This window comes from Plecotus auritus, assembly GCF_963455305.1.
Source record: "Plecotus auritus genome assembly, chromosome: 4".
Classification (NCBI taxonomy): Eukaryota; Metazoa; Chordata; class Mammalia; order Chiroptera; family Vespertilionidae; genus Plecotus; species Plecotus auritus.
The window spans coordinates 192,661,271-192,796,655 of NC_137775.1; the positions used below are offsets into that span (position 1 = coordinate 192,661,271).

A 135,385-nucleotide genomic window follows, 5' to 3' on the forward strand; every position below is an offset into this window, starting at 1 on the left:
CTCGCATCGGGTCCCTTTCAATGGAAATCACTTCCTAGTTGTCCGAGGCTACTGTTCAGGGCATGGTATTGGTTTTTCAAGTGCTCTGTGTGACTTTCGTTTCAGGGGTGGGAAGAAGGTGTCCTAATATTTCCTTGTTCTACAAAAGCGGGGGAGAGGCCGCCTGCATGCCTCGCCCCATCCAGCAGGGGGCAGCAGGGCCACTCCTGCTCCAGGTCTCCTGCTTCCCATGCCTTCTTTGCCCCGGCCCCTCCCTCTCTCAGCGGTTGAGCCCGCATCTGGGGCTCATGACCCACTTTCATGGTGGGGGGTGGTGGGGGGCAAGTGACTGTTTGGGGTCCAGGTCATGCTCCTGCTCCGAAAGCCTCACATGCAGGTTCTGTTTGGGGTCACAGCCAGGAGGCCAGGGCCAAGCTTCAGCACCAAGGCCTCTGGGAGTCCCTGGGGGTCCTGGCCAGAGACCACCACCGCCCTCCAGGCCCAGGCCCAGGCCCAGGCCGCCTCCCCTCCCCCACTGTCCTCTTGGACTGGGCAGGTCTGGGCTGGATGACAGGAGGGATAGTCAGATGGAGGTGGCGGGCCCATGAGCACCGTGAGTGGTGACAGCCAAGAGCCTGCTCTGCTCTCTGCTCTCAGGAGGCCTGAGCCCGCGCCTCCCGGATGGTGGACACCCGGGTGTTACATGTCAGGGGCCTGAGGGTCACTGGAATGTGGCTGGAATCTGGGGCCCTGTCCTCCCCCAGCCCAGGCAGCGGCTGCCAAGTTTGGGTCTGTCCTCTCCTCCTCTCCTTATTTGGTGCTGCAGGTGATAAGGCTGAGACATAAGGGAGGCTGTGGGCCCCTCGGCCACCAGGCTGCCACCAGGAGAGGATGGTGAGGGCCAGGGTGGGGGCCAGGGCCGTGGCACCCTGGGGCTGTCCTTGGGGTGGGAGAGCAGGGCAGCGACTCCTGTGCCTGTCTCGCCTGTGCTTCCAGGGGTGGGGAGAGGACCCTGACCCCGGCTCTCCTGGGAATGCACTGGGGTGCGCACGGGGGCATCTTGGGGGAGCCCTGGAGAGGACCCCTCCCCACCCACACTGTTGCAGGCCAGCAGGAAGGCGGGGACCCGGGGCAAGGCCGCGGCCACCAAGCAGGCCCAACGAGGCTCTTCCAACGTCTTTTCCATGTTCGAGCAGGCCCAGATCCAGGAGTTCAAGGAGGTGAGCGGCCCGCCCCCGACACCTGCCCCCGCACCCCTTCCCTGGAGGTGGTCCTGGCCCCTCGCCCTGCTCTTCCCATACCCAGCACGCCCTCACTGCCCCCCTCACGCCCTCACTGCCCCCTCACTCTCTTACTGCCCCCCTCACGCCCTCACTGCCCCCCTCCCTCACTGCCCCCTCACTCCCTCACTGCCCCCCTCACTGCCCCCCTCACGCCCCCTCACTCTCTTACTGCCCCCCTCACTCTCTCACTTCCCCCCTCACGCCCTCACTGTCCCCCTCACTGGGGTGGGGGCTGCTCCCACCTGGAGACTGTGGCCCCCACCCTAGGCCTTCAGCTGCATCGACCAGAACCGTGACGGCATCATCTGCAAGTCGGACCTTCGGGAGACTTATTCCCAGCTGGGTGAGCACTCCCACTCCCACCCATGAGCCCCCCTGCTCACCCTGGGAGCCTGCTGAGGGGGGACAGGCCTCCTCCTCCCTTCACTCCCCACCTCCCCCACCCACAGCTGCCTCTGAGTCTCCCCTGGCTGGGAAGGATGGGAGGGCAGCCTGAGCCTTGCTGGGGACACCTGGGTCCCTGTGTCCACCTCTGCGCGTCCCGCCCCCCCCCCCCCCCCCAGGGAAGGTGAGCGTCCCGGAAGAGGAGCTGGATGCCATGCTGCAGGAGGGGAAGGGCCCTATCAATTTCACCGTCTTCCTCACGCTCTTCGGAGAGAAGCTCAATGGTGAGCCGGCCGGTCGGGATCCCAGAGGGCAGTGAGCTTGAACCCCCCCATCCCGCCTGGACCCCACCCAAACTCCATCCAGACCCAACGTGTCTTCAGTCTCCGCTCCCAGATCCCAATCTCCCTCCAGACCTGTCCACCTTAGGACTTCCATCTTGGCCTATCTGGACCTCAGGGACACTTTATAACCGGAAACACCTTCCCACCTCTTCTGGGGTGTGAAGGGCTTCCTGCACCCTGGGTTCCTCCTGGGTGAACCTGGAGGCTGGCCCATGGGTGCTCACCTGGCCCTCTGCCTCCCAGGAACAGACCCCGAGGAAGCCATCCTGAGCGCCTTCCGAATGTTCGACCCCAGTGGCAAGGGCGTGGTGAACAAGGACGAGTAAGTGGGAGCTGGCCAGGCTGTGGGGAGGCCCCTGGAGGGGACCGCCCTTATCGGAAGCCCTCTCTGCTCTCTGGACCACGGGGCCTTCATCCTGGACCTGTGCGGCCACCCCAGGCTCCCACTGCTCCTCACTCCCCCAGGTTCAAGCAGCTGCTCCTGACCCAGGCAGACAAGTTCTCTCAGGCCGAGGTGAGGACGCTGGCTCCTTCGTGGGGATCACCCCAGGGGCACCGGGGAGCCTCCAGGGTGCCTGCCTCCTGGCCCTGGAGCCCAGCTCTCCGGAGGAGGTGCCATCCCTGTTGAGACCCTGCGGGTGAAGATGGTGTAGTCCACAGGGAGAGGGTGTGCCAGGCCAGGAGAGCCCAGCATGTGGGGGCTGAGGGGGGGCACCTGTAGTGTCTGGAGGGGGGCTCACTGGGGGTGGAGGTGGCACAGAGAGGGGTGTCTGGGGCCAAAGGGGACTCTTTGACCCATGGCCCCTTAGGGGCCCGCCTCTCCCCAGGCTGCCCAAAGTCAGACAACAGGAAATGTTAGCTCCAGTTTGGGTTTGGGCCCGACAAGGCGGAGGACCAAGGCATGCCCTCCTCCCTTGCCGGCTGGGCCTCTCACTGCCCCCTCCAGGTGGAGCAGATGTTCGCCCTGACGCCCGTGGACGTGGCGGGGGACATCGACTACAAGTCCCTGTGCTACATCATCACCCACGGGGACGAGAAAGAGGAGTGATGAGGCTGCACGAGACTCAGGGCCATGCTCCGGCACCCCAATAAACGCCATTTCCAAGGAGCCCTGTGTGGTGGCCTCTCTGTGATAGGGGTGTGTGTGTGTGTGTGTGTGTGTGTGCGCGTGCGTGTGTGTGTGTGTGTGTGTGCACGCGCACGTGCGCAAGGGAAGCTGAGGGCCAGATGCAGGGACCACCAGCCCCTCAGTTCTTCCCACACTGCCCGCCCAGTTTACAGATGGGGACACTGAGGCCTGAGAGAGTGGGGAACGTCCAGCCTGCATAAGGCCCACGAAATCATCTGGTCTGGCTCTGCCAAGGCATCAGGGGGAGTTATTAAATGTTTGACCAAAAGCAGCCACCTAATTTTTAAGTGGGTAACTCTGTACGGCCCTTGAATGATGTTATAAATACCACATGGCCCTTGGCGGAGGAAAGGTTCCCCACCCCTGCCCTGGGCCCCGAGCCCACCGACTCAGCAGTTCCACCGGCTCTGCCCTCCTGGGACCACGGAGCACACAGCCCCATGTCTGCACACGTGTGTGGGGTGCTGGGCCGTGTGAAAGGCCCTGAGAAACCCATTTGAAAACACAACCAGATTTTACTCGGAAGTGCAGGCGAGGCGCCATGACCGCGGAGGACCTGCAGGGGGATTGCTGGGGCCTGGCTGCAGGCTCAGGGTTAAGGGTCAGGTGGCTGCAGAGGGAGGGGTTCTCCGCAGAGGCCTGCAGTGTACCATCGCCCACCTCACCTGTCCCATCTGGGTGCTGGAGAGCAAGGACCCCTGAGTGCCCATGGGGGAGGGGAGGGAGGGGGAGGGGGGCCTGGCCAGAGTGGGCACAGAGTCCTGGTCTGGACAAGGACAGCGGAGCCGGCCTCCTGCCCCCCAAGACCCCCTCACCCAGCATGGCTGACTGACTCACCCCCATCCTGGAGGGCAAGCATTTTTGTGGGGGGAGGTGCCGTTTTTGTGTTGTTTTCCCTCTCATCCCATTTATTAAAGAAACAGAAAAGCTACAACGGGGGACAACACCAACCATCCTTTCCCATCAGGTTGGACAGAGCAGTGATTCTCCCCTTCAACCCCCCACCCACCCCGTCAATCCACATCAGTTTAAACGCTGGGGTTCTTTGATTGGGAGTCTCGGGGAGAGGGAGTCGGAGGAGCAGTGAGCCTTGATCCTGGCCTCCTGAGTCCGAGAGGACACTGCAGGGCCTGCCCGTCACGTGGAAGCTAGCTGGTGGATCTTCGAAGTGGCTGCCCCGAGAGGTGCCCAGTTGTCTGGGACCTGGCCATTTCAGTTACTCGCTGACCCTGGAGTTTGGAAGTTAGCTGACTCTTGCTCATCAGTGATCACAAAAGTCTTGGTCCAGAGACCCCCTCCCCACCCCACACTCCCCTAGGGCCCCTGAGCAGGTGTCCCAGCCTGTGGCCTCCCTGGGACTGTGTCCAGGATGCCCGTGCCCAGCTCCTGTGGGCTCCTGGCCCCTGCCGCCTCCTCTGCAGGGGCTCACATTCAGTCCAAGGGTTTGCAGAGGACCACGTCCGTCCCAGGCTCCAACCCAAACCCTGCCCACCCCCCACCCCCTGCAGACCCTGGAGTCCCCAGCAGCAGCACAGCCTCACTTGGGGCTGCTGGACGTGAAGAAGCTCAGGGGGCCCAGGAAACAGGCCTCAGGACGCGCTGCAGCGGGGCAGGCCTGCTGTGCCGCCAGAGGTGCCCGAAATAGGAAAAGGTTAACCCTCCTGGTGCAAAAGGGGGGAGCCCCTTTCTCGGGGCAGTGCCTGTAGGAAACCTGTAATCCCAGGGTCTTTCCCACCCCTTCTTGTGCGAACTGTCTAAAAGCTCAATGAGCCTCTTACAAGTTTTACAGCCCAAGACAGCGCCCAGGGGCTGGGCCATCGCTCTGAAGGTCAGGCCCAGCTCCAGTCCCTTGGGAGGTAGGAGCCTGACTCGGCCCAGCCCACTGCCAGGGGCAAAGGTGTGAGAAGAGGTGTCCTCCCGGTTAAGGCCGTGAGCCAGCCCAGGGGAGAGGATGGGAGCAGGCAGGTCTGTGGGGCGTCTCCTGAGCACGGCCGGTGGATGCTCCTGATTCCTCCCCATCGCTGTGAGGAGCACCCGGTCCAGCTGAATGCTCATTAACAATAAACCGGTCTTCCTTCCCGTTACTTCTGTGGAAAGGCTGTCTGTGTTGTTCACAGCGAGGCCTAGAGTTACCTCCCACCGGAGCCTCAGCCGCGCCCCAGGGGCCTGGCTCAGCGGCCTCACAGTCAGTGAGTGTCCGGCCCCCGTGTGTGGTATTTTCAGATTTTATCCTGAAACCCCTCAGCCCCCAGCCAGGGCCCCGGTCCCTGCCCTGCCCCCGCCCCACCTCTGGCAGGATGTACCTTCTTTCTTTAGACGTGTTAACTATGCTGACCAAGGTGAAGACGGGCTCTTAAGCTGCATCCTGGCAGGAGTCTGTGATCTGCATCCTCCTCCTGGCGGCTGTCCTGTTCCCACACCTCACCTCACCCCCCCACCCCGCCCCGCACAGCTTACCCTGAGTGCAGACTGGCCCCCACACGGGCTCAGGCCAAATCCCCAGCTTGGGTGGGAGGGCCCCAGAGATGGCAGTGCAGGCACTTGGCTGGATTATACTCAGCAGCAATGCAGGAGAGACTAGTAAGTAATAGGTCAAACCCACTCCCCTGCCTTTGCTGGGAGCCGTGCAGACACTCCTGGTCGCTCTGGTCAGAGGACAGGGTGTGGAAATGCAGAAGAGCGTGAGCTGGGGGAGGCCCTCACAGACGTGGAGCTGCCTGCAGGTCAGACCACTCCCTGTGCATCAGTGAGCTTGAAGGATGCCGGCTCCCTCGCTGCGACTCGGCTGCCTCCTCTGTGAAGGAGAAGCTGGGCTGGAAGTTGACAGCAGCTGGGTCTCCCTGAGCCTCCAGGTATGGTGTTGAGTCGCCCACTGGACAGGTACTCCCCACCCCGCCCAGAGTCCCCCTGGACACTGACTTAGCTCGGGACCAGGCACAGCCACAGGCAGGGCTGCCACAGCACTTGGCTCCATTTTTCTGACTGAATGTGCAAACGAGGGACATTCAGATAGATGGGGTGCAGCTGGAAGACTTTCGCCCACCCTGAGGTGGCAAAGCCCCTGGAGCCACAGGCTGTGGGCGCACCACCAGGGGAGTGGGGAGGGGAAACCTCGGCACGGGAGGGTGCTGTGTCCCCTAGTACAGAGCCGCCTGGTGAGTGATGAGGGGTGCCAGGGATCTAGACTCCTGGAGTCTGCCCACGCGCCCTGCCCCCCAGGAGCCAGCACAGAGGAAAGGGAAGGAGGGGGTGGCTGCAGCCTTGGGGACGGGACTCCCTCTGCCAGCTGCCCTCCCATCTGTCCCTTCCCTCTCCACCATCTTTGTCCTTCAATGCCGCTCTGCCCCCCAGGAGCTGAAACAGCTCTGACCTCCCACCGGCCCTCCTGCTGTCTGTGGGGCATCCCCACAGGGACAAGCTGATGACGTGAGAGCCACTTGGCTCCAAAATAGAACCTTATCAGCCCTGCCTGCCCGCGCTGGCGTCAGCAACACCCACTCTCCTTCTCCCAGGACCTGCCAAGCACCCTGCTCCCCCTTCTCAACTGCCACAGCCAACCCCCTGCCCGGATCCCCCTCCCCAAAACACCTACAGGGTCAAGCAGTGGCAGCCTTGAGAGGTGGGGCCCCTGTCTGGGGTGGTCACTGCTCCCAGAGGGACACAGAGGAGAGGTGGCAGGTCTGTGGGGACAGAGGCACTGGCCCAAGACCAGGGACAGAGAGGGGAAGGGCCAGCCCTCCTGGCCGTGTTCCTTCAGGGCTGCATCCTTGTAAAGTGGGAACTCTCACACTCTTACACTTTACCACAATGAAACACTGGAAAATAAAGCACAGGCGGAGCACCACGGAAGACCCCCACCCTCGCACTAATTCTGAGGGGTGCATTGCTCTGAAGCCCCCTGGGAGCCCTGCCCACGTACATACCTACATATTTCTTTTTTTTTTAAATATATTTTACTGATATTTCACAGAGAGGAAGGGAGAGGGATAGAGAGCTAGAAACATCGATGAGAGAGAAACATCGATCAGCTGCCTCCTGCACACCTCCCACTGGGGATGTGCCCGCAACCAAGGTACATGCCCCTGACCGGAATCGAACCCGGGACCCTTCAGTCCGCAGGCCGACGCTCTATCCACTGAGCCAAACCGGTTTCGTCCATACCTACATATTTCATTTAAGAACATCGTGGTCCCGCGTTCAGAAAACCCAAAGCGGAGAAAGCAAACGGGGTCCACGTGTTTGCTATGAAATAAGAAGTCAGCAGTTGCTGGGCTCGGTCTGGTGGTTAAGCGGTCCGGGCTGCATCCCCTGTTCCAGGACACGAGAGAGACGGCGGAAGGGCAGCCAGCTGCGCCCCTCCCTGTGATTACACAGCCTCCTTCTCAGAAGCCCAGACCCCTGGTCCTGCCAGATGCTCCTAAGTCCCTGCCAGCTCTGATCTCACACCGCACACGGCGGCCAGGAGACTGGGAAAGGCAGCGCTCGCTCGGACTTTCCATCCCTGCCCACAGCACGGAGAGGGGGCGAGGGAGGCGTGGTGTTAGCCCCCCCGCAGCGGGGGCACCACTCATCGGTCCCTGCCCTCCCCCGGCCCCCAGCACCCTACAGGCCACGTGGCAGAGTTCCCGGGAGGGGTTGCTCAGCTCCGTGCCGGCACTGGGCCCGCTTCCTGGCTGTGCCACGTGTCACCATGAATCATTCTGTAAAACAGAAATGGTCATAGTACCTGCCCACTGGGCTGCGGTAAGACCCAATGACATAATGCTTTTTTTTTTTTTTTTTTTTGTGGTGGGAACCTCTTGCTTCAAAGGGTGTAAGACAGAAAAACGGAGAACGTTTTGGAGGCGTAAAGGAAGGCTCAGAGCAGCCCGTCCAGCCCGCGGAGAAGAGAGAACACACACGAGGCACACCCTGCTCCTCATGGGGAATTCAGCCGTCCCGTGGCCCAGCACACGGCCAGGAGAAGATCCGCCAGCACTGGTCCCACGTTTCTTCCACTGACCCGTCTCTGAGTTACAGGGGAATCGATACACGCCAGGGCACACCGCCTTGCCTACACCTGTGAACACGGACGGACTGGCAACACAGTCTCTGCTGCATGAACTATGGTAAATGTGAAACTACCAGAGGGACGTAAACCGTGGTCCACGGAGCCTCATTTTCAAACAGGGCGGACGCAGTACATAACCTTCAAGTAAAATCATTTAGCCGCCGATTCACACACACGATGTCCGAATCCTTCCGGAAGCCCATGAGATCAACAAGGACAGGACAAGACCCGCAGGGGCTGGACCTGCGCTCTCGCTCCTAAAATCCGCCGCACGGACCCCCCGAATGTCCCGTCACCCAGCACCAGGACCGAACACACTTCCTGCACGGACGTTCGCACGTGTCAGTGATCTGAGCGTTTGATGTAAGTAACTGAATATCAAGCCAACAAGTATAACATTTTCGTAAGAACATAAAACAGAAGCCATTTAAGAGTCGACCAGAGACGTCCAGCAGCAAGGAGTGTGCAGCCGGAGAGCAGGACGCCACACCACGCGTGTCGGTTCCATGACTCAGGGTTTACCCTGTGGCTCATGTTTATAGCTTAGCATCGGAGCTTGTGTGTTTTCCAGATCCCTGCCGAGCTCGGAGACAGAGGGATGAAAATGCAGCTTTTTACCTGATCCCCTCTGCACTGACGGATAACCAGTTTCCTGATCATCTACTCTGTGCCTAGCAGCGCTTTTGAAAACTCCAGGTGCGGGCTGGACTGCTGTCTTTGAGGAAACAATGACCATAAAAGCGACAGGAAGGCCATTGCCGTTAATTATCCCATGACTCAGATGCGAGAGAGCCACGGGGGTGCCTGGCCCGCCCGGCGCTGTGCTGGACGGAGCAGCCGACGCGACAGGCTAACGTGGGTCTCCGAGAGGCACTGTGCTGGGAGGAGCCAGGCGGGTCAGGCCGCCCTGGCCGGCGCACCAGGTCCGAGCGGCGGGCTGTGCAGGCGCCCTCCCGCCTCACGGTCCCTTGTTGAGGTACACGCGGCGCAGCGCAGGGTGGCTCTCCCGCAGCCTGGCTTGCAGCTCGGCCTCCAGGCTTGTCCCGGACATGGAGCTGTTCCGAGGAAAGAGGGCACAGCACGGAGGCGTAGCAAACACCAAACAGAAGCCAACCAGTCCGACCTGAATGGGCGCACTCATCCACGGGAACCTCTTCAGAAAGGCCTCCTTCTCCAGGGTGTTCATGGTGAACGGGGGGATGGCCATGCCGGGCGCGGCCGTGAGAACCCTGGAGGCGACCACGTGGGCGATGGCTTTTGGCGCAGCCAGTACAGACTCACCCAACGGGTCCCGTTTTCGTCTGTGACGGGAATGCCCACTTTGAGCTCCCTTTGCCGCATCAGTGGGATATTAACGCAGCTCGCAGTGGCTACGGCAGCAAAGGGCACGGAGCGTCCTGTGAGTGGAGACACGTGCTTGGCCAAGGCGTTGGGTCCTAGAGCGGTCCCACAGCGCCAGTTGTCGCCGACACGTAAGCCATTCCCAGCTCCTTGACAGTGAGGGGGCGTCTCTGCTCCTGTTGGTGTAGCTGACCACGGCACTGAAGGACTGCCTGACCCACTGACAGCACAGCACCGCCGGCGTGGTCCTGTAAAATGTCATCGTACAGCCCGCGATGGTCATGTTCACGGGGACCTGCGCTGACATCTGTCCTATCAAAACCACCTTTCCTCCGTGTCGGGGTGAAAAGCCGAGTCATAGATGTACTTTGCTCTCCACAGTTCCTTTTCAGTGAGACCTGGAGGGACAACCCCTGTAATCATGCACGGTTTTCCTGGCGTTCCCCAGCCGCTCGTTGGTGAGTAGGAGATTCCTGGGATCCGTCACCATGAAGAAATGGTTGGCTCGTCCCACAGAAGTGCTTTGGTCCCATCGAGGCTCTCTGATGTTGATGTTTAGGGGGAGCTCTCCGGACACGGCCGCAGACGCTCCCCGCGGGCCGCCGCCAGCGCCACTTGCAGGACCGGTTAGGTGGTGCCTCGGTTACCACCGGAAGCGCTTCTCCCGCCACCACTCGACATAACGCTCTTAAGACACTTAGCACACTGCCTGCTCCCCTAAAAATACTCATTCATTCAAAAATACAAGCTCACCTGGCACTCTCCCACATGCCCCCTAAGGCAGGCTCATTCAGTCTGCAGGGGAGCTTGGCAAACCGGAGCGGTGATCAGCTGACCTTGGGGGACCCCGGTTCTCTGGGAAACCCAGCACCCCCACGTTAGTCAGGCTGCCTTGGGTGGGTCCAGCTGGTATCAGCTGTGCGACTTCTCTGTGCCTCAGCTTCCTCATCGTCTAAGGCTTATTTGGGGAGTAGATGGATTGACGTGCCAAGAACAGAGAGCTCAGGAGGATCCAAGATGGCGGCGTAGGTAAACACCTAAACTGCTGCCTCGCACAACAATTTCAAAACTACAACTAAAAGACACAACGTCTATCACCCAGAACCATGGGAAAGCTGGCTGAGTGGAAGTTCTACAACTAGAAGGAAAGAGAAAAGAGCATTGAGACGTGCACAAGCGCTGAAAAGCTGAGGTACAGAGGCGCGCGAATCGGGCTGGCAGCAGGCGTTGCTTTTTTCAACCCAAAGGGTTACTCTGAAATCCAGTTTCTGGGGAGACGCGGGGGACCCAAACTCCTACGGGGAGAAGCTGGACTGTCTGCCATCGGGTCAGAAAGTGAGGGTGGCTTGCTTGCAGAGCTGCACGCAGGAATAATTGTTTACTGCGCTGGGGCACGGGACGCGGGGACGCGGTTGGAGACGCAGAGCCGGCTAACTGGCAGCCATCGCTGTTTGCCACGCCCTAGCCTAGTGACGCCCTGAGACCCCGCCCTGCACAACCTATAAACCCACCCAAGCTCCAAGCAGCGGCTTTAGCATATGAATGGCCTGCCCTATCACAGCTTAACCTAGCAAACTTGCAGCTCGGGTCAGACAGCTCCAAAACCTCCAAACCCCAAGCAAAGAGGAGAAAACTGTAGTTCTCACTGTAGCTCCTGCTGGGTGGCCTCAGACAGTGGCTGACCTGCACCCCATTGGAGATCCAGAAGCCAGTGTACCTAGTGGTCAGTGTGAGACACCAGATTTCAACTCCTCACATCCATAAGTGACACACTCAAGAGGCAGACTCAGTGAGCACCAAAGCCCCACTGAAACAAGTCCTGCACCATAAGCGTGTCTCCAGCGCAGCAGTTCTTCCATTATAGACACAGTGGGTCCTCAGAGCCAATTGGCCTGGAGGTCAATTCCTCCCAGTGTACCAACAGCAATCAAGGCTTAACTACACCAAGACTTTGCACTCAGCCCACAAAGGGGTGTACCAAGAGCGTCCACCTTAGGTGATTGGGGAGGCTGAGCTACTGGCCTTACCACACAAAGTCACTCCATCAACACAGGGAAGCAGCAAAATGCGGAGACAAAGAAACATGTCACGAATGAAAGAAATGGAGGAAAGCAAACTACTGGATGACATAGAGTTCAGAACCACATTTATAAGGTTATTCAAGAATCTTCTAAAAACCGCTGAGGAACTTAGTGAGACCTTTAAGGATCTTAATGAGAATGCCAAAAAAATGGAAAAGGACCAGTCAGAAATTAAGCATACACTGTCTGAAATAAAGAATATACAGAAACCCAACTGTAGATCAACGTACCCCAAGAATCAAACCAAAGGTCTGAAATATGAGGAAACAAAAAACACCCAACCAGAAAAACAAAAAGAAAAAAGAATCCAAAAATATGAAGATAGTGTAAAGAGCCTCTGGGACAACTTTAAGCGTACCAACATCTGAATTTTGGGGGTGCCAGAAGAAGAGAGAGAGCAAGATATTGAAAACCTATTTGAAGAAATAATGACAGAAAACTTCCCCACCTGGTGAAAGAAATAGACTTACAAGTTCAGGAAGCGCACAGAACCCCGTACAAGAGGAATCCAAAGAGGACCACACCAAGACACATCATAATTAAAATGCCAAGGGCAAAAGACAAAGAGAGAATCTTGAAAGCAGCAAGAGAAAATCGGTTAGTTACCTACAAGGGAGCACCCATACGACTGTCAGCTGATTTCTTGGCAGAAACTATGCAGGCCACATGGGAGTGGCAAGAAATATTCAAAGTGATGAACAGCAAGAACCTACAACCAAGATTACTCTACCCAGCAAAGCTATCATTCAGAGTTGAAGGTCAGATAAAGAGCTTCACAGACAAGAAAAAGCTAAAGGAGTTCATCACCACCAAACCAGGATTACATGAAATGCTGAAGGGTATTCTTTAAGAAGAGGAAGAAGAAGAAAAAGGTAAAGATAAAAATTATGAACAACAAAATGACATCAAATACATACCTACCAACAAGTGAACCTAAAAATCAAGTGAATAAAAAATCTGAAGAACAGAATGGACTGGTGACTATAATAGAATCAGGGACATAGAAAGGGAGTGGACTGACAATTCTCAGGGGGAAGGGGGTGTGAGGGGTGCGGGAAGAGATTGGACAAAAATCTTACACCTATGGATGAGGACAGTGGTGGGGGGTAAGGGCATGGGGAGGGGGGGGAATCAGGTGGAGGGGAGCTATGGGGGGGCGGAAAAAGAGGAACACCTGTAATAATCTGAACAATAAAGATTTATTTAAAAAAAAAAGAACAGAGAGCTCAGGCAGGTCTACAGCAAGGGCTCTATGTGTCACCCATTAGCACTGTCCACGTTGTCAGTGGGGACAGAATCAGGAATGAGCAGGGGGCGTGGTGGGAGCGGTGTCCCACGGGCCCAATCATGGGACGGTGTGTATTTCTACCTCACCTTCTGCTGCTAGAGGCCTGTACTGGGTCCTTAGAACCATCATCTGCACAACCCCTACTCGTTCCTTGACAAACTGAACAAGCCGGTTGATGATGCAGGGGCAAAGGGTCAGCAGTAGCAGCAGGATTGCAAGGGGCCCGACGAGGGCTGAGATAAGGGTGGTTAACCAGGGGGACCAGTTGAACAGAGACTCATACCAGGACTGAGACCGCTCCTTCTCTAACTTCCGCCTCTGCAGTCCCTCTCTTATGAGGGCCATGGATTCTTTAACAATTCCCGAGTGGTCAACATAAAAGCAACACTCCTCCCCTAGGGCTGCACATAGGCCTCCTTGCTGCATGAATAGTAAGTCCAATCCTCTTCTCTTCTGGAGTACTACCTCAGATAAGGAAGTAAGGGATTCTTGCAGATGGGTAATGGATTTTTCCATTCTTTCTATATCTAGGTCAATGGCTGCTCTTAGGGTTCCATAGTTCTTGTCTTGTATGACCAGAGAGGATATCCCGGTTCCTGCCCCTGCTAGTCCCAGCCCCAAGAGCGCGGCCAGAGTTAGGGCTGTAACAGGTTCTCTCCTACTTCGGGGGTTAGCTGAACCTAACCTGCTAAGTATTTCCTCCCCCGAATGGTATACTAGCTTGGGGATTAGCTGGACGAGTATGCAAGAGCCTTCTTTTGGGGAGTTGAGGATTTGGGAGTGGACGCAGGGAGCGAGGCCACTGGAACAGGCCCACCACGCATTTTCGGGGGGGAGTAGGCAAGCTGTCCTACTGGGGGCTGATATTACAAAGATGTGATTGCCCAGGGGGCACTCGGCCTATGCAAGTACCTTGCCCTATTACTGCCTGGAGGGTTAGTCTTGCAGTGGCCTGCTGCCATCTGCAGGAGCTGGAATTGGGGGCCGTTGTATAATTGCCCCTAGCAGCAATACCTTCGTCATATGGTGGTTGGACCTCTAGACAGAGCCAACAGGGCTCCGTCAGGTCGGGTCGGGAAGTGTTCAAAACATGATATGCTCCTATGACCATGCTCCATAGGGGTTCTGTGTCGGATGTTGAGGTGCAGATCGGAGCAGGGAGGGCAGAGGGCTGTGAGGCGGGGGGCCGGGTGCTCCTGGGCGGGGACGCCCGTGTAGGGGCAGGTCGGGGGGCCAGTACTTGGTTTGGCCCTACCCCCGCTGAGGGCCGCCGGGCTACCTGTACCCGGATGGTGAACAGCATCCCCTGGTCTCGGGCCCCCATCCATACCTTGTCATATATTCTGATCCCCCAGATCTTGCCAGTGTCCCATCCTGTCGCCTTCTTTCCCTGTTCCGTGAAGGATATTCGTACAGGGTTACAGAGGTCCTTCCGGACATAGTAGCCAATGCCCCACCCAGGACAAGGCGGCACCTCCGGCCGTGTCACGGTTATCAGGTCCCCGGTCTTCGGGGGAGTCCACCAGATGTGCCCGGTCGAGACACACGACCAGGAAGCGCAGAAGTAGTCCTCCGCCCCTCCGCATGAGTTCTGGGTGTGGCCCCGTGGAGTCCGTGAGGACCCGGGGCGAACGTAGAAATGGAACTCTCTGATGTCCTTAGCCCCCACCAGAGGCTGGCCGTGACTACCATCGGGAAAGAGAGTAAGGAGGTCTACATAGAGGTCCAGGAACCAAGTGTCTTTGGGGTGGATCTGGGAAGTGTGATGAAGTACTGTCCCCGAGTTGGTGTCTATGATCTGCCAGGTAAGACTGTAAGGGGCGTGGGGACTCCCGGCAGCATGGGTGACAACGAACAGAGTCAACAGAGTTACCAATGTCAGGCGGGGTGGGTACGCCGTAGCTTGAGCTTGAGCGGGTTGCGTTGATCTCGATCGACGCTCCATTTGGTGACAAAGTCTTCCCGGGTCACAGATGGGTCCGCTGACCGGACGTGAGTGTGATGGACCCAGGTCGCGACACCGTCTACCGTGAGAGCGGTGGGGGCTGTCAGCACCACAGTGTAGGGACCCTTCCAGCGTGGCTCGAGGGACTCTCGGCGGTGCCTCTTGACGTAGACCCAGTCTCCCCGTCTGTGCTGATGAGGCGTCGGGGTCGGGTCAGTCTCATAGATGGCGCGGAGGCGTGGCCAAATGTCCTCGTGCGCCCTCTGGAGCCCTCTTAAGAGAAAAGATATTTCTTGATTTTCAAACTCAGCAAGAAGCTCAGCCTTAAGGTTAGGAACGATAGGGGTGGCCTGCCAAACATGATCTCACAGGGAGTAAAGCCCAGGGTGGAAGGGGAGTTCCTTACCCGGTAAAGGGCATACGGTAGGAGAGCCACCCAGTCCCCGCCAGTCTCCATGGTCAATTTGGTAAGGGTCTCTTTTAGGGTTCTACTCATCCTTTCTACCTGCCCTGAGCTTTGGGGCCTATAGGCACAATGCAATTTCCAATCTGCCCCTCTCGCCTTGGCTACTGCCTGTGTTACCTGTGAAATAAAAGCTGGCCCGTTGTCTGGTCCTATCATAGCAGGAAATCCATACCTGGGTAGGATGTCTTCTAGCAGTTTCTTGACTACCGTCTGAGCTGTTTCATGCTTGGTGGGGTATGCCTCTACCCACCCAGAAAAGGTGTCTATAAAAACTAAAAGATATTTATAAAAAGGTATCTATAAAAACTAAAAGATGTTTATAAAAAGGTGTCTATAAAAACTAAAAGATGTTTATAACCATACTTTCCTGGCTTAATTTTGGTGAAGTCGACCTCCCATTGTGCTCCCGGCCTAGTTCCTCGGAGTCTGGTCCCTCTTTCACTCGTCCTGGCCCTCGCATTCGTAAGTTGGCAGGTTTTGCAGGCGGATACAACCTGATCTATTTTGGTGCCCTGTTGGTAAATCTTGATTCCGGCATGTCGGATTAAGTCCTTTAATTTCCGGGCCCCCAGGTGGGTGGACCGGTGCATGCGTTCTAACACTAGGACTCCGAGCCGGTCTGGCAGTATGAGCTCCTTGTCCGGTGTATACCACCATCCCTTTATCTCCTGGGCCAAGGGGAGTTTCCTGATCCGCTGCAACTCCTCCTGGGAGTATCTGGGCTGGTCTGGAAAAACTGGGTCCCCCGGGTCCGGAAGTTGCAGGGCCCGGAGTGAGGACCACTGCCTTGGCTGTCTGGTCAGCCTTTCAGTTACCTCTTGCTACCGGGTCATCAGTCTTCTGGTGCCCTTGGCAGTGGATAATGGCTAACTTGGCAGGAAGCCATAAGGCTGTAAGCAGGTTGAGTATCTCCTCCTTATTCTTTAGAGTCCGTCCCTCTGCCGTCAGTAACCCCCTCTCCTGATAGATTGCCCCATGAACATGAGCTGTGGCAAACGCATAACGGCTCTCTGTGTAGATGTTGAGCCGTTTTCCAGCTCCCAGCGTCAGCGCCTTGGTGAGGGCGACGAGCTCTGCTCGCTGGGCTGACGTCCCGGAGGGTAGAGCTTCTGCCCACACGGTGTCCGTTTCAGTGACCGCCGCTGCACCCGCGTACCTGTGCCCGTCCCGTATGAAGCTCCTCCCATCCGTGAACCAAGTGGCCTCGGCATCTGGGAGGGGCCGGTCGGTCAAGTCCTCCCGGAATCCATGTACCTGCTCTAGGATTCCCGCACAGTCATGTAGTGGGGATCTAGGTCAGGGTCGGGCAGCAAAGTAGCGGGGTTAAGGGCCGCACTGGGGTGGAACCGCACTCTAGGGGGGTTGAGCAGAAGGCTCTGATAATGGGTCATACGTGCGTTGCTCATCCATCTATCAGGAGGCTGTTTCAGGACCCCCTCAACGGCATGCGGGGTTGTGATCCAGATTTCCTGCCCCAGGGTCAGTTTGTCGGCGTCCTTGACTAAGAGCGCTGTTGCCGCAATAATTCTTAGGCACGGCGGCCAGCCGGCAGCTACTGGATCTAGCTTCTTAGACAAGTAAGCTACTGGGCGGCTCCAGGGCCCCAAGGCTTGAGTCAAAACCCCTTTCGCTATTCCTTTGTGTTCGTCTACAAAGAGGTGAAAGGGCTTTGTAACGTCTGGCAGTCCTAGGGCCGGGGCATCTAGGAGGGCCTTTTTCAACTGATTAAAGGCAGCCTCTTCTTTCGCAGTCCATTCAAACGCTTTCCCCTCTTTGGTAGCTTCATATAGGGGCCTGGCGATCTCAGCAAAACCCGGAATCCAGAGGCGGCAGTAAGGAATTCCCTTACTTCCCTTCAGGAGGTGGGCGTAGGGATCTTCAGGACAGTTTCTTTTCTAGCATCTGATAACCGCCGCTGTCCGCCCTCCAGGATGTACCCCAGGTAACTTACCCTCTCTCTGCATATCTGAGCCTTCTTCGGTGATGCCCGGTACCCTAAGGCCCCCAGGGTAGCCAGCAGATCCTGGGTTCCCCGCTCACAGTCCTCGGCCGTGTCGGCAGCAATCAGGATGTCATCTATGTACTGTAGGAGGGTGAGGCCAGGGTGCTCCCTTCTGTACTCACCCAGGTCCTCGTGTAGCGCCTCGTCAAAGATGGTGGGCGAATTTTTGAACCCCTGAGGCAGTCGTGTCCAGGTGAGTTGTCCGCCAGAGGGTGCGGAGCCAGGAAGGGCTTAAGCCAAGAGGGTGGGTCCTCCACAAGGTCCTGCCAAGTAATAATGTAAGGGAGCTGATCGGGATGACCTGTCTTGGGTCGAGAGACGATACCCTGGACCCGGCGAATGGCAGGGAGATCGAAGGTTCCCTCTGGCGGCCATCCGACATTGAAAGCTGGCCACTCGCTAGAACAAAAAGTCTGCCACCGACCCTTCCGGACCTCCACACTGAGGTTGTTAGCTCTTCCCTTGACCTCTTTAAAATGGTCGATCATAATACTTAGAGGAGTGGTCTGAGTCTGTCCCATAACGTCCGTCCAGTAAGTCCACAAAATAAAACAGAGAAACAGAAACAGACAAACAGAAGGCCCCTAAGAACAGTCTTCCGACTCCGTGGAAGCAAAACCGAAAGCTAGACGACGGCCTCACGCCGACGGGCGGGAGCAACCCGTCTCGTCTCAGATCCTGGAGGGGAATCCACGTCCCTCCCGGGAGGATCGGAACGTCTTCCGAATCCTCCGGCCCGTGGTCCTCCAGTGCGTCCACCTAGACCGCGCCGGGCACTGCCAGAATTTCAGAAATGAGCTCACACAAAAGAGACAGAGGACAAACAGACACCTACCGTGGCCAGTCAGGCTCTCCGGGTCGGGGGTCCCTCGGGGGTCTTGGGGATCCCAGACGAGCCCCCAAATGTTATGCCCAGATTTCATGATCCCCAAAGACCACCAGGAAGCCGAGTCTGATGCAAAAGCAAAGAGCCTTTATTCGAGCTAGTCCGAGCTCAGTCCCACACATACCCACCGGCGCAGTGGCAAGGTGGAGAGAGAGAGTGAGCTTCAACAGGACAAAGGTTTTATAGGGGTCTGGGGCAGGGGGAGGGTTGGACCCCTGAGTTGGCTGACCCCGACTGGTCAGTTCAGGTCTGGGTTTTATTCCAGGGCTTTACAGCAGGGATTACACCAGGACTTTACAGCAGGTTCTCACGGCACAAAGGACAGGAACTGATGAACACCTTCCCGGGTCTGAGCTATGCCCTGCTCCCTCCTGATGGTGAAGGAGCATGCTACGGCATAGCCCAATTTGGGCCTAGCTCAGCCGTGGGCAAACTATGGCCGGCGGGCCGGTTCCGGCCCGTTCGGCTGTTCTATCCGGCCCACGGAGCCGAAAGAGCGGAGGGTTCTCTTGCTCTCCCCTCCACTTCTTCACCAGCAGCAGTGTTAACATGGCAACGTCGGGAAACACAGCCGCAGCTCCTTCTTCTGAGCTCCTTCTTCATTCAGTAGAAGGAACAACCTCTCCATCTTCCAGAGGCTCCTTGTAATGCCCGCGGACGCGTCCCCCGACATCACCCTGGGAATGCGTAGACACGTTATCGTGGTGATGTAGGGAGACACGCCCCTGGAGAGCACAGTATCAGAGCATTAGCTAAAAAGGAGACCAACAACACTGTTCCCACTGAAGTGGATGTTTTAAAGACCAAAAACCTTTCAACCCAGTCTACATTGCCATCCACATCTACGTCCCGGGCATCATTTGGAAGTTGCACTAGAGAAAATGTTTAATTTACTGTTTACACATTTTGTTCTTTTCTATTTGTTTTAGTTTTAAATTATTTTATTATATTTAAGTTTAATTTGAAAGGCTTTTGTACCTTTCCTTTGTTAGGCAATTTTATTTTGCCTTTGCCATCTTCAATATAAGGTATGTTATTGTGCTATGATTCCTCCATTTTTTGAAGTTTCAAATTATAATAATTAGTGTTTACATTCTTCTTGTTAAAATGTTTGAAATGAATAAAACTATTGAAATAAAATTTTAAAAAAGACCGTACCCTTTTATGTAATGATGTTTACTTTGAATTTATATTAGTTCACACAAACACTCCATCCATGCTTTTGTTCCGGCCCTCCGGTCCAGTTTAAGAACCCATTGTGGCCCTCCAGTCAAAAAGTTTGCCCACCCCTGGCCCAGCTGCTTTCTGTCGTCTTTCCCGGAAGGGAGGTTATTCTGGGGACAGGCTGAGGGGCTTCGCACAAAAACGGAGTCTCTGCCCTTTCACCCGCTCCCCCAGGTATGCAGCCTGCGGGCTCCGTGCACCTACCGTGGTCAGCACGGCGGCCGCCGCAGAGCCTGGCGACTGGCAGGTCCTGGGGTAGCGCGAAGGGCGCCAACTACCCCGAAGGCACGAAGACCTGGGGTGGGGGGAACGGCCTCCTAGGAGGGTCCCGTCTGGAAGACTGGACGCCCAACGCGCACACGGGTCCCTTGGCGCAAGCGCCGCCCCGCGTTGCCCGGGGAACGGGGGCGTGACTCCGCGCACGCGCAGCAACCAGAGACCGGGCGCTCGGCGACGGGTGGGGTGGGGCGTGCGCGGATTGGAGGGTTGCGATGGTGGCGGGCGGGGCGCGCGGTTGGCGGGTAACGGCGCATGGCGGTGGGCAGGCCCCGCGGTGATGGACAGAGCGAGGCGCTCGGCGATTGGTGGGATTCGGCGATGGGCGGGCAGGGCGCTCAGATTGGCGGATGCGGCGCGCGGCGGAGGGTGGGCCCGGGCGCGCGCGCGGCGAGGTGAGAGACGTCCGGAGTGGTCCCGGCGGCGTGGGGGCGCCTGGGCCGGGGGCTGAGGGGCGTCTCGCGGACTCTGAGCCGGTCTCCGCTGTTCCCCTCGAGCGGGCGCGCGGGTAGGCCGGCGGGGCTCCATCCGGGACTGCGGCCGGGTGCAGCCCCCCCCTCTATCCCCCTCTGCACGTTTGGGCTGAAAGTGAATCAGACCCTTCCCAGATCTGCCGGGTGGAAATCGACAGTCAACCACGGCGGTTCCGGGAGGGAGAGGAGTCGGTGGGCCTCGTCCGGGTCTGCGTGGCGGGGCCCCTCTCGCGCGCACGGGGTAGCCCTGGGGCTCGGACGCCTGCCGCCGGGTCGGGCTGGGCCTGGGGCTGCGGCTGGGAGGGTCCGGCGCTGCACCTCTGCAGTCCCCGAGAGGAACCTTTAAACGCACCGTGTTAGGAGGTGAATGCCGGGAGAAAACACCCCGAAGAAGCAGAAGTGCAGGGAGGGTTGGGCAGGAGGAGGCGAGATGTGAGCCACGACGAGGGAGAGTGCGGGAGCCCCTCGTGTGGGTTATTGGGGGGACCCAGGGCAGGGACAGATCTTACAGGCCACTGTAGGGACTGGGGGTTTCACTCAGCGCCGTGGAAAAGCTTTGGCGAGTTCTGAGCACAGGGCTGACACCTGCTTGTGTTACACAGTAATAGGCTTATGGGGCAGGATTGTCTGGCCTCACGCCCCGAGATGGAGCAGGTGCTGGGGCGCTGGACGGGCAGAGGATTCCTTTGGGGCCTGTGGACTGGAGACCTGGTAGTTGCTCAGGTGGAGGTGGGGGGCAGGCAGGGGACAGGGCGGTTTGGAGAGCTCTTCCCTCGGGTGAGTGCAGGGTTGTGCATCCAGCACAACCGTTTCCCTAGCCGCTCGGCCCTCTAACGGGCTTGCAGCCTTCCCCTCCGTCCCCGAGGCCTGTGGGTGCCTGGTGGTCCGCTCCGATGGTCAGCTGGGTGCAGACACACCAGGAGAGCGGCCCTGTGGGGGGGGGGCAGGGGTTGCAGGAGTGTCTGTGTGCTCACAGGGACCACCTCCTTGGCCTGGAACACACCATGTTTGCCGAGCAGGCTGCCCAGAGGCCCCACACGCTGCTGTCCCCGCCGTCGGCCAGCAACGCCACCTTTGCCCGAGTGCCCGTGGCGACTTACACCAACTCCTCCCAGCCCTTCCGGCTGGGGGAGCGCAGCTTTAGCCGTCAGTATGCCCACATCTATGCCACCCGCCTCCTCCAGATGAGGCCCTTCCTGGTAAGCCGGGCCCAGCAGCAGTGGGGTAAGTGACCAGTGTGGGAAGTGCCTCCTCCCACCCGCCGGGAGGAACCTAGGCTTTAGCGACGCCTGAGACCTGGCAGAACTGGGACCGTCATGTATCCCCTCCCCCAGGCCTGGAGAGCAACCGCTTTCAGCCTCGGTGTCTTCAGTGCTGAGGGGTTAAAGTCAGGTGTCACTGAGGTTGGTCAGCGGCTGCAGGGCCTAGTTTGATGGTAACGGTGGTATTGCATGGCGTAGGGACATGTCTTCCTTGTCCTCAGTGCAGGGGGCACCCACCTCCCTTGGAGGCGCCCATCACCCTGGAGGGGCCTGTTGTCATGACCTCTCGACCTCTCTGCCCGGCCTCCGTGCCTGTTCTCTCGCTTTCCTCGGTACGTGGCCTGGGCAGTGCAGAGTTGTTGTTTTTTTTTTGCCCGTGTCTTCCTTGGTGGCCTCTCCTGCAGTTAAGTTATTCTTGGTGGTGAACCGGGACCCGTTTCACATTTTGGGAGATCCTGCGTTCTCCCATTGTCGCCGTACGAGTGGCTGTCCGTGTCGTTTTTAGTTAGCCTGTTTCTGTTACTAAGCTGGCATTGTGTAGGTGAGACCCTGTCTTACCCGCTTTTACTGCCCCGGCACCAGGCGCGGGGTCTCAGCCCTGGCTGCACACTGGCCCCCCAGGGAAGCTTTGGGAAGCTCGGTGCCCAGGCCCACCCCGCAGGCCAGTTGGATGGACTCTGGTTTTATCAGCGGCTCCCAGCTAGATGGTCACGTTCGCTAGAGGCGTTGTTTTCTGTACTGCAGGCAGTGTTTTCACCTTCTGCCACAGAGTCAGGGTCTCCTCCCAGGGCCCTTCTCACTTCCCTGAGAGCCCCGGGCTCACCCTCAGGCCCTGTGTCGCTGACACCTTTTAGATTCCTTACAGCAGCGCCTTCTCTGGTACCACATTTCTCTTCCAGTCCCTACTGCTGCGAACAGAACTCCCCAGAGATGGAACAGCCGCTGCATCCTGCGCACAGACTGGGGTCAGGAACCCCGACCGTGGCCCACAGTGCACGGGACTCGTGGGCAGCATTGCTCCTCACGGGCCCGGCTCTCATGCTGGCTTCACCCCGAACACCTTCATGCGGCCTCCAGTGTGACCCGGGGTCCTCTCCGGAGCCCACCCTGTGCCAGAAGCGCCTCTCCATTCCCCTGCTTCCTGAACAAGCCGCCCTTTCTTGCCTGTGGCTCTCCCTTCTCCCGCCGGCTCCGTCTCCAGACTCCCTCGGGACCTCCGTGTGAATGTCCTGTGCTTCCAGGGGCCACCTCAGCCATCAGGACCTCCATTGCTGTCTTGGCAGCCGTGTGGCACTGGACACAGTGGCTGTGAGCTCTGCCTGGTGCTCAGACATGTTGCTTAGCCTCTGTGCCTCGGTTTCCTCAGCCGCACGATGGGGCTGCCAGGCCGGGGGAGCTCCATGCACAGTGCTCGGCATAGCCGCCTGGGGGTGAATGCGGCTCCGATGTTGGGGCGTTGGGGTCTGTGGTTCCCGTTGGCGTCTGGCATTTGTGTCCGGTGTTGGCGCCCTCATCTTGTTCTGAACGACTTCTCCACGCCCCCGGCGGTAGATCTGTGGTATGCTCTTGGTGATTCCAGGCAGGAGGGGCTCATGCTGCAGTCGGCTGAGCTGAGGAAGGGGCTGGTCCCACAGCCACATGATCCCATCACCTCCTGATGGCGTTCTCCCCAGGCCTGGGGGCTGACAGGTCCAGGGTCTTCGGGAACCTGCGCTCTTCCTCCCTCTGACCCCTGAGGACCAGCCTGTACTGTGCATCCTGATGGTCCCTGCGGTGTTCCCAGGACCCCAGGCGCCGGACTCCACGGGGAGCCGACGGGGATGTGGTTTGATTTGGCGGTGTCTCTGTTTTCAGAGGATGAAGCATTTGTGGAGCTCTCGGAAGAATCCAAATCTTAAAGGAACTTGTTACATTTTTCAGACAGGGCTGTGTGGCGACGTGGTACATCTGTCTTCCTAAGAACCAGTGCTCTAATGTCGGTATAAACGAGGCAGTGCCTGTCTCAGGCCCGTGGCTGCTGTAACAACAGCCAAACCTGGTAGCTTAAAGCACGTGTATCCTCCAGTCCGGAGGCCAGAGTCTGGGCTCCAGGTGTCACAGGCTGCACGCCCTCAGAGGCTCCAGGGAGGGTCCTTCCCGCCTCCCCCGGCTCCATGACTGCTGGTGCTGCAGGCTGTGGCCCTGTCCCCGCAGGCAGCACCCTCTCTGCATGTCTGCTTCTCACACGGACCCATCCAGGGCCCATCCACATCCCGAGTCCCGTCCCCCTGGGCCAAGCGATCCTTTAGGTGTGGGCTCGCCCTCCCGGCAGAGGCGGGGTCCCTGGGCGGCCTGTTTCCGTGCCCTGTGGGGGAGGGGGTGCAGGAGGGCCGCCTGGTCCCTGAGCTCAGGTCTCGTGCCCAGGCAGCGGGGTCCGAGTGAAGAAGCTGTGTGAGCTGCAGCCCGGGGAGAAGTGCTGTGTGGTGGGGACTCTCTTCAAGGCCATGCCGCTGCAGCCCTCCATCCTGCGGGAGGTCAGCGAGGAGGTGAGCACACGTCCCTGGGGACAGTGGGCTGCTTGCCCCGGACCCCGGGATTCGGGGCTGGGCAGGGGGGCCATCTCGGTGAGCAAGCATGGGAGCCCCGGTGGACTCTGGCCCCGACCACCCTTCACCTCTGCCTTCCAGCACAACCTGCTCCCCCAGCCCCCCCGGAGCAAGTACACCCACCCGGACGATGAGCTGGTCCTGGAAGATGAATTGCAGCGTATCAGACTGGAAGGCACCATCGACGTGTCCAGGCTGGTCACAGGTGGGGAGTGGGGCGGGGTGGCCTGTGCCTCGGCCGTGGGTGAGACCCAGGTAGGGGTCAGTTCTTCCTGCCTCTGCCCGAAGGCAGTGTCCCAGGAAGCCGGTCCGGAGTGGGAACTCGCCATCACGGCAGCGCAGTGGCAGGCTTTGCCGTGTGTGATGGAGGAGGTGGTCCCTCAGCCCCCTCCTGGGCCTGACACTGCTGCTCGCAGGGACGGTGCTGGCCGTGCTGGGCTCCGTGAGGGATGACGGCAAGTTCTTGGTGGAGGACCACTGCTTCGCAGGGCTGGCTCCTCAGACGCCTGCACCGCCCCTTGACCTAGACAGGTGAGCAGGTGCTTGGGGCCCCGGGCAGTGGTCCAGGGGAATTATGGTCCCTGGGCTCCATCTTCCTGCTCACCTGTGAAGGTGATGGGGGTGGGGGCACTTGTTTCCATGGCACCCAGAGCACCCCGACTTGTGCTGCAGGTTTGTGCTGCTGGTGTCCGGCCTGGGCCTGGGTGGCGGCGGGGGCGAGAGCCTCCTGGGCACCCAGCTGCTGGTGGACGTGGTGACGGGGCAGCTGGGGGACGAGGGGGAGCAGTGCAGTGCTGCCCACGTGTCCAGGGTCATCCTTGCTGGGAATCTCCTCAGCCACAGCACCCAGAGCAGAGATTCCATCAACAAGGTAGAGCACCAGCTGCCCGCAGCAGCCCCTCCTTCCCTGCGTCAGGCACTGGGTCTTGCAGTTCTCGTGGGCAGTGCACAATAGTGATGCCGGGGCCACCTTTGCTCAGGGACCGTCCTGGCTCAGCCCCTGCCTCTGTCCCCTGCCGGAGGGCTCTGCTCTGCTCCCAGCCCAGTGCCCCAGGCAGTGGCTAGGTGACCCTCTGATCTGAGACTCCCCAGGGCCTCACAGCCTATGCTCTACTCCCAGGCCAAGTACCTGACCAAGAAAACCCAGGCCGCCAGCGTGGAGGCCGTCAAGATGCTGGACGAGATCCTCCTGCAGCTGAGTGTGAGCGCCCGGGGCTGGCAGGGGTGGGATGGGCACTGAGGCTGCGGCCGGGCACCAGAAGGCAGGTGGCAAAGGGCATCGGATGGGCTCCAGGCTGCATGCTGGGTGGCAGCCCCAAAGCTCCCCTGCCCTGTGCCCTCCAGGCCTCGGTACCCGTGGACGTGATGCCAGGCGAGTTTGACCCAACGAACTACACACTCCCCCAGCAGCCCCTGCACCCCTGCATGTTCCCACTGGCCACCGCCTACTCTACGCTGCAGCTGGTCACCAACCCCTACCAGGCCACCATCGATGGAGTCAGGTAGCCAGCACAGCCCAACTGCAGCCTGCCCATGGCCTTTGGCCTCAGTGGCACCCGGCGGGGAGGGTTGGGTCCAGGACTGCAGAGAGCCCACCTCGATTGGCCCCTTTCCTAAGGGGGGCTGGGGACACCCCCACGTGCGCCTGGTGAGCTCAGGCTGCCCGAGGGAGGAGTGCAGGTGTCAGACGCCCTTGCCCTGCAGGTTCCTGGGCACGGCGGGACAGAACGTGAGTGACATTTTCCGGTACAGCAGCATGGAGGACCACCTGGAGATCCTGGAGTGGACCCTGCGCGTCCGTCACATCAGCCCCACGGCCCCCGATACCCTGGGTAACGCACGGGGCTCAGCTGTGTGGGCTGGGACCAGAGGCCAGGGAAGGCCTGGTGGCCCCGTGATGCCCGGCGGGTTCCCGCGTGGATTTGCACTTGCCAGCCTTGCCCCTGAGTGCGATGCTGTTCTGGGAGCTGCCCTAGAATCGCCCGCGCTCAGCTGTCGGCCCCCTTCTCTAGGTTGCTACCCTTTCTACAAAAGCGACCCATTCATCTTTCTGGAGTGCCCCCACGTCTACTTCTGTGGCAACACCCCCAGCTTTGGCTCCAAAATCATCCGAGGTAAGCTTTCTCTTCTGGGGCCCCTGGCCGGGACTGTCACAAGGACTCACATTCATCTGGGGACAAGGCTCATGGAAAAATCGGCACTGGAGCCCAGGCCCACCGGGCGCTGGCTAACTGCGTGCCGACCAGGCGCTGAACTGTGCGCGCCCGTGCCCTGTCAGGGCTCATCTCTGGTCGGCGTCACGCTAGCCTTTGACTTTTAGGGTGTCCTCGGCCCTTTCCATTTCTGGCCCAAAGCAGCTCTGTGGTCAGCACTCCCATGTGCTGATGGAGACTCCTGTGTCTCGTGGTGACTTCCCTTTGAGGCGGGCTCACCCAGACCCTAAAGTGGGTCCCCACGTGTCTTGTTTGCAGGCCCCGAGGACCAGACGGTGCTGTTGGTGGCTGTGCCAGACTTCAGTGCCACGCAGACAGCCTGCCTGGTGAACCTGCGCAGCCTGGCCTGCCAGCCCATCAGCTTCTCGGGCTTCGGGGCCGAGGATGACGTCCTGGGAGGCCTGGGTCTGGGCCCCTGAGTCGTGGCGGTGGCCCTGCCCTGGTGTCAGCACAGAGCAGCTTGTCTGTAAATAAACCTGACGGCTCACGGGTGATCTGGGTGGAACTGTGCTGCGCCCGCGCCCTCCTGTGGGGGAGCCCACACCGCGTGGGCCTCCTGCCCGTTCCCCAGCCGGTCAGGCCGGCGGTCAGGGACACCTGTGCCATGAGCTTGTTTATTAGTGTGGCCTGGGCAGCAGGTAACAAGGCTGCCCTGGGCTCGCCTCCAGCTCCGCCTGCAGGGTCCGACCTCTGAGGCCGGGGCAGTCCAGGAGCCTGGCAGACCTGGCTCTGAGGTGGTGCGCGTGTGTGTGCCACACCAGGGGGCCTTGGTGTGCTGACGGCTGCCGAGCGGGCCCAGTTTGTGACCCTGGCATGGGCTCCAGCGTTTCAGACCTGTCCTCAGAAGTCCCCAAAGTTCACCGTGTAGGTCTCCACCGTGGTGAAGGGGAGCTCCGGGCCTGCGGCCACCTCCCCCTCTTCCCACTCCTCCTCCTCCGCGGGCCCCAACTCAGTCCCAAACTCCTCAGTCCCCAACTCTGTCACCACCTCCGTGTAGGTCTCGGTCTCGGACTCCCCCCAGTCAGCCGTGGGCTCAGGCGGAAAGCCCCAGGGCCCCAGGGTGGAGTTGGGGACGGAGGAGGGGGCAAGGGAGGGGGTGGGGAGCAGCATGGGGGGCAGCGTAGGGGTGGTGGCTGGGCCCGCAGTGGCGTTGAGGCGGCGAAGCCGCATCTGTTCACGCATGCGCAGCCGGTACTGCAGGCGGCGGTGCTGCAGGCGCCGCTGCTGGGGGGTCATAGGGCGTGAAGGGTCGATGCGCGGGATGGGCCGGTTCCCGTTCATGGCCAGGATCTCCCGAATGCGCTTCCAGTTGGAGCGCGCCAGGACGAAGTTGCACTGCGTGGCCCCGATGTCGTAGTCCACGTTGCAGGTCTTGGCGCTGGGCGTGTAGCCCTCCGCCTGCGCGGTCACGCGGTACTCCCCGGGGTTCAGGATGCGCCAGTAATCGCCGCCAGGGGCTGCAGGGGAAGGTGGGTTCGGCTGCTGGAGGGCCCCCACCCAGGCCCCAGGCCCCTCTGCTGGGCAGACCCCAGCGTCTGGAGGCGCCCGGAGGACCGGGGCTGCCGGGACCAACACAGATTGGGCCCCCACCTTGGGACGTGGGGAGAGGTGTACAAGCAGGTACCTGTCTTCACACCGTGGTTAATGCCACTCACGGAGATGGTGGCGTTGGCAATAGGGATGCCCTGTTCATCCGTCACAACCCCCTTGATGCCGCGGTGAACCTGCCGGAAGGGGTGAGGGCGGTGTCCACAGGCTGACCCTGCGGCCTGCGCCCCTGCCCTGTCCAGGCCCCTCTGGGTGGGAGTCACAGCCCTTCCTGGACTCCCTGGTGCTGCCCCGCCCCCAGCCCCACCTGCTCCATGAAGGTGAGCAGGGCTTCCTTGGTGTTCTCCCACTCTCGGGGCAGCTCGCTCTCGTGGGGGAACTTGTCGCAGCCCAGGTAGATGGAGAGCTCCAGGCAGTTGGTGTGCAGGTAACTGAAGTCATTGATGGCTGGTGGGAGCAGACAGAACCGTCACCCTCACCCCACCCCACACGCCCCACCGCGGCCCTGCCCCAGTCGACTCACTCCCGGATCTGGGGTTCCACTTGGCCCCGTTGACGATGCCCATGCCCCCGGTGTGGTCCTGCGCTTGGCACCCTCCCCGGTAGGGCTCGGTCATGGTGAGGTGGGTGGAGGCGAAGGAGATGGCCAGCCAGCGGAAGATGGCATGGTCTGGGGTCTCCTGGGCCTCAGACACCTCGTCCTGGTCCTCTCCGCGGGCGGCTGCCAGGGCTGCAGCCATCAGCTGTTCCTGGCTCGGCGTGCGGGCCATGTCATAGGGATAGGACACGAGCCGCTCGCCGCCATTCAGGTTCGCCCCCAGCACGAACGGGTTCTTCTCCATCCAGGCGATGATGGCACGGACCTCAGTGGACACCTGGGGGCGGCTCCGAGTGAGTTCTGGGCCGCGGCTTCCACCGCCCTCCATGGAGACCTGTACTGCCCTCCCGCCCCGACCCCCAGCCCCGCAGTCAGTGCCCCGGAGCTCCAGGGCCCCGGCTGCTCCCCTGACCCTGCTGGCCAGGCAGCGGCCTCACCGTGGCGTCCGGGGAGAGGTAGCGTTCGGGGATGGGCAGGTTGTTGTTGGGAACCCGGTAAGGGACCCACTTCCTCTCCTCCGCTCCCCAGAGCACAGAGTTGAGGTCTGGGAAGTCCTCGTAGATGTCGAAGCCCTCCTCGGTCCACAGCCCCAGTGCCCAGTTCCCGAACTCTGAGCCCTGGGTGCGTGGGGGTGGGGTGTCGGCAATTGGGTGGTCCAGACCTGCCCCATGCCATCCCCGCCCACCCAGCCTGCCCCCAGCCCCCGCCCGTCCCCTGCACCGGCCACCACCCGAATCCCTCTCCCCTGCACCTACCATCTGCGCTGCCACCTCATAGCCGTCGGGGTTCAGCGAGGGCACCAGGTGGATGCGTGTGTCATGGACCAGGCTGCGCACGCGGGGGTTCCCGTCACGGTACTCGCGGCACAGGTACTGCATGAGCAGCAGCAGCAGCTCGCGGCCTAGCACCTCGTTGCCGTGGATGCCGGCTGTGTAGCGGAACTCCGGCTCCCCTGCAAGGGCAGGGCCTCAGCCACCGCTCAGCCCACCGAGGGGGCGTGGCGGCTGGGGAGGAACAACCTGGCCTCACTCCGAGGGCTGGGCAGCTGAGGCTTGTGGGGCGCAGCAAGCGGGGTCCTGAGGGCAGGCGGAGGGGCGCTGTAGTGCGGGGCCTTGCCTCTAATCTGTGGGAGGGCCAGGCTCGGGGCTATGGAGGCCTCACCCAGCTCATGGTCCCCGGGGTTGTCGGAGATCTCCATGGCGTAGATCTTGAGCCCGCGGGAGCTCTTTCCCAGGCTGTACGTGCGGGTGATGGTGGGGCACTCCTCATTCACCACCTTCATCAGCTGGGCACCAGAGAGGGCCCGTCACACAGCCAGCACCCACCTCCCCAGGGACCATGGCCCCTGCATTGCCCATCTGCTCCCTGAGAAGGCCTCCGTAGTAGGCATGTAGGCAGGGAGCCCGGCCCTCAGGTGCTAGTGTGGGGTGGAGGGTTCCTCCTTCCCGAGGCGAGGGCCAGCCCACCTCCCCCTGGGGCCGTGTCGGGGAGGAGAGCAAAATGGAGCTCGGACACAAGACCCTGCGAGCCAGCAGCCTGAGCTCTGGAAGGACCCTGTGCCCTGGGTCGAGCACCCACCTGGCGCATGTCCTTGTAGCTGTGGTGCCGGAAGTCCAGGTCGTCGGTGGTGACCACCTCGTTCTGCGCGTAGTAGCTGTGGACAGCTGCAAGAGTGGACAGGCAGGGCCCTGAGCTGGTCAGCTGCCAGCCCAGCCCCGGTCCTCCAGCCGCCCCTCCAAGCCCCTGCCCCCGCCTGCACTCACGGGACACGGGGCAGCCCAGCACCTCGAGGCGCATGCACAGGCTGCCATTCCAGGTGAGGGGGTACACACGGATGAAACGGGCTACCACTGGCTCCGGGAGCTCACTCAGAACGGGCGTGTCCTTGTCCACGTTCCCGTGGAAGGTCTGGGGAGAGGCAGGCCTCAGAGCAGCACCTCATGCTGGGCCCGGGCCCACCTGAGGCCCAGGTGCTGGGAGCGAGCAGAGGGCTCAGGTACCCACCATTTCCTCGTAGCCGTTGGTGTACATCGTCCACGTCTGGCTGTCATTGCTGAAGCCCACGAAGAAGGAGGTCACAAAATCATCACTGGGGAGCGACAGTGGTCGGCGGTCAGGGCAAGGCTGGTCTCTGGCCTGGGTCCTAGGCCGTCACATGGCTGAGGCCCCTCTCGCGGGCCCAAGCACTTAAGAGCTGGCAGGGGTGTGTGGTGCTGCCTGGCATCAGGAGTGGCTCCCGTGCCCGCTGCGTGGCCAGGGACACACCATAGCCGAGGGGGCTGAGGCCTGAGGGGCCCACAGGAGTGTCTGGAGTGGGATGGAGGTGGGCCTGGGGCTCCCCACCCCCCGAGCGCCTGTGAGCGACGTACTGGACAGTGGAGTCGCGGCCCTGAGTGATGACGCCTGTGAACCTGGTGGTCCTCCTGGTGTCCACCTCGATCCATTGGTTCCGAGCATCGTCCTCGGCACACCATGCCCCGTCGTAGTAGTCATCCTCAACGGCACCGGCCTGCCGGGCAGCGGGAGGCTGAGCGGGTGGAGGAGCCGGCTGGCCGGGAGAGGGGCCCCTCCCAGCACCCACCTGCATGTTGAGCCGGCCCCGCTGGGCGCCCAGGCCGTGGCGCAGCATGGAGGAGGCTCGAATCTGGTTGTCCTCGATGCGGTGCGACTCCATCCCGATGGGGGGGCACTCTGAAGACACACCCCAGGCTGGTGGCCCGTGGCTCCATTCCTCCCTCCACCCACCTCAGAACTGAGGACCCCAGAGCCCTCTCCCCTCACATCGGGGAGCCAGTCAGGGCAGCTCCACCCAGGCTGTGCTCCCCTCCCCGGCCTCGGCCTTCCCCAGAGAACAGGCTGATGACGCCCCGCTCCAGAGGCCATGGCGCACAGGACATCACGGGACAGCCATCCCAGGGCCCAGCCACCCCAGGTCTCACCCACTCAGGCGTCTGCACACCTGCCTGTGCCATGAGCTCTGTACCCCGGGGTTGGGCTGGGCTGGGCAGAGCCACTCCAGGCCCCTTCCCTCCAGGCCCCAAGAACTTAGGAGCAGGAAAGGGCTCTGGAGGCCTGGAGCGCTGGCAGGAAGTCCAGGTTGGGACCCACGTGTGCCCTTGGGGGGTCACGTGCCCCAGGCCCGCCATGCACACCCTGCACCCACTCTCCTAGGCCCTTACTCACTGATTTTCTCCGCTGGAGCCCACTCTTCCTCCTCACCCTTCCGGGGCCCTGAGCACAAGAGAGAACTTGGTGCCGAGGGTCCTGGGGCACCAGGAGCCCAGAGTTCTGCCACCAGGACCTGGCTGTGCGGGCCCTGCCCCAGCCCCAGACACACCTTTGTGGTCCTTGCCTTTCTCCAGCGTCCACTTGTCATCGGTCTCCTCCTGCTTGGGGCTGCTGCCCTCCTTTTTGGGTTTCTCTGAAAAGTGGAAGGTGGGAGGGCCTGTCCCTCAGCCCCAGGCTTCACCGGGCTTGTTGGGGCGGCAGGCTGAGCTGGGAAGGTAGGTGGAGGTGGGCGGGTGGTGGTGGTGGGGGGGGGCAGCCTGATTCCACTCACTCAACTCCTCCTTCTCTTCATCAGTCTCCAGCTCAGAGTCAGGCTTCCGGGGGCTGGGAGGCCGGAAGTAATAGTCCACTGGGGGAGGGAGAGCCCTGCTGAGATGGCCAGCTGCTGCTCCCAGGACCCCCCAGCTACTCCTAGGACCCCCCAGCTACTCCCAGGGCCCCCCAGCTACTCCTAGGACCCCCCAGCTACTCCCAGGACCCCCCAGCTACTCCCAGGGCCCCCCAGCTACTCCCAGGGCCCCCCAGCTACTCTCAGGGCCCACAATGAGAGCAGGCAGGAACGGCCCCGGGCGCCTGCCACAATGAGGAAGCGGGGTCAGTGGGCCTTGAAGAATCCACACAGGCCCAGAGGAGGGGGAGGTCCTCTTGGACCGAGAGGCCACCTGGGCTCAGTTGGGGCCGGAAGACCCCAGGAAGTCAGCAGCCCCACCCAGCAGGGCTCGGCCTGGGGAAAGCTGGGCTGGGCTGGGCAGGGAGTGGGAGCCTCGAGTGACAAGTGGCACCAGTGATCAGGAGGGGTGAGTTACGAGGGCTGAGCTGGCCAAGGGGTGGAGGGTGGACGGGAAAAGGACAAGGACCTGCTGGGCCTGCAGCCAGAGAGGGAGCCATCGCAGGGGACAGGGAGCTGGAGGGAGGGGTTGCAGAGAGGGCAGGGGAGGTGGGGCAGGAAGAAGAGCAGAGTCAGGAACCAGGAGGGTGACAAGGGGAGGCCAGCATGAGCAAGGAGAGGAATGAGGGCAGCAAGGCTGGTGCACAGGACGTCGGGTCACTGCCTCCACGCTGGCCTCGGGCACTCACTGTCGTCATAGTCGGGAATCACGTAGCCGTCCCCGTAGTCGGGGGGCAGAAGGGGCTTCACAGGCGGCTCTGTGGAGACGGAGACGGGGAGGCAGTGGGCACAGAGCCCCTGGGAGGACTGCCCCCACCCCCCTGCCCCATCCTACCGATCTTCTCCTCCTCCTCTGGGGCCTCGACCCCCTGCCCCGGGGGCTCGGCCTTCTCCTCAGGGTGCTCGAGCCAGGGTCTCTCGGGCCTCCTCCTGCTGGGGGGCGGTCTGGGCTGCTTCTGGCGCCGGATGTACTCGACTGGGGAGAGGGTGGGCTGAGCGGGCGGAGGCAGCAGGGCTGGGAGGGGTCCCGGGGAGATCATCCGCGGACCCCAGGGCAGGGGACTGGGACTGGGTGGGGAGGTGGGGCCCGTGGTGGCCGGACCGCTGGGGGCTACTCACAGTCCTCATAGTCCTCCCTCTCTATCTGGTCGTTGTAGTCCAGGGTGGGCTGCTCCGGCTCCTCCTCCGGCTCTGGGAGGAGACATGAGCGCTGCCCCATGGAAGACACTCGCTGACGCCCCCACCGGCCCCTGGAAGCCCAACAAGCCCAGGTGGCCGGTCTCCCACTCACCAGGGTGGTGCTCCACAGACGTCTCTCCTCCGGGACCTGGCCAGGGGCCTGGGAGGGCCCCACCTGCAACACAAACCCAGCGCAGTAGATGGAGGCCTGTGCGGGCCAGGGGTCGCTCCTGGGCCCTGCTGACACCGAGGCCTCACTCACTCCCAGGAGGCCTGGGAGCTCTGCCCTCAGCACCCTGCTGGCATTCCCAGGGCGACTGCTGGGTGGTAACCTGGGGAGCCCAGCAGCACACAAGGGGTGACTCTGAGTGGGATCCAGGGGACAGATCCCAGGACAGCGGAGAGCAAACCCCCAGCGAGGCCATCAAGCCCCCACCCACCCACCCAGCAACCTGAGGGAGCTCCGTCCCAACTGTGGGGGCCCTGAGGGTCTGCAGGAAGCAGGGGCCCAGGACCCACCAGGGACCCCCTCACCCCTCGCTCCCCGCAGCCCAGCGGGGCAGAGCCCACCACCCAGAAGAGCTGACACACACCTTCCTCCTGCGGCAGCTCCTTGGGGCTGGGGCTGAGGGGCGGGGGCCGTGGCCACCACGGGGCTTCTGAGGGCGTCGGTGTTGGGGGCCTCTTCCCAGCCGGGGGCCGCCTGGTGGTTTTGGGTGGCTTCTCCTTCGGCTTCTTAGTAGCCTTGGGTGGCTTCTCCTTCTTAGTGGTTTTGGGGGGCTTCTCCTTCGGCTTCTTAGTGGTTTTGGGGGGCTTCTCCTTCGGCTTCTTAGTGGCCTTGGGGGGCCTGGGGGATCCCTCTAGCAGCTTCCTGGCCGCCTTGGGGCCTTTGTCCTTCTTCCCTTTCTTCCCCTTGTCTTTGGTCTTTTCTGGAGGTGCTGAGCAAGGTGCAGATGTAGGGCTCATCAACGAGAAGCCGCTCTGTGCCCCTGGGCCCCGCCACAACCCTAACGCTCCTCTTTGCCCATTTCCAGGTCAGATGGGAGAGGACGTCACTGCCCCGTGACAGAGCTGGCACTGCAACCCAGGTTCTGTCTGCAAGACTGCTGTCAGCACGTCTTGGCTCAGGGCGCACACACCCACCCTCTCCGTGCTGGCTCCGCTCCCATGAGCACCTCCTCCTCCCACCGGTCACAATGCACCTTCCCAATACGTCCCCTCGGCCAGTCAGGGAGTGCTGCTCTGTGCTGGACAGAGAAAGCACCAGGTGACTAAGCCCTCCATGTCTGGGGGGGGGGGGGGCACCCCAGTCTCATGGGGGAGGCAGTCTCCTCCCTGCCAAGTGCCACCAAAACAAAGGGCACGGTGGGGGTGGGGGGCACTGCTGGGCCTCAGTGCGCTCTCAGGGGCAAGGGAAGCTTCCAAGGTACGGGGCACCTGTGGCCACGCCCTATGAGAGGCACGGGCCAGGGGTGGTCGGAACCATAACCAACAGGGGTCTGGGCCACAAAGAGGACAGTCAGCAGCTGCGTGGGGGTGGGGCAGGGGCCTGTATGCTGCTGAGAATTCAAAGGGGGTGGGGGGCCAAGGGGCGGAACACAGGAAAATGCACAGAATGCAGACTTTGGGGAGAAACAGGGCTGTCCCCAGCATCATCCAAGCCTGGAATGTGAGCTGGAGGTGGGGGAGGCACAGAGGATCCCAGGACTGCCCCCCCCCACAAGGGTAGGAGCCAGGAAAGAGCTGGAGTGGGGGCGGAGGCTGCTGAGCTCAGGAAGGAGAGGGGTTGGTCTCCTGGAAGAGAGACCAGCAAGACCTTGCCACCCTTCCAAAGGCACACAAGCAGCTAAGATTTATCGACCACTGATTGCGCAAGAGGCCAAAGGAATGCCTTGGGGATGCATCATCTGACTGAGCGCTCCCAGTGAGCCCCGGGGGAGCGTCTTCCCCCGTCTCTGAGCTCTGGGGGTGGGGGCCAGGCCGGAGGGTGCGGGCACCCTCCAGTGTCTGCTGAGCCTGGGACACTGGCGGTGCCAGGAGCAGTGTGTGCCTTACAGAGGCCGAGGGGCCCCACTGGGACAGCAGGAGAGTCACAGTGCAGATTGGGGCGGGGCAGCAAAGTCCCCTGTGGCTCAGGCCTGGCCCCCTGGGTGGCTGGGAGCTGGGGACAAGGTGCTGGGCCGATCAGGGCTGCGGGGCAGCAGACCTGCTGCGTGCGTCTGGTGCCCAAAGGGCTACGGGCCAGCGCTGGCTGCGGCCTGGCACGGAGTCCCCAGACATCTGGGCAGTCCCGTGCTTTACGGAACCGGTCCTCACGCCAGGCGGCTGGACAGCAGCCAGCCCTGAGGAGGCCGCCAGTCCCACCTGAGGCGCGGGGTGCCAGGGCCCCGATCCCGCCAGAGGCACCCCTGTGCGGGCACTTACCCTCTCCGTCCACCCCCGGGCGCGCCCCCTTGTCCCCGGCCTGAGCTTTGCGGAGGCGCAGGGTGGGCTCAGGAGGCGGCGGCTCCAGGCCGCCCTCGTCCTCCCGCGGCCCGGGCTCCAGCTCCGACAGGAAGCCCTCGAGGAACTCCTCGATCTCGTCGTCCGTCAGCACAGTCTGCGGGCGCCCCCCGGGCAACAGCGCCAGCAGCGCCAGCAGCGCCAGCAGGGGCGCCCCGCGCACCGCCGCCATGGCGCGCACGCCTGGGGGACCGGGGGCGGGGGCCGGGTGGGGCGTGGATGGGGAGGGGGCGTGGATGGGGAGGGGGCGTGGGGCTCCGGGGTGGGGCGCGGGAGGAATCCGGGATGAGGTGCGCGAGGAATCCGGAGTGCGACGCGGGGGCTCCGGCCCGGCAGTGGCCCGTGGGCCGGTGGGGACGCGGGCGAGGCGGGAGACTCAGAGGCGCTGGTCCGGCCGAAAGCTCGGCCCGCGTGGCGCGCTCTGGCGCGGACCGCCCTCTCCAAAGCTCCGGCGGCGGCCTGGGCGGGGGCGTCGAGGCTTCCGGAACCGGCTCCCCAACCCCTGGGGTAGGAGGAGGAGCCGGGCCTGGATGGAGGGGCTGCGGGGCGACGGAGGCGGGGCGGGGGGGGGGGGGCGCGCTAGCGGTCCGGGCGCAGCGTGCTTGGCGCTTCCCGGATCGGGATGGGGGTGGCGTCCCGGGCTGGAGGCCTGCACCTCGGCCGCAGGGCCTGCAGGAAGGGCGGTTGGAGTGGATGGGAGGTCCCGCGGGTGCGGGACCAGGGAGCTGACGTCCCTGTGCGGCTCCAGGACGCCAGGTACCACGGTGCCCGCTGGAGGGAACCGGGAGCGGGGAGCAGAGCCAAGCGCGGCCTCTGGCCTCTGGGATCCTCCCATCTCATCTGCGGGAAGGTCCTGTGGGCGCCCGGCCAACCCGTGTTTCCAACTCGAGCCTGGGGCTGGCAGCTCTGTCATTCAGACATCAACTGACCTCCCAGGCCCATGACAGCCCCGGCCAGCTGCTCTGCTGGGTGGGAGCCCCAGGTGAGGGTCCCCTTCCATCTCAGGTCCTGGCCCAGCAGGTGACGCTTGGAGAAGGGCAGAGACAGAGCAGGTTGGGGAAGAGCCTTTTTATGAGGTTGTCTGTATAAATCGCAGGAATAGGCTGTCCCGGTGTGTGTGTGTGTGTGTGTGTGTGTGTGTGTGTGTGTGTGTAGAAAAACGTGACACTCACTGCGATCTCCATATGGGTGCAAAGGGTTCTTGCCCACTCCTGCACTTCCAGCAGCCTAGGGGGTGGGGGTGCCTGGACCCCAGCGAAGAACCTGGCCAGGAGGTGGTAGGCTGCGGCCTCTCTTGAGCGGATGACACAGCCTCCAGTGACCCCAGGTCAGATCAAGGGCGGGTGTTAGGGGCCACACCTGTGAGCCCAGCTCCACCTGGAAGACACGGAGCTTCAAGGGCAGAGGCAGACTGTGGCCAGAGGAGGCGGCCAGCTGGAGAGAGTGCCTTTACCCCCGAGGCTGCATGGGATGTGCCCGTTATGTGCCACCCCGATGGGGCACAGGCTCCCCCACCCCATTTCTCTCACTATTTCCCCAGTGGACATAGCCTCACCTCTACGGACCCACTGCTCCCTGCCAGGTGAGGTGCCAGACAGCCATTCTCTCCTGCCTCTCCTCTTAAAGAACCCAGAACACAGGCCAGGACGTACCTGGGCCCTGCAGGGCCCTGGGCAGCTTGAGCAAGCAGCAGCCGTGGGAAGGGCTGCTGGCCCCGCCTGGGACTTGGAGCAGACACAGGAGGGCTTTGCCTCCTCTCACCTCCTTGCCAGGCCCTTCACGCTTCCCACGGGCGCGGCCAGGTACTTACGTTTTTTTAAAAAATATATTTTTAATGATTTCAGAGAGGAAAGGAGAGAGAGCAACATCGATGATGAGAGAGAATCACGGATCAGCTGCCTTCTGCACGCCCCCTATTGGGGATCGAGTCCAAAACCTGGGCATGTGCCCTGATGGGGAATCAAACCCTGACCTCCTGGTTGATAGATTGATGCTCAACCACTGAGCCACACTGGCCAGGCAGCCTTGTACTGACTTAACAAGGCAGTGGGGCTGTGTCAGAGCTGGGCCCTCTGATGGCCGTGTCACCTTCTGCTCCTCACCTGTGTCCTCAAGTTGCAGCTTGGATAGGTCCTGCTTAGCTGTGCCTCGTACAACTTCAGGACCATCTCCCCTGGGAGACAAGTGCGCTGGGCTTGCAGCCCCCATCAGGCCTTGCTCCTGGCTGTGCCCGCTCTGACATGTGTCCCCAGGCTGGCCTGGCAGCAGGCAGATGAAGCCAGCTCTTACCATAAATGTCCTCGGCGAGCCTTGAATCACATTGCTCCGGCTCTCATGGAATCTGCTCTCTGGCCCCCGCGGAGTGGGAGGCAGGGAGGCCGAGGCTGGGGAGCGTCACTCCTCCAGGCCGGCTCAGCTGGCTCCCACATGGCTCAGATTTGGGCCCGCGAGCTCTGCCAGGGAAAATAGAAGCCATGAAAGCATTAAGAGGAATAGAAAGAGCCTTTTCTCAGCCACAGTGACTCACCAACAGGAACACGAGCAAAGGCCTCCTGGGGCCCTGGACCCTGGTGAGGGCCAGGGAGTGGGGGGATCCTTCACCCCGAAGGTATGGGCAGGTAGAGAGGAGGGGTGACTGCTCTCCATGCCAGATAGGTGGGTGGGGCTGAGACCCCACTTAGCTTTAAGACCACACCACAGAGCCCCTCAGACCCAGGCTGTGTCTGGGTGCAGGGAGGCAGCCAGGGCCTGTCAGGAGACCCCGTGTGCTGAGGAGGCAGCATCGAAACCAACTCCCCGGGGAGAGGCAGGTGGGGGTGGGAGGCTCCTGCCCCCTGTGGCTGCTGGGTCCAGTGCCCACCCCCAGGCAGGGCTTCCGTGTCTTTGTCCAAGGACTCTGTGGGCTAGTCTGGGGGTCTGCTGGACACCCTAGGAACCCCCCTCCAGCTTCCTCCCTCCTAGGGAGGGTCTGCCCGAGGGCCCGCAGCAGAACTGGCTTGTCAGGGCGGGAAGGTGACAGGTCACCCAGCAGGTCTACCTTCACTGCTCCCAGAGGGGGAAGGAGAGTTACTGGGGGAGCCAGGGTGGGGTTCCCTGACCCAGGGCTGGGAACACGGTCATCTCAGAGGGCTGTGCCGTCAGAAGCCCCGCAGGCTACAGAGAGGGGCAGGGGGGCATGTGGCAAAGCTGGCACACGGGCACCAGGGCTGCCTCACCTCGTGCCCCTCCTCCCTGCCCCAGCAGAGCCGGCAGCTCCACACCGGGAGTGAGCAGGAATGGAACCCACCCTCTTCCCGCTGCGTGGGGCCAGGCCCACAGACGGGAGCTGCTTCGACAGCCTGACTTGTTCACACCGCCGGATGGGACAGCTCCACCCGCCATGGGCTTCCTGCTTCCTCCCCATCTCAGCTCTTCCCTCAGCTGTGAGAGGTCAGGGGCTCCGGGTGTGACCCTGGTGGACCCTCTGCCCCTAAGAGCAGGGTCTCCCATCCGCACATTCCCCATCGAGCAGGCCCAGCTGGGCCCTGGAGGGTCAGTCCCATCTCAGCTGTGAGCTGCAGGAACCTGGGAGGGGCTGGGCCTGCTCCTGGAGCCTCCATCTACCGACATCCAGGGATGCAGGGGCTGAAGGACAGGTCCTGAGCCCAGGGGCCTCTCCATGAAGATCCTCTACAGACCCCGCAGGGAATTCATCCCTACCCCCATGTGAGAGGTTTCCCAGAAATCTCTGCAACCTGGACGCCATACCTCAGCTTCCTGAGTCCCAGGCCGTCCTGCCAGGAGCTACCATCCATTTCATGCCATTGTGGCTGGAAAGCGAGAGAAATCAGCACCCTCCACCCCCTACCCCCGTCCATACCCTCTCCAATGGCACCAGCCTCCTCACCTGGGTCCCAGGCCATTTGCACATGGGAGGGCGTGTCCCTGGCGGCTCGCTTGTCATGGGGCGGGTCTCTACGGAGCAGTCAGCAAGGTGCCCAGAGATGCAGCCTCCCCCTGGAGGGTCAGGCTGAGGAGACAGGAATCAGCGAGGGGCCCTGGGACAGAGGGCACAGGGGGCCACTGACCCAGGAGTGGAGTCCTGCCCTGGGGGGCTCTGCCCCATCCTGATTCCCCACATCAGTCCCCAGTGCAGGGCCCCGGCACGTGGTAGCACATGGGCAGTGATGGATGCTCGCTGAGTGCGGGCGCCGTCCTCCCCAGGGCTCAGTGAGGAAACCGAGAAGTGACGCGTCCAGTCACAGCACCTCGGTGGCAGGAAAGGGTTAGGCGAGGCCTCTGAGGCTCCCTAGACTCGGTCATGGGGCCACGGGGCACCGGCCCCTCCTGCTGGTGCCTCAGCCTGGGCAGAGGTGGGACCTCACCAGCTAGCAGGGCCAGTGTGCCCAGTTCTCGCTGGGCAGCCGCAGGATGAGGGACTGAGAGGAACAGGGTCTGGGAGGCCTGGAGGAGGCTGTCCTGGGTGCTCGGGCCTCGCAGGGAGGCAGCGGCTCAGTCACTGGAGGCCAGGCCCCAACGGGCAGGAAGCCACGATACTGAGATGGCCAAGTGGGCCCTGCAAGGTGCCTTCCTCCGTGGCCCAGCTCGCCAGCATGACTACGGGGGGCGGAGACCCAGGACCCGGGCCTCTGGACAGCAGGCTCCAGGGTCAAGCCCCAGCCCCTCCCAGCCTCCTCAAGTCCTGGGTCTGCCTCCAGGCCTCGGGGAGAAGGACCCAGGCCTGCCCGTCCCTCTGGCTAGAAGCAACCCTTGTCTGCAGTCTGGCTATTGGGGCCACAGGAGGTGGTTCCTGAGCCAGGGGACCTGGGGTCTCCGCACGGTGTCTTGCCATGCGCACAGCCACAGCCAGCAGAACGATGTCCTTGGTTTCTGACGACTTGGAAAGCACTCGTGATTTTCCACTGTCCGTGCCCCCGCCCGGCTCCCCAGGCCCAGACTGCTGAGCGAGCAGAGTTCACCCAAATTCCTTCCACTCACCACAGGACCCAGCCCCTGGGGAGAGTGGGGGGTCACCGCAGCCGTGGGGAGGGGGGCCGCCTGGCTGAGGGGGCGGGAGGCTGGCTTCCAGGGCCATGAGTAACTCAGCAGCCGGAAGACAGGGTGTGAGAGGAAGCATGAGGAGACCTGTGTGAGCCCACGGGTGGAGAAAGGAGGGTCTTCAGCTCCGGACGCGGTCCCCTGAACCAAAGATCACCCGTCACCTCCATGCGCTCCCGAAGGCTATATGCAGGGGTTAAAGAGAACAACCACGGATTAAAGGAAAACGGGAGTCTGCGTTTATATTCTAAGCAGGGGCTGTAGGAGGAAAAAAAGATCGAGAATTTTGGTTGCATACAACTTTTAGCTTTTGTTCCAACTATACCGAAAATGAAATTAAAAGGCAAACAAAAGCGCAGGAAAGGAATTGCAACCCCTAGGTCAGCGGGGAGCATTTTAGGAGCTGGCCAAGGCCTGAGCCTCAGTTTCTCTCCTCTGAATAGTGGGTAACAACAACACCACCTCTTCCGGGCCTGGGATTCTGCCAGCTGAGAGGTTATGCCTGAAAAAGAGTAAGTCTTCGGAAAAAATAGTAAGTAAAGGAAAAAATGTTATAAAGTTCTTTACACCTTTCAAGCCAATTTGACTTTGTTCCCATTTTTTAAAAGTGAGCAATGAGGCCCATTTAGGCAATTCGCAAAAGAAGAAACATACGTGAACAGTAAACATGCAAACATGTTGACCTTCCTGAAAGTCATGGAAATGCAAATTAAAACGTGCTGAGCACCGCTTTTCCCGGATCGAATCCTCGAAGCTGAGAGGAGGTCCTGGTGTGGGCCGGGCTGGGAGCTGCCCTCATGAAGGATCACTGAGCTGCGAAGAACAGAAACCCACCGTGGCGGCTCAAGTGTGCCCCCTGGGCGGTCAGGACCCCAGGCAGCCGTGGCTGTGGCTGTGAGGACGTCTCCGGAAGAGAGCCCCTTATCTGAATCCGTGAGCTGAGAAAACAGATGCCAGTGTGTGTGTGTGTGTGTGTGTGTGTGTGTGTGTGTGTGTGTGTGTGTGGTGGGGGGTGGGGAGGCGGGCGGGGCACGGGGGGGGCGGGGAATGGCAGTCCCTGGTTCTCAGGCTTCCGGGTTTGGACCACCAGATTTCCTGGGTCCCCGGCTTACAGACAGCAGACAGCTCTGTGATCATGTGGCCAGTCCTTCATAATAAATCTCTCTGTACCTTTAGGTTCTGTTTCTCTGAAAACCCTGCACTTGTTGGGTTCTATCCCGTGAGCCATGGGGCTTCCTGCAGCTGAGTGTAGACAGGGAGGCCGGGGGCTGTGGTGCAGGGGCTGTGGGTGCAGGGTGTTGGCCTAGGGACGAGGCTGGGCAAGGCCCTCGATCCTGGGCCCATAGATGCGGAGGGAGGAGCCAGCAAAGCCACTCACTGGTTGGGAGCTGGCAGGTGGGTGCTGAGGGGCCTGGGAAGAACAGGGACAGGGGAGGGAGGGGGGAGGCTAGTGTGGGGCCTGCTCCTCGGACAGCTGGGCGTGCACGGGAGCATGGACTTAGGGGTGGCTGATGGGCTCTCGGAGTGAGTGTGTGGGGAGTGGGGCAGTAAGCCCACCCACCAGGTTTGGTGACAGACCAGGTGTGAGGTGGTGGTGCCTGGTGCCACTGCTGACCTAAGCAAATTCTTCTCCAGCAAAATCGGTTTACTCAGGAACCACAGAGAACATGGGGCCCAATGGCCAGACATGGAGAGGGAACTGAGGGACTGTTGTCTGAGGGCTCAGAGAGCCACTAGGGCCGGGAGCACCCCCTGCTGGCCGCTCGGTGTCATTTCAGATGCCACTTTCCACAGGAGCTGGTGCAGGGGGGCTTGCAAGGCCACGGGCACATACCTGTGCATGGCTCCCGTCTGCCGGGCTGGACACAGGCTGGTCCAGCAGCCTGCTTCCAGGACTGGGATTCTGCCAGCTGCCATCATCAGAGACAGGGTTGGAGACCGGGAAGCCCCAGTGCCCGCTCCACTCCCACCCCCACCCTGGCTGGCACCCCACCTGGCTAAAGCTTCGACGCCCCCACTCCTCCAGCTCCTGGCTGTGGGCCCACTGGACACTTTTCTTGTGTCAAAGTTCTTTGTAATGCAAGTGATGTGTGCTCATTGTAGAAACATTAGAAAACACAGAGAAGCAAAGTAACAAAATGCTGATGATAAGTTCTATTATAATAAATGCTTATGGTAAGTTGTACCGAATTTCAGACCACCCACTTCCCAGAGAGAACAGGCAACAGTTTGTTAGAGGGTCGGCCAGGTGTTTCGGGAGGTCTGTGGTGGAGCCAGGAGCACTGGGTCACATCTGTGAGATAATAATAAACATACACACCCGGCTCTGCCCCCAGTTCCTGGCATAGAGCTCCTGAAACCCCTGGGACTTCCTGGGTGAAAGGAGTGTGCTTTGTTCTAATGAGAGGAATCTGGGTGGGTCCCTGGATGGGGCTGGTCACCCCAAAGACCAGGCCACGATGAGAAGCTTGGAACCTTCAGCCCTGCCCCCACCCTCGGGAGGGGAGACTGTGTTTTGTTTTTTTTTTAATTTTTTAAAATATATTTTTATTGATTTCAGAGAGGAAGGGAGAGGGAGAGAGAGATAGAAACATCAATGATGAGAGAGAATCATTGACTGGTTGCCTCCTGCATGCCCCCCAGTGGGGACTGAGCCCTCAACCCGGGCATGTGCCCTTGGCCGGAATCGAACCTGGGACCCTTCAGTCCACAGGCCGACGCTCCATCCACTGAGCCAAACCAGCTAGGGCAGGATGATGGGTCCCACCTGTGTGATGAAGCCTGCTGGCGATCCCTGAGGTGCAGGGTTCAGGGAGCTTTGAGTTGTCACACGTCCATGTGAGGGAGGCACAGCCACCTCTGGGCTCCGAACCCTGCCAGGCCTTGCCCTGTTACCTCTTCATCTAGAGGTTTTTGCGCGTCCTTGGGAATGAGCTGGTGATCTAGTAGGTAAACTGTTTACCTGTGAGTCCATGCTAACAAATTATCAAATTCATCTGTGCTTCCGACTGACCAATTTATAGCTGGTTGGTCAGAAGCACAGGTGCTAACCTGGACACAAGGTTGGCATCTAAGTGTGTGTGTGTGTGTGTGTGTGTGTGTGTGTGTGTGAGGCGACTGAGTTGAACTGTAGGACCTATCAACAATATTCTTTTCCGATTCTCCACCCACCCCACTACTTCTACTAACCACTTGATTATTGCCACTTGTAATTATTGCTAGTCAATTCCACCTGGCCAAAGAACCCCAGACACAAAAGAAATTATAGGTCACTATACTAATTTTACTCCAGATATTCTTAATCATAACATTTTCTGCCACAGAGTTAATCTTAATTATATCCTACCCGAAGCCACACTGGCTCCCTTATCATCACCCAGCTGGTGTCACCCAGGTGCTCCGTACGGAAAGCCTGCACACCGGCGTCAGGGGTGCTATGTCGAGTGGAGAGCACAGCTGTGCTGCTCCAGGACAAGATCTCCACACTGCTGTGCACTAGCTGTGCAAACGCAGGCAAGTGACTTGGCCTCCGTGTCTCATCTCCTCCCTAGTACAATGGGAACATGGATGTCATCCATAGACAGCAATGGTCTGGGCACCGGTAAGCTCCCTGGAGCCTGGGGAGGGCCTAGAACAGTGCCTGGCAGAGATCACTGACCTCATTATGTGCATCTGCACTTGCTTACAGACATTCGGAGTCTCTCACAGAGTCCAGAGCTGAACCTGGGTCAGGGTAGCAGGGTGAATGGTGGCTTCCAAAATTCATGTTCATGTGGGTCCTCGAATTCGACCTTATTTGGAATAAAGATCTTTGCACATGTAATTAAGAATTTCAAAATGAGGTCATCCTGAATGAGGGTGGGACCTAAATCAAATGACTGGTACCTTTATAAGAAATGAGAAAGGCCCGGCCGGTGTGGCTCAGTGGTTGAGCATTTACCTATGAACCAGGAGCTCATGGTCCGATTCCTGGTCAGGGCACATGCCCAGGTTGCGGGCTCAATCCCCAGTGGAGCTGTGCAGGAGGCAGCTGATTGATGATTCTCTCTTATGAATGTTTCTATCTCTCTATCCCTCTTCCTTCCTCTCTAAAAATCAATAAAGGGGACTTTTTTTTTTTTTTTTTTAAAGAAAGAAACAGAGAAGGCAGAGGGAAGGCAGCCATTAGAAATGGAGCAGAGATTGACGGGCACAGCCACAGCCTGGGAACACCAGGAGCCACTGGAAGCTAGAAGAAGCAGGAAGGTCCCCCTAACTCCTTTCAACACTTTAATCTTAGATTCTGGCCCCCAGACCTGGGAGAGAATAAATGTCTGATGTTTTAAGCCAGCTGGTTTGGGGTAATTTGGATAGCACCCATGGGACACAAATACACCAGGTACTATAGACTGAACTGTGTGCCCCCAAATTCCTATGTTAGACCTTGACCTCAATGTGACTACATTTGGAGGTGGGGCTCTAGGGGCTAATAGATTAAACGAGGTCATAAAGGTGGGGGCCTAATTTGATAGGACTGGTGGCCCTAGAAGAGGAAGGATCGCTCTGCCCGTCTCCACACCTGCACAGAGGCCGTGTGAGAGGAGGTGGCTACCTGCAACCAAGAGAGGAGGCTTCCGGATGGAACTGCCTTGCCAGCACCTTGATCACAGACTTCCAGTCTCCAAAACGATGAGACATGAGTTTCTGTTGTTTAAGCCACCGGTTCGTGGTGTTTTGTTATGTCAGCCTCGCTGACTGACATACCAGGTCACCCAACCCTCAGGGAGGTGGGATAGCTCAGGAAGGCACGGGCCAGCACCAGAGGCCAGCACACTGGGCTCAGCAGCCCTCAGGAGCTGGATCCAGCAGCATCAGCAGTCTGACCACGTGTCACTGGAACGCTGCTGGCAAGCAGGCCGCAAAAGACAAGAACCCGGAGGGGTGGCCTGAGAGTCCGGGCAGAGTCCAGGCCCCACAGGCCAAGGGCCGTGCCCACAGCACTGATGTGAACCTCAAAGACGGTGCTCCCTGAAGATCATGAGGACTGAAAAATGGCCCCCAGGGACCACGGGGAGCTGGACGTGGGAACAGGAAATAGCTGGATCAGATTCATCTTGGAAAATACAAACTCATACATCTGGGTAAAATTAATCCAAAGCACAGGATGAGACAGTCCAGAATGGGACAGGGAGGGGGATGGCAACCCTCCGGGCAGCCCGAAGGGCCAGCCAGGAGCTCATCTGGGCACTCTCTCTGACTGTTTGGGGGTGGTCTTGGTGTGTGGGGGGCGGGTGGGCAGGAGGCTGGGGACATAGGCACTTGGGAACCCCAAGCCAGGGTTTTTGGAAATAGGGGCCTGAGGTATTTGCTTCCTATCTGGCTAGACAGTGACCTGGTGGTCCAGGGAGAGGAGCATGCCACCCATGACCTTGCCCGCTGGTGCCCAGGCCTCCACGCAGTGGGCACTGAGGCTCTCCTTGCCCTCACAAAACCTCACTGCACCTGAGGAAGCCCTGTGTTCCTCAGTTGTGCAAGTTGCTTAGTGTTTTAAATAGTCACATGTGATGGATCATTAAAAGCTGCCTCTGCCCCCAAGGACAGAACCTAGGTGCCCTGGCCAGAGACAGTGGACATTAGAAGAAAAGGAAATGGTGTCAGGGGATAGAGGGCTGCTCTCTGAGGAGAGGTGGAACCCAAGGCTCCCACCCTTTACAGAGCCTCCTGGGTGTGTGTTCTGGGGCTCAGGAGGGCTGGCTGGGAGCTGGTGTGGGAGGCTGATGTGGGGTGACGGAGGAGAAGGCTGAGACTGGCCCGTCTGGCCTGTCCCACCTAGTCTGCTACACTGCTCTAAACGAGAGACTCCAAAACGCAGTGCACACAGGAACGCTCAGTATTTCCACGACGTCAGCTTTCCCAACCCGATCCGTAGATTCAGCGAAATCCCAATCTTGGAAGAGGAATTGCTGGCTGTGATTTTTTTTAATTGGATATGTTTGCCGAACTGGTTTCCAAAAGACCTTCCTACAAATTGCCAATTCCCTCACATCTTCAACACGTGTGATTAGTTTTTTAAACGCTCGACAATGCGGCAGGTGGACTTGTCTCACCTGTATGTGCACTTCTCTGATGACTGGGCAGGTCAGGCGACATGGCCTAAGTTTACCAGCAGCGTTTCTTCTGTGACTTGCCTACTGCTGCTCTTGCCAATTTTTCTATTAGATCATCTTCCTTATTTATCTGTGGACAACTTCATAATTACATGAATTAGACTTAACTTCAAAATGTGTCAGACACTTTCCTCTGGGTTACTTTCAAATTTTAAATTTGTATGTAGTCAAGACTATCCTCCTTTTCTTTCAGTGTTTCAGGTTTATTGTGACACTTAGACAATGAAAACATTCATCCCCTTTCCAGAACGTTCTTCCTTTGATCCATCTGGATTTTATTTTGGTGTTAGTGAGGGAGGGCCCCGACTTCTATTCTTCCAGATGGCCGGCCAGTTGTCCCAACGCCATCCAACTGAAAGCCTCTCCCTGGTTGGAAGCGGCCGCTGCACCAGCGCCTTCCCGAGACCCCGCGCCGCCTGCTGTCCGTGGTCACCGGCCCGGCCCCGCCCTTCAACAGAGAGGCGTGTCCTACGGTGCTATTTGCATAGAGGCGTGCCCTCTGGTGCTATTTGAATAGAGGCGGGGCCTCTGGCGCCCCACCGAACCTTCATTTGCATGGAGCCGAGCCTGCCCCGGCTTGGAGGTCCGCGCCGCTTCCCCTTCCAGTTGGTTCCGACCGCCTTCCTTCCGCCCCGCCGCCTGCCCGCTGCCCGCTGCCCGCTGCCTTCTGCCGGGGCCACCGCCTGCCCGCTGCCCGCTGCCCGCTGCCTTCTGCCGGGGCCACCGCCTGCCCGCTGCCCGCTGCCCGCTGCCTTCTGCCGGCGCCGCCCGAGGCCCAGGCCCGATGCTCCCGAGACGGCGGCAGGCGCGGGTCGGGACCCCCTGCGCCGTCTCCTCCGCCGTGCGCTTCCCCGGCGTCGCCATCTACTTGGCGGAACCGCGCATGGGCCGGAGCCGCCGGGCCTTCCTCACGCGCCTGGCGCTGTCCAAGGGCTTCCGCGTGCTGGACGCCTACAGGTGCGTGTCTGCTGCAGGTCGCCGGCCTGGGGGCGGGGCCGGCTGCCTGGGGGCGGGGCCGCCTACCTGACAAGGGGACATTTGAAGAATGAATAGTGCTCCCCTGGCTGAGCGAAGGCTTGCAGGTGTGGAGTGCAGCAGGGAGGGTGGCAGGCCTGGGCAAGGACTCTTTCCCTCTGCCCAGCTCCGAGGTGACCCACGTGGTGATGGAGCAGACTACAGCCGAGGAGGCCGTCCGCTGGCAGGACAGCAGGCCGGCCCCTCCCCCAGGGTGCACCCACCCGGCCCTGCTGGACATCAGCTGGTTCACAGAGAGCATGGCAGCTGGGCAGCCGGTCCCTGTGGAGGGCCGGCACTGCCTGCAGGTGAGCTGGGTAGAGGGTTAGCAAGGCCCAGCAGGTGGAAGCTCAGCTGGACGGGTGATGGGCAGGCGTGTCCACATGAGATGGGCAGCGAGGGCTCTGCCCAGATCGCCACGACAGGCCATCCCACCTTCTCTCAGTTTCTTTGGGGGCCCACTTGTTTGTAGCCCCCAGTAGTCTCGTCCCCTCAGAGGGGGCTCCTGTCCTGTGTACCTGAGAGCCCCAGGTGCCTGCCCAGGCAAGGCAAGACTCTGAGGGCAGCCAGTCTTGAAGCTTCCAAGTGGCCTGTTGATTGCTTGTCCCCAGGTGGCTGTGCCGAGGGAGGTGCTGCCAAACCCAGTGTGGATGCCACTCTATGCGTGCCAGCGTCCCACGCCCCTCACACACCACAACACCAGCCTCTCGGTGAGCCAGGGGATCCCAGCCTCCCTGAGCTGGGGCCAGGCCCGCTCCTGTGAGCACTCCCCACTCTGTCCCAGCCTCGGGGACAGGGGCGTTGAAGCTGGAGGGATGGGTGAGGCTCCCCACCCACCCTGCCCTCACGAAGGGCCCCTCCTTGCAGGAGGCGCTGGAGATGCTGGCAGAAGCTGCGGGCTTTGAAGGCAGCGAGGGCCGCCTCCTTTCCTTCTGCAGAGCAGCCTCCATGCTCAAGGCGCTGCCCTGCCCCGTCACAGCCCTGAGCCAGCTGCAGGGCCTGCCCCACTTCGGAGAGCATTCCTGCAGGGTCATCCAGGTAGGTGCTCACCGCACTTAGCAAGGTGTGAGTGCGAGTGGGTGTCAGGGAGGTGGAGCCTGTGACAGTATCTGGCTCTGTGTGCAGCCCAGCGGGGGAGGAGCCGCAGGCTCCCAGTCTGGGACGCCACCCTCCACCCAGACACCTCATGTGAGTGAGGCCACAGCACCCGCGTCAGGGCGGCTGAGAGGGCTCGGCTGCAGGCTGGTCTCGGGCACTGCTGGCATCGGCCCACACTGTCCGGGACGTGGCAGAGCAGCCAGAGTGGGAGCACCTCTCTGGGCAGAGTGTTTGAGGAAAGCCGTGCTTCTGTGCACGTCACCGGGAGAGGACATCATGGCAAGAGATGCTTTTGGATTCAGTTTGCTTTTAAATGAAGTGGCATTGAATTCATCACCTATGTTTTAAAGGTAATTATTTACATCGACTGCGACGTATCCGAGGGAGGAGCTCCGAGGCAGTCTCCATCTGCAAGTCCCTCAGATCCTGACCCCGCAGGGCCCCCTGCTGAGCACGGGGTCTGCTCTGTGGTCAGGCTGGGTTTGCTTTGTCTCGCCATAGGAGCTGCTGGAACACGGGGTGTGTGAGGAAGTGGAGCGAGTCCAGCGCTCAGAGCGGTACCAGAGCATGAAGGTACACCGGCCACCCCGGCGGGGCACACCCAGTTCTCCCCAGGGACCCGCCCACAGGTCAGGTCAGAGGAGGCCTCTGAGGAAGTGGCAGTTGATGTCTGACTCGCATGAGGCAGCCAAACAGACCACAGAGAGAAGCTTGTTTTGAGCACAGGAATGTTCTAGATCACTCAGCACTGCCTGTCTTTGTTGGACTGTTGAGGGACTGGCCTCTGGTGCGTGACCGGCTCTGTGAGCCTCAGCAGAACGTGGGGGGACGAAGGTGCGCGGGCTCCCTGGACTGTCTCTGTCTGAGCTCGAACTTTCGTTTCCTGGTGTGTCCCACCTGGTCCACGGCGCACCTGTCCTTTGCCCCTCACCTCTGGTCTGATGCGGAGCTGCCAGTGTCCCTCCTGCTGCTTGGACGCCCTGCTTTTGTGGCCAGAGGTTGTCGGATGGGCCACCTGTGGGAAGTAGGGCTTCCCGGACAGGCGGGGTCTTCGCTGCCCTGGGGTTGCCCAGATGTTATGAGGATCAAGGGGGGCTTTGAGGAGCGGGGAGCCATGTGTGAAGGATGGAGGGGCTCAGGTAGGAGCTAGTGAGTGGGGAAGCGTGGACAGAGGACAGCCATCTGCCTCCCTGTGGGCACCCCAGAGTGCATCTGAGCCTGCAGGGAAGCATGCTAACAATTCGTTATTTTTGTAAAGTGTGATTAGGTTATTCTCAGCGTTTTTGTGTGAGGTTTCTGTTGGTGACCGTGAGCCAGTGCATGCCTGCCCTTGGTTAGGGATCAAGGAGAGGGTGGTCCGCACAGCCTGAAGGGGGCCGGTGCTCCCTCCCACGGTGCAGCTCCACCACGGCATGGGCCTGACCTGGTTTAGTTCCAGAGATTCCCAGGGAGGGGCTCTGAGGGGCAGGCCTAGGGAGGGTGCCTACCCAGCCAGCGAGCTGAGAGAGACAGGTGACTTGCTTGGGCCGGGGTCAGGGCGAGGTCGGCTCCGGTAGGGTCGACCCCGCTGGCCTGGATTCTGTGCTGACCGCTGGCTGGGCCAGATCTGCAACCCCAGCCCCCTGCCTCCCACAGCCTCGTGTTGGCGCTGTTGAAGGAGAAGAGCGCAGTGATGGTTTTCGGCGCCGCAAGGGGGCTGGTGACGGTGCCGGTGCTGGGCGAGGCCTCTCCTGGAGGAGGGGACCGGGGTGTGAGGCGACCCAGGCCTGATTGGGCTGCCCTCACCCTCCTAACAGCTCTTCACCCGGATCTTCGGGGTCGGTGTGAGGACTGCTGACCAGTGGTACCGGGAAGGACTGCGGACGCTGGACGACGTCTGGAAGCAGGTGCAGAGACTGACCCAGCAGCAGAAAGCAGGTGACCGCACCGTGGGGCTCCCCCTACCCCCCACCCCCGCTTGGGCCTGAAGGTTCCCACCCCGAGTGCTGAGGCTGCCGGTGGGGTCAGAGCAGAGGGACGTGGGAGACACGGGTGAGACGGTGCTTGCTCCTCAGAGACGGAGCGTCTTCCTTGTGCCTTTTATCAGCTCCGGCCCACCTCACCGGAGGCCGGCACCCTCAGCACACTCCGGTCTAAGATCTGGGGTCGGGGAGCTGGGGAGGGCCCAGGGGACCTCTGGGGTTTCTTTCAAGTGCCCTGAATCTATAGTCACCTTTAAAAGGAAGTTTGCTGTTTGAAAGGGAGAAGGGTGGTGGGAGGAGGGTAGAGAGGCGGTGGGTGGGTCAGAGCAGCCGCCTCGCCCCCAGGCCTCCAGCACTACCAGGACCTGAGCGCCCCTGTCCAGCGGCCCGATGCCGAGGCCCTGCGGCAGGTGGTGGAGGAGGCTGTAGGGTGGGCCCTTCCTCGGGCCACCGTCACGCTGGCTGGTGGCTTCCGGAGGTAAGGCGATGTGCAGGCGGCTAGGCTCCGGGCGGCCACTGCGTGGGCCTTCCCACACCCAAGGGTCTCGAGGGAACTGGGAGATCCTGTCCCTGGGCCACCTGGACATCAGACCCGACCCTCAGGGGGAAGTTGCAGGGCCACGACGTGGACTTCCTCATCACCCACCCCGAGGAGGGCCAGGAGGTGGGGCTGCTGCCCAGGGTGATGTGCTACTTGGAGCAGCAGGTGAGAGCGTCCCTGCCCTCCCAGGGAGCTACTGGGCCCCGCCCTCCAGCCGCATGGACAGCGGGTCACACCTGCCCTCCCCCACCCCCCCCCCCGCCCCAGGGCCTTGTCCTGTATCAGCAGCATCAGCGCGGCCCCAGTGGAGACCCTGCCCGCCTGGCCCCGAAGGGCCGCTCCATGGACACCTTTGAGCGGAGCTTCTGCATCTTCCGTCTGCCAAGGCCCTCAGGGGCCGCCGAGCGGGGGACCCGGAGTCCCCACGCCTCCTGGAAGGCTGTGCGTGTAGACCTGGTGGTCGCCCCCATCAGCCAGTTCCCCTTTGCCCTGCTGGGCTGGACTGGCTCCAAGGTAGGCAGTGCGTGGGGGCCGGGGGAGGGTCTGGGCTGTGGCCCTGCTGACGCCTCTCTTCCCCCCAGCATTTTGAGCGGGAGCTTCGCCGATTTAGCCGGAAGGAGCGGGGTCTGTGGCTGAACAGCCATGGGCTGTTTGACCCGGAGCAGGTGTGTGGCCGGGGCAGAAGGCAGGGGGCCTGGGCCCAGCAGAGAGGGTCCTGAGGGGAGCTGCATGGTGGAGGGCCCAGCGCCAAGGCCCACTCTCTGTTGCAGAAGACCTTTTTCCAAGCGGCTGCCGAGGAGGAGGTCTTCAAACATCTGGGCCTGGCGTACCTTCCCCCAGAGCAGAGAAACGCCTGATCCCCTCTGCGGCCCTCAGCCACTCCTTGGGATGGGGGGCTGCTCAGCCAGCCAGACCATGGATGCCCTTGAACACTGACCATCTGCAGGCTGGAGAGGTTGCTGCAACTCTCACCCTCCTGGGGGAGCCCCTTGTGCACCCCACTCCCCATGCACACCCTGCCCGGGAAGCAATGAAATGAGAACATGAAGCAAACCAGGCTGTTTTCTGCAAGTGTTGCTGTGCCGGGGGGTGGAGGGGGACTGGGACTATGGCCGTGTGACTCTGGGGCCCTGAAGGGTGAGCTGGGCATCTGGAGAGTGTTGCCATGGTAACAGTACTGACTTCCAATCCATAAACACAGATGCCTCTCCGTTTATTTCGATCTCCTTTAGTTTTAGTGATTCTTTAAAGTTTTCAGAATAAATTTATATTAAAATTTTATAAACTTTAATAAATTATTAAATTTATTCCTAAGTATTTTATTCTTTTGATGTCATTTAAGTGGAATTTTATTAATTTTGCCTTCTGATTGTTCACTAGTGTGTAGACATGTGGTTGGTTTTTGTATCGTGGGACCTTGACCTTTTTATCCTATCGGATCGCCTTTTGGAGGATCCCTATGGTTCTTGTGTACAAGGCCCTGCCACCGCACACCCTGCCCAGGATGCAATGAAATGAGAACACGGAGCAAACCAGGACTGCAGGCACCACGTGGCCCATAAATCATAATGCAGCTGAGCTTCCTGAGAAATGGAAGGAAAAAAATAAAAATAAAAAATAAAGAAATGGAAGAAGATGTGGTTCAGAAGAAATTTTTATTTTTTCTCTGATAGGAGCAACATCTGTGGGGCCTGGCAAGATCCCCTCTTGCAGCACCTCAATTTTGAGTACACGGATTATACCCTGATCAGGTAGCCACGGGCCTGTGTGTGCCCAAAGGAACCTTCCTCCCGCTTCCTGTTTGGAGGGCTCTCAACTCAATGGTCCCCAGGGACATGCTGTGCATTCTTTGTGGGGGACCCTATACAAGGACTCAGTCCACAGGAGCCACCTGGACAAGTCGTGGGTGCCACTGCCACTCCAGTGAGCGCTCTCTGTGGTGTGGAGCCAGCCCGTCCCTGTGCTGTGGAAATATTTTCAGGTTGCACTGAAATAAATGTTATGTCTTCCATCAATTCAACATCGGAGTCACGTGCACCAAATGGGGTCAATGGAACAAAAAATAATTTCCAAAGTCAAAACATTGAGTTCTCAGTTCTACACCTTCTCCATGTTAAATGCCCTCTTTTTTTAAAAATATATATTTTATTGATTTTTTACAGAAAGGAAGGGAGAGGGATAGAGAGTTAGAAACATCGATGGGAGAGAACATCGCTCAGCTGCCTCCTGCACACCTCCTACTGGGGATGTGCCCGCAACCAAGGTACATGCCCTTGACCGGAATCGAACCTGGGACCCTTCAGTCTGCAGGCCGACGCTCTATCCACTGAGCCAAACCGGTTAGGGCTGCCCTCTTTTTTTTAATGAATACTACAGGCCCTGGCCAGGTAGCTCGGTTGGTTAGAGCATCGTCCCAATACAACAAGTTGCATGTTCTATCCCTGATCAGGGCACATACAAGAAGCAACCAATGAAAGCATAAATAAGTGGAACAACGAATTGATGTTTCTCTCTCTGAAAATCAATATAGTATGTGTTCAGAGTTAAGTTAGAATAGAATAGACTGTTATAAGATGTTCCATGTAGGCCTCATGGACTACAAAGCCAGAGCCTGTAACGTACATATAGCGAAACCCACGTGTTCCACTGCAGAACAGGATCACATCACAGGAAGAGAGCAAGAGGCGAAGAAAGGAACCAAGGAGTCACAAAACAACTAGGAAAAATTAATAAAATAGCAACAGTAAGTCCACACCTATCAATAATTACTTCAAGTGTAAATGGACTAAATTCTCTAATCAAAAGATGACCAGCATCAGTTGCTCTAACCCACCCACCGCCTCTTGACCAACATGGCTCAGTGGTTGACCATCGACCTATGAGCCAGGAGGTCACGGTTTGATTCCTGGTTCAGGGCACATGCCTGGGCTGCAGGCTTGATCCCCAGTGTGGGGCACGAGGAGGCAGCTGATCAATGATTCTCATCATTGGTGTTTCTATCTCCCTCTCCCTTCCTCCCTGAAATCAATAAAAGTGTGTTTATATATACAGTAGAGCAGCTGAATGGATTATAGAAACAAGAACCACCTGTGTGCTCCCTGTGAGAGACTCGCTTCAGCTTTGAGGACACACGGAGAGAGTGAAGGGATGGAAAACGATACTCCATGCGAATGGAAACCGAAGGAAGCAGGACTATACCTTCATCAGACGAAACCGGCTTCAGTCCAAGTCTCTACGGGGACAGAGAAGGTCGTTGTGTAATGAAGGGGTCAATCCAGCAAGAGAACATGCACATAGGAGCGCCGACATAGATGAGCACGCATTACCAGACCCGAGGGAGAAAGGACGGGGTACAGGCCAGCAGGACTTCAGAACCCCCCTCTCCAAAATGGGTAGATCGTCCAGACAGAAGATAAGGAAAGTGTGGGCTTAAACAACACAGTCCACACACGTGCACATTCACACATAGGCCCATGCACACATGCAGACACACGCAACACAGACGTGTGTGTAGCGCACATGTCCACACACCTGCTCAGCCCCCTTGATGCCAGGTGCTTCCTCACAGCCTGTGGGTGGGCTCCCAGCTGTGCTCAGGGACAGGAGAAAGCAAGTGGGGGGTGGGGGTGGGGAGACGTTTTGCCTGTGTCATGTGCCAGGCCCCTGGGAAGGAGGGGTTGACGGGGGCTGGAGCGCCAACGTGGGGAGCTCTCCCTGGAGAGCCCTTGTTTCTGCTGCGCCCACCCCTCAGGCTGGTCCAGGCCAGTGCTTCCATCCTTCATTCCCAGCCGTGCCCAGCAGCCGTCCCCGCCCCTCAACCCCCGCCCCCCACCCTCTGGGCTCTGGACATATGGGGACCAGTGGCTGTGGGACTATTTTAAGTCTATCTTGGCCCACCCTCCCTTGAGAGTTGGAGAGTTTGCTGCTGGCCACCTGTGTCTGCCTGTCGGCCTGGAATGCAGATTGGCAGTTGGCTTGGTGGGGGTGGGGAGGGACTGTTATAAAGCTGGTGCCGGGGCAGAGGCAGCTGTCCTCCTCGGGAGCCTGCCACGGTCCCCAGCACCGCAGCCATGTCCACCCACCGCCTGGTGATGGTCCGGCATGGCGAGAGCACCTGGAACCAGGAGAACCGCTTTTGCGGCTGGTTCGACGCGGAGCTGAGTGAGAAGGGGGCCGAGGAGGCCAGGCGGGGGGCCCAGGCCGTCAAGGATGCCAAGATGGAGTTTGACATCTGCTACACGTCGGTGCTGAAGCGGGCCATCCGCACGCTCTGGACCATCCTTGAAGGCACCGACCAGATGTGGCTGCCGGTGGTGCGCACCTGGCGCCTCAATGAGCGGCACTACGGGGGCCTGACGGGCCTCAACAAGGCGGAGACGGCCGCCAAGCACGGGGAGGAGCAGGTGAAGATCTGGAGGCGCTCCTTCGACATCCCGCCTCCCCCCATGGACGAGAAGCACCCTTACTACAGCGTCATCAGCAAGGTCAGCCGCTCAGGGTGCCCGAGGGCAAGCCTGGGGTCAGGGGCCTTGGGAAGGGGCGGCCAGGCGGGGGACCGACTGCCGGGGATGTGAACCGCGCCTGCACACCCCCAGGAGCGCCGGTACGCAGGCCTGAAGCCGGGGGAACTGCCCACCTGTGAGAGCCTCAAGGACACCATCGCCCGGGCCCTGCCCTTCTGGAACGAGCAGATCGTCCCCCAGATCAAGGCCGGCAAAAGGGTGCTCATTGCGGCTCACGGGAACAGCCTGCGGGGCATCGTCAAGCACCTGGAAGGTGAGGCCCTCACACGGGGCATGGGTGGGGGTGGGAGAGTGACACCGGGCCCTGAACCTGCCCAGCTCGCATTTCAGCAGGTGCCCACTGCCTGGCCGAGACAGCTCTGCAGGCCTCAGGGCCCAGGGAGGGGTTTTCCAACGGAATTGAACGGGGAGTTGGACAAACATGTAGGAAACAGCTCTGTAGGATTTTGGTTTCGTTTCTGTGCATGTACTGGGACACCGTGTCATTTCCTTTTGAAGACTGAAGGTGGAAAGGCCTCCCACTCTGACCAGGCCAGGCCCTGCACAGGGGCTGAGGCCCCGGGCCCCCCAGCTTCCTGGACATGAGCCCTGGGCAGGTGGGGGTGCTGGGGTGGCATCTTGCCCAGGAACACCGGCCAGGAAGAGCAGGGCCGGCTGGCTCCAAACCCTGCTTTGCTGTGTGTCCCTGGTCCAGTCGTGTCACCTGCTGGGCCTCAACCACCCTCTGGGGCAACACCTGGCACTGCTGGCTGCTGGACGAGGGCCCAGGGCAAAGCCCCGCCCCGCCCCAGCTCCACCCACTCAGGCAGAGGTGAGACCACTCAAAAGGGTGCAGGTGTGCAGCAGCCTGGAGACCCCAGGCTCACAGCTAGGCTCCTGATGAAGCGCATGGCGGCTCCTCCCGGGCTTCCTTGGCAGACGACCCTGACAGGACCCGGCCCGCCAGGAGTTTCAGACAGCGGGACAGTCTGTTAGCCTCTGCTGGCCTTCAAGTTCGGGATCAAGAAGAGGAAGACAGGTGGGGTGGTGGGCAGCTGCCAGAGCAGACAGGCCGGCCCGGAGGCCTGGCCAGCTCCTGTCCTGCCCGGGATGCCAGGGCCGCAGACCCCTCAGCGGGCACTGAGCCCAGCAGGCGGACCGACGATGCCTCCTCGTGCCAGCGTGCCGGGAGCATGCCGGGGTCTCCACTGCCGGGAACTCGCTCCTCGCTTCCTGGGGGTGGAAATACCAAAGGGCGAGCTATTCCAGGCGGGAGGCAGTCGGGCCGGGTCAAGTTTCCTCAGAAAACACAGCCTTCCGCCTGGCAAAGCCTCCGCCCACTGTGGCCCCAGTGACCCCCCTGCTGTCCCTCACCCACCCTGTGGGTAGCAGCACCCCTGCTCCCCTGCTCGGGAAGCCCCAGCTTAGCACTCCCCGTAACCGAATGGCTGATGTCCCAACTGCACCAAGCACTGGCCATCTGGTCAGAGTCCACACTGGGCCGAGACCAGGCGCTGGCCCAGGACACAGCCTTGGTTTTGCCGGCTATTCCTGTAGCCTCATCTCCGGTCTGCTCTGACCTTCTCGGGCACATGTCTCCAGCCCCGCGGTTGGCAGGGAGGCCGTGTCTGCTGACCAGCCGTGGCTCGTAAAGGTCAGCAGCTGGTGGACAGGCCGGGATGGTTGAGGCCTTTGGTTCCTCCCGGCCAGGGATGTCGGACCAGGCGATCATGGAGCTGAACCTGCCCACTGGGATCCCCATCGTGTACGAGCTGGACCACGCCCTGAAGCCCACCAAGCCCATGCGGTTCCTAGGCGACGAGGAGACCGTTCGCAAGGCCATGGAGGCTGTAGCCGCCCAGGGCAAGGCCAAGTGAGGCGTCCGCTCTGGCAATAAAGGCGCCTCCCCCACCTCATGTCCAGCGTGGCCCGCGTGCCCCGCGCTCACTCTGGGCCGAGATGCACAAACGCTGCCCAAGGGGCGCCTGGCCCCTCCTGTCTGCCCAGCCCATTGTGTGTGGGCACCTGGCCCCCATCCCTGGCCAGGAGGTGGCTCTAACAAGTCCCTGTGGTAACCCCCAAAGCAAAAGACCCGCTTGTAACTTGGCTCCAGGGAGGCTAAGTGACCTGGCTGGCTCCCTTTAGACACTTGTCCTCTGCGGTCTCCGAGTCCCCCTGCCTGGGAGTCACCTTATCTGGAGACATGCCCACAGATGGCCTCAAAAGTGGGGACACCTGACTCATGGGGCCTCCACAGCTGGGGGTGGGGGGCACTGTCGTCTTTGTGGGCGAGAAATCAAGGCCTGCCCGCAGCCTGGCCTGCCCAAGGGCCACACAGGGCGGGCCACCTGCCTATACCCCAGGCCTCCTCAGTACAGCCTCCACCCAGGGCACAGGAGGAAGTAGACTCTCCCCGTGTCACTGGGCACCAGGCGCCTCACTGCACACACACACACACACACACATGCACACGTACACAGTCCCACCTGGGCACAGGCCCCGTGGAGGGGACAAGGCAGGCCCTCAGCCCTCCCAGAGAACAAGCACAGGAGGCTCACTTCACTCACATCTTAATCTTTTTTATTTTTTGTTTTTTATTGATTTGAGAGAGAAACATGGTCACATCTTAATGCCTCGTCCAGGAAGGTGGGTCCCACCTGGGGCCGCCAGGCTGTCACGGCATTGGAGCTGGGGCCTGGCTGGGCAACGCTGACTCCACCAACAGAGGGGGGGGAGGGGGCGGGTCCAGGACGGGGGAGACGGCAGGTGTCCCCACAGGGCCAGCAGGCAAGAGCAAGCACAGACGTGTTTGCCGCTGCGCCCAGGTACTCAGGGGCCTGTCGTCCCATCCCCAGTGCCCAGAGCCAGGCAGGGGACAGAGGAGCAGGACCCAGACCAGCTGCCGCCACCAGAGCTGCCGGGACCAGCTGGACACGAGCCGCTGAGCCCACGGCTCCCCAGCCACCACCCCTCAGAGCTGCAGGGAACAGGAAAGGCAGAGGCCCCTGCTGTGGGGGCTGCTAGAAGCGTGTGGGAACCACCGGGTTATTGCTGCATTTGCGGCCCACGCCAGAAAGAGGATGGGCGCAGGGTCACGCCGCCACCTCCAGCAGCGAGGCCACGTGGGGCGGGACGAGGCCACAGGCAGCCTCACTCAATGAGCTCCACGTAGTTGGCAGGGAACATGCCAAAGTGGCCGTCGGGCCCGTAGCCGCGCCACCAGCCTTCATCGATGACCTCGATGCCCGTGATGAGGTTCTCGGGGTCAAAGGAGATCTCGGTCTCATCCGCTGAAAGGAGGGGAGCCCGAAGCTGCACTGGGAGCCCCGGGCCCAGGCACCAGCCCACCCGCCCAGACACTGTGCCAGGGGCCTTTCCCTACACACCTTCCCCCAGGGCCTGGCTCTGGGCCCGTCCCAGCCAAAGGCTGGAGACAGCACTTCCTCCCGCACATCTGCCTGCTCCCTGAGGCCACCCCCAGAGCCACCGCTCAGCCACACCCTCAGGCCCTACCACGAGGCTGGCACAGGGGAGCCACGCTGTGGATGAGGAGCTGCCCAGTACCCACGGAGAGGCCTGTTCCTCTCTCGCCCGCCTTTGTTCTGACACCCCTGGGGCTGCCCCGAGGAGCCTGTGGCTGGGGGTGGGTTGGCACGGTACCTGCCTGGTAGTCGTACAGGGCCCGGGCACAAAGCCCCTTCCCGCTCAGCCCGGGGTCGTGGTCCACACGCACAGAGACAGTGTCCTGCTGCTCCCCCTGCGCGGACCGGAAAGAAGTCTGGGTCCTGGCTCCCTTGGCTGTGCCCAAGGCCAGGCCTTGGGACCCCCCGGTGCTCCCCACCCAGAACCTCCCACGCGGCACGCACGCCACACAACTTAATGCACAAGCGGCTCCAAATGTAAACAAGGTAGTGAGCCCCCCGGTGTGCTGGGGAGGCTGTCTCAGGGCCCAGGCCCTCGCAGCCCTGACCCAGCTGCAGGGAACCCACCACGGGGGGCTCCTCGTAGAGGGTCTCCTGCTCTGGGGGCTCCTCGTACACGGCCTCCTCCTCCGCCTGCACCGGGCACGCAGGGGCACTGGGCGCTGGCTCCTCACGGACACCTGCAAGAGCGGTGCAGCCGGCTCGGACCCTGGGGAGGGAGAGGACACCCCATCTCCCCCTACCCCCCTGCCCCGGGGTGGCCGAGAGCCTTGCCTGCGCTGGGCCTTGAGGCGGCGTGAGCCCTCTCCCTGCCGAGGGGGCTCTCTGGCTGGGGGAGCTGCCTCTGTAGGAAGGGGCTCCGCAGTTTGCCTGCAGATTGACGGTGAACAGGATTCACAGCCCTGCCCTCTCCGGGCCCTGCCCCCCCACCAGGAGTGAATGGGGACTCTCTCCCCGCAGCCCCTGGGGCATGTGCAGTGCGGGAGAGCTGGCTGGAGGACTAGTCCTGTGTCCTTTGGGGGCCAGAGAGGTGACTGCGTGGGCCCCTGGGACCCAGCTGACAGCCAAGTGACCTCTACCAGGGCTTACGGGGCCGGGGCTGGAGGTCCCCATCCTCTCCTCCAGGTCTGGCTCTGCAGGAGGTCAGGGCAGACGCTGTCCTCACACACAGACGCTCCTGGCTCACTCGCCCCTGCATGCCCTCGCCTAGCCCTGCTCAGGGCAGGGCCAGGCACAGAGAAGTCTCACCTGGCTGGGGGCTGGAGGTGGATGCGGTGGACACAGCTCTGTCCTTCTGCATGAACATCTCCCGAGGTGACTGCTGACCAGGCTCCTGGGGACACGCATGGCCCCAGGGTGAGCGGGAACCGTGAGCCTGCCCACCCCCCAGTGCTGGGCTCATGGCCTCCCTGGGATGGGGTGAGGTGCGCCCACACATCCCAGGCTCCCACCTGCAGGGCAGCTCACAGCGGGCGGCCTCCACCCAGTGCGGGGCGGGCCCTCCAGTGTGAGCACCCCTCACCTGCTCCTCTCTGCTCCTCTCAAACACTTCCTGCTGCTCACATTTCCTGCTGGGAGGGCAGAGGGCAGCGCTGAGCCTCTACCTGCTGACCCCGGGCAGCCCCATCTCCCCGGGGCTCACCTCTGCCTGGCCTCCTGGCCCTGCTCCTGGTAGCGCTGCTCCCGGAGGGCAGCCTCCCGCAGCTCCCGCTCCCGGCGCTCCTGCTCCAGCTGCTGCCGTTCCAGCTCCGCCCGCCGCTTCTCCTGGGCCCGCCGCTGCTCCTCCTCCTCCTGCAGGGAGTGTGCTCAGCCCGACCCAGCGCAACTCTAGCCCCCTCCCTTAACCCGCTAAGCCCTGGGCCACTTGTGCATCGGCACGGACAAGAACATTGCACCAGTTTTTGGTTTAATTTATCTTTATTGTCGAAAGTATTACAGACGTCCCCCCTTGTCCCCGCCCCTCCAGTTCCCCAGGCCTTCACCACACTGTCTGTGCCCGTGGGTGATTCTATTCTAGGAGCTTGTTACGAGAAAACCGGCAGAGAGAGTGACGTGCTCATTCCACGCCTGGCGCACACTGGACGCTCCACAAACGCCCGCGATCGTCGCGCCGGCAGCACTCACCTCTGCTTTGGCCCAGAAGCTGTCTTTGCCGAACCTCTTGATCTCTGACACGGCATTGGTCTTCTGGTACACGGAGCCCTGTGGGGACAGGTACAGAGCGCAGGGTCTGGGGTCTGGGCAGGGACTGTCAGGACAGCACCTGGCAGACGCAGGGTCCCCGGCCCAGTGCCCAAAGGAGGCCAACAACAGGTTGGCCTGGAAGGCCCTGGACACTGCTGAGCAGGAGGTGCAGCCCACACAGCAGGGGGGTGGTCTCTGGCTGCACCAGGCCCTGTGGGTGAAACCAGGGCAGGTCTAGGGCTTACCTCTGGCCAGGAGCCATTCCTAGGATGATGGCCCCCCAGCGCAGACAGCTGACCACCATGGTAGTACCCACCACATCCCCACGGACCCCTGCTTACTGTCAGGGGACTCGGCTCCCCACCCAGCACCAAGGCCACAGGCATCTGCCTGACTAGGAGGGGCCTGCCCTGTCTGCCACTTGTTCCCCCCACGGCGGCCACCACACGGGACACACTGGTGCTGTGGCCTTGAGACCAGGCAGGCAGGAGACAGCCCGAGGGATCAGGTGCAGAGGCCGAGGCAGCCGCGTGGTCACTGGGAATGCCCCCCACCCGCGGCACCGGCCCCACTCACCACTGGGGCCTGGGGGCCCATGTCCTGGTAGCGACCGCTCTCCCTGTGGAAGGTGTAGTTGGCGCCCGAGGCCCTGGCCACCTTCTGCATGATGCACTCAGGCTCCACGTCCTCCTCTGCCCTCGCATTGATGGTCACGTGGGCACCCTGCAGCGAGAACAGCTGCTGCAGTTCCAGGGCAGACTGCACGCCTGTCTGCAGGCTGGGACCCGTCTTGCTCATGCGGGAGGCCCTCGTGGCCAAAGCGTGTCCTGTGGCTCTGCCTTGAGCAGATGGCTCAGGCATCAGAGGGTTCTTTCTCATCAGGAACACCAGCCCTGACAGACGTGTAGAAACCAGCACACATCTTCTACACGGGCCACCGACCACAGAGGAGCCAGGCTATGGCCTCTGCCTGTCACCAAACGCCCAGTGACCCTCTCTTCCAGCTCCCAGCTGGAGAAATGGAGGCACATCTGAGGAAGTGTTGGCAGAACTGGAAATCGAAGTCCCAGGTCTCCTTGCTAGTGACCAAGGAAATGCAGTCACCTGACCCTCAAAAACAAATGCTTTTGAAACCACACAAGGTTCCATTTAGGACTGACATGCAGAAACAGATGGAAACCAGTGCACTGGGGGGACATGTGTAGGCACTGCAATCCCCGCCTCCTCAAGTCCCTGCAGCACGGCTGGGTCCTGTTCTCAGCACTCAGGAGGCTGGCAAGAGAAGGCCTGCCAGGACCAGCTCCCGCCCGCACGGTGCTCCTCGCAGTCCTCGGCCCCGCCTCCCCTGAAGACACCCCCAGGCCCTCGCTGAGTAGCCTCGGTCACACCCTGAGGCTCAGACAGAGCAGGACGTGGGGCACACCTCCGACTCTGGCTGTAGGTCCCATCACTCACTCCACACACCTGGGCCTGAGGAACCGTGAGGCCCTGCAGGTGCAGCCCTCACCTTCAGGAAGCTGGCCATGGTGCTGACGTGGTTGGCACACACGCCCTTCCGCACATCGTTCACGCCCTCGCCCGTCTGCAACACAACACACCCAGCATGACCTACCCATTCCCTAAAGCCGCTGTCCTCCTGGACTCGGCAGGCTGTTGGGGCAGCTTCCACTGTGGGGCACTGAAAATCCCCACCCCACCCGCAGCCCTGCCTGCCCTCCCAGAGCCTCCCTGGCCTCTCCAAGCCCTCAGTTCCCAGGGGACGAGATCAGGTGTCCTGTGGCTGCTGGTACTTCATTCTGCAGGAGTAATTCTGGGCTCGGAGGGACAGACGGGCCCTCTCTGGGCCACAGTGAACTAGCCCTTCGGCTGTGAACTCTCCTCTGCTCCAATCACTCAGAGCAGGAGGGAAAGAGAGCTTCCTGGTCACACCTAGAAGAGCCCCGAGCCCCAGGTTTCACATACCCAGTTGATGAGGACAAACTTGGGCAGTCCAGAGTTGGGGTCCTTCACCCTGCAGAACGCGTACATCACCTTCCCACTGCTGAGCTCCTCCACCACCTCCTCCAGGCCCCCCTCTGCAGCAGTAAGAGGAGGGTCACAGGTAGCAGGCACCCCGCCCACCCAGCACCCCACCCACCAGGAAAGGAAGCCCAAGCTGCCTCCTGCATCAGAGTGAGATCCTGGCCTGAAGGGCCAGCAGGCGGATGCAGGACTGGGCTGACGAAACGCCGGTGACTTTTAGCGCACTAGCGTAAACACTATTTCGTAAAGTAGAAACGAGCCCTGGCTGGTGTGGCTCAGCAGCTGGGAGTGTCAGCCTGTGCAGTGAATGGTCACATATCTGATTCCTGGTCAAGGGCATGTACCTGTGTAGCACGTTCGATCCCCAGCCCTGGTCAGGGTGTGTACAGGAGGCAACCCATCGATGTGTCTCTCTCACGTCCATGTTTCTCCCCGTTCCTCCCTCCTTTCCTGCATCCCACAAAGGGCCCTGCCCATGTGGCTGCTCAGACTGCAGGGCCACCTGGAGGGCTGTGAGCAGACAGGACCAACCCTCAAGGCTCAGCTCTTAGATGCTCGCAGGAAGTGCCAGGGCAGGAAGGGCTGCCCGAGACATTTTTTCTGGACCTCGAGGCCGAGGCCCACCAGGTGCTAGGGTTTGCGGCTCTCACCTGCCTTGCACACCTCCCCAGGTTGTGAAGAGGGGCTCAACCGCTAAACTCTGCAACTGTCGCCCGTGGCATTCCAGCGCCACGGGCATCCCAGCGCCACGGGCATCCCAGCGCCACGGGCATCCCAGCGCATGCGGCCACCACAGTGGCAGTCCTTCTAGAAAGGCGGCCGTGGGGAAGGTGCTGGAGAGAGAGCGGGCTCTCTACCAACAAATCCTCAGAACCAGCCGCTGGGGGCAAAGCTGTGCCTGGCCCAGGTCGGGGAGCTGGCCTTGAGCACACGAGGCCTGGCACCTCTGGGGGCCGCAGCGCGCCCCGCCCCCACTGGCTCCTTACAGACCGCCCACCGACCGCATGCCAGCAGCACTTTTCCAGGTCACCCCGACCCAACAGATGGGGCGGAGGGAAAAGTGCGTCTGCTCCTCCTCCTCCCCTCCAGCCCAGGCCCCGTGAGCTCTCTCAGCTACAACACAGGGTGGCCCTGCCCGGCACCTCAGGCCGAGAACGTGGAGGAGGGCTTACTTTCATCGGGAAACCCCCATCCTGCCTGATCAGGGGCCAGGGAACTCCTCAACACTGCCTGCCCGAGCCCTCCTCCTGCTGGGAGGGCTGAGATGCCACTGGAGCTGGGGCCCTGAGAGCCACTCTCCCTCCACCCCCTCACCCTCCCTCCGGGAGCCCCTGGGTCCCCCTGGCCATACTCACCCCCAGTGCCAGCCACACGGATGTCATTGCTGTTGCCTTCATAGGTAAAGAGAGCCCTGAAACAAAGCAGGGGGCGCTGTAGCCGCAGTGGGCACTGTCTGCCCTCATCCCGACAGCTCAGCATGGCAGTCTCTGTGCGCCAACACGGGCCCCACCGTGACCCCCTGTGCCTGCCAAAGTGTGGCTTCTCAGCTCTGAAGCTGCAATGACGCTGGCCTGCCTGACCACAGGGCATGTGAGCGACAGACGGAGGACGGGAGCGTCCATCCACTCTGAGGAAGGCTGAGCCATGGTGAAGGCAGCTTTCGATACGTGCACGCCTGAAGGGCCCGCTTGGCTGCCAGGTTGTGAATGTGAGACAGACACCTGCACATCCCTGAACCCAAAGCACAAAGGAAGCAGGAAGGAGGGATTGGCACCAGGCGCCTGGGAAGGTGCCGCCCCTGGGCATGTCTGCCGCCTCCTGGGGCCTGCAGGGTGGTGCCGCAGGTCTGACTGGGTCGGGACTCCCCTGACAAAAACGTGCAGCAGCAGAAACCAGAGGGGTCATGACTCAGCATGGCACCCGGTCCTCAGGGGACAGGCTCCTTGTGGGGCAAGATCTAGACCAAGCAGAGTCTTCCCTCTCCACAGGTGACCCTGCCCAACCCCTCTTCTTCCTGAAAGACTAATTATTCCTAAGAACTCTGGAAGAGATCTGGGCTTAAAAACATGTGCCCTGGAGGTGTTTAGGAAATAGGGTAAATTTTACTCAATGAGGGATATCTATGGAAGCACAGGCCTGCGGAGCCAGCCAGGTGGACCTGGGCTCCAGGGCAAACAGTCTGATGGGAAGGAACCAAGTCAGCTCCTTCTCGGCTCCCACAGCCTTGCTAACACACTGGGCAGAGCTGCCTCCACCTAAGAAAGCCGAGGAAACGAAATTCGATCCAGGCCCAGTGGATCTGGTTGACAGGGAGGACACGCTGCCAGGAAGGAACAAAGCTTCCTAGGAGAGGAGAGAGAATATGGAAGGAGAGAAACAGGGACAAAGAAGACCTGGGAGGTGGTAGACCTCCAGGAGAACATTCTGGAAGAGGTGGCTTCCTGGCAGTGCAGCCACCAGCACCAACTCTGCAGGAGCGCAGCTCCAGGCCGTGCTGTCCGACAGCAAGTCAAAGGGGAAACCTGGTCTAGCACGCCCTCTCTCTGTCGGAGAAAACCCTATTCCCCCTGAAGGCCACAGAAGTCAGCAGCACAGACCAGCAGCAGGGACAGCGATGGCCGCCCAGTCGGGCTCTTCCAAGAAGGGGCACAGCAGCTCCCAGGAGCCAGGCTCCGTGTCTGCCCCGGTCCTCTGGCCTCACTCCTTTCCACCCTGGGCTCCAGCCTTAGCCATGCTTGGATGTTCCAGTTCAGAGGCTCGTTCCCACACTCCATCAAGTCCCCCCTTCTTTCTGATGAACATGAAAAGAGGGTTTCCTGGCCTGTTCATGGCACATGAAGCGTGAGGCACTGGACACCTTATAATCCAGTCATTCCTTGCAAACACACTGAGAACATGCTGCCTGCTAGTGATGGGAATGTAGCCACAAGAAACCTCAGAGAGGGACACACAGCAACACGAGCACTGCCAGGTGGAGGGGTGCAGGAGCTGACCCAGGCTGTGATCTAGGGGAGAACGACCAGGGAGAACCAAGAGAAAGAGCCAAGGTGCAGAGCTGACGTCCCCACGGCCTCAGGGCCTGGCCCAGGGTCACCCAGTGCTGCCAACCACGCCGAGACCACCTCTTCTTGTTGATACCATCTTTCCCGTCTCCCTCATTCCACCCTCTCCTGAGCACTGAGCACACACCACAGCCCTGCACCAGGGACAGACAGGGCGCACCCTGCCGCTTCTGGAAAAGAGAAAGGCAACACAAAACCAATGAGGATGCCTGGATGGGTCTGGAGGATTTGGGAAAATGGGGCCGCAGCCAGGGGCTGAGGCAGTGTGAGGAAGCCCTGCAAAAAGGCCACTGGGGAGCTAAGAACAACTTTGGGGGGTCCCTGGGATGATGTGGAAGGGGGGGCACTCCCAGCAGAAGAGGCAGCCAAAGCAAGGGCTCCAAGGAGGGACCAGCCTGCAAGTCTGAGGAAGAGAAAAAGAGGTACAGTGTGTTCAACGGAAGGGCCCTGGGAGTGGAGGCCAGGAGCTGGGCAGTCAGGGACTGTCAGCCAGGCGTGGAGTCTGGGCTTTATTTAATGAGCAACCGGAAGTCACTGCAGGGAAGCAACTTCAGTGAGTGGGGACTTGCCACACAGTATCTGTTGACAATGAGGGCAGAGGCCAGGGGCACAGCCACTGGGGCCTGGGGTGGGGGTGGGGGGTGAGGAGGCTGGCGAGATGGATGGGTTCTGACTGGTTAGAAGAGGAAGCTTGGCACCCTCAGAGGAGGGGGGGGCCGGGGGGGGGGTAGCAGGCAGCTCTGGGAAGAAGCTCAAGGAGAGGCTGAAACATGGGAGGCCTGAAGAGGGATCCCTGAACTCCATCATCTCCAAACCAGGGACAGTCTCTGAGAAGACTGAGGACAGAGAGACCTGGAAGGCCCACAGGACACCAGGAGTCCTTTAGGTGAGTCAGACAGGGCTGCACCAGAGCACGCAAAGCAGCAAAGCCCTAACCGGGAGGCCTGGCGAGGGCTGCAGAGTCAGGCTGTATGAAACCACTTTGCTGGGCTCCAGCGGAGCAGCGAGGAGAAAGCAGCACTTGACAAGTGGAGACCGGTCCCAGCAACACAGCTGCACCCAGCGTGCCCTGCCCCGAAGAGGGACCTCTTAGTCTGCCACAGCTGGCATTTCTAACCGGACCTGCTCAGAACCAGTCAGGGAAAGCAATGTAAGCAAAGGGCTGCCCAGTCACCCAGACTCGGACCAGCTTCCAGGGGCCATAAAGCCCCAACCTCAGGAGTTGCCGCCTCGCAGAGGAAGTCACGGGAGACGGGAGGTGGGGGGTGGGGGGTGAGGAGGATGGCAGCAGCACCGACAGGCAGTCCTCTCCCCTGGGCTCCGGCACAGGAAGGGGTCTCCTTGCAGAAAGGGAGGTGCTGACACCTACGTGCACAGAGCAGGGACCCAACCCCGACCTCCCTGTTGGACGCCTTCGGGCAGGGCTCCGGTCCCGCCGGGCCACCAGCCGCTCTCGGAGGCCCGTCCGGGGACTCAGCGTTTGCAAGAAGCCGGGCGTGGCTTCCGCTTTCTCAGGGGGCTGGGAGGTCCCGGCAGCAAAGCAGAACCCGGGCGCAGTCCCCGAGCGCAGCCGAGCGCGGAGTCCGGCCCGGAGAGACAGGCCGAGGGGTGGGGTGGAAAGGGCCCGGGCGTACGCGGCGGGCACGGCGCCGAACCACCTCCCGGGCGCGGTGCAGGTGTGGGTGCACAGGTGAGCCCGCCCGCCCGCGGCCGCGCGGTTCCGCCCCCGGTTCCCGCCCCGGTCCGGCGCCCACCAGTCGGTCGGGGACTTCTCGGCGACCACGCGCGCGTAGGCCTCCTGCAGCGCCGGCCCGTTCCGGCTCAGGTTCGCAGCCATGGCCCGGCTCGTCCCAGCGCCACCGCTTCCGGGCCCGCCCCGCCCCCGCGGCCGGAAGCCCCGCCCATCCCGCTGGAAAGCCCCGCCCCAGCAGGAAGCGGGCGGGGCCGCGCCACTCTCCTGGGGGCGCGGCCCCACTTCCAAACAGCGTCGCGGTGGGGTTCAGATTTCAGCACAGGAACTGGGGGGGAGACAGGCGTTCAGACCAAAGCAGCCAGTCAGAAAGGATAGCTGTGTATTCAGTGCTCACCGACAGAAATGCCAGTGACCAGGAAACCATTTTCCTGAAACCACCAGGATTACATCGGTTCCAGCCCCACGTGGCCTCTTTACTACAGAGCTAGAGAAATGGAACCATTGCCCTAAAAAGAAACCTTGTTTATGCTGCATGGTAAGTGGAGTCCAGTAAACAAATGCTTCACAGCTTGAGAGATTAAGAAAACCTCACTGAGACCCTGTTAGGGTTTGAACAGGAACAGAGGCAGGAGGTAGGCGGGTCTGGGACACAGGCCTTCTGGGGGCAGTGGCTGCAGGGCCTCCTCTTTTAGGGCTGAGTGCAGCCACCATCCAGGACAAGATGGCTCACAGGAGGGTAAAGGCCCTCCTACATTCAGGAAGAGGGCTCTCCCGCCACCTACCCTCTTGCCTTGAGGGTCTCTGGCTTCTCAGGTCTTGCCTGAAGCCTCAGCCCAGCTTCCTGCTGTCAAGTGTGGGCTCCCAGGAGCCAGCAGAAACCGCAAGGAGGAACGGGACATACAGGCAGTGGAGAATTTGAAGTTTCACAACTTTGCTGCCATTTTAACCCCAAAATGTCAGCAAATCCATCAGTCCTTCCTGCTTCAGGGTGAAGGCCTGCACTGCTGGGCACCTGACTCAGATGCAGAAGTGGCCACACAAGGGTGGCAGCCCTGCCCTGAAGGTGGGGAGTGGAGGTCTGGGAGCAGGGGCGAAAGGAAGGGGACATTTTAAGGAAAATTAAGAAGCTGCTATCTAGTCTGATAGGTTTTGCAGATTCTTTATAGTTTTATGATTTTATTAATAATAAACCTATCAACAGGGAGAAACCTGGCTGCCTTCCCTCCACTTCCAGAGGACCCGCATTCATGACTAGCTCTAATCCAGGTCCAGCCTTGCCCAGCACTGCTGGGGCGGAAGCGTGTGCTACAGTGATAAGAGGCACAGGAAGGAGGGTCTGGGGGCAGGAGAGACCAGGGGGTCCATGCTGATCTTGAGGCTTCCTTGCCTCCCTGCCTACACAGACAGACCTCAGGCCAGGAATTCTGCAGGCCTGTCCTGCAAGCACTTGTTTGGCACTTAAGGAAACTATCTCCTGAATTTCACAGACAGAAACCTGCCCCCTTAAGCACTGGCAGTGAGGTGGTGGGACAGTTTCAGCTCTAAGCTGTGAGGCCGGGGATGTTTGCATCTAGCACTTTATCGCTGGTCAGGAGATTGTGACCCTTTGCCATATTCTTTGAGTTCCTGGAGCCTGACAGAGGATCATGATCTCAGCGCTATCCCACAAACCCAGGTGCTTCTGGCCATAGTTAATAGTCACTTGTTCACGGTGGATCGATTGCTTAAGGCAGCCGTGAGCAAACTACGGCCCGTGGGCCGGATCCGGCTGTTCTATCTCGTTCTCTTGCTCTCCCCTCCGCTCCTTTACTTTGAATTTATATTAGTTCACACAAACACTCCATCCATGCTTTTGTTCCGGCCCTCCGGTCCAGTTTAAGAACCCATTGTGGCCCTCGAGTCAAAAAGTTTGCCCACCCCTGGCTTAAGGTCATGTATCTCCCTGATGTCTCTGGTCCACAGAGAAAAAAAGCCACATTACCCCCCAGCTGGCTTTCTGGATCTGCTGTCCAGTTGTCCACCTGGGTCACACCTTGGAAACGGGATGCCTGCACACGTGTGTTACACGGGAGCTCCACAGCACAGGGTAAGATTTTTGACCTGAGAAACCCATTCTTCAGGCATGACAAGCGGGTGAGTTTCCCAGGGGGAGACACTGTAGGGGACTTGCCGGGATCACGCCGGGTCTGGCAGGTACAGCACAACTCAGGCTGGCCGAGGGTGAACAGCAATTTGCACTTGGGATTCCCAAGGGCTGATTTCACTTTCTCCACCATGTCTCCAATGGAGACAGCAGGCAAGAATTTTGACAGAACTCAGGAAATTCACCAGCTTCTGGGAGTCCTATTACACCTGCAAGTGACCCAGTCTCAACACCAGGTCAGGCTGGGATTTCCCCTCTGATCCCCTGACTTGTCTCTGAAACATGCACCTGCCCCACCTCCCTGTGCTTAGGACACCTGGCTAAGGTGCACTGTGACCACTGACTGACAGCCTCCCCAGGGGTCCTGCTAATGGCATTTTCCTGTCTAAACAAAGACCAAAGGGGTGGCAAAGAGACAAAAAATTAAAAAGGCCATCCTCACCATGGTGACAGGCAGGGAACAGGGCCCATGGTACCCCCAAAATAGCCTATGGTATCAGGGTTCTGAATGGGGACCCCCCTAAAGGAAATGCCCAGACTGCTGCCCAGGGCGCCTCGGCAGTGAAGCTGTGACAATTGGGGAGCTCCTGGAGCAGGCTCACCTCCTGTGGTCACCTTTCCTCCATACCACCAGCCTGCACAGGCCCCGCCTGGCATTTGGGGGTGGAATTTCATGCTTCATCCCCTGCTTCTACTCACCCAGTGACTTCCAAGGCTGTCCTGGAGGGGACCACTTAGAAAACACTAGGTCAGATTTGACTTTAGAGGTTTGAAACCCTTCAATTTCCTCTCAGGAGGTTTAATTAGAACACTCCGCCTGCCCTTCTAGCTAATCTAATCTCAAAGCTCTGAACTCTAAGGGCAACCCTTAAAATGTGTCACCCCAGAAACCATGAGGAGTCCAGCCACTCAACAGGCTGCTCTAATTCAAGGTTCCAAAGAACCTGTTACAAGTTTCCATATTTTATGTTTTGCCTGGAAAAAAAAAGTAGACTCAACTGCCATTTCTCATTTCGGGTTATGCGTGAATTACCTTTTATTTACATTTAAAAGTCTCTCCCTGCCCCTCTGCTCTGGTCTGTGGGTCGCACACACTGGACTTAGTATAGGCTCCATGGAGGGAGGGAGGTGGTGAAAAACCTCTTCCCATGGAAAGGCAAAACTCCAATCTCTCCAGGTCTTGCTTCTGAAAAGACAGTCATCTCCTGGGTGTTCTGTGCTTTCTACCCCGACATTGTTTGCTGCTTCTCGGTGTGAGGGACACTTCCCAATTCCCTGGAGCCTCCTGGGATGAGCTGAGACTCCTTGGGATGTGGTTTATGGCAGACAGGATGTGAGGAAAGCCTGCCCGTTCTGCCCTGGACGCCCAGGTTGGCACTGAGTCCCAGAAGGTGAGGGCCAGGCTGTGTGGTGCCATGGCCCGTGATGCCACCATGAGTGAGGCAGGGTAGGGAGGTGACAGCACACTGTCCCCCACGAGTCCAGCTGTGAGTCGGGTGGAGGGACTGATTCCAGTGTAGCGAGGAGGCTGCAGATCTAACTGTGACGACTGCTTTGGCATCAGGATGGGACGGTGTCAAAGCCACGTGGACTGAGCGGCACCAACATGCTGCGGCTGGAGAGGGTGGGACCATCATTCGCTCGTGGAAGAGTGACGCCCTATGGGAAGCCCAGCCAGGGGCTCAGCTTCTCTTGAGCAGTGTCCCCTGTGCAGCCTCCAAGGCACTCACATAGCATATTTCTGTGTCCACTCTCTTGCCAGTTTGTTGTACCTGGAGGAACAAAGCAGAGGGGTGATGTGCTTATTCAAAATGGTTACTTCATTCAATGTCGAGGAGAGAACAGAACTAAGGCCGGGACGCTGCTGCTGGCAAACAGTGAGGACCAAGGAGTGAGTGGAACAGAGCTGCCTGGAACGAGGATATGTCACAGTGCCTCCTCACGTGGGGAGTCCTGATGCTCGCCGTAACTGCCTGCTGTGGAAGATGTGGTAATGCACCGACCATCTCTCTTCCCCTGCCTGTCCTGTCCCACAGCACGGGCGAGGAGGACCAGGAAAGGGGCTGCCCGGTCAGACTCCAGGATGCAGGCCTTGGAGCCCGGCCACCAGAGTGAGTCATGCCTGCCATGCAGCAGGCCTGGCGCCCTGGAGGGCTATGTAAGCCTGCGGCATGTACGTTTATTCTCATTGTCATAACGAGATCTAGTGCCATGGGGTGTAAGACAGATTTGTAGTTAGAGGGCAATGAAAAAAACCACCTCTGGTATAGCTAAAGTATCTCATAAGTGTTAAAATAAATAAATACAGTTCATAATCTAGTCAATTAAAAATGTCTTTGTCATTCTGGAAAACTCAATGAGGGAAATAATGATATCTATAAAGCTTTCAAGATTAATATAAGTTGGAAAAATCACATTCCATTCTAATCTCTTCAGACAAGAGAACTGATAAACTAAAAGACTCACTGGAGACGTTCTTTAAAAGAGCCAGCAATTATCCCGCCCTCCTTCCACCGCACCATGCACTGCTCACAGGCCAGGCTCCTGATGCCAGGGCCCCATCAGGCTGGCTTTCTCAGCAGACTGTCAATGCCAGAGGTTTCCCCATGGGGAGGTGAGGGCCCAGTCCTTTCCTCTATCTGCTTCCCCTCAAAGACACCTCCCAGACCACAATGCATGTGACTGTGCTGGCCTAATGGGTGCAGTTCTACAACTCTGGGTCTGGTCATCAGTGTTTAAACAGTGTTGAGGAGGCAAGGATATACAATGGGGTGAAGACTGTCTCTTCAAGAAGTGGTTTTGGCAAAAATGGACAGATACATGCAAAAAAACAAAAGTAGACCACTTTCTTATACAATATACAAAAATAAACTCAAAATAGATTAAATGTTAGACCAAAACTATGAAACTCCAAGAAGAAAACAAATGCGAGTATATCAGTGAAGGGAAACCATCAACAAAACAAAAAAGCAACCTACCGAATGGGAGAAGATATTTGCTAATGCTACATTCAAATAAGGAACTCATACAACTTAACACCAAAACACCAAACTATCTAATTAAAAAATGGGCAAAGGCCCTGAATAGACATTCTCCAAAGAGGACATACAGATGGCCAATAGACATGAAAAGGTGCTCAACATCACTAATCACCAGGGAAATACAAACTAAAACCACAATAAAATTGTCTCACACCTGTCAGAATGGCTACCAATAGAAATCAACAAAAACCAAGGGTTGGCAGGGATGTGGAGAAAAGGGAACCCTCGTGCATTGGTGGTGGGACTGCAGATTGGTGCAGCCACTATGGAAGGGCATGAGGTTCCTCACAACGATAAACAGAGCTGCCATACGATCCAGCAATTCCACTTCTGGGTACTAGTACTGAAAATACCAACTCAAAAGGAGATATGCATCCCTATGCGCATGGCAGCATCTATATACATAAAAATCCAGCGACCTGAACGCTGTAACGACCGGAATGACCAATCACTATGACGCTCACTGTGGCCAGCGAACCGGCCCGATAGTGGGTGGGGCCGGCGGTCAATCTCCTGCAGCCCCTCACCCAATCAGCCCCCCGCCCCCGCCAATCAGGGGCGGGGCCCACCTGCCAATGGCCAGCGATGCCTACCTCTCGGCCCTGATTGGGCCCCGATCAGGGCAGCCTGGCCGGGTAACCTCCCGCCGTCTCCTCCTCCCAACAGGCCCAGCCCCAATCTGCCCCGACCTGGGCCAGGCCAGCCGGACTCCACCCATGCAAGAATTTGTGCACTGGGCCTCTATTTAGTTATAATAGCAAGATATGGAAGCAACCTAAGTATCCACCAATAGATGACTGGATAAAGAAGGTGTGGTACATATATAAGGAAATACTACTCATCCATAAAAAATAATAAAATCTTGCCATCTGTGACAATATGAATGGACCTGGAGGGTATTATACTAAATGAGTAAGTCAGAGAAAGACAAATACCATATAATCTCAGTTATATGTGGAATCTAAAAAAATATATAAACAAAAACTGAAATAGGGCTGGCCATGAGGGTGACACACTGCTGACTGCTGAGCCTCAATCAGGACACCTCCGCCTTACCCTGGCATATCTGAGAAGCCACTCTGTCCTATGCTATCAAGTTTAGTATGTAATCCAGCATTTTGTTAGATTCTTCTGAGACTATTCTTGGCTGACCATGACTCGGCTGACCTCAAGGGCAGGCTGGGCAACAAGAGTTTAGGGTGATGTGGCAGCAGCTGATGAGCTACCAAGGAGGGGGAACTGCTTTTATCTCCTCCCTTTTCTCAGAGCCAAAGGGGATGTTCATGAGAGAGTCAGGAGTCTGAGCCAAGGGACACCCCCTGCACCCCCGCACGGCCTGGGCAGGGCAGGAAGACGTCTGAGGGAACCTGGTCCGCCAGGAGGCACCAGATCAGGGTGGGTACCACCGAGGCCCGAAGGAGCCCGAAGAGGACACGTACTTCTCTCGGTTGGCCTTGTAGGTGTGAGCTATCTCTGGCACCAGAGGGTCGTCAGGATTGGGCTCGCAGAGCAGGGAGCAGATGGATAAGAGCACTGGGAAGAGAAGAGGAGCTGGGTCAGCCTTGAGGCTGCCTGGTTGCCCGGATCTGGTGAGCCCCCCAACTCAAGCTCTCTTCTGTCTGAATTACTCTGCTTGACACCCCAAAAGTCATGAAAGGATTTGCTCTGCTCATCTATCAGCTGAACCGAGCTGTCCCAGACACAGCTACTCTAGGGAGGCCGCAGTTGCCACAAACCTTTGGTGTGTATTCCCAGGGGCCTGTTTACTAATCAGGATATGGGAACTCGGAACATTCTGGAATGGGGGGGGGGGGGGGGGGCGCAGCTTTCCCTCTGTATTTACTATTCAGCTTTGAAAACTTGGCCCACCAGCTGCCCGTGCCTCCCACCCCTCCCCTCAGCTGCCTGTCAGGCTCTGCTGCCTGCTTTGCCTCACACTCCCCTCTGCTTATTTCTTGGGCTCTGGGACCCGGTTCAGAAGGAATATCTGCATTTCTGAAGCCCCCTTTAGCCTGGTCTCTATAACCCCATGTAGGCAACCGAACCCTGTGGACTCGGTGGGGGTGGGAACAGCGTCTCCCAATTCCTCCCCTAGGAGTTGTGGGAAGCTGCCTGCTGTCTCTGAGCCTCAGTCTCCACAGGGGTCCGCGGGCAGAAGGGCTGCTGTGAGAGCCACAAGCGCGGGACAGGGCCTGTGAGGTTACCTTCCGACACTGTCAGTGATGGAGACCAGTGGGACTGCAGGACGTCGAGACAGATGCTGCCGTTGCTGTGGATGTTGGGGTGGTAAATTTTGGTCGTGAAAGCAACCTGCAGAGACAAGACCTCAAGTGAGACAGGCCACAGGGATGCTCTAGACAGCATCTGTCTGGAACATGGACCGAGGGAGGCAGAAGAGGCCGCTGCTGGCTACATGGTCCTGGGTAAGCTGGGCCCCCACCCTGAACCCTGACAGGACTCAGGTGGGACAGCCGAGGGAAGTCCTGACTCATTCATTCTGATTTTGGGACTGACCCACTTCCCCCAAAGCAGTGAGTGGGCTCTGAGGAGCGACAAGAAGGACGGCAGCCACAAAGGAAGTTTCCTAGGTAATGGGCTTAGGCACCAGTTCTTTTAATCCTCACCAGATGTTTTTATTGATTTTTAGAGAGGGAGGGGAGGAAGAGAGAGAGAGAGAGAGAGAGAGAGAGAGAGAGAGAGAGAGAGACATTGATGTGAGAAAGATCGACTGGTTGCCTCCTGCACATGCCCTGACCAGGGCTGGGTATGGAGCTTGCAACCGAGGTATGTGCCCTTGAACAGAAGCAAGCCTGGCACCCTTCAGTCTTCGAACTGATGCTCTATCCACTGAGCCAAACCGGCTATGGCACCAAGGTTCTAATTTTAAAATAATCAATCTACCAGTTGTGCAGTCAGAAACATAAACAATCTAAAATGTGGACCCACACACGTTGCTGTGACCGCCCCTGACCTATGCCTGTCCTCTTGGCTCCACCGTGAGCACCCAAAATGCACCTCTTCTCCCCAGCTCCATGCGCCCACTGCTGTTGCCTCCACCCCATTAGCCGTGTCCACCTCAGTGCACAACTCCTTGGGCCCCTCTGGCCTCCTCCCCACCCTGTGGCCCCTGACCTGCTCAGGACGAGCCCGCTGCCACCCTCCCAGCCGCTCTGTGCTCCTTGGCGCTGCCACCAGACAGGACTGTCCCGCAAGAGGCAGGGCTCCTCTGGGTTGGGCTCTGCCCTAGGTCTTTGGCACCTAGTGAGTAATGGGCAGCCCTGCTGGACCAGGGTGTGGAGCAGGACCCTCCCGCCTTCTGCCTCCAGTTGGTGGCGCTGTCCTCCCTCCGAGGCCCCATGGCTGGGATGGTGTGTGTGCAGGGAGGTGACTGCCAGGCCCACTGACACTCAGGTCCTGAGCCCATAGGGTATGAGCAGCATTCCTGGGCTCCCCCTCCAGAAACCAGTAGCAACCCCCCTTCCCCGCCCATCCCGTTTTCACAGCCCAAAGACCCAGGTCTGTTTCCAATGTCCCTGGGGCAGGGCTGCGGACTCCCCGCTGAGACTGAGAGGGACTGCAGAGAAGGGCCAGACGCAGCTACAACCAGGCAGAGCACCGCCCCCATGGCTCCAGGGTTTCAAGTTTGGGCTGTGACTGTGCAGCTTGCTGCACCACTGACCAGAAGGGCCCCTTTATCACACTCTGACCCGTCCTCACCTTTGGAGGTTTGAACGGATAATCTGTGGGAAAGTGGATGTTCAGGAAGAAAATGCCTCCTTGGTAAGGACTGTCATTCTGGAAGGAAGAGACAGGCAGTTAGTGCGCACAGAAGCAAGCGGCAAGGGAGGAAGCGAAGGGGTGGTGCTCAGCAGCAACTACCTACCGGGCCGGTGATGGTGGCCTGCCAGCAGAACCCTGCAAGAAAAAGAAGAGGATGTCAGAGACCCCCCCAAAGTGTCTACTCCACCCCAGGGGCCCCCAGACTCCCAGGAGATCTGTGCTCAGTTAGTGGTTATCACCAGGGAGGCTCATCAGTGACCAAGACTGATAAATGGACTGCCCACATGGCTGATCTAAGGGTCCAGTCCCTCTGGGCAGGACCCACAGCCCCATGTGGCTTGTCTCTCGGACGTGGCCAGCCCCATCCTAAGTCACACTGTCGATGTGGGTCAAAGTCTCAGGTAGGCAGAGACTGTCCAACAGGCAGGAAATCGCAGAGATTACCTCCCGAGGCTGCGGACAAAGGCAGATCTCTGACAGAACTAAATTCTTTATGCTAACAGTTCCCTCTTCTCTTTGCACAGAATTAAGGCTTCAGCCATTTTCCATCTTCCTTTTTATAAATGGCTTCCAGTCTCTCTTTCCCTGGGTCATTCTGAAGCCCTCTGCCAAGGGTCTCTCAGGAGACATGCCCTGGGCCCTGGGACCTCTATGGGGCCACCCTCCATGGTGTCTCTCCCACATCGCCCTTGGCATTGCCCATGCTCTGGGGACTCGGTGACATCATACCTGGTGCCCTCTCTGCATCTCAGCCCGAGAAGCTCCAGGGCACTCGGCAAAGCTGGCCTCCGGGGATCTGGGGGGCGGGGGCAGGGGGTGGTGGTGGCAATGACTCACCTCCAAGCTTCCAGGGCAATGACTCATCTTTGTGGAACACCCCGACCACCAAGTGGGCTGCTGAGACCACTGGAGAGATGTGTCACTCTCTAGGGAATTCTGTCTTATGGCTCCAGGGTGGTGTGGAATTAACCCAAAGTTTCAGACCTGTGCTGGGTTCCTGCCACCTGTTCAAATACCCGCCTCCCCAGCCCCCCGACTCTCCCTTGAAAGCAGGACAGGAAATCATCAAGGCATGAGGAGGGGCAGGTGCAGGGACTAAAGGGAGGTTTTCCAGACCCTAGAGGTGCCGAAGGAGTCAAGGCTGCCCATGACCTTTTCAATACTTCAAGGAACTGGTACAAAGAGCACACCTTTACCTGTAAAAAGGCTGCCTGAGCCGACCAAAGTGTCACTTCTTTTGCTTTTGATGGTTTTATGCCAACTCGTGCTAATTACTAGCTGTGGCTGGCAGGTGGATATACCTTTCCTAATACTGTAGAATGGAGTTCCTTATTAAATGTTTTTGTTAAGTAACACGAGGGACTGGGAGCCCATGTGGAGAAGTAGAGAGTGAAAGTGATTCCTTCGGGGACCTCTGAGGGCTGAGGGGGTACACAGGGCTTGGGGCCCGGTCAGAAGAGAAGGCCCCAAAAGAGAGGAAGAGAAAGGAAACTGCGGGGACTGCTGGAAAGGGAGGCATGGAATAGCCCAAAAGTTAGGTGTGTTCAAGGCTGCACATGCCTCAGCTGGGAGGTGCTGAGCAGGGAGGGGGCCGGGACGCCCTCCAGTAATGCCGCCGCCTCCAGCACGGGGCTGCCGTGAAGGTGAGCATGCAGATGCAAACATTGAGCGTGCTGCCAGGAAGCTGGGCTGAGTCGGGACCAGTTCCATCTTACCAGCCACCCTAGTTTGGCATTGTTGTGACAGGTAACATGGGAAACTATGCTACGGAGACCTGGGATGCTTGGAGAGACAGCACGGGCCAGGTGCCAAGCAGGACCAGGGAACAGTGGCACCACAGCCACCCTGTTCACTAGACTGTCACACGTGCCTTCGCACCTCCACTCTCAGTGCTGCAGCCCACAGCACGTGCATGTGACCTCACCTCCTCTTTCCTGCCAGCTTTGTGAAGTTACTTTCTTTTTTATTGCAGTAACACGTGCAACACAATGATGACAAGACCGAGTTACCAGGATGGATAGTGACGGTGGCTGCCTAGCAGTGTGGATGTATTTGACACCACTGAACTATGTGCTTAAAGGTGGTTAAGATGGTAAACTTTGTTAGGTGCATTTTCACACAATAAAAAGTAAAAAATAACGTAAAATGTCATCGTAGCCATTTTAAGTGAGAAGTTCAGCGGTATTGAGTGTATCAGTGTTGCCCAGCCACCACCATTGCCCACTCTGACACATCTTTCATGACTCCAAACGGAAATACTGCACGTTTCTGCCTCCCTCCACTTCCATGAGCTCCCTCCACTATTGGTCCAGGCACTTGCCTGCTGTAGGTATGTCCCCTAACGGGACCGCACCTCAGCCTTTCTGTGTGAGGCTTATGTGACCATGCAGCCTCTCAGGCTCGTCCATCTTCAGCACAAGACAAAACACCTTTCCTCTCCGTGGCCAACCACACGCTGCTGTGGGACACCCCCTCTGCTTTCTCCTTCTCCTGTTGCCGGGCCCTTGGGCCTTCGGTGACTGTGATACCTTCATCGAGTTCTGTTTGAGTCCCTATTTTCAGTTCTTTGGTGTCTGTGCAGGACACGCCCTCTTTGACACCATCTCATAGTCAAGATGAGAGTGGATGTGAGGTGGGAGCAGAACATGTACTTGGGGGCCCACGAGCGGGCAGCCGGGCCTTGGCCGGTCAGCTGTACAGGAGCCGAGGGCTGGCTGCTGCTCCCCGGGGAGGAGCAGAGTGGGGGAAAGCACGGGCCCTGCCCACCCCCTAGCCCCCCTTGGCAGAGGCCAGGTGCCCCACGTGCAGCAGCACCACCGCTTTCATGACCACTTCATACCAACACCCCACGTTTTCGTTGGTCAGAGGCACTTTCCAGAAGCCAGTGTGCTTTCAGCTGCCCTATTGGAGTGAAGGAGTAAGCAGAGGGGGTGTCCCACAGCAGCGTGTGGTTGACCACGGAGAGGAAAGGAGTTTTGACTTGTGCTGAAGATGGATGAGCCTTGAGAGCCTGCACGGTCACATAAGCCTCACACAAAAGGGCTAAGGTGCAGTCCCGTTAGGGGATATACCTAGAGCAGGCAAGTGCCTGGACCAATAGTGGAGGGAGCTCAGTGAAGGACAGGGCGGTGGAGTTGTGGTGATGTCAGGCACCATCCTGATCAGCCAGGCTATGAACTCAATGTGTGTAATAAAAAAGCAACTCACGAGCAGTTGAGGGAAAACAGCAAGTTTTCTTAAGAAACAGCTGGGCTAATAAATTTCGGGGACTTAACGGCAAGGCTCCTGTGACCTGGAGCCTGGAAAAGAATACTCACAATCATCTCCCACAGGTCTTGCGGACCACTGGGCAGGAGGATCCCTCTGCAGGTCACTCAATTCCTAGAACACAAGGAGCGGCTCAGAGCTGTGTGCGGGAGTCTGCTCTGCACCCATACCCCTTGGCCAGAAGTGCATCCTCCCGGGGGAGGGCTTCCAGGCCCCAGGAACAATTGGCCTGGCAATGAACACAGGAGACCGCAAGGTCTGCTTGTGGTTGTGAAGACACTTGTCAAGTGTGTGTCAGCGTTTTCCATTTTGTAAGTTGGGAAACTGAAATGTGAAGCGGTTAAGCTGCCTACCAAGATCACCGAGCTGAGAGGGCAGGACAAGGAGTTCTGTGTGTGTGCCTCACCCTCAAGCCTACCCTTGCTCACACGCAGGTGAAGGCAGGGTTTTACTCTGAGCTCCCGAGGTAACGCACGGAAGCCTTCAGCCCAGAGGAGGTGCTCAGTGACGGACAGGGCTCCTGCACTTCCATCTGTCTCCCCTCCCACCTGACCCACCACGGGGTGTGGCAAGGGTCAAGGCTCTGGGTGAGAGATAAGGCCATGAGTCAGTGTGACTGACGCAGCCGCCCGTGTACCTGCAGAGAAACGGGAATTACACGACAGCTAGAGGCACAGTCCCCTTGTTTTCCTGGCCCAGCATGAGCGCCAAAGCCCAAGCTTTTGGACAGTGACTCTCAAACTGAGCTTGCGTGTCCTTGCCTGTGCCCTAATCTTCTCCACCCTCCCAGGTTCTAGATCTGGGCAAACCTCGGAGTTTCCAGGGAGGCTCTAACGCCCAGGAAGAAGGCACAGACCAAGGTCCAGAAGGTTGCAGGGGGACTCCCCTGGGTCTGGAGAACATGCACAAAGCTCGCACCTGGCTGGTGACACTCCTACCTGAACAAGCCTGAAAATGAGCCGGGGCACCAAGACCCTCCTGACTCCCGATGTCTGGGGCGTGCTCACCATTCCAGTCCCCCCCACTCCACACTCTGGCTCTCCCGCCACCTATGTCTCCTCCTCCTCCCCTCCAATACTGGCCACGCAGGAGTGCTTACACCACAGTGACTAGCAAGCACTACATATCCGGCCACATTTCATCCCAGAGGGTTGGTTGTAAACAGCTCCAGGCTCTCAGAAGCTACAGTGCTTACGTGAGCTGCCCTCGGTAAGTTTACAGTAAGCGTCAAGGCAGAAATGAACTTGGGCAACAACTAAGGTCACAGGACAGGAGGGAAGGAGCGCTTGGAGATGCAGTGCAGCCACCGAAACCTCCCACCCAAACAGGTCCTCCCCTGCCCACAGGTCATCGCCTGCCCACGCCTATGCTGCGAGCTCAGCACCGCCACCGCCACGGAGAGAGAAGGGCTGTCAGGACAACCCTGGAGAGACCAGGGGAAGGGCCGAGCGCAGGCCCAGCTCCCCGTCCCCCCAGAACGCAGCCCCTCTCTCGTAGCGTGGGAAACGGTTCCTGGGACCTAATGCTTCTTGAAAGACCGCGAGTCCTTTTTTTTTTTTTTTTTTTAATAATATATTGATTTCAGAGAGGAAGGGAGAGGGAGAGATTGAAACATCAACGATGAGAGAATCGTTGACTGGCTGCCTCCTGCACGCCCCCTACTGGGGATCGTGCCCACCACCCGAGCATGTTCCCTTGGTATCGAACCCGGGACCCTTTAGTCCGCAGGCCGAGGCTCTAGCCACTGAGCACACCAGCCAGGGCAAGACCGCGAGTCTTGATGGGCGGAGTCCAACAGCATCGAGGAGCGTCAACTGCTAACTGGCATTTAAAGGAAGAACAATGTGATTTCAGAAAAACAAGTCCGCATGTTCCCGCGCTTCCCTAACAGGCGCGGGCGGCAGCAGGTGCGGGCCGGCCTTGTTCGGTTCAGCCCCATGCGCCGTGCCCCGCCCTTAAACTTTTTAAAATTTATTGATGGAGAAAGAGAGAGGAGAGGAAAGGAAACATGGATTTGTTGTCCGCTGATTTGTGCGCTACTGGTTGGTACTGTACGTGCCCTGAGCGGGTCCAACCTCAATCGAGGCGTCCGGGGCCGGTCGCACCAACGGCGCTACCGGCCCGGCCTGCGCGCGCCGTTCAGGCGGCGGTTCGTCTCCCTCCGGGCAGGTGTCGCTGCGCTCGGTGGCCCTCCGACCACTCGGGCCAACGACCCGCGGGCGAGTGGACGCTTGGGACTCGCAAGGAGTCCGAGGACCAAAGGGCTCCTTACCTTCTTGATCCGCTTCAGAGCCATCCTCTCCCCGCTGCTGGGGACCAGGCTGCTGCCGGTCCAGGGCGGCCAGAGGCTGCCCGCTGCCGGCTCCGCCGCCGCGCAGCGCCGCTAGGGGAACGGCCGCCTGCGCGTGCGCGCCGCGGGGCACTGTGGGTCGGCGTCCGTAGGCGCGCGGGGAGCGAGTGGCCCGCGGTCCGGAGGCCCGGATGTCGCCGGGAGGGGGCGCTGCAGGTCAGCAGCGAGCGCGCAGCCCTGGGCCGCGGCACCCGAGCGGCTTCCGGGCGCCCTTCCCGGCTGCCGCATAGCGGCTCTCAGCCCCGCTTTGAACCTGTCTGTCAGTATTCCCACCCTTCGTGCGTGGGTGTCAGGTATTTACAGCCCTTTCCCTGGAGACACACAGAGCATGGCGGCGGGGCGGCGGGGGCGGCGGGGGCGGCGGGGCTGAGATGTGCGTTCTCGGCTCTGCGCGGCGGGTTGACGCGGCCTCACACCGCGCACATCCTTTCCCTTTCCGAGACCTGCAGGCACCCAGGACCGAGCCTTGAAACTGGGCGAGGAACACTTCGTGTGCCACAAAGTAAGTTTAATGGGCTGCAGTCAGCAGAAAATAAAATAAAATAGAATACAAAGTATCAGTGCGTCTCAAATTGTAAGGATTGTTGAAGTTTTGTGTGTGTATAGATATTTACCCTCCAAACTGAGACCCTTTGAGACTGAAACGGGGTGCAGTGTAATTAGGACAAAGGTGTCATCCAAGCCTGTCTCTGGCCAAGCAGGACACGTGCACACCCAGAATATAAAATGCATCACAGACATCGCCATGGTCCCCAGCCAAGTCCCCGGCGTCCATTCTCATTCCTCTAATCGCTCTCACACACAACTTCATGAACTGCCTCTAAAAGGTAAATCTTACCATGACGCGTCCTTGCCCAAAACTCTACCAGGATGCCCTGTGTTCTACAAGGATCACATCCATCCTCTGTCATCAGGGCCCTTCGGAATCCAGTGTTGTCCCGCCCGGCTTCCTGTCAGCGTTTCCGTCCCTGCCCCTGTCCCATCCCTTTACTCCTGGCTGCCCTCTGTCTGCAAAGCCCTCTCTTTCCTCCCCCTCAAAGCAGAGCCATCACTCACCTTGCAAAGCCAGCTTAAGCGCCCCCCCCCCCGCCCCCAATGGCTTCTTGTTTCTGTGCAACACAAATTCCTGTTGGTCCACGAGTCATCCATGGCCACTTTGTTTACCTGGCTGTGCCCTCATGGAACAAATGACCCTAAATTTTTATAAATGTTTATACCTTTAAGACTATAAATCTGAATTACAATGATGGTTATCTCCGGATGGTGACTTTATTTATGATGTTAATTTCCAAAATTTCCTCAGAGAATTTGCATCACTTGTTTAATCAGAAAAAGGAAAAGAAATTTGTGTTGACTAGCAAATGAAAATTTCATTTCTATTTCCTGTTGGTAGTTTAATGCATAGTTTTCTAAACTTTTTACATAAACTTTTATGCATAGTTTTTTTTTTAAATTTGGAAGTAGTTTTAGATGTACAGAAGTGTTGCAAAAAATTTTAAAAATGGATAAATTGGATTTCATAAAAATTTAAAAGTTTTGTGCTTTAAACAGCACCATCAAGGAAGCAAAAAGACACCCCACAGAATGGGAGCAATTATTGGCAATTTGATAAGCGTTCAGTATCCAGAATACATAAAGTAACTTATCTATATATAAGAGCCTAAGCGACTGTTTAACTGGTAGCTATGATGCACACTGACCACCAGGGGGAAGATGCTCAACGCACAGGCATGGAAACATGGAGCAGACTGATGAATCTCAGAGGGAAGTGGGCAGGGAAGAGGGCGGGAAGAGATTAACCAAAGATCTTATATGCAAACTAGAGGCCCGGTGCACGGATTCCTGCACCGGTGGGGTCCCTCGGCCTGGCCTGTGGGGATCGGGCTGAATCTGTGCACCAGGCCTCCAACATCCCCCGACAGGTCCCAGAGGATGTAGGCCAGGCCGAGGGACCCCACTGGTGCATGGGTCCATGCACTGGACCTCTAGTAATGTAATAAAAATAAGACAAACTATTAAAAAGCGGGCAAATGATTTGAGTAGGAATTTCTTTAAAGAAGAGATAGAAAATGGCCATTAGGCACATAACACAAAAAAGGTCAACATCTTTAGTCATTAGGGAAATGCAAATCAAAGCCACAGTGAAATACATTTCATATCCTAATATGCCTCTAATCAAAAGGACAGACAATGACAATTTTGGTGAGGATGTGGAGACATTGGAACCCTCACACTTTCACTGGTGGGAATGCAAAATGGTGCGGCCACTTTGGAAAACAGTGTGGCAGTTCCTTAAAAAGCTGAACATAATTATATGACCTAGCAATTCCATTCTTAGGTATATACCCAAGAGAAATTAAAACATGTCCATACGGAAACTTAAACACATGTGTTTATAAGCTGCATTATGCATTCTAACCAAAAAGGCCAAAGCAACCCAAATGTTGACTTGATAAACAAAATGTGATATATCCACCTAATGGAAATTTTTGGCAATAAGTAAGAATGAAGTACCGATATATGCTATAACATGGGTATATTAGATTCTTGGGACTGTCATAACAAAGTACCACAAACTGGGTGGCTTAACAGAAATTTATTGTCTCACAGTTTGGGGCTAGAAGTCTGAAACCAAGTTATTGACCGGCTGGTTCCTTCTTGGGCTGCGAGGTGGAACCTTTCCCAGGCCTCTCTCAGCTCCTGGTGGCCCCAGGCCGTCCTTGGCTTGTAGATGGTGAGCTACTTGTGTCCTGACATCGTCTTCATGTCTATCTCTGTGTCCAAATGTCCCCTTTTTATAAGGACTCAGTCATATTGGGTCAGGGCACCCCCTGACCTCATCTATTTGCAAGACCCAATTTTCAAATAAATTCACATTCACAGGTACTGGGGGTTAAGATGCCAAAATATTCTTTTGGAGACACAATTCAATATATAACAATGGATGAACCTTGAAAACATTACCCTAAATGAAAGAAGCCAGTCACAAAAGGCCAAATATTGAATGATTCCATTTATATGAAATGTTCAGAATAGGCAACTGTATAAAGACTGTGGTTTAGTGGTCACCTAGGGCTGAGGGAGTGAGGGAATGGGCAGTGGTTGCTAATTGGAAAATTGTATGTCTGTAAAGCTGTTTCAAATGTAACAACAATAACACACAGAATTCTTGTATACCCGTTACCCAGTTTCCCCTAACATTAGCATATTACATAATTGTAATACAATTATCCAGAAAATTAACATCTGTATAATACTATGAACTATTTACAGACTTTATTCAAATTTCACTAATTGTCTAACTAAGGTCCTTTTTCTGGTTCAGGAGCTGACTTAGGATCCCATGATGCCTTTGTTCATCCTGTCCCTCTAGCTTCCTGCCATCTTAGGTAGTTCTTTAGTATTTCTTTGTCTTTGATGACCTTGATACTTTTGAAGAGTATTGGAGAGTTATTTTGTGGACTGTCCCTCAGTTTGAGTTTTCTGATTGATGAGTCAGTCTGCGCATTCACAGAAGGTTGTCTCAGAGGTGACCTTGTGTCCCTCTCAGGGCCTTCCATCAGAGGGTAGTGACATTGGTAAGTATGACTGGGTAAGTCTGAGCACTTCTTGACATTTTTCAAATTTCTCCATTGTGAATTATTTTAAAAAAATCATTTTAAAAAAGTAACTTGTGTGGAGAAACTTAAAAATTTGCTAAGAAGGTAGATCTAGTCTATGCAAAGCTGCAAATCTCTGACGACTCTAGAGTCCCAACACAGTCCTACCAGCAGGGTCTCCAGTACAACCATCCGGCCAAGAAGTCAGAGCCCTGGTGCTTCCTGCTCTGCCATCCTCCCGGATCCCGGAGCTCGCTCTCTATTGCTCAGTTCCACTGATGGATGCTCATGGAAGATTTTTGCATCTGTGTCTGTAAGAGATTAATCCACAGTTTCCCGTGTTCGGATGGTCTGTGTGGTTCGGTTATCAGGGTGATGCTGGCCTCGTAACATGGGTTGGGAAGCCTCTTCTTTTCTGTTGGTTTTTTTTTTGGATGATGTTAGAATCGGTTCTTCTTTAAATGTTTGGTAGAATTACCGGTGAAGCCATCTGTCCCACAGTTTTCTATTTTGGCAGGTTTTTAAAATGTTTTATTACTAAGTCAGTGCCTTTACTTATTATAAATCTATTCAGATTTTCCATTTCTTCATTATTCCAGTTAGGGTTGATTGTGTTTCCAGGAAACTTTTTTTTTTTTCCAGTTAGTTATCGAAGTTGTTGCATAACTGTTCATATTACTCTGTTACAGTCCTTTTTATTTCTGAAAATCAGTAGTAATGTCCCCACTTTCATTTCTAATTTTAGTAAATTGAGTTCTCTCTGCTTTTTTCTTTTTCTTTTTAATTTAATTTATTAATTTTAGAGACAGGGAGAGAGAGATAGAGAGGCAGAGATAGAGATGATAGAGAGGGAGAAATGGATTTGTTCTTCCACTTACTTATGCACTCGTTGGTTTCTTCTTGTGCATGTGCCCTGGCTGGAGAGCAAACCTGCCGCCTTGGTGTACAGGGACGATGCTGTAACCAACTGAGCTACCCGCCCAGGGCTCTCCCTTTTCTTAGTGAGTTTAGCGAGATTTGTTGATGTTTTAAAAGAACAAACTTTTATTTTAGTTGATTTTTCTCTTGTTTTTCTAGTCTCTATTTTTCTTTGCTCTAACTTTTAATATTTCCTTCATTTTATTTACTTTGGATTTGTTTTGCTCTTCATTTTTTTGTTTCTTATGGCATAGAGTTAACTTGTTGATTCGACATCTTTATTTTTTTAAAAAAAACCCTCACACAAGGATATGTTTTTTTTTTTTTATTTGAGAGAGGAAGGGAGTGGGGGGGAGTCAGTGTGAGAGAGAAACATTGATCGGCAACATACCCCGACTAAGGGTCAAACCTGTAACCCAGGTATGTGCCCTGACCAGGAATCAAACCCACAACCTTTTGTTGTATGGATGAGGCTCCACTGAGCCAGTCAGTCAGGGCTGTTTGTTTTTGATATCCCACGTATGAGTGAAATCACATGGTCCTCATCCTTTCTGTCTGACTTATTTCACTTAGCTTGATACTCAACATCTATCCATTTTGTCACAAATGGCAGTATTCCATCTTTTTTTATGGCTAAGGGGTATAGTCCATGGCACCATGTCTTCATCCAGTCATCAGCTGAAGGACACTTAGGTGCTGTTCATGTCCTGGCTATTGTGACTAATGCTGCAGTGAACATAGGGGTGCATGTATCTTTATAAATGTTTTCTAATTTTTTGGGGGTCGATCCCCGGAAGAGGAATTGCTGGGCAGCTCTATTCTTCATATTAGTAGAGCTTTCTTTTGGTTAATATTTGCATGGGATCTCTTTTTCCATTCTTCTACTTCCTACCTTTTTCTATCATTAGATCTAAAGTGAGTTTCTTTAGAGTGTAGACTGTATATATTCAAATCATTTTTTAAATATATTTTTTATTGATTTCAGAGAGGAAGAGAGAGGGAGAGAGAGATAGAAACATCAGTGATGAGAGAGAATCATTGATCGGCTGTCTGCTGCACGCCCCCTACTGGGGATCAAACCTACAACCTGGGCATGTGCCCTTGACCGGAATTGAACCGGGGACTCTTCAGTCCACAGGACGCTCTATCCATTGAGCCAAACCAGCTAGGGCTCGAATCATTTTTAAAAAATCCATTCTGCCAATCTCTGCCTTTTGATTAGTTTTACATTGAAATAATTACTGATGAGAAGGAATTACTGCCATTTTGCTGTTTTTTTAAAATGTCCTTCCAGCCCTGCTGATGTGACTCAGTGGTTGAATGTCGACCTATGAACCAAGTGGTTATGGTTTGATTCTTGGTCAGGGCACATGCCGGGTTGCGGGCTGGATCCCTAGTGTGGGGGCGTGCAGGAGGCAGCCGATCAATGATTCTCATCATGGATGTTTCTCTCCCTCTCCCTTCCTCTCTGAGATCAATTAAGAAAAAAAAGTTCTTCCACCTACAACCGAACCAAAGTCCCTCCCTCCCGCTAACCCGGCTTTCCTACAGGGACCGAAGAACCTGGACTTAATGAGAACTTCGCCGCCACCCCCCTTTCAGAGCGGGGGTATGCTGCCCAGGAAGCCGGTGCTGACCCCTCACCACGTCAATGGTCAGGCTCCTCCATTAGAACTTGCCATTCCTGTTCCCCATCCCGTTTTTCAGCCCCCATATCCCCTTGAACTAGAGACAGCAGAGCAGGCAGGGCCTCTGGACCAGGGCCACTAGGACCCTGGGGAGGATGGGCAATAGCAAGTAAAAAGGCCAGCGAACCTCCCCGTCCTTGTGAAGATGGCTTTCCCTGGCCTGAGGTTTGCTAGGTTGCTGCAAAACTTCCACTAGTGTTCAGAGCCCTACAAAGTGAGCGCGGACAGTTTCTGGGTGTGTTCTCCATGTTTCTGTGGAGAAAGAGAGCTTGGAGCTTGCAGTCTGCCATTCAGGGGAAGACTGGTTTTTAACCTATGGAATTGGCGATGATAAGCAAACATGTGACATTTATAGAGAGTTTTGGGAATCTGGCCCTGTCATCCATGTTGGTGACTTTGCTGGTGAGCAGCATGTATGTGTGTGCATGTAGTATGTATGTGTGTGGTATCTACACACAGGTATACGTGTACTGGTACTCATGTTTGTATGTAGAGACATGGTATCTGAAAAGACTTAAAATCCTGATATCATCTGACCTAGAAATTCACCCCTGGAAGCTGGGCTTAGGAGATGATCCCAATAGAAGTACGGGACGTTTTGGCATCGTCCGGTCCGCACCGTTGACGAGGAAGGAACACGAGCAGCAGACGGTGCCGGCTCCAGGGCGTGTGCGCACAGGATGGCCCACCCAGCAGTGAAATGCCTCGCACCCATTAAAACTCACGTTGAGAAACAGTACTAATTTCCGTGAACTTGTACTAATTACTTAAGATCTCTCTTAAAGCCAGCAACATTCACTTAAAAATTACCCGGCCTCCCTCACTCCAGCGGTTGCCCCTCCCCAGAGCCCTTCCTACCCCGTCCCCGAGGATTCGTACCCCCCCCCCCGCCCCTCCGCGTCCCCCAACACCCGCCTCGGGCCCCCGACCCCTCCGCCCGCTCTCGGGCCCACGCGCGCCTCCCGCGCTCCCGCCCTCCCCAGCTCCGCCGCCCGGAGCGCCCCGCGGGCAGCCGGTGGCCGCGCGAGGCCCCTCCCCGAGCCGCGCGGAGGAAGCGGAGGCGGCGGCGGCGCGGAGACCTCGCCGCGCTCATGGCGTCACCGGGGTGAGTGCAGCGCTCGGGCCGGGCCGGTGGGGCCGCGACGGGCGGGGGTGGCGAGGCGGGGGGCGGCCTCCCTCCCCCCGGCCTCCTGCGCGGGCTCCGCGGACCCCGGCGACCTTGGGCGGACGCGGCGGCCGGGCCGGGCCGGGCCGGGCGAGGGGGAGGGGAGCGCCCGCGGCTGTCGCCTCGGTTGGTTCGCTTGCCGGCGGCGGGGAAGCGGCCCGGACGCCCCGAGGGGCAGCGGCAAGGGCGGGGACCCCGCGCGCCGGCACCGCCTGGCTCCGGGGCAGTGCGGGGTACGGGGTGCGCCGTGGGCCTGTGGGGCGGCCGCCCCTGGTCTGACCTCCCCTCCCTTCTGCCAGCTCCGTATTAAACTGTTCTTTTCTCTAGGAAACGATGGTGACAGAGTTTGCCATTTTTAAGAAATCCTACTTGCAAAATGAAACCTCATGCATTCGTTAGGATCACTTTTTATTTTGGGAATCTAGTCGGTAAGCCGAGAGTGCCCGTCCCTCCTCGGCTCCAGGAGGAGGAAGACTAGACTCAAGGTCATGGCTGGAGCGGGTGGCATCGTCATTTGACTGTTACCCACCTTCCCGAGGGGCTCCGACCTGGTGCGTGTGACATGGAGCAAGTTGTGCATCTTCCACTTCTCCTCGGGCCTGTACAGGTGTGGGCCTGCGGGTTCGAGCCTGCCCCGCGGGTGGAGGTGGTGGGGCCAGGCCTGGGGGGGATGAGCTGTGGGGGAGCTGCCCCCCCACCCCCACCAGTGACAGGCTCTGACCAGCTGTCACGGCACTTCCCGCCTTACCCACTGCCTCTCGGCTTGGGGAGTAGTGGTCGGGGGGCCAGTACTTTGAGCTCATAAATGGATAAACAAGGGCCCATCCCTCAGAAGGCCGTGCTGATTCACCAGGGGGTCAAGGTCCCCTGCGGCCAGCCCTCAGGGCAGGGCAGCCGGCAGGTGGCTGAGCCTGGGTGGGGAAGCCAGGAAGCCTTTTAGAAAGGGATGGTGCCTCTGGCATCCAGGCCCTCTCCTTGCAGGCATGGTCAGAAGGGGACTCAGTGCCAGGCTGGTGTGCCCTTCTGTGAGGCCGTGGGCCCTGCACCGTGTCCCTGTAGAAGGTGGCATTAGTGCAGACTTGATGTTTGTAGTTCCAACTACTTATGAATGACCCCACCAGTCTGAAGTTGGTACAAATCTGTAAGTACCCACTGCAAAGCTAGGGTCACAAAACATTTAATGCACGTTATGCTGTTTTATAAAGAGAACTGTGCCCTCATGCTGTATACAGATCTGGGGGCAGTCCACACATGCAGAGGTGTCTGTTCTGCTGACGTCAGAGTTCAGTCTGGGAGACCTGATTTCCTCAGGTCCTTGGCCTGTCTCAGCCAGCTGACCAGCAGGTGCTTGTCTACTGAAGTCGGTGCTGTGGGAACAGGGCAGTGATTCAGGGCACGGATGGGAAGGGCAGCATGATTTCTGCTGGGTGGTTCATGGAGGAGCTGTCAAGCCCCTTCTCCGTGCTTTTGCATGTATTAAGTTACCGAATCTTCACCACAACCCCATCAGTAAATCCTGTTTTTATCTCCGTTATACCGGTTAGGAAACTGAGGCCTGACTAAGCAGTTTCAGTTAAAACTTGGTATAGAACAGCCACATTGAGGAAGGTGGGTTTATATTTGGTTAGCGAAGCACAAACAGAAATGTCGGATTCTGTATTTTGTTCTGACCACAGAGTGCTCTGCGTGAAGCTGAAGTGAGGATGTATGCTCGCTCTTCGTTGGTGTAAGAAGCTGTATTAGAAAAGCGGTTGTCCCTTTGGTTATGGTCTTACAAAAGTTGGCTTAAAAGGAAATAACGTAGAAGCGGCTATTTCCTTTAAAGAAGGATTCCCACCCGAGGTTGTGCTTTCTGACATCCACCTTGCGTGTCCGTGCCCGTGCCCGTGCCCAGGACGGCCTTTCCTGTTGTCGTTCAGATGTGGTGGTTCTGTAGATTCTCTACATTGTAGCCCTTTTTTGGTTCGTTTTTTCCCCATTGATTTTTAGAGAGAGTAGAAGGGGGGGGGAGAAGAGAGAGAAGAAGAGAGAAACATTGATGTGAGAGAGACACAGAGATTGGTTGCTGCCCACACACACCCGACTGGTCACAATTGGACACCTGCAACCTAGGTACATGCCCTTGACCGGGAATGGAACCCAGAGCCTTTGCTGTGAGGGCTGATACTCTAGCCCAGACCAGTGACAGGGCTACATTGTAGCTTTTCATAGAATTGTTAGTTGCCTTATTTTATTTTTTAAAGTATGTTTTTATTGAGACAGGAAGGGAGAGGGATTAAGAGAAACATTGATGAGAAACATCATCAATTGGCTGCCTCCTGCATGCCCCCCACAGGGGATGGAGCCGGCAACCTGGGTATGTGCCCTGACCAGGAATCGAACCGGCGGCCTCTTGGTTCCTGGGTCGATGCTCAACCGCTGAGCTACACCGGCTGGGCCCGTTGCCTTATTCTTAAAATTAAGTAATACATGTGCTTGGAACACATTTCAAAAAGTATGGAAGGGAATTAGGTGAAAATTCAGGGCCCCTGCACCTGTTCTTGCTGAGACTTGGTCTAAGCCAGAAATGCATTATGGAAGTGTCCCTGCCTCTTCCTCATGGATTTACAGATGTTAGTATATCGAGAAAGTGAGCCTTTTGTCATTTGCGTCACAGATACTTTTGTCCATCTGTCATTTGCCTTTTGAGCTCACCATCCTCTGAGGTTTTAAGTCTTTAATCCTTTCTTTCAGTGCCTTTTTTGTTTCATTTTCTAATTTGACTCTTAGACTCATTTGGCATTGACTTTGGTGAAAGCAGCATTAGGGATTCCCTTTATTCTTCCAGGCAGTTGTTGTGAGTAACTGGCAGGCACTGCACTGTGGCCTGACCCTCCGTTTGCCAGACTCTCGCAGACGGGCTCCGCAGCCTCCAGTGCCGTGGCCTGTGTCTCGCGTCACTCGCTGCAGGGTTTGCCCTCCGTCCTCGCTGTTCTTTCTCAGAATTTTCCTGATTGGTATTATACAACTCTGTCCCCATAGGATCAGCGTATCTGTTTTTGAACCTAAATTCACTGGTAGGCTTTTTGAGGGACAATTGACTGTATTATTTTATTGTTGTTGTTAATCCTCACCCGAGGGTATTTTTCCATTGATTTAAAAAAATATTTTTATTGATTTCAGAGAGGAAGGGAGAGGGAGAGAGAGATAGAAACATTAATGATGAGAGAGAATCATTGATTGGCTGCCTCTTGCACGCCCCCTACTGGGGATCGAGCCCACAATCCCAGCATATGCCCCTGACCTGAATCGAACCTGGGACCCTCTAGTCTGCAGGCCAACGCTCCATCCACTGAGCCACACTGGCTCGTGCTGGGGGAGGACGTACTTTAAAAATTCAGCCTTCCTTTCCCCAAACAGCTGGGCTTTCCATTTGTCCAAGTCTTCTGTTCTTTCACACATAGAAAGTCTTTCCATATACATGTTGCATGTTTATAAGGTAGGTTCCTGAGTTTCCCCTCGCTGATACTGTACGTGGGCGTTTCCCCTCCATAGAGGGAAGGCACTGCTGCCCCAGCCCCCTGTGCTCTTGTGTGCGGCTCCACTGCAGTTGGCCGCGGGTTTCCCAGGTCTCTCAGCACCGGGGCTCTTTTCTGTTGTCGTGGGCACATCAGCAAGTTCATCCTGCCTTCCCTGTGGGTAGGGTCTCTGGGGAAGGAGTGGCAGTGGTCTGCCCCGTGCATGATGGAGGGCCAGTGAGCCCCTTCCAGCCCTGTGTCTGCACAGCATCCGCACGGGGCGGGGCCCCCCCTGTGTCCCGGGCTGGCACCTAGCAACAGCCTGCTCGTGACCCTCTCCACCCTTTTCACCCACACCCTTCCCCCTGAGGCGGGCAGCCCTGTTGAGCCTGAACATGAGAGGTTTCCTGGGGTCTCGCCCACGCTCTGGCCAGTCTATTGAAATCCTCAGAGACGTGGAACCTGACCCTGCAGTGTCACCTCCGGTGCTGCCACCGAGGCCTGATCTCCATCTGGTCTTTGTCAACGTAAGACAGGCGAGTTGCTGGTCCTCTGTGTCCTCAGAATCAAAGTCAGTCTGTTCTTAGGGCCTGGAAGCTCCATCCATCTGACCTTGACGGCCGCCTCCCCCTGCTCACTCTGTACCGGCCTCACCGGGGGCCCTGGGTGCCACCGGGCGTCTCCCTCTGCCTCTGCCGGGTCCACTCCCCCCGGGAGAGCTGCATGGTGACGTCCTCACCTCCTGCCAAGCCTGCCGGACACATGCCGCTTGGGAGGCCCGCCCTGTAGCTACAGCAGCATGTCCACCCGGTCACCACCCTGAACATCTTCCCGGGTGTCCTTTACTCAACACCCTTCGTTGTTCACTGTCAGTCTCCCCCACCTCGTTGAGTGGAAGCTAAGAGCAGGGATGTTTGTGCCCCTCACTGATGCATCCCAGACTTTTATAAAAGTTCCTAGCCCTAGCCGGTTTGGATCGGTGGATAGAGCGTCGGCCTGCAGACTGAAGGGTCCTGGGTTCGATTCCAGTCAAGGGCACATGCCCGGGTTGCAGGCTTGATCCCCAGTAGGAGGCGTGCAAGAGGCAGCCCATCAATGACTCATCATCATTGGTGTCTCTCTCCCCCCCTTCCTCTCTGAAATCAATAAAGATATATTTTTAAAAATATTCCTAGCAGCAGATGACTATGGGGATCAATCCAAGAGAACATGGACTGCCTCCTGAAAACCCACGTCATGTCCGTCAGTCTCTCTGGATCCCGACACTAACCTCAGGAAGTGTGCAGGGCCGTGATCACGTGTGTATTCTGTAGAGCAGCGGTCGCCAACCCGTGGTCCATGGACCACCGTGGTCCGAGGTCCGGAAGGTTGGCGACCGCTGCTGCAGCGTGTGTAACGAGTGCTCACAACTCTTCCCAGCCTGCTCTAGGGTAAGCTCCTGCCGTTTCCTCTCGGTGGGCGGGCCTGCGCAGCATGAACTCGGGGCGAGGACTGGGTGCTCAGGACACCTCCTCTCCTCGGAGCGCCCTTAGTTGGGGTGTTGCAGTATGGTTGCCCCAGGGCCTGCTGAAGGGCCTGGCAAGCAGCTATGACAGTGTTGCCCGGTGGAGGGTGCCCCCTGGCCAGTGGACGCAGGGCCCCTGTCACCTTGCAGAGGTAGGACCCCTGGTTTTGGATGTGGTTGTGGGCTGCCGTGTGCCCACCCTCCTGTTGTTGAAGTCCTAACCTCTAGCCCCTGTGAATGTGACCTTTTTCTGTCCCCGTGGGCTCTTGGCAGAGGTGACTATTGAGATGAGGTTGCCCTGGGTGAGGTTGGGCCTTAATCAATGACTGATGTCCTCTAAGAAGCAGAGAAGACAGTCGCTCGAGGGGAGAACCGGGTGCAGCAGCTCCACACACTGGGCTGGAGCAAAACAAGTCCAACACTGAGGTGTGGAGGGTTGTTTCCTCGGAAGCTCGAGAGCGTCTGTGCCCGGCCTCTCACCGAGCGTCTGGAGCTGCTGTCCATCCTGGGGCTCCTGCTCCATTGTCACGTCCTCTCCCGTGTCCAGGCGGCCTCTGTCCATGGCCTGAGGGGCCCACCTATCCTGGTGTGGCCTCATCTTAATTTAACTAATTACACTTGCAAAGACCCTATTTCCAAACAAGTTGCCATTACGAGTCTGGGATTCGGACTTGAACAAATTTTTTTTTTTTTTTTGAGTTGCGGGGGAGTCACAGTTCAACCCATAACATCCACCAAGAGGGTTTGAGAAGATTTGTAATAATTTTGTGAAGCTTTGCGGGCGGAGTAACTGGCTTTGGCTTTGTTGTGTTTTGGGCTCACGTGAGCTGGAGGGGCAAATGGCAGGTCTTTTTTTTTTTAATGCTTCACGACTTTGCGTGTCATCCTTGCGCAGGGGCCATGCTAATCTCCTTTGTTTCATTCCAATTTTAGTATATGTGCTGCTGAAGCAAGCACGAGTGGCAGGTCTTGAAAGCTGTCAGCATCAAACAGCAAACATTTTGTCCGAATCTTCATTATCCAAAGCAGTGACCACATGGTGCCGACCACACTGCCGTGAGCAGAGACGTGTGCTCCCGGCGGTTCCTCCGTGCGGATATGTTCTGTGCGTCGTGTTTGATCGGCACTGTCAGGGAGGAGCTGGGCTGTTAGGAATTGGCCCAGTTCATGAGGTGTGGACACAGTTCTGGGTGCCGAGGGACACTGCAAGCTGCGCACAGTCTCCGTGGTGTGTGTGTGTGTGTGTGTGAGTGTGTGTGTGTGCGCGCGCGCGCGCGCGCGTGTGTGTGTGTGTGTGTGTGTGTGTGTGTGTGTGTCTCCTGAGCCAGACTCTCCAGGTGTAAGTACAAAGCCCTCGGGTAGTTCCTCGGAGAGACAGCCAGCGAGGCAGACACTGAGAGTTGTCAGGGTCTTTCTTCGTGTTTTAATATAATTTTTTTTCTTTATTACACATGTGTCCTTATCCCCCCATTTCCCCCCCAAGCCCCCCACTCATGCCCTCACCCCCCATGGTGTGTGTGTCCATTGGTTAGGCTTATATGCATGCATACAAGTCCTTCGGTTGATCTCTCCTCCTTAGCCCTACCCTCCCCTACCTTCCCTCTGAGGTTTGACGGTCTGATTGATGCTTCTCTATCTCTGGGTCTGTTTTTGCTCATCGGTTTATGTTGTTCATTATTTTCCATAAATGAGTGAGATCATGTGATATTTATCTTTCTCTGACTGGATTATTTCGCTTAGCATAATGCTCTCCAGGTCCATCCATGCTGTTGTAAATGGTAAGAATTCCTTCTTTTTTACAGCAGCGTAGTATTCCGTGGTGTAGATGTACCACAGTTTTCTAATCCACTCGTCTGCTGATGGGCATTTAGGCTGTTCTTAGCTATGGTAAATTGTGCTGCTATGAACATAGGGGTGCATATATCCTTTGTTATGGGTGTTTCTAGTGATCCTAAAAGTGGGATCACTGGGTCAGGTGGGAGCTCCATTTTTGATTTTTTGAGGAATCACCATACTGTTCTCCACAGTGGCTGCACCCGTCTGCATTCCCCACCAGCAGTGCAAGTTGTCAGGGTCTTGATGCCACCTGTAGACGCGAAGGAAGCCCTGCGTGCACACCGGGACGCCCATCTCCTGACTGAGAAGGAATTGCTAGACACGTTAGGCCTCAGGGCAGCAGTCTATCACCCCTCGCCCTGGAGAGGAGTGTGTGGGGAGGGGCACCAGCAGGAAGGGGAGCCGTGTGTGCCCCTGGCAGTGCCTGCGCTGGGTCCTGTGCCCGTGCCCTGGTGTCTGGAGAGGACAGGAGGTGAAACCTCAGCAGCCCCCCAAGCAATGAAACAAGCCGTAGAGTTAGTCCTGAGTGTTGTCAGTTCATGGAATGACCTGCAGCAAGGTGACTACATTGAAAGGAGAAGACGGGGTAACACGTTGAGTGTTTTTCGAAGAGCAAAGGCCTTTCTTTGTACGTCTGTGTTCTGTATTTGTCGTATGTTTGGAATCAGACACAGATATTTAATGGTATTAGTGGTTTTCAAACACGGCTGTGCCGAAAGCCCCCTCGCCCATGTCTGAGGCCATTGGAAGGGCTGTTGGTTTGCTTTCTTGGTCTGGTCAGCTGTGGACGGCCTGAGGAGGCGCCCACGGCTCAAGGTTGCTGTGACCAACCAAGTGCCAGGACTGGGCGACTGAACAGCAGACCTTTACCTCTCACAGATCACGCTGCAGGCAGGTTTGGTTTTTGCTGGGGCTCCGCTCCTGGCTTGTAGGTGCCCGCCTTTGCTGTGGCCTGTCCTGAGCCCGCAGGCAGAGAGCAGCCCGCAGGAACACTGCGCCCATCAGACCAGGGCAGCCCCTTGTGGTACCCATTTGATCCCAGGCGATGCCCCGCTGTCTCCAAATAGTCACAGTGGGGGTTATGGCTCCAGCATGGGGACTTGAAGTACACAACTCAGGTACTGGAAGCAGAGTTGTCAGTGAAAAGCATTGGATGGCCCTAGCTGGTTTGGCTCAGTGGATAGAGCGTCGGCCTGCAGCCCAAAGGGTCCAGGTTTGATTCCAGTCAAGGGCACATACCTTTTTCAAAAAAAATATTTTATTGATTTCTTACAGAGAGGAAGAGAGAGGGATAGAGAGTTAGAAACATTGATCAGCTGCCTCCTGCACACCTCCTACTGGGGATATGCCTGCAACCAAGGTACATGCCCTTGACCGGAATCGAACCTGGGACCTTTCAGTCCGCAGGCCATCGCTCTAACCACTGAGCCAAACCAGTTAGGGTAGGCACACACCTTTGTTGCAGGCTCCTCCCCAGCCCAGGCCCTGGTCAGGGCTCATGCAGGAGGCAACCCATGGATGTGTTTCTCTCATATCGATGTTTCTCTCCGACTTTCCCTCTCTTTTCCACTCTCCCTAAAAATCAGTGGGAAAATATCCTCAGATGAGGATTAACAACAACAAAAAGCATTGGATGAAAGTGAGGTTTTGTTGCTGTTCTCACCTGGGTTGTAAATACCCGCCCTCAGGGGAACTCTTTTTAAGCCATCCTGCTGTTTTCTTTTGTTAAGGTTGCTTTCTTTCCTTATTACAAAAGCAATATATGTTCTCTGCAGAACAGTGAGAAGGCAAACTCACATGTTTACCAGCAGCAGTTCAGATGAAGTCAGTTACTTAGTGTACAGTGACCAGTATGGGGACTGGCATGCCTCAGAGAGGGCAGAGGGGGACCCAAGGAAGGTGCTGGCATAACCAGTGTGGGTCCTGAAATTTCCTGGCGGGGGGTGGGGGGAGCGTGGGGACTGGTGCACACAGCACGCATGTTGCTGGTGGATTAAGCGGAGCTGGACTGTGTGTCTCCCAGGGGCCTGCTACCAACTACAGCTGACATTGCTCGAAGAGGTCCCAGAGCATTGGGTCTCCTTGTGGCACCCACACCCTGTGTTCTGGCCCTGACCCCCCACTCACAGCATCATTTTCATAGCCCTTTTAATTTTATTAAATAAGTACATGCCTCTATTTAAAGACTTCAAATAAGACAGAATAAACATACTCTACCCAGAAATACCTAACCTCTATTTTAAACATTTTATTTAGAAATAATTTCTGCTTAGAAATAAATTATAAAAATAAAAATTCCCCTTATCAAGAGTGGCTTAGCCCAGCTGGCATGGCTCAGTGGTTGAGCGTTGACCTATGAACCAGGAGGTCAGGGTTTGATTCCTGGTCAGGACACACGCCTGGGTTGCGGGCTCGAGGGCTCAATCTCCATTGGGGGGCGTGCAGGAGGCAGCCAATCAATGATTCTCTCTCATCATTGATTTCTCTCTCTCTCCCTCTCCCTTCCTCTCTGAAGTCAATGAAAATATATTTTTAAAAAAGAGGAGCCTATTCTTGACATTTTAGTTCATTTGCCATTCTCATTTGTCATTCTTTCTCTCGCTGTCTCTATGTGTATGCATGTGTGTATACACACATGCACATATAAGTTCACACGTGTGCCATTTTTTAAAAGCATTAGAGGGTAAGTTGCATACATCATCGCCTTTATCCCTGAATCCTCCTGTGTCTATGTCCTAAGAATAGGGATGTTCTTACACAACCAGAGTACAGTTGTCAACATCATAAACTTAACATGGACAGCACCTATATTTCAATTTGGTCAGCAGACCCTAAAGTTTCTCCTCCTGTTTCACGATCCAGTCGAGGGTGAGGTGTTGCGTTTTGTTTTCCTGCCTCTACAGCACTTACTCTGGCCCATCTCCTCAATACTTCCTGTTTGTGCTCTGACTGTCATACTTTGGGAAAATGCAGTTTCCTCCCCATCTGGCATCAAGTTTCCCTTTGGGTTTGCCCTCATGATTCCATCGGGGTTCAGCCTTCTCCGCCACAGCCCTCCTTTCTCGGGGTGACGGGGTTCTCTCCCTGGTACCCGGCAGGCCGTCTAGGAGACGTTGCGAGGCTGGGCAGACACCTCTTCCTTGCCGGCGTTCCTGACTGGACTGGGTGTCTTGGTGTTTCCTGCTTGCGATGCTGCACGTGGTGCCCTTCCAGCTTCCACAGCTCCACAGAGACATCCTGTCATGACAAGCGCCCTCGTCCCCCATTGGCTGCTCTGCTCATTGTCTGCATGCACTCATTGATTCCTGCTTTTCAATGGCTTTTAATTAATTACCATATTTAGTGTTGTTCGTGCTCAAATTGTCCTAGATGTAACAGCGGGAACCCCTTCAGGCTGGCTGCTGTGTCCTGTGACATGCCCTAGAATTAACTAATTAATTAATTTATTTATTTATTTTTGAGCACTTTGTATTTTCTGAAATTAGGTACTTAGGCTCATCCGGTTCTTCCTCTGCCCCAGGCCTGGTATCAACCATTTCTCCACGGAGAGTTGGTGCCTGTTAGCGAGGAATGACAGGTGTGCTCATTGCTGCTGTGGCCCCGTCAGTGGACAGAGCTAGGAAATCCACACATGTGTATGCACACACAAACATATGTGCACACGAGCATGCAGGCAGGGATCACGAGGTCACACGTGGACCTGCAATCCCAGCACGGCTCCGTGAGTTCTTTGTCTGACTTCTTTCACTCCTCGTCTGTGTGTCCGTCTTCAGCTGTGGGCCCTGGCTCCTGACCAAGTCAGCACGTTTGCCATCCCCATGGCACACCTGAAAGAGGGATTCTGAAGTGGACTGTGCTTATCACACCTACTCAGGAGTCAGGACCACCCTCCCTGCCCACACTGTCCACTGTGGGTGAACACCTCTGCTCTCCCATATCTACGTGCAGATGAATCGTCATCGCTCTGTGCACACTCTTGCCTGACTCCCCCCCAACATCATTCCACAACATCTTTTTTAAAAAAATATTTTTTTATTGATTCCAGAGAGGAAGGGAGAGGGAGAGGGGGATAGAGACATCAGTGATGAGAGAGAATCATTGATCAACTGCCTCCTGCGCGCCCACGCTGGGGATCAAGCCCACATCCCGGGCATGTGCCCTGACCGGGAATCAAATTGTGACCTCCTAGTTCATAGGTCGACACTCAACCACTGAGCCACACCGACCAGGCTCCATAACATCTTATCCAACATGGCTTTGTCTACAAAATGAGATCCATAGAATACTTTGTAATGGTAGCAGAATAAGACGTACACAGAACTCCCTGTTATTGGACTTTGCTTTTAAAATGTGTCCAGTTGTTTGCTGTGATATATAAAGCTGGCATCAACATCTTTGTAACTAACTCTTAATTATCTCCTTAGGGCGGAAGTGGAGTTACTGGTCAGAGGGTATGTATGTTTTTATGTCTTTGTGTGGCTCCTGGTGTCTGAGGGGGCTGGTTTACCAGGCCCGTGTCCCTCGGTGTGGCTGCACCCCAGAACCACTGAGGGCTCTTTCAGGAGCAGCGACGCCTGGACCGGACTCAGAACCTCCAAGAGTCTGGTTTCACGGATCTGGGGTGCGATCAGGATTTGTAGTTTTTAAAGGCTCCCCAAGAGATTTTGATATGCAGCCAATGTGATATTTCATTATTTTAATTTCAATGCTCTTCTGAAATTGTTGCAGACAGTCAGATTTGGGAGACGTGGCCCCCGAAATAAAAGCCTCTGAGAGACCAGCAGCCGTGGCAATCGCAGGTAAGGGTGGGGGTGGGGGTGGGGGTGGGCCCGCCCACCTGCAGCAGACACTGCGCGTTTCTCTGTCCCTTCGGGATGCTGCTCCCAGAGCCGCCCCGGCCGGGGGTCATGCACCTAAAAAGTAAATAAACATAGGCTTTGTTTTTCCTTTCACCGAGTATTCCATCGAGGAATCCTTTAAACTTCTCTTTTATAGTCAAGCTAGGATTCAGTTTTATTTTTATGTATTTATTTAAAAAATATATATTTATTGATTTTTTACAGAGAGTAAAGGAGAGGGATAGAGAGTTAGAAACATCCATGAGAAACACCGATCAGCTGCCTCCTGCACGCCCCCTACTGGGGATGTGCCCGCAACCAAGGTACATGCCCTTGACCAGAATTGAACCTGGGACCCTTCAGTCCACAGGCCAATGCTCTATCCACTGAGCCAAACTGGTTAGGGCAGGATTCAGTTTTAAACACGTGATGTCACACTGCTCAGCAGGACGTGTCTGTCCATCAGTCCGTTGTGAGCACATCATAACTGCCGCCCGAGACCCGTCTGGGGTGACTGACCAGTCTCTAAGCTGGGCATCTCTGAGAGGGAAAGGTGTATGTTGTTGGGACCACAGGTATATCTGGGAACTGTCCTGGGCAGGCAGGCTGTAGCTGCCCCTCGTGACTTAAGCTTTAAGGTGTGGCCACACTCCAGACATTTCATTTCTCCTGGAGCTCATTTTGGATATATCTTTCATAGATTTGGTGTGTCTCCAAATGAATGTGTTTTATTGGATATTAATAGTGTTACGCAAAAATGACTCCACAAAATATGCAAATAAGTTTGGGTCAGTCACGTTTTGTTTTATTGTATTAATTCAAACAAATACTTATTCAGTGAGATACCACCTGACACCCACTTGAGTGGCAATATAAAAAACAAACAGAAAAGAACCAGTGTTGGCCAAGATGTGGAGAACTGGACCCTCGTGCCCTGCTGGTGGGAGTGTGAAGGGTGCGGCTGCCATGGGTGCCAGCAGGCTCAGGGGCTGGGAGCGGAGATGTGGGAAGCTGCTTCATGGGGACAGAGCCTTACTTTCAGGCGATGGAAATGTTTAGAGATAAGTAGATAAGAAGTGGAGGTGGCACAACTGGTGACGGTGCTAAGTGCCACAGAATCATTCACTATAAAACGGTTTTCTTCCCCAAAGGTTTCCCCTTTTTTGTTAAATACACGTCTTAACCATTTCTAAGTGTTCAGTTCAGTGACATTATGTGCATTCACATTGTACTGTGCCCATCAGCGCCATCCATCCCATAACTTTACCCTGTAAATAAGAAATTCTATGCCTATTAAACCGTAACTCCCCGCTCCCGGCCCCCCAACCCTGGCACCCACCATTGCACTTTCTGTCTGTACTGTAGGTACCTCCAGTGAGGGACTCTTAACAGTATTCGTCTGGTTTTGACTGTCTTCCTTCCGTCAGCATCAGGTTCCTCCATGCTGCACCATTTTGCAGAACCTGCCATTTTAGATACAGACCCCATTTTGTTTATCCGTGTATCATTGATGGACACTCGGTTGCTCCCATGTCTTAGCTCTTGTGAATAACGACATCAGAACACAGTGTGCACATATCTCTTCAAGACCTTGTGTCGGTGTCTGGAGGTGTGCCCCCGACGTGGGATTGCTGGGACATGTGGTCGCTCTACCTTGCTGCCTAGACTCAGCGCGTATGTTTTTCTTCCAGATCTGGAATGGAGAGAAATGGAAGGAGATGACTGCGAGCTTCAGTATGGAGGTAGAAGCCACGGAGTTTGGTGACGGGTGTGGGGGGCAGGGCTAGGGAATGGGCAAAGGGAAACCCAAGTGGGGCTTTGTGTGTTGAACCGTCGGGAGCACTTGCTGTCTTAGTGAGAGACACAGGGCTCTGCGTGCAGCTTAAACTGACTGGCGTGAGTCCCGGCACCTGGTTTGATTGACACGCCTTTTCCTTTGCTTTTGCAGACGGTATGAACGAGGCTCAGGACAGCGACTTTCCAACAGGTATGTGCTTTCTCTCGCGTTTCTGCTCTCTGCTTCACGTCCCGTCCCGTCCTGCTGAAGGAAATAGCATCACTGCTGCTGTTGCATCAAACTCACTCCAGTCCAGGAGCCCTTCATATCAACTCACATATGAGTGGTTCTGCGGGAAACAAGCCCTGGGAGCTGTCCCTGTAGAGAGGAACGCAGTGAGCTGGCACTTTGGATGTTATTTTTAACAAGTTCTCCGAGGGACTCCAAAGCCCAGCCAGTCTGTGCACCACTCGTGTGGCCCGTGGTTGCATTCACAGACCGCAGAGGGTCACACACGGGCAGGAGTGGGCGTATAAATAGGCTTGTTTGTGCTGCCTTTTCCCCACTGCACTGCACTACTTAAGAAATAAAGACGGTTGTTCCATGCCTGATGAGAAAACCAATGTCCCTGGTTTCATTCTGTCAAAACTCAGAACCTGGAGGGTTTCTTCTCCAGTGTCCCTCTCCCCACAAGTCATGTCCCTGCAACACGTCTCCAGCCCGGGTCCGACGGCAGCCATGGCCCGAGAACCACCGAGTGCTCCTGCAGGCACAGGCGGCAGATGGACCTTGCAGGGGAGTGAGACATGTGCCCCTGTGCCCAGGGCTGCTGGCCCCGCGTGCCCTGAGCCCGTCCCATGTGGCTCCGTGAGCATCACAGGCGGTGCTTCCTCTCTTGAGAAAGGAAAGGAGAGAGCCCTGGAGGGCAGCAGGAGGTGTAATTGTTTTGTTGGTTTATTTAACGTTTAAAGCACACTAGTTACATGTAGTATGGGAATTGGAAGAGTTCCTGGCCAAGACAGAGGAGTGGGTGAAACCCTTGGCGGGGCCTGACTGTTGTGAGCATCCTGTGTTTGTAAGACTCTATATCGTAATGGCTGACACTGAAGATCCGAATAAATAATGCAGAAGTAGATAATCTCTAACAAATACTTGAATACAATGAAAATGTAAACCCATCGTATTGGCTTCAGACTTGCAAGATAGATGAGCTGTGATCTGCAGCACTATGTTCCTAGTAACCACCTCCTGACTCCTTTATTTATTTTTTTAAAATATATTTTATTGATTTTTTACAGAGAGGAAGGAAGAGGGATAGAGAGTTAGAAACATCGATGAGAGAGAAACATCGATCAGCTGCCTCCTGCACACCTCCTACTGGGGATGTGCCCGCAACCAAGGTACATGCCCTTGACCGGAATCGAACCTGGGACCTTTCAGTCCGCAGGCCGACGCTCTATCCACTGAGCCAAACCGGTTTTGGCTACCTCCTGACTCCTTTAAAAACCCTCCAGTTTTGAAAAGAGAAAAGAATATGAACAAGAAAATGGAGTGACTCGGTGATTGTGTCACCGTGGGCAATCCCCGTGACAGTGTGAGGGCCTCACTGCTGCCGAGTGCAGGAGCTACCTTCTGGGCGTCCAGCCGCTCAGCCAGGCGGCTGCTTTGGTCTCGGTGCTGCTGAGCCCGTAGTTCCAGAGGAGCAGCCGCGTAGACGTCTGCATGTGGCCCCGGCGGCCTGTCCTCACCCCTCTCTTGTCCCACGTGTCTGCCTGTGCTGGGACTGGGTGGTGTGATGCATGTGTGTGTCTGCCTGTGCTGGGACTGGGTGGTGTGATGCATGTGTGTCTGCGTCTCAGGGGCCCAGGGCATCCTGCCCTTGGAAGGGCCAGCCCCGCCATGCTGGCACCCCTTCCTGCCTCTGCCCTGGGCCCCGCCCTCTCGGCAAGCACTTACCTCTTCCTTTCCCTCCACAGTGGAGAGGAGCCGGCTGCAGGAAATGCTGTCGCTGTTGGGACTGGAGACACACCAGGCCCAGAAACTGGGCCTGCAGGACGCCCTGCAAATCAGCAGTGACAGTGTGAGGAACTGGGCGCCTCAGGCTCCCAGGGACCTGCCCTGGGCCTTCCTGAGGAAGCTGCAGGCCCGCAGCGCGGAGGCCCGGAGCACCGCTGTGCTGGCCTCGCCCTCGGATGCCCGGCCCGTGGAGAAGGAGAGCCAGATGGAGGAGGAGGTCATCTACTGGGACACAGCTGACGACATCTCCGCGGACATCTACTCCTTCTCGGAGCTGCCCACGCCCGACACGCCCGTGAACCCCCTGGACCTGCTCTGTGCCTTGCTGCTCGCCTCCGACGGGTTCCTGCAGCAGGAAATCGTGCTGAGGATGTCTCTCTGCCAGTTTGCGCTCCCACTCGTTCTGCCTGACTCGGAGCACCACGCCCACACCTTCCTGCTGTGGGCCATGCGGGGCGTCGTGCGGACGTGGTGGGCACAGCCCCCGAGGGGCGCGGGCAGCCTCAGGGAGGACAGTGTGGTCCTGGCCCGGGCACCTGCCTTTGCCTTTGTGCGCATGGAGGTCAGCAGCAACTCCAAGTCCCAGCTGCTCAACGCCGTGCTCAGCCCGGGCCACAGGCAGCGCGACTGTTTCTGGCACCGGGACCTGAGCCTGGGCACCAGCCCCCGGGAGATCGCGGACGGGCTGGTGGAGGTCTCCTGGCTCCTGCCCAGCGGCAGGGAGGACCTGGACCTTTGCCCGGAACCCGTGGCCTTTCTGAACCTCAGAGGTGACATTGGGTCTCACTGGCTGCAATTTAAGCTCTTGACAGAGGTGTCCTCGGCCGTGTTCATCCTGACCGACAACATCAGCAAGAAGGAGTACAAGCTGCTGTCCTCCATGAAAGGGTCGGCCACCAAGTACTACTTCATCCTGAGTCCCTACCGTGGGAAGCGCAACTCCAACCTGCGGTTCCTGAACAGGCTGACCCCCGTGCTGAGGATGGACCCCTCCCACGTGCTCGTCAAGGTCAGCAGCACGGATGGCGCCCGCTTCACGCGCAGGGTCCGCGCCATCGTGGCGAGCGTGGCCCGGTCCCCCTGCAGGAGGGTGTCTGTGGAGGACATGGCCCAGGCCGCCCGAAGGCTGGGGCTGAAGGTGGACGAGGACTGCGAGGAGTGCCAGCGGGCGAAGGACCGGATGGAGCGCATCACTAGGAGCATCAGGGACCCCGACGCCTACCGCAGGGAAGAGCTGAGGCTGCAGGGGGAGCCGTGGAGGAAAGCAGCCCGCGTGGAGAAAGAGCTGTGCCAGGCGCAGTGGGCCGGCGACCCTGCGGACAAGCGCCGGGCCGAGCTGAGGCAGCGGCTACTGGAACTTCGCACGCAGCAGAGCGGCCACGACCCTGCGGGGGGCGTGCAGGAGTTCATCGCAGGCATCAGCTGCCCCTCTCTGGGCGAGAGGCAGTATTTCCTCAGGTGGATGGAGTGGGGCCTGGCCTGGGTGGCCCAGCCAAGGCCAAGGCAGCCCCCAGAGACAGCTCCGGCCCTGAGACCAAAGCAGGGTGGGGCTGGGGACCGTGAGCCGCTTTGGCCGGAGCCCCTGGGGGTGGAGCACTTCCTGCGGGAGATGGGACAGTTTTACGAGGCAGAGAGCTGCCTGGTGGAGGCTGGGAAGCTGCCCGCAGGTCAGAGGCGGTTCGCCCACTTCCCAGGCTTAGCCTTGGAGCTGCTGGTGAGGGGGCTGCCCCTGGAGCTGGTTGATGGGAGCACGCGGAGCACCCCCCTGCGCTGGGTCACGGGGCTCTTGAAGGAGCTGCACACACGCCTGGAGAGAAGGTCACGGCTGGTGGTGCTGTCGGCGCTGGGCGTGCCGGGCACCGGGAAGTCCACTCTTCTCAACACCATGTTCGGGCTTAGGTTTGCCACAGGGAGGGGCCGGGGGCCTCGGGGGGCCTTCATGCAGCTCGTCACAGTGACTGAGAGCTTCAGCCAGGACTTGGGCTGTGACCACATCCTGGTAATAGATTCGGGGGGGTTGATAGCAGGCGCCCCGGCCACGGCTGGGGAGCGCTTTGAGCTGGAGGCCTCCCTGGCCACTTTGATTATGGGGCTGAGCGACGTCACCGTGGTCAGTTTAGCGGAAACAAGGGACATCCCACCGGCTATTTTACATGCCTTCCTGAGGCTAGAGAAAACGGGGCACATGCCCAACTACCAGTTTGTGTACCAGAACCTTCATGACACGTTTGCCCCTGGCCCGAAGCCGCGGGAGAGGAGGCCGCTACTGGAGTCACCCTCGGATGTGAGCAGAGCCTCCACACACGTGGACAAGCAGGGAGACGGCCTCCGGACGCTGGCGGACCTGGCCTTCTGTGACCCCGAGAAGCAGCACGTCTGGCATGTTCCCGGCCTCTGGCATGGAGCGCCTCCCATGGCCGCCGTGAGCTTGGGGTACAGTGAGGCCGTGTTTGAGCTGAAGAGATGCCTGCTGGAGAACATCAGGAACGGCCTGTCTGACCCCCACAGGAATATTCAGCAGCTCATTGAGCTGGTGGGACTGCTGTGAGTGTGGCTGCCACCTGAGGCGCTGGTGCCCTGCCCATGGGAGAAGGTAGACGAGTGAAAGACAGGGCCTGGAGTTTCCTACCCTGCTAAGCTGCAGAGGCTGTGGGGATGGAGCGGCTCTGGGGGGATGCATACAGGACTGTGTCTCAGCTCCTGGGGCGGCCGCGATGGGGCCTCTTTCACCGTGCCTGGAGCGGAGAGGTGCTCTCTCTCCATCACGCAGCCGCGCACGAGTCCCAGGAGAGGGGTGGGGAAGGGGCCCCAGGAAGCATACAGGCTTCCCTCCAGCCCAGCGTTGGTGGGTCCACGCTGCCCGGACAGAGTGCCCATGTGGCAAGTCTATTTATTGCCCCACCCTGCCGCACCCCACTCCCTGCAGCACCTGGTATACAACTCCCCATGACAGGAACACGTGCTCACGTGCCAGCCCCGCCCCCAGACTGTGAGCTCTTTGAGGGCAGGGGCTGTGTTACCCAACTTTGTCACCCCAGGGCCTGGCACACTGTGGGCGCGTTAATAAAAGTTTGTGAAACGAATGGATGCACGAGTGAGAGGAGCAGGCGGTTCCTCTCCGGGCCTGATGTTCCCGCTTCCTCCGAGAGGATCAGTGTCTTTCTGAGGGAGGGTGCGCAGGGGACCCCGAGAGGAGGTCCCTTCTAGGCTGTTACTGGGAAAAGGAAATGTTCCTGCCACAACCCCCATCACTGTCCCCTTCCGTAGGGGAGGGAAGGGGCCCAGAGCAGTGGACCTGGGAGGGCAGAGAGCTGCTAGGAAGCCGCTGCCCTTCGCACTGGGCCTCCACTTCCTGGTTCTCGTCCCCAGCACCCACACAGCAGGCTCACCCGTTGGCCCACGGTGCCAGCCCTCATTTTGCTGCCGTGCTCCTGGGACCAGCTTTCCTCCCTGTCACCATTTGAGCCAGAATTTGGGGCCCCTCTCTGGTCGATCCTCCAGCTGAAGTCCTGGCCTGCACTGGCCCTCATCAAGGTTCCTTGCTGAGCCTCGGAACCCAGTCCCAGCAGTGTCACCAGCTCTGGGAATCTCAGCTTAGTCCCTGGGCCTCCTCCCCTCTGAATTTTGTGGCTTCAGGGAAATCTCGGCTGGAGGTGGTGGCCCAAGCTCCTCTGAGTCCTTTATTCCTTTTGCCAGACCCAGTCCGTGAGCCTCTGTCTGGAACAGCTTCCTCGAGCCAGGCTCCTCGGCCCCTCGCCCACTCTGCACCCCAGGACACCCGTGGCTTCCTCGGTGTTGGGATGTGGCCCCCTGGGCGCTGTGAGTCTCGAGACTCACAACAGGCAGAGCCATACTCCGACTCTGGAAACCTGATCTCGGGAAACGTTTTCTCTTCTGAAACTTAAAAAGAATCTGTAATCCTCAGGCATTAGAAGCTCTTTTTCTGAATCATTAAATAACACAAGTTTTTAGATGTTGGTTCACAGGAAATACCTCAAACTTCCCATTACTTTGCTTCTCCAGCTCAGTGGGACGGTCACCCAGGATCCTTCTGAGCCCACGTCCAGGCACTGGGAACCGGTCTTAGAATTGCTGTGTATACCCCTTTAAAACATTCCAGCTATTCCAGAAATCTGACCTGGGGAAGCTAGCCCTACTGTCCCTACCAATCAAGGGTTCTTTACTAGGGGGTTTGTCCGTTGTCCAGAGTTAAGGTTCGGTTATTGAATTCCTGAAAATCAGGTGTGTGCTTTTCCTTCTGGGAAGAGAGTTCATAGCTTTAAATGGATTCTCAAAAGGATATGCTTCTTTCCTAACGATATACAAAGCAGTGTCTGCAACTGATGCTCTCTCAGCTTTACTGAAACAGCACCTGGCAGGGCTGGTGTTAGAAATGTGTGCGGTGTACGCCTGCTATGGTCGCTGTCTCCAGCTCCTCAGATGTAAGCGAGCCTGGGAAAGAAAAATCCTTTCTCTTTTCTGAGTCAGTAGTAAAAAAGATTATTTTGACTGTAAACCTATCCCGAGTTCCTAAGACGTCAACAAAACCAATTCAGAGTGTGGCTTTCCCTGCATGGAGTCAGGATGCAGAGGAGGCCGGGTTTGATCCCGGTGTGGTGACTCTGACCTCCTGCCTCACAGCCCTCATGTGCTGTCCTGGGCCTGGGCCTCCTTCCTCCGCCTGTGGCTCTGTCAGGCAGGCACTTCTCCCTCAGGGTGCAGCCCCACCTCCACCCTACGCTCCGAGAAGCAGGGCCTGTGCATGCTCCCGTTACTGTCCTGATCTTCCCTCTTGTCTGCCCCCCGCCCGCCTCCCCCCCCAGCTCCCTGCGGAAGGTGGTGTCAGCCACTTGGGAGCCCTGATCTGTCCTGGGGTCTGAAAATCAAAGTGAGGTCTGGCATGGATGCCCATTTTCCCATCCACTGCTCCACGCCTGGAGTGTGGCTTTCAGCCCCGGTTACTGGGCAAAGGACCAGGGCGTTTGGAAATGGCTTCGTCAGGAGACGGGTTACTTCAGCACCCTGAAGCTGAGGTCAGTAGTACCACCCCGTTCTGTGCCTCAGCAGCGGAGAGGGGGCTGGAGAAGGACCAGGGTCAGAGCTCTTTGGCTACCCATAAAGAAAGCGGAGGATGGTGCTGGGACTTGGGTTCCGCTGTGGTTTGGCTTAGTTCCCAGATGAGAGCTTGGAGCCTTGGATTCTTCCTGGTGAATGGGCCGGCCACTAGGAGAAAACAAATCACCAGGGGCCACTGATTTATTTTTTAATCCTTGTCACTGAAAGGATTACATATGTCCCCTTGGTTCTCCCATCGACCCCTTACTACCAGGAGTAATTTTGAGATACAGGTTTACAAATGTCAAGTGTGAGCAGTTCGGAGGATGCTAGTCTTGCCAGGAGGACTCTTGTGAGTGGGATTGTCTGGGTGAAGCCTGCAGCCAACAGGAAGGCAGAGGGCTCTGGCTGGGGCACCTCTGAGACTAGACTCACCGTATTCCTGGCTGGACTGTGCAAATCCAGGGGCCCAGAGTCCCCCCTCACACAGTGTCACCCACAGTGGCCAGTGCCCTATCTGACAGAGGCAAGCCCTTGGGCTGTGCTGGACCCACTGGACAGACCATCAAAGACGTCCAGACCCCCAGCCGGCTCCTCCTCTGCCTTGTGGTCCAAGAGGGGTAGGCGTGGACTAAGTCCATCCCCTCTGAGTGAGCTGGTGTAAGAGCTAGACCAGCCCCCCCCCCCCCCCCCCCCGGCCCCAGGTGCCCCTGCACAGGTTCTGGGAGTCTGCCGCATAAACCTGCATTCAGGGCGCAGGTTCTTAAGCCTGGCTACAAATCTGGGTCACCTGTGGGGTACTGGAAAAGCACAGTGCCACCCAGTCCTATACTTGGGGTGTGGGGCCCAGTGGGTCGCATGTGCAGCCAGGGTTGAGAACCTCCGCTTTGAGAGCATAGAAGCCACTGATGCCTGGTGATCACAAGGGCTCGTGTCTGAGAAAAGCACATTTGCACATCCTCCTCTTCCTGGGCCCTTGGTGTGGTCACTGGTTCCTCATCCAGGAAGGGCCAGTCCTAAGCAGTCTGTGCTCAGCCCGAGACACCACCATTCCCGATCCTACGTGGTTCTGAAGGCTCCCGCTCACAGACGCAGTGGAGCCCAAACACTTGCTACTATTGCTCGTTCTAACCTCAGGTGAATCTCTGACCTCCATCTTCTCATCTGCAAACCCTGACAATATTGCCTTTCACAGGATTGATGGGGGAAGACGCAAAGTGGATCAAAACACTTAACAGGTGAAAATTGCAGAAAAATAAAACACCCCGCTAAAAATTTCCACTGGCAACATAAAACAGTGCAGCAATTCATGCATTAAAATTGTGCTTTTAAGTTATTTTAATCATGCACTCACAGGACACCCCCCGCCCCCCATCAAGGAACCAGCTCCTTTTTGCAACAAGGCAGGTAAGAATTTTAAAAAGGTGGGTAACCTTGAGAGAGCTAGACCAGTTAGAATTGCTGGCAGACACCTCAGGAATGAAGAAAAAAACGTTGATAGTGGATTGCCTACTGCCTCGAGGGCGACCTTGAACCCTGAGCACAACAGCCCTGCTGAGCACTGCCTTCTGCTCCCAGAGGAGTCAAGGCCATTGTCACCTTTGCTGCAAAACCAGCCACTTCTCTCCTCTGATTGAGGTCGTGTTCTTGTGAGTTCGCATGAACCCTCAATAGCTGGCTTATCTCCCTCAGAGGATGTAGAAATCAGGGACTCTATTCTTAAAAACAAATGGACCAACAAGCAAACAAAAAACAAAACCACCACCCCAAACCCCACATTTATTAGCTACTCATTCTGTCAATTTATAATGAAATTTTTCACAACAATCATCACTGTCCCCATTTTATAGATTAGGGAAACTGAGTCTCAGGAAGGTCAAGTCACTTGTCTAAATTATACACTAGGAAGCAGGATTCCAGATACCAACTCCCATGTTCCTCAGCACTTTGGAGCAAATTTATAAAACCTCTCTATATATTATAAAAACCCAGTGGCCCGAATGCTGTACCGACCAAAGACTGACGCGGGTGGGTGGGGCTGCAAGCGTGGCAAGGTGTGCGTGGGTGGGCGGGGCCCCATGATTTCATGTGCTGGGCTTCTAGTCCTCTCTAATAAAAGGGTAATATGCAAATTAACCATCACTCCACCATAAAGGTGGCGGCGCCCATAGCCACAAGATGGAGGCGCCTAGTCCTCTCAGCCCTGCCGGAGTCCCCCAGTCCCGGGGGGGCGGCTGCTGAGAGTGGGCAGCGTGAGTGGCCTGGCAGAATGCTTGCCTCGTCACTGCAGCGATGAGGCAAGCCTTCTGCGCCCGGCTGTGGATGGGCCTCTGGGCCGCGGAGAGCCTCTGGTCAGTGGGTGTGGAGCGGCTAGGCCCCGCAGAAAGCCAGTGGTGCACGGATTTGTGCACAGGGCTACTAGTATATATATAAAAGGCTGATATGCTAAGTGTCCTTCCCTCCGTCCAGGTAATGATGTCACGTAGCAACACCCAGCTTCCTCTCCCTAGCAACTAGCCTCCTTGCAGTTTCTTCAGCCCAGGAACACGACTTGCTTTATAGCCAGGTGTAAACACTTTACACTTTAACCAAATGTCTGGGAAGCGTTTCCCTGCCTCATCTCATTTGATCCTCACAGAAGTCCTGGAGTAGGCAGATAGGAGACTCTGTAGAGTCCTATTTTCTTTTCATTAGCTGGAAAATGGAGATTTAGAAAGTTTAGAAATTTGACCTGACTACAAAGAAGAAATGGTGGACCTTGAAAATGACTTCAGGTTTTCTCACTGCGCAGAATATAACACTTCTGCAGTTAAATATTTTACCCTTGTTCTCCCTGCATGATCTAAAATAATAATCTGCTTTGTGTTGATATTTACTGCTGTGTTGCTGACAATTACCTGAAAGAGAAGTTGGGGTGCTTCCCTGGGTTGGAAAAAGTTTAGCTACATCAGAAAGCAGGTCTAATTAAGCAAGTTTATATCTATAAAAGGCTAAGTTAACTCACACATTCATGATACATATAAAGCTCTCGCTCGTGCCAACCACACACGTGTTTCGATCTGTCATTGTCGATTGTGAATTTGGTTGATACTTCTACTATAGAGAAAGGGCGAATAGCGATATTAAAATATTTCTTCTAATTAATTTCCTTTAAATGTGCATGAATTCGTGTACCGGGCCACTAGTCAAGTTATAAAATGGTCAAACTTTATTGAAAATAAAATAGTATCAGTTTAAAAGGGTCCTTCAGGAAGGGTTAAAAGTTCTTATAATCAGGAAGTATTGTGCTTAGAGATCATCTCATCCCTGTTTTGCCCTCTTATCCAACATGCAGAATAGTTGGAGGCCACAGTTAAAAAAATTAGAAATAAAACATTTCTAGTGAAGTGGGCATGAAAAACACTGTCCTTTTATTAATTTTTTTTTTTTTTTTGAGGACCCAGCTTCAAGTGGCCAGCGGAATCTTGGTCATGGAGAATGTACAGACTTGGCCCTTTTCCTCTTCCCAGTGTGATCTTAGGCAACTTACCCTCCACCTTTGCCTCCATTTCCCTTCCACATAGAGGGTAGTCTTGTCCTCCCTCCCATGGGAATTACAGCAGTCTGAGGGTGGATGATGTAGGTAAAAACAACAACAACTTGAGTCAGCCTAACAAACAATGACAACTATTTATTCTGACGGCTCTATGAGGTAGGACTATCCATTAGCCCATTTTATAGATAATGGAACTGAGGCTCGAGTGTACACAGATTGTTATACCAGGCCCAACTCCAGACCTAGAGCCTAGGTCTTCCCCATTGCCGTGTTGAGTTCTGAAAGAAGACATCAGTGTTGCTCCTTTCCCTGTGGCACCAGTAACCACCAGAGAGCCGTCAGCAGGAATGCTCTGGTCTGAGTATCGCAGGCCCCAGGGAGAGCCCCAGGCTTCTCACCCCCAAGGCAGACCTAGAAGCCCCAAAGAATATTATTTCAAAATATTACTGAAAGTAAACTGTATTTGAAAAATTAAAAAATAAATTAAAGTTCTCAGAAATATAAAAGAAATGTATGTTCATTATAGAAAATACATATAAACCAAAATAAATTACACGTGATCGTACTTTCCAAAGATAAACTACTGCTAATATTTGAAATAGGCTTCTATGTTCTTACTGTGTGCATAGGTATATGATTTTTTTTTTTCACAAAAATGGCATCTTGTTGACAGTTTTTGTGATCTTGTCTTTATGTATCATGAGGACTTTAATGTAATAAATATAATCCACATTGTGGGGGGATATTTGGAGACAAGGCAAGTAGCCTAGTTTGTAGAGTGAGAAACCCTTCAAGGGGAAGTCCGAGCGGAGCCGCTAAGGTCCTCAGGACACCGGCGCGCTGGGGCGGGGGGGCCTCACCTCTGCATCCTCGGACCTCGGGACTGGAACCGCGACGCAAACTCCGGCGGTGGCGGGAGAGGGGTCCGGAAACCAGCGTCACCTGCAGCCCCAGCCCGGAGGCCCCTCCCCGGCCCAGAGGCCCCGCCCCGACCCGGAGGCCCCGCCCCGGCCGAGAGACTTCCACACCCGCGCGGGCTTCAATTTGGTCCCGTCCGCGGTTGCCTCCCGGCGCTGACCTTTGCTCCGCGGCGCGGCGTTACGTCACAGGCTGCGGTCGGCTCAAGATGGCGGCGCCCGTGTGTAGCAAGGGGCTCGGGCCGCGGGTGAGTGGGCGACGAGGCGGGCCCGGCGGTCGGAGGGGTGGCCTAGTTCCGGGCTCACGCTCTTCGCTCCGCACACGCAGGTGCTGTCCTGGAGCCGAGCGCTGCCGTGTGCCTGGCGCGCCCTGCACGTCTCCGCGGTCTGTGCCAAGGTGAGCCGGCCGGACGAGGGGCCGGGGCGGGGGGACGAGAGGCCTCGGAGGCGGGGTGGGGAGCGGTGAGGGGCCGGGGCGAGGGGCCGGGGGATGAGAGGCCGTGGGGTTGGGGGTGGGGAGAGGTGAGGGGCCGGGGCCCGCTCTCAGCCCGGGTCTTGCGCACGGACTTAGGCCGCTCTTTGCTCCTAGAATCGGGCGGCCCGGGTCCGAGTGGGCAAAGGGGACAAGCCCGTGACCTACGAGGAGGCGCACGCGCCTCACTACATCGCCCACCGCAAGGGCTGGCTGTCGCTGCACACAGGTGAGGGGACGACCACGCGCGAGGCTGGCGATGCGACCCCACGAAGGAGTTCTCAGCGGTGACTGTCAAACAGATAGAGATGAGCTCGGGTCAAGGTGTATTCCAACCAGTACTCGGTGCCGGAGTCAAAAAGCCAGTCCACGCTCCAAGCAGACGTGGAAAAGCCGAGACTGGATCAGGAGTGCTGAGATGTACGGACAGGGATGCAGAATGGCCTCTTTCCGCGGGTGCAAGGACCGCAGTGACCCTCCTTAAAATTGTGTGCGTGAGCGGAGACGGAAACCGTTTGCTGTGCTGTCACCTGCGGAGGACAGAGACGCAAAGTGGCTCAGAGTCAGTGAAAGGCGTGAACCCCCTTAGAATCAGCCTGGACTCGTGGGACAGTGTGCTGTAAAGAATGCCATTTCCCACAGAGTTTTCTTCATTCTGTGTTGGAATTTGCCTCTTCTTAACTCTTTCTTGGTCACTCTCAGACATGGGACCTTCCCAGCTGAGGTTGAACAGGGCTCTGCCCTCTTTTTTTAAAATACATTTTATTGATTTCAGAGAGGAAGGGAGAGGGAGAGAGATAGAGACATGAATGATGAGAGAGAACCATGGGTTGGCTGCCTCCTGCACACCCCACATGGGTGATTGAGCCCACAACCCAGGCATGTGCCCTGACTGGGAATCGAACTGTGACCTCCTGGTTCATAGGTCAACGCTCAACCACTGAGCCACGCTGGCTGGGCTCTGCCCTCTTTTTTTAAAATTTAATTATTCACACTTATTTATTTAAATATATTTTATTGATATTTTACAGGGAGGAAGGGAGAGGGATAGAAAGTTAGAAACATCGATGAGAGAGAAACATTGATTAGCTGCCTCCTGCACACCCCCCACTAGGGATGTGCCCGCAACCAAGGTACATGCCCTTGACCGGGATCGAACCTGGGACCCTTCAGTCCGCAGGCCGATGCTCTATTCACTGAGCCAAACCAGTTAGGGCCATACTTATTTTTAAAAACGTCTTATTGAATTTATTGGGGAGACATTGGTTAATAAAATTATATAGGTTTTGGGTGTACAATTCTATGAGACATCATCTGTATATTGTATTGTCTGTTCACCACCTCAAGTCTCCTTCCTGGCTCTGCCCTCTTGTTTCAGTTTTCCTATAGTAAATGTGTCCTTTTTGAGATTTATTACTGCCATGTTTTCACAATTTTGTGCTGTTTGTTGATGACTCTGCTGCCTTAAAATAGCCGTTGAGCCCTGGCTGGTTTTGCTCAGTGGATTGAGCGTCGGCTTGCGGACTGGAGGGTCCCAGGTTCGATTCCAGTCAAGGGCATGTGCCTTGGTTGCGGGCGCATCCCCGGTGGGGGGTGTGCAGGAGGCAGCTGATCGATGTTTCCAACTCTCTATCCCTCTCCCTTCCTTTCTGTGAAAAATCAATAAAATATTAAAAAAAAAATAGCCATTGATGCCAAGCTCAAGAAGCTGTGATAACTTTACAGAGAGCAGGTGCCTATCAGAGTAGCTTTCTTCAGGCCTGAGCTATAGTGCTGTTGGGAGAGTTCAGTGTTAATCAGCCCATTTAATAAACAAGGTACCTTTAAGTAGAAACACATAAACCAAGGCTCTATATTGATCTGTTGACAGAAATAATGGAGCCTAACGCTTGTAGAGCCTAGCCCTGCATTTCCTCAGGAGCTATGGTTGAGTTTTTGCTAATTCATAGATCATGGCAACTTTATAGAACAGTAAAGTAATGATAATCAACTGTATTTTGTTCAGTATGAGGGTTTTCAACTTGGATGTTTATGATGCATCTACCTAGAGAAGTTATTTAAAGGTTCTTGTCCCCCCACCCTTTCCAGGGTCTGGTTCTGAAGTCTGCAGGTGCGTGTGGAGATTCAGTGGATGTGAGAGGCGTAGGGGTTGCAGGGTCCACACTGAGAATCCACTGGGTGTAGGCCATGGCCCTGGCTTGTGAGAAAGCATGTCCCAAACCTCAGAAGGGGTTGGTAGCTTCATCTCTGGCCTGTCGGATGACCGGTGCTCTAAGGCAGACAAAGAGTGGGAAGGGAGTAGATGGGCTGATCATCCGAGTTTTATATCCTGGCTAAGGCCTCTTTCTTTCCTTTTGTAAAATAAGGATAGTGATGGTACCTAGTTTGGGAGTTGAGTGAAATAATGTACTTGGAACTTTGAAGTGTTATTCCACTTACAGAAGAAAAGAGAAGAGGCAGGGTTGGTAGAATTGGGTACCCTTTGCTTTTGGATGTTACCTCTGCAGCTTTGCTGATTCTGTGGTGCCCTTCTCTCTTCAGGTAACCTGGATGGGGAGGACCACGCCGCAGAGCGAACAGTGGAGGATGTTTTTCTTCGCAAGTTTATGCTGGGCACCTTCCCTGGCTGCCTGGCTGACCAGGTTGTCCTGAAGCGCCGGGCTAACCAGGTGGAGATCTGTGCTCTGGTGCTGAGGCAGCTGCCAGCGCACAAGTTCTACTTCCTTGTGGGGTATAGTGAGACCCTGCTGTCCCACTTCTACAAGTGCCCTGTGCGGGTGCACCTCCAAACTGTGCCCTCAAAGGTTGTGTACAAGTATATCTAGGACATGCGTCTTGTGTCAAGCTTTAGCCTGCAGAGGACAAACGTGGGAAAGGGGTGAAGTAAAAATGGGAAAACTCATCCCTTCAGAGTCCACAGACCTCACTTTCAAAGCTGCTGCTGAATAAATGGACTGTCCGTGTTGTCTGGCCTCTTGCTCTGTCTTTACTCTTCAGGTGAAAGGACTCGATGGTGGTTCTGTGAGGTGCTCGGGGGTCCCAGGGAGGCTGCCACGGACAGTGTGCGCTAAGCAAATTCCAAGCATGTGAGAAAGTATTGTTAATTATAGTCACATGGTGGTACCCTAGATCTCCAGTCCTTATCATCTTGCATAACTAAAACCAACCATATTTCCCCCTCCCCCAGCCCCTAGTAACCACTATTCTACTCTGCTTCTATTTCAACTATTGTTGATTTCACACAAAAGTGGGATCATACAATATTTGTCATTCTGAGTCTGGCTTATTCCACTTACCATAATGTCTTCCAGGTTCATCCACATCCTAAATGGAAGGATGTTCTTTATCGTGGCTGCATATACTCCATTGTATGTATGTTCCATGTCTTCATTTATCCACGGATAGACACTTAAGTTGTTCCCATGTCTTGGCTACTGTGAATAATGCTGCAACGAACATGAGAGTGCAGATACTAGTGTGCTGCGCCAGCACAGCCAAGGGTTCGGCGAGCCTGAGGGAGGGCGGTGAAGGATGAAGAATAAGACAGAACCAGAGAATAAGCTGGGTCTAGGTAGATCTTCTGTGCCTTGCTGAGGCCACAGAACAGATCCAGACTGCAAAGCTGATGCTTTATTTATAGTGGGGGACAAACAAGGTAATCTACAAAGTTCTTGTAAGTTTTACTTGTTTTGGCAGCACTTGCTGCCCCTCCCACAGCCCATTAGCTACCCAGGAAAGATCTAGGGAGCAGTCACAAGATCAAGCTTTATGGTTAGAGGACTGTGCCCTCCAAGCTGGGACTTGTTTGCGACTTTGCCAGCAGGTCAGTCCGAGGCTTAACCCTATAACCGCTCCCTACATCTCACCCTTCTTTTAATTTTAAGCTACTAATAATGGAATCAAAACTTAAACATCAAGAACAAAGTTCTGACTATTAAAACATTAACAAAACAATGCAAAACCCAATAACAAAGCAATGCAATTGCAAAACCCATGAAATGGCTATTAATAAAACAATGCCAATGCAACACATAATAGAGAAATCAAACTACAGTAACATTTTTCTACTAAAGGAAAGTTTCTTTTGCTGATTTATTCAAGAGTCCTCGGACTTGGCTGCGCAAGAGTTTGCAGAAGACTGGCAGCTAACCAATGCTAGCGTGGCCAGAAACACGATTGAGGGAGTATCTACTTCCTGCTTTTCTGCCATCTGCTGGGCCTCAGTTGTTAACTTCTTTAGCTGACCCCATGTTGGCACCTCAGTCTCTTGCGTAGTCTTCGTCATCATCGTTTTCCGCTTTGCTGTCATCGGGGCAACTGTCAGTCTTTTGAATGATGGGACAAGGAGCTTCTGTGGGTACATTGTGGTGACGTACGTAATGCTCTGGCACCCAAATTGGCTGCGCTGCTCCTTCTGGAAAGATACAAACACAACCTCTTCCCCACATCATTACTGGATCTGGTCCAAACCATTGTCCAGTTTGTGCATCCTTCCACCGAGCTAACCCTGCGGAGGCTATTGTACAGGAGGCCCAATGCCCTTCGGCTGCTGTATGACCCTCTGCATCGCAATTCAAAAAATTTAAAGTATAAAGAACATGACTGAGTTTGTTTTGAGGTGACATATAACATCCGTCTCCCCCTTTCTGTTTTAGTAATTGCATTTTAAGAGAACTATTTGCTCTTTCCACTATTGCTTGACCTTGAGGGTTGTAAGGGATACCAGTTTTATGACAAATTTGATATTGCTGACAAAAATGTTGAAAAGCAGAACTAGTGTATGTGGGTCCATTGTCTGTCTTTAGCTCTAAGGGAGGACCTAGTACCGCAAAGGCAGCTAGGCAATGATTAATTACATGCTTGTCACTCTCTCCCGTTTGGGGAGTCGCAAAGATAAAGCGGGAGCAGGTATCTACATTAACATGTACCCATCTATGCTTACCAAATTCCGGTATGTGGGTGACATCCATTTACAAAATTTTATTAGGTTTAAGACCCCTAGGACTAACCCCCAACGATTGTACAGGGCAATGAATTACACACTGAGAGCACTGCTTAACAATTTGACGAGCTTGCTCCCGAGAAATACAGAATTGTTTGCATAAGGCAGAAGCATTTTGATGATGCAAAGCATGGGAGGACTGGGCAAGAGAAAATGGGGTAGCCTGGTGCATTACAGCAAGGAGGCGATCAATAGCATCATTACCTATAGCTAATGGACCAGGGAGACCTGAATGAAATCGGATATGACCAATAAAGCAGGGAAATTGTCGTTCTCTAATGACTTTTTGAATGTTAAAAAATAAATGAAAGAGTTCCTCTGAATTAGTGTGCCCTATAGTAGCCGTTTCAATAATTTTGGCCATACTTACCACATAGGCACTATCACTATATAGGTTAATGGGCTCCGTAGCAAAATCTGTCAAGGCATAGATAAGAGCTTGTATTTCTACCCGTTGTGCTGAAATATAAGGGGTTTGAAGGACCTTGGCACCTCTGCTGCAGTAGTATCCAGCTTTTCCAGAACTGGATCCATCTGTAAAAATGGTTAGTGCCTGAGGTATAGGTTGTGACTTCACTATCTTTGGGAAGGTAAAGGTAGTAACTGAGAGAAATTGTAAAACCTTATTTGCTGGATAATGGTTACCAACCTGTCCGGAGAAATTAGCAAGTGCAACTTGCCAATTTGTTGATCGTTGCCAGTGCCAGTCTTGCTGTATAGCTGTAAATGGCACTACAATAAGGTCAGGGTCTTGGCCCATTAATTGGCCTGTTCGAACAGTAGGGGCCTTAGGTGGGCTTGAGCTATTAGCTGCGAAACCGAATCATGGAAAGGAGTTAATACCTTAGTTGGAGAATGAGCCAAATATAGCCATTCAACAACCCTAGGAGCTTGCCAAATGACCCTAGTGGGTGTATTTGTTGTAGGGAAAATTGAAACCTGTAAGGGAATGGAGTAATCAATTCTCTCGACCCCATAAGTTAACAGGCAAATGTTGCAATACATAGGGTTGAAAATAGCCTGTATTTCCATCTGGATCTTCCCATCGAAGGAGTTGCGCACTCTGCAAGGGTTGAGTAACATGCCCCACTCCTTGCAATTCAGGAGCCGTGGGGTTTAAAGCCCAGGCCTGCGGCCAGTGTCTAAAAGCAATGACTGACACATCAGCTCCAGTATCTATAACGCCTTTAAAAGGTTTCCCATTAACCCTCAGTTCTAACTCAGGCCGGCCCTGCTTAACTAATCTTGCCCAGTATACCCCGTCGCTGGACCCAAAGCCTGCTGCACCACGGGGCCCACCAGTTAAAGGCCGCCCTTCTGGATAGTAGGGCAGAAGGAGAATTTGTGCTATTTTTGTTTCCGGTAAGACCTGAATTATAGTATTTGTTGTTTGTGCCATTACTTTAATTTCTCCAGTATAGTCCTGATCTATCACCCCTGGCAGAACTTGAAACCCTTTCAATGTTAAAGTACTCCTCCCTAAAATTAGTCCCATCATGCCTTCGGGAAGGGGACCATACACTCCCGTTCATTGGCCTGAGGCCCCATCTCTGGGGTTAGTACATATCGGGAGGTGGGACTGAGGTCCAATCCTGTGCTTCCCGGGGTGGCACGGTAGAGGTTTCGAATGGTTGGTTTTGGGACTGAGCTGGCTGGAAAGACTGCAGTGGGATTAAGGATAAGGCTCCTACTGCTCTACAGCAGTGGTCGAGACTCACAGGTTGAGAACCACTAGCAGGGTCGCCTAAGACCATCGGAAAACACAGATATTTACATTACGATTTATAACCGTAGCAAAATTACAGTTACGAAGTAGCAACGAAAATAATTTTATGGTTGGGGGTCACTACAACATGAGGAACTGTATTAAAGGGTCATGGCATTAGAAAGCCTGAGAACCACTGGTCCAAACTGAAAAATAAATAAATAAAAATAAAATTTCCAGAAATGGTAAAATGTGAATCACTAAAAATAGTAAGATATGGAAACTAAAAAAATATTATTTTTTAATTTTGTGGACAAAAAGAGGCCACATGCTGACCTGACTAACTGAGGGAAGGTCTGCATGGCAGCCTTGCAAACTGAGAGACCTAAAGTAACCACAAGGATGGTCTGAAATTAAACTGTTTCTATTAAAAAGCGTTCTCTGACAAAGATCAACTTTTGTCTTAACTGAGCCTGTTGTCTATTTGCACCTGATAACATACCTGTGGCCGGTCAGGGTGACTTGTAACTTCCCCTTTTCTGACCCCTCGGGGCACAACCACTGCCTCAGGGCGGAGACCACAATTTCCCTCATTGCTGTTGTTGTCATGTTAATTGGTGGCTGTTAACTCGCCTGCACCACCCAAGTAAAAGAGCCTGTGTCTGTCATTTTACTTTTACCCAATCCCAGAGGTTTCCCCTCTTTGCTTTCTCCCGCCCCCTAATCTATCACCAATGGATTTCATGTAACCCATTTATATCTACTCCCTCATTCGTAATTTATAGAACTTGGTGAAAAACCTCCATTCTCCAGCAATGCATTGAGATTCTACTTCCTACCAATCGTCGCCAACAGCAACAGGGACCTGAGATGAGAAGCTGGGCCAGGAAGCACAGTCCTCAGTCCACACATCAGGAGAGCAATGAGGCGGAATAAGGTGAAGTGTGTCCATGCAAGCGGAGGGCCTGGTTGTAAGACCAAACATGAGGTGAGCTGGGGCTGGGGAGCAGGTACAGCCAGCCTGTGAGGACCAGTGTGTGTGCCTGGACTGTTTCTGGGGTACAAGTCTCAGGTGCCAGTTTAAGTGAGGAATTCCTGTGGGACCACCTTCCGTGAGCACATCCTTAGACTGGACACGGGATTTAGGAGTGTGCAGTTCTGGTCTCAGTTTACTTGAGCACTGGGAGGGCCAACCTCAGGCTCTCAGGAGCAGAGCCGAGTCTTACAAGTAAGCTTAGGTCTTTCAACAATGACTATGGTAGCTATAAAAATGATAAATTTATTAGTAATAAAAAAAGACCCGCCGAAACCGGTTTGGCTCAGTGGATAGAGCGTCGGCCTGTGGACTGAAGGGTCCCAGGTTCGATTCCGGTCAAGGGCACGTAACTTGGTTGCGGGCACATCCCCAGTGGGAGGTGTGCAGGAGGCAGCTGATCGATGTTTCTCTCTCATCGATGTTTCTAACTATCCCTCTCCCTTCCTCTCTGTAAAAATATCAATAAAAAATATATTTTTTTAAATAAAAAAAGACCCTAGGAGGTTTGTTCCCTGTCCAAAAGAGCATTGCCTGTAAATGCAGAGCCAGGCTCAGATCAATTTTAGAGAATTCCCTCTATCAGAACTGCTGCAGTGACACATGAAGAAGTGCAAACGAGAAAAGGAGCGGTTTGGTCTAAAACGTTTGGAATAATTTCCCCCTCTGACTCTCAAGGGACCGAAGTGGGCGCCCAAAGAAAAGGCCTCTGGTGTTCTCTCCACAGCAATCCAGGTTCTTATACTTTTTAAATTATCCCATGTTTCCCTCTAGTCCTTTTTTTCTAAAATGAAAATGGCTTTGTTGCAGCTTACTTACACTATTCAGAATAATACAGTTAATTCAAAATCCTACCACGAGAGGTAAAAACTGCTTTTGTTTTAAGTGCATACCTTTCCAGACAACTCTACATGCGCAGTTCCTTTCTTCTACTTTCTGTGGATTTAATTTACTATTCTAGGTCCTAAGAAGGGTGTAAAACTTGTAAATATTCAGCTTGTCTCTTTTCCTAATATGTGCACTTAAGACTGTACATTTTCCTGTAAGTCTTGTAATGTAGTATTTTTATTATCATTTAGTTCTAATTATTTCCTAACCCTTGGGCCCCTGTTCTGGATCCCTGCTGACAGTGTGAGGCCTGGGGCCTGTGGTTCAGCTCCTGTGTCTGGCATCTGGTAACTGGTGTCTGGTGTCTAGTGCCTGCTTAGGGACCTGGGTTCCTAAACACAGATCTGAGTTCCGACTGCAGAGTCTGTGGTCTTGGGGTGAATTGTATTTAGCTCTTTGTCTGGGTGCTGTTTGGGTGTGGCTGGTTTCCTGCGTTCCTGTGTGGGGTCCATGTGCAGCTATGACATCAGGGCCTGATGGAAGGTGTCCTGTGTCATTCTCTGGCACCTGGTATCTGGCATTCATGGTCCAAGGTCTGGCTTTATGTCTGAGGTTTACCATTTGCTTCGTGGTCTGCTGTGGGGACCGGGGTCTGTTTCTGGGGCCCCAAGCCTGGCTCTGCTGTCTGGTGTCTGTAACTGATGGTCCTTGTCTTTAGCTGAACGCCAACTGGAGTCCTTGTTATGCCCTGAGGAGCCCTGGGGTCAGGCTGCCCTGAGTGAATTCCCTTTCAAACTACACAATTTAGCTCCGCTCTGCTCCAGTCTGTGTGATCTGCTCTGGTCCTGGCATCTTCTCTTCGCTCAGTTCAGATGACTTTATCAGTCAGTGTAATGTGGTAGGACATTTGCAGTCACTCCCTGAATTGAGGTTTGTATGAGAAGCCCCTGTTTTGTGCTTTTATTGTTGTTGCTAAATTTGAGCTCAGTTATTCATCAGGAACCCTTTATAGTAGGGATCTTTATTCTTATCATCCATCCATATATCTGTCGTCTGCTGTGTGAGTTGCACAGAGAGTCCTGGGGTAAGGGACGAGGAGCGAGCTGGAGGCAGATTTTCTATCCTGGCTCGAACCAGCTATGAAGGAGATGAGGGGTCTGGGGAAGAACGAGGTAGACCTGGGGCAACATTTCCATTCTGCCTTGAGAGCAGTATGTGAGGGGCAGAGCAGGTGTTTGGCTAAGGGGTGAGGAGACAACAGGAGACAAATTACTTTTCCCCTTTCCACACACCTTTAAGGGGGTCCTGATTCAGTGGGCAAGGAGAGACCTGCAGGCACATTCTCCCTCCCTGCTTCAGCCGCCGTGAAGAGCACAGTGGTTGTTGGGTCCGTGGCCAGGAAAGACCTTGAGCAGAACTCTGTATCACGGCTCTAGGCAGCCTGTGTGGTTACAGCGGTTGCCTGGCAAAAGGAGAAAGACCTGGAGCTGAATTTTCATCCCTGCTTTCACCAGGATGTGATGGGAAAGAGGACATGAGGAAAGGGGCCAGGGGACATGAGGGCCAGTAGAGACCTTGAGATGAATTATGTGTCCCGACTCCAGCCCAGCTCTAATGGGCAGCTGGCACCTGCGGAAACGGGCGAGGAGAGACCTGGATGGGATTTCTCCTTCCTGTTGCAGGCCGTGTCGGGGGTAGAGGGGTTGCCTGAGATAAGGGTCGAGTTCCAGCGAGTGTTTGAGAACCAGAGGGGGTGCCTGGGGTGGGGTGCCCTGCAGCCAGCTGGAGTCTGTGAGCAGTTTCTCCCTGTTTCCAAGTCAGCGCTTCTTCAGGACTAGTTTCCTGGGGAGAGGCCTTCCTGGTCCACCTCCTCCAGACAGGGTTCAGGAGTGCACTGCTTCCCAACAGACACATTTCAAAATATGTATGAGTTACTGATTTCTAGGGAGAGAGGAAGGGAGAGGGTTAGAGAGACAGAAGCATCAATGAGAGAGAGTCATCAATCAGCTGCCTCATGCAGAACCCCTACTGGGGATTGAGCCCGCAACCTGGGCAGGTGCCCTGACCGGGAATCGAATGGTGACCTCCTGGTTCATAGGTCGATGGTCGACCACTGAGCAACACCAGCTGGACTAAATAGACAAATTAATGAAACAGAAGAGGTGTAGTAATAGACTTAAATACAAAGATACATTTTGTATGATAAACATGTCTCCTCAGGTCAATAGGAAAAATGTGCGTTACATAATAAATGGTGTTGGGACGTGAGGCCAGCAGCAGGTCACAGACACAAGTCCAGCTGCAGCCCTAGCGTGTGCTCAGTGGTTAGAGCGTCGGCCCCGGGACTGAAGGGTCGCTGGTTCAGTTCTGTTCAAGGGCGCCATTCCCCGCCTGGTGGGCTGCAGGTGGGAGGCACCCATGGATGTGCTTGTCTCCTCCTCTCCCTCCCACTCTCTGTAAAAAACCAATGCAAACATCCTCCCGTGAGGATTAACAACTAAAAAACGGCTAAGCCACCAAGCTTTTTCCTGATGGAGGGGCGGGGCCAGGTTGGAATGGTGGCGGGGCGGACTGGAGGCGGGAGCTGGTCTGGGGCTTAGGGGCGGGGCCAGGTTGGAATGGGGGCGGGGCGGACTGGAGGCGGGAGCTGGTCTGGGGCTTAGGGGCGGGGCCAGGTTGGAATGGTGGCGGGGCGGACTGGAGGCGGGAGCTGGTCTGGGGCTTAGGGGCGGGGCCAGGTTGGAATGGGGGCGGGGCGGACTGGAGGCGGGAGCTGGTCTGGGGCTTAGGGGCGGGGCCAGGTTGGAATTGGGGCGGGGCGGACCTGAGGCGGGAGCTGGTCTGGGGCTTAGGGGCGGGGCCTTGCTGTGCACCCAGCTCGCTGTGAGGTGCGGGCAGAGCGGGAACTGAGGCGAGAGGCTGCTGAGCCTGAGGGAGCGGAGTGTGGACCATGAGGAGAGGACGGTGTCCCAAGTGGAGCCACACGGGGTTCAGGTACGAGGCGGGCACAGGCGGGCCTGAGGGAGTGGTGGCCTGGGAGCAGGGTGGCCCGGTCCTGAGGTGTGAGGCGCGGCCCAAGGAGAGGCCAGCGGGCGCGAGGCTGAGGCTGAGGTGAGCCGCGTGGAGGCCGTGAGGAGAGGCCAGGGGTGTGAGGTGCGAGGTGAGGGGTGCAGAGGGGTGTGAGGTGTGAAGTGAGGGAAGCATAGGCCGTGAGGAGAGGCCGCCAGGTGTGAGGCGTGAGGTGGGGGGGGCAGAGGGGTGTGGGGTGCGAGGTGAGGGGGGCAGAGGGGTGTGAGGTGCGAGGTGAGGAGAGGCCTCCGGTGTGAGGCGCGAGGTGAGGGGGGCAGAGGGGTGTGAGGCGCGAGGTGAGGGGGGCAGAGGGGTGTGAGGTGTGAGGTGAGGGGTGCAGAGGGGTGTGAGGTGTGAAGTGAGGGGTGCATAGGCCGTGAGGAGAGGCCGCCAGGTGTGAGGCGTGAGGTGGGGGGGGCAGAGCGGTGTGGGGTGCGAGGTGAGGAGAGGCCGCCAGGTGTGAGGCGCGAGGTGAGGGGTGCAGGGGGTGTGAGGCGCGAGGTGGCGCAGTGGCCGGGCCCACAGGTGAGGCTGCTCAGGCTCGGCTCCCCGTTGTCGCTGTGACTTTTATTTCTCAGGAGCCACAGTCCCCGCTCAGGCTCTCCTGTGGCTTCCTCTTGTGCAGTGGTCGGCAAAGTGCGGCTCGCGAGCCACATGCGGCTCTTTGGCCCCTTGAGTGTGGCTCTTCCACAAAACACCACGTGCGGGCGCCCACGTACAGTGCGACTGAGACTTCGTGGCCCGTGCGCGGAAGTCGGTTTTCGGCTCAAAAGAAATGTCAGTCGTTGTCCTGTTGACATTTGGCTCTGTGACTAAGGAGTTTGCCCACCGCTGCTCCTGTGCGTCCCCAGGCCTGGCCAGGGATTAGGGCCCATGGGGCTTTCCTTCCCCCAGTTGCCGTCAGCTGGCCCTGCCCCACCGCTGCCACTGCTTACCATCTGTGTGGCGCTGCCCCCCCTCCCCCCCGCCCCCCCGCCCCCCACTGGTCGCCTCTCTCTGCAGGCGACAGGCCTGGGATGCGATGGCTTGGCTGGCCCGGGCCTCCCTCTGAGGGGCCATCACTGGTCGCCCCCACACACCTGCAACAGCCTCGCTGGCCGGTGGCCTGGGCTTCCCTCTGTGGGGGAATGGATTGCGGGGGGGCCCCAGATTGATCACTGTGCAGAGGGAGTCCCCGCCCACCTGCCACAGCGTTGCCTCCCACCGGGTAGCCTAGGCCTCCCTCTTTGGGGCGATTATGGAGCCCAGCCCCCTGTCCCATCAATCAGCCCACTGGTCTGTGGCCTGGGCCTCCCTCTGCGTGGCAATCATGGGGCGATGATGGGGCCCCCCCATGAATCACATCGCACCCGCCTTGGCTGGCCTGGCGCCAGAGCGTGTCATAGAGTGGTTATCCGGAAGGTCGCCTGGATGGTCGTTCTGCTGTTCTGTTGTTCAGTAGATTTGCATATTACGCTTTTATTATTATAGATTATCCCATGTTTTCCTCTAGAACATATTTTCCTAAAATGAAAATGGATTGTTTGTTGCAGTTTATTTAAATAATGCAGAAAAAATAAAATTAATTCAAAATTCTATGCCAAGAGTAAAAAAACACACCTGCTATGGTTTTAAGTATATCCCCCTTCAGACATCTATACACGCACACATTTCCTTTGTTCTGTTTTCTCTCCATGTATTTTACTGTTTAAGGTATATACATATATTGATTTCAGAGAAAAAGTGAGAAAGAGAGATAGAAACATTTAAGATGAGAGAGAATGATGGATCGGTTGCGTCCTGCAGGCCCCCCACTGGGGATGGAGCCCACAACCCTGGCATGTGCCCTGGGATCAAACCGTGACCTCCTGGTTCATAGGTCAATGCTCAACCACTGAGCTACACTGGACAGCCTAGGTTCCTGATACGGATACAAAGCATGTAAATTTCAGCTTTTATTCCTAATATGTGCATATATGAGTGCACATTTTTTCATGATAAGTTTTGGTATGTGCTATTATCATTCAGTTCAAATTATTTTCTAACTCGAATTGTGATGTATTTTGGGGTTATTTAGAAGTATATTTCATAACTTTTAAATATTAGGAGTTTCTAGGTGCCTTCTGGTCCTGACTTCTAGATTAACTGAAATGACAACAAGAAACATGCTGTATATAATTTCGATTTTTGGAAGTTTGTTGAAACTTGCTTCATGGTACTGCGTGTTCTCATAAACTATAATTGAAGTGTGCTCCTCTGCTGCCACCTCGTGTGCAACTTGGGAATAACACCTTCGTGTCTTTCAGCAGGAAAGGTTGGTGGGTACAGTGGGTTCTCTGAACGTTGAATACAGTTTGCTGCTCAAGTAGGTGAAGTTTTTTACATCTTCACTGAGGTCTTTGTGGGAGGCTATTGGCTCTGAAAGAGGTGCTCTGTCTCTGAGTGAGAGAGGTGGGATAAATGTATTATGGTTATGAATTTGTCTAGTTTCCCTTGTAGCTCTGTTCTGTGAACTTTGATTTCATGTGATGAAGTGCTTGTGAATGTGCATCTTCCTGGTAAAATGAAGTTATTGATCTGAAGTCCTCTTCTTTATTTATATTCATGCTTTTTGCCTTCAAGATTTGTGTGTTATAATATAATTTTATTTGGTTTATGTTTGCTTCATGTATCTGTTTCCATTCTTTCACTTTTGATCTCTTTGTAACCTTATGTTTTAGGGAGCTTTCAGTTTTTTATACTAGTTATGAGTGAAATGAATTGATTTTGTTTCAATATTTTTTTCTCATTCAGTTGTTCCAATACCATTTTCCACTGGTCTAAGGAGATATTTTTATTATACTAAACTTCCATATGTGTTTTAGTCTATTACTGGACTTTGTATTCCATTCCACCAATTTTCTATTCACAATACATTACCCAAATTTTTAAATTACTGTAGCTTTATAAGACAATACATTTTTATATCTGGTCAGCCACCTACCGCCGCCACTGGCTGGGGGGGCCTCCCTTCTCCCGGCCGACTGCCACTAGCGGCCCCGTCCCATGGTCGAACTCCCGGTTGAACTCCTGGTCGAGGGGATAATTTGCATATTAGGCTTTTATTATATAGGATTGTCTTTGGCATTCATTTGTATGTGAGTTTTCCTTGTGCATGTATTAAATGTAGTACATCTCTTGTTAATTTGATCATGTTAATTTGTTAGAATTTACAAGGTATGAGGCAAATTATGCCTTGCCAGCACAGCCAAGGGTTCGGTGAGCCCGAGGAGGGGCAGTGAAGGATTAAACAAAAGACAGACAAGAGAATATAGCCGGGGCTCGGTGGATCTCCCATGCCTGGATGACGACACAAAAAGAGATCCAGCCGCAAGCTGAGGCTTTATTTCATAGTCAGAGAAAAACAAGGTGGTGGTCACATAGTCACAATGTTCTTGTGAGTTTCACTTTGTTTTGGCAGCACTTGCTGCACCGCCCACAGCCCATTAGCTACCCAGGAAGGAACTAGGGAGGGCTATGAGGTCAAGCTTAATTCTGCTAAGAGAGCTCTGCCCTCCAAGCTGGGACTTATTTGTGGCCCTGCCACAGGTCAGTCCAAGGCTTAACGCTATAGCCGCTCCTACAGCAAATAATTACTTTTAAAATCTCCCACAGTTGTGAAGAGCCGGCCTTGTGAAATTATCGGCTGGGACACGGCTAACTTCTCACGCTGCTGCAGCCGAGAGATCATGGACACCTGCCAGCAAAGGTAAGCATTGTCATTACTCTTTCATTCTGTTAGTCTTATGTGTGTGACACTGCAGGGTTTGGTAGAATTTTGAAGTTCTGGAATTATTTTTTTCTCTCATACATTGACATTGGAATGAAAAAAAGTATCTGTGAAACTAGTTGCTTGGACTTAGAGTGACATGGGTTCTCTTTATTGAATCACGGGTTTGTATGCAATGTGAGGATCTGGTTCAGTTCATGCATCTGGGATCTGGCACCTGAGGTCTGTTGTCTGTCTCCAACTCCAGATTGTGGTTGGCTGTGGCATCTTAGTCATAGATCCCTGCTATATGTCCATGGTCTGTGGTTTTACGTCAAATATGTATTCGGGTGTGTGCCTGAGGTCTTGGGTCTCTTTGGGTGTGGCTTTGTGTCCTGGGTTCTGTGTGGGGTCCGAGTGCAGCTATAGATTCAGATTCCGTGTGTGGAATCTTGTTTTAGGAATCAGCTGTCAGTCTCTGGCATCCGGTTTCTGGCTTTTGTGCTGCATAGTATGCTTGAGTCAGGGGAATCACTTTGAGTTTGAGTCCCACGGCCCGGGGTCCAGGTTTTGGTCTGTGGTCCGCTGTAGGGTCCAGGTTCTGGAGTCCAGCGTATGTGTCTGGGGTCCTGATTATGGCTCTGGCATCTGGTGTCTGTCCACGGATGGTCATTGCGTTGAATTCAACACTAATAAGAGTCCCCAAGTGTATAGAGTTGTGGCAGGTTATGAAAAAGCTAGGAAAGTCCTTGGCAAGTGGTGTGGGAAATCTGAGACTCTATCAGGGCCTAGTGATTTACAGGCACAACTAACAAATCACAAGAACGTATCTTCCCTAACCTAGGATGCTTGGGAGCAAATGGGTTACACATTCCAGACCATTCTCCGGGCAGATCCACCTTGGTTCAAATCCCTTTCCAGTAACATTTTTTTAAAAAGGTGAAACTGATCAGAGAATGACCCTGATCACTCTTTATGCTCTTTGTAATGCATCATCATATCAAAGCACACACCTGGAGAGTTGATGAATATTCTATCGATATATTCCATTGACACCTCTCCTAAAAGTGCCACCTTTAAAAACCAGGTAAGCCCTAGCTGGTTTGTTTCAGTAGATAGAGTGTCAGCCTGTGAACTGAAGGGACCTGGGTTCAATTCTGGTCAAAGGCATGTACCTCAGTTGCAGGCTGCTCCCTGTCCCTGGCCCTGGTTGGGGCTTGTGCAGGAGGCAACCAATCAATGTGTTTCTCTCACATTGCTATTTCTGTCTGTCTTCTCCTCTCTCTTCCATTCTCTCTAAAAAGCAATGAAAAAATATCCTCGGGTGAGGATTAAACAAACAAACAAACAAACAAACAAAAAACAGGTAAAACCTTTGCCCTACCCATTGTGACTAACTTGGTTGAGCGTCCTCCCATGCATCAAAAGGTCACCTGTTCAATTCCAGGTCTGGACACATGCCCAGGTTGTGGGATCAATGAGAGGCAACTGATTGATGTACCTCTCACATCGATGTTTCTCTCTTTTTCCCTCTGTTTTCCTCTCTCTCTGAAATCAATAAAAATGTATTTAAAAACACAAATAAATAAAACTGGTAAAACCCTTTAGACAAAGGTGTGTGTTGTTCCTCACTCCTGTGTCTTTCCTTCTGTCATTTCCTATTTTTACTTTGTTTCTCCTAAACTCTAAAGGTCCCCGTGAGACTTGCCACCAGGGGAGCAGTGGGCAGCGGCAGTTCGTCCAGGCTAGCCCCCTGAACCTGTCTCCAGGGGCCCCTTGATCTTGTCTCTTCTGTGTAATCCCTTCGTTTGTTTCACTCTGTGGATGAAAACCGGCCACATGCCAACCTGACCAGGTTAAGGGTTGACAGAACCCAGGCTATAGGGTGAGACAGGAGGAAAATGGGTGGCTGGTTTTTAAATTTGGCTTTTCAATTTGAATTGTTTTCTGAGAGTTTGAGCAAATAAATGAGAGCTGAACTAGTTCATCTCCGAAGATAAGGGGCATGTCCTCCCTCCAATCCAAATCTCAGGTGCTCTTAGGCGACTAAAAATCTTTGTGGAGGTGTCAGAGGTCATTCCTCATGACCTGTCAGGACCCCACAGGGAACCTCCAACTCAACTGTAATTAAGGAATTGATTCATCCAGGGACGCACATATAAAGGTTGGTCACCTAGCGCTCCGAGACTTCACGGCTGTATTAGACAGCTGAGGAGAGAAACCGAGGCATGTAAGAGGGTTGAATGCCACTCAATGGCTGAGAGCCTCGAAGAGCTCAACCCATAAGCAGCAGACTTCGACCCACTACATAGCCTCCCTAGAGAATTTGCTCAGACTGCCAATGTTCAGAAAGCCCCACTACAATTTACATGGGAAATTGTGCCTCCAAGGCCGGAAACTCCCAGACCCCAGACCTCAATAATACTCCTGATAGGAATCCTATTATTGGCAAGCGCTGTACAGAAATAAGATGATTTCACTGGAAATCTCATCTTAAAATGGCCATAATGCAGGCGTCTTTGGGTGCCTAAAATTAACATAAAATATATTAATACAAGTCCATGTAGGCAATAATGGTTGCTTAATTTTACATTATCATTGAAAATTCAGGTTTCCAAACACTGAAGATTCTCACACTAAATAACTTTAAATAAAAAAATATGAAATATGGATATACATCCCTGGCCGGCATTGCTTAGTGGTTAGAGCATAGTCCTATGCACCAGAGGGTTGTGGGTTTGATTCACAGTCAAGGACACTTACCTGGGCTGCAGGTCCAATCCCATCCCCAGTCAGGGCATATGTGGGAGGCAACCAACAGATCTGTCTCTGTCACATCAATGTTTCCCTCTCTCCTGCCTCTTTCTCTCTCTCTCCCCCCTCCCTCTCTCCCTCCTCCCTTCCACTCTAAAAATCAATGGAAAAAATATTCTCATTCCTGGTGAGTATTAAAAAAATGTGAAAATATATATTTATGAAAAAAAGTTGATTTATTCTTGAATTATGTATATGATCTGTAAATATATGGCATTTGTATGATAAATATACATCTTTGTGTTATGTGATGTGCATTTTTTCCCTCCATAGGGCATTATTAGGATATAATCTTTTATGGGCCTAAAAAATTAAATACTTGTAAATTAAACAAAATCTTGTAGTCTGGACAAAATATTTAATACTAACACTATTTTTACCCAGACTTACCCAGTTTTTATAAAATTTATGTCATAATATTGAATTATCCTTAATTTACAATCTTTCCAAAGTTTAAATTGTAAGAAACGTTATGATTGACCAAAAAATGACTAATTTATTCCAATGAGCCCTGAAATACCTCAACAATGTAATCCCTGTCTTTATGAAAAAACTTTTAAAAGTCATTAGGACTAGCCCTAGTCAGTGTGGCCCAGTGGCTAGAGCTTCAGCCAGCCGAATGAAGGGTCCCAACTTCGATTCCAGTGAAAGGCATATATCTGGGTCGCAGGCTCAATTCCAGTCAAGGGCATTTGTTACCTGGGTTGCAGGCTCCATCCCAAGCCCCAAGCCTTGGTTGGGGAGCATGCAGGAGGCAACCAATCAATGTGTGTCTCTCACATCGATGTTTCTTTCTCTCTCCCCATCTCTTCTGCTCTCTCTAAAAATTAATGGAAAAATATCCTCAGGTGAGGATTAACAACAAAAACAAAGTAATTAAACATGTTTAACATAGTTAAAATAACATAATAAAGTAATAATCTATAATAATAATGGTGTAATATGCTAATTAGAACAGACGTCCTTCATTCGGACAAAGCCAGTAGAGGCCCCTGGCTGCGGCGCCGTTGGGCAGGGGCCGGGGCCAAGGCCTTTGCATGAATTTCATGCATTGGGCCTCTAGTATTAATAATAAAAGTGCTAAAATCTATGTTCTATTTATATACATTTATTTTTTATTAAAATGAATGTTGTAAAAATTGCAACCCGCACTAAGAAAAGCATTGCAAAATTTGAAAGCCAGATTTAAACAGGGAACTCCCAGGGTAGCCCGTGTCCTGCCAGTGACCCTGGGCAGCCAAGAGCAAGGGCTCCCTGTGAGGCCACTCGGCAGTAACACTCCAGGTCTCTGTGGTCCACACACTGGCAGGTTATGAATTGTTTCTAAGGCTCAACATGCACTTCTGATAGGCCATGGGCAATGTTTTAAAATCGTAGATATTGATTGAAGTTATATATTAAATCTGAAAAAAT

General features: G+C 56.0%; 9 protein-coding genes across 21 annotated transcripts; 6 read left to right on the forward strand and 3 right to left on the reverse strand.

The window, feature by feature from the left end:
• The first annotated feature begins 653 nt into the window (after positions 1-653).
• Positions 654-3,097, forward strand: MYL7 (myosin light chain 7). Its single transcript, XM_080664123.1, has 7 exons — positions 654-873; positions 1,086-1,199; positions 1,530-1,605; positions 1,826-1,930; positions 2,234-2,312; positions 2,456-2,504; positions 2,937-3,097. The coding sequence occupies exons 1-7, from the start codon at positions 871-873 to the stop codon at positions 3,036-3,038; spliced, it is 528 nt and encodes a 175-aa protein (XP_080520249.1). The 5' UTR covers positions 654-870; the 3' UTR covers positions 3,039-3,097.
• A 16,927-nt stretch (positions 3,098-20,024) lies between these two features.
• On the forward strand, positions 20,025-26,704 carry POLD2 (DNA polymerase delta 2, accessory subunit). Of its 2 annotated transcripts, none has more exons than XM_080664905.1 (11): positions 20,025-20,073; positions 21,128-21,375; positions 23,817-23,938; positions 24,080-24,203; positions 24,415-24,529; positions 24,671-24,869; positions 25,119-25,199; positions 25,343-25,500; positions 25,703-25,830; positions 26,011-26,112; positions 26,470-26,704. In XM_080664905.1, the coding sequence occupies exons 2-11, from the start codon at positions 21,156-21,158 to the stop codon at positions 26,628-26,630; spliced, it is 1,410 nt and encodes a 469-aa protein (XP_080521031.1). In that variant the 5' UTR covers positions 20,025-20,073; positions 21,128-21,155; the 3' UTR covers positions 26,631-26,704. The 2 variants fall into 2 exon arrangements, with proteins under 2 accessions (XP_080521031.1, XP_080521030.1); XM_080664904.1 differs by having other exon boundaries at positions 20,054-20,186.
• Positions 26,705-26,812: 108 nt separating this feature from the next.
• AEBP1 (AE binding protein 1) lies at positions 26,813-35,915 on the reverse strand. 2 transcript variants are annotated; one of them, XM_080664533.1, is made up of 21 exons: positions 35,637-35,915; positions 33,806-34,150; positions 33,325-33,387; positions 33,153-33,224; positions 32,869-33,009; positions 32,723-32,791; positions 31,917-31,994; positions 31,695-31,778; positions 31,541-31,588; positions 30,939-31,048; positions 30,727-30,866; positions 30,362-30,446; positions 30,121-30,265; positions 29,936-30,021; positions 29,519-29,642; positions 29,113-29,309; positions 28,795-28,974; positions 28,283-28,634; positions 28,067-28,206; positions 27,836-27,935; positions 26,813-27,668 (listed from the first exon to the last, which is right to left on the reverse strand). In XM_080664533.1, the coding sequence occupies exons 1-21, from the start codon at positions 35,884-35,886 to the stop codon at positions 27,052-27,054; spliced, it is 3,426 nt and encodes a 1,141-aa protein (XP_080520659.1). In that variant the 5' UTR covers positions 35,887-35,915; the 3' UTR covers positions 26,813-27,051. The 2 variants fall into 2 exon arrangements, with proteins under 2 accessions (XP_080520659.1, XP_080520658.1); XM_080664532.1 differs by having other exon boundaries at positions 30,727-30,884.
• Positions 35,916-47,550: 11,635 nt separating this feature from the next.
• Positions 47,551-52,825, forward strand: POLM (DNA polymerase mu). Of its 5 annotated transcripts, none has more exons than XM_080664156.1 (11): positions 47,551-47,854; positions 48,039-48,219; positions 48,523-48,621; positions 48,779-48,949; positions 49,511-49,582; positions 50,806-50,926; positions 51,316-51,448; positions 51,574-51,676; positions 51,779-52,024; positions 52,093-52,176; positions 52,232-52,825. In XM_080664156.1, the coding sequence occupies exons 1-11, from the start codon at positions 47,682-47,684 to the stop codon at positions 52,445-52,447; spliced, it is 1,599 nt and encodes a 532-aa protein (XP_080520282.1). In that variant the 5' UTR covers positions 47,551-47,681; the 3' UTR covers positions 52,448-52,825. The 5 variants fall into 5 exon arrangements, with proteins under 5 accessions (XP_080520282.1, XP_080520280.1, XP_080520279.1 ...); XM_080664154.1 differs by having other exon boundaries at positions 52,282-52,825; XM_080664153.1 differs by having other exon boundaries at positions 51,574-52,024; positions 52,282-52,825.
• Positions 52,826-55,497: 2,672 nt separating this feature from the next.
• On the forward strand, positions 55,498-58,138 carry PGAM2 (phosphoglycerate mutase 2). The gene is made up of 3 exons (XM_080666890.1): positions 55,498-55,995; positions 56,107-56,287; positions 57,724-58,138. Exons 1-3 carry the CDS (start codon positions 55,582-55,584, stop codon positions 57,888-57,890), a joined length of 762 nt encoding a protein of 253 aa, XP_080523016.1. The 5' UTR covers positions 55,498-55,581; the 3' UTR covers positions 57,891-58,138.
• Positions 58,139-58,568: 430 nt separating this feature from the next.
• On the reverse strand, positions 58,569-68,587 carry DBNL (drebrin like). Of its 4 annotated transcripts, none has more exons than XM_080666895.1 (13): positions 68,458-68,587; positions 64,997-65,052; positions 63,582-63,694; positions 63,127-63,201; positions 62,196-62,342; positions 61,560-61,637; positions 61,078-61,226; positions 60,958-61,006; positions 60,684-60,768; positions 60,210-60,305; positions 60,003-60,115; positions 59,674-59,770; positions 58,569-59,303 (listed from the first exon to the last, which is right to left on the reverse strand). In XM_080666895.1, exons 1-13 carry the CDS (start codon positions 68,538-68,540, stop codon positions 59,164-59,166), a joined length of 1,281 nt encoding a protein of 426 aa, XP_080523021.1. In that variant the 5' UTR covers positions 68,541-68,587; the 3' UTR covers positions 58,569-59,163. The 4 variants fall into 4 exon arrangements, with proteins under 4 accessions (XP_080523021.1, XP_080523022.1, XP_080523024.1 ...); XM_080666896.1 differs by having other exon boundaries at positions 58,574-59,303; positions 60,958-61,003; positions 68,458-68,583; XM_080666898.1 differs by lacking the exon at positions 60,210-60,305 and having other exon boundaries at positions 58,574-59,303; positions 60,958-61,003; positions 68,458-68,583.
• Positions 68,588-71,539: 2,952 nt separating this feature from the next.
• UBE2D4 (ubiquitin conjugating enzyme E2 D4) lies at positions 71,540-83,259 on the reverse strand. Its single transcript, XM_080666900.1, has 7 exons — positions 82,900-83,259; positions 80,678-80,741; positions 77,464-77,495; positions 77,298-77,375; positions 75,785-75,890; positions 75,020-75,113; positions 71,540-72,311 (listed from the first exon to the last, which is right to left on the reverse strand). The coding sequence occupies exons 1-7, from the start codon at positions 82,921-82,923 to the stop codon at positions 72,266-72,268; spliced, it is 444 nt and encodes a 147-aa protein (XP_080523026.1). The 5' UTR covers positions 82,924-83,259; the 3' UTR covers positions 71,540-72,265.
• Positions 83,260-85,608: 2,349 nt separating this feature from the next.
• Positions 85,609-108,902, forward strand: URGCP (upregulator of cell proliferation). Of its 4 annotated transcripts, none has more exons than XM_080666893.1 (6): positions 85,609-85,711; positions 101,609-101,635; positions 101,913-101,983; positions 103,714-103,764; positions 103,971-104,009; positions 105,776-108,902. In XM_080666893.1, the coding sequence occupies exons 4-6, from the start codon at positions 103,731-103,733 to the stop codon at positions 108,361-108,363; spliced, it is 2,661 nt and encodes an 886-aa protein (XP_080523019.1). In that variant the 5' UTR covers positions 85,609-85,711; positions 101,609-101,635; positions 101,913-101,983; positions 103,714-103,730; the 3' UTR covers positions 108,364-108,902. The 4 variants fall into 4 exon arrangements, with proteins under 4 accessions (XP_080523019.1, XP_080523017.1, XP_080523018.1 ...); XM_080666891.1 differs by lacking the exon at positions 85,609-85,711 and adding an exon at positions 90,153-90,287; XM_080666892.1 differs by lacking the exon at positions 85,609-85,711 and adding an exon at positions 90,821-90,954.
• A 6,513-nt stretch (positions 108,903-115,415) lies between these two features.
• Positions 115,416-118,765, forward strand: MRPS24 (mitochondrial ribosomal protein S24). Its single transcript, XM_080666899.1, has 4 exons — positions 115,416-115,570; positions 115,651-115,719; positions 115,912-116,023; positions 118,336-118,765. The coding sequence occupies exons 1-4, from the start codon at positions 115,532-115,534 to the stop codon at positions 118,617-118,619; spliced, it is 504 nt and encodes a 167-aa protein (XP_080523025.1). The 5' UTR covers positions 115,416-115,531; the 3' UTR covers positions 118,620-118,765.
• The last annotated feature ends 16,620 nt before the right edge of the window (positions 118,766-135,385 follow it).

Coding starts and splice junctions, on each gene's coding strand:
- MYL7 (XM_080664123.1), top strand. Junction 1,200..1,529: donor AGATCCAGGAGTTCAAGGAG/GTGAGCGGCCCG, acceptor CCCCCACCCTAG/GCCTTCAGCTGCATCGACCA. Junction 2,505..2,936: donor ACAAGTTCTCTCAGGCCGAG/GTGAGGACGCTG, acceptor TGCCCCCTCCAG/GTGGAGCAGATGTTCGCCCT.
- POLD2 (XM_080664905.1), top strand. CDS start 21,156: ATGTTTGCCGAGCAGGCTGCCCAGAGGCCCCACACGCTGCTGTCCCCG. Junction 25,501..25,702: donor GCCACCATCGATGGAGTCAG/GTAGCCAGCACA, acceptor CTTGCCCTGCAG/GTTCCTGGGCACGGCGGGAC. Junction 25,831..26,010: donor CACGGCCCCCGATACCCTGG/GTAACGCACGGG, acceptor CCCCTTCTCTAG/GTTGCTACCCTTTCTACAAA.
- AEBP1 (XM_080664532.1), bottom strand. CDS start 35,886: ATGGCGGCGGTGCGCGGGGCGCCCCTGCTGGCGCTGCTGGCGCTGCTG. Junction 34,151..35,636: donor CCCGGGGGTGGACGGAGAGG/GTAAGTGCCCGC, acceptor CACCTTGCTCAG/CACCTCCAGAAAAGACCAAA. Junction 30,266..30,361: donor CCAACGGCTACGAGGAAATG/GTGGGTACCTGA, acceptor GCCTCTCCCCAG/ACCTTCCACGGGAACGTGGA.
- POLM (XM_080664156.1), top strand. CDS start 47,682: ATGCTCCCGAGACGGCGGCAGGCGCGGGTCGGGACCCCCTGCGCCGTC. Junction 47,855..48,038: donor CGCGTGCTGGACGCCTACAG/GTGCGTGTCTGC, acceptor CCCTCTGCCCAG/CTCCGAGGTGACCCACGTGG. Junction 48,220..48,522: donor AGGGCCGGCACTGCCTGCAG/GTGAGCTGGGTA, acceptor GCTTGTCCCCAG/GTGGCTGTGCCGAGGGAGGT.
- PGAM2 (XM_080666890.1), top strand. CDS start 55,582: ATGTCCACCCACCGCCTGGTGATGGTCCGGCATGGCGAGAGCACCTGG. Junction 55,996..56,106: donor ACTACAGCGTCATCAGCAAG/GTCAGCCGCTCA, acceptor GCACACCCCCAG/GAGCGCCGGTACGCAGGCCT. Junction 56,288..57,723: donor CATCGTCAAGCACCTGGAAG/GTGAGGCCCTCA, acceptor CCTCCCGGCCAG/GGATGTCGGACCAGGCGATC.
- DBNL (XM_080666895.1), bottom strand. CDS start 68,540: ATGGCTGCGAACCTGAGCCGGAACGGGCCGGCGCTGCAGGAGGCCTAC. Junction 62,343..63,126: donor CCATGGCCAGCTTCCTGAAG/GTGAGGGCTGCA, acceptor TTCTCGCTGCAG/GGTGCCCACGTGACCATCAA. Junction 59,771..60,002: donor TCTACGAGGAGCCCCCCGTG/GTGGGTTCCCTG, acceptor CGGTCCGCGCAG/GGGGAGCAGCAGGACACTGT.
- UBE2D4 (XM_080666900.1), bottom strand. CDS start 82,923: ATGGCTCTGAAGCGGATCAAGAAG. Junction 80,742..82,899: donor CTCTGAAGCGGATCAAGAAG/GTAAGGAGCCCT, acceptor CTTGTGTTCTAG/GAATTGAGTGACCTGCAGAG. Junction 72,312..75,019: donor TACAAGGCCAACCGAGAGAA/GTACGTGTCCTC, acceptor TTGTTCCTCCAG/GTACAACAAACTGGCAAGAG.
- URGCP (XM_080666891.1), top strand. Junction 101,636..101,912: donor GTGGAGTTACTGGTCAGAGG/GTATGTATGTTT, acceptor AAATTGTTGCAG/ACAGTCAGATTTGGGAGACG. Junction 101,984..103,713: donor AGCAGCCGTGGCAATCGCAG/GTAAGGGTGGGG, acceptor TTTTTCTTCCAG/ATCTGGAATGGAGAGAAATG.
- MRPS24 (XM_080666899.1), top strand. CDS start 115,532: ATGGCGGCGCCCGTGTGTAGCAAGGGGCTCGGGCCGCGG. Junction 115,571..115,650: donor GCAAGGGGCTCGGGCCGCGG/GTGAGTGGGCGA, acceptor CCGCACACGCAG/GTGCTGTCCTGGAGCCGAGC. Junction 116,024..118,335: donor CTGGCTGTCGCTGCACACAG/GTGAGGGGACGA, acceptor TTCTCTCTTCAG/GTAACCTGGATGGGGAGGAC.